General features: G+C 44.4%; 6 protein-coding genes across 10 annotated transcripts in view; 2 read left to right on the forward strand and 4 right to left on the reverse strand.

Annotated features, from left to right (window-relative positions):
- Window positions 1-10049: 10049 nt before the first annotated feature.
- LOC122561268 (pancreatic lipase-related protein 2-like) lies at window positions 10050-32153 on the reverse strand. 2 transcript variants are annotated; one of them, XM_087998798.1, is made up of 13 exons: window positions 32124-32153; window positions 30600-30648; window positions 29137-29291; window positions 25311-25436; window positions 23898-24032; window positions 23060-23168; window positions 22401-22520; window positions 20516-20635; window positions 18335-18453; window positions 15578-15707; window positions 14242-14353; window positions 11599-11766; window positions 10050-10500 (listed from the first exon to the last, which is right to left on the reverse strand). In XM_087998798.1, the coding sequence occupies exons 1-13, from the start codon at window positions 32136-32138 to the stop codon at window positions 10431-10433; spliced, it is 1428 nt and encodes a 475-aa protein (XP_087854924.1). In that variant the 5' UTR covers window positions 32139-32153; the 3' UTR covers window positions 10050-10430. The 2 variants fall into 2 exon arrangements, with proteins under 2 accessions (XP_087854924.1, XP_087854925.1); XM_087998799.1 differs by lacking the exon at window positions 32124-32153 and adding an exon at window positions 31580-31603.
- A 4278-nt stretch (window positions 32154-36431) lies between these two features.
- Window positions 36432-52095, forward strand: taf5 (TAF5 RNA polymerase II, TATA box binding protein (TBP)-associated factor). Its single transcript, XM_043712901.2, has 10 exons — window positions 36432-37419; window positions 39095-39410; window positions 39850-40013; window positions 43735-43870; window positions 45779-45899; window positions 46858-46987; window positions 47992-48156; window positions 49927-50104; window positions 50207-50384; window positions 51636-52095. The coding sequence occupies exons 1-10, from the start codon at window positions 36734-36736 to the stop codon at window positions 51851-51853; spliced, it is 2292 nt and encodes a 763-aa protein (XP_043568836.2). The 5' UTR covers window positions 36432-36733; the 3' UTR covers window positions 51854-52095.
- An 845-nt stretch (window positions 52096-52940) lies between these two features.
- On the reverse strand, window positions 52941-60204 carry atp5mk (ATP synthase membrane subunit k). Of its 2 annotated transcripts, none has more exons than XM_043712904.2 (4): window positions 60158-60204; window positions 58924-59028; window positions 53495-53597; window positions 52941-53087 (listed from the first exon to the last, which is right to left on the reverse strand). In XM_043712904.2, the coding sequence occupies exons 2-3, from the start codon at window positions 59008-59010 to the stop codon at window positions 53499-53501; spliced, it is 186 nt and encodes a 61-aa protein (XP_043568839.1). In that variant the 5' UTR covers window positions 59011-59028; window positions 60158-60204; the 3' UTR covers window positions 52941-53087; window positions 53495-53498. The 2 variants fall into 2 exon arrangements, with proteins under 2 accessions (XP_043568839.1, XP_043568837.1); XM_043712902.2 differs by having other exon boundaries at window positions 60062-60199.
- Window positions 60205-60520: 316 nt separating this feature from the next.
- Window positions 60521-117543, forward strand: pdcd11 (programmed cell death 11). Of its 3 annotated transcripts, none has more exons than XM_043712899.2 (37): window positions 60521-60639; window positions 61985-62092; window positions 65597-65734; window positions 70135-70299; window positions 72246-72407; window positions 76695-76818; window positions 77294-77475; window positions 78671-78778; window positions 79480-79686; window positions 80745-80869; window positions 81324-81384; window positions 82228-82374; window positions 82611-82862; window positions 83444-83563; window positions 84680-84874; window positions 85562-85636; window positions 87879-87974; window positions 88528-88747; window positions 89503-89652; window positions 91052-91167; window positions 92212-92723; window positions 94733-94795; window positions 97266-97368; window positions 97939-98028; window positions 99172-99274; window positions 99985-100162; window positions 101108-101164; window positions 102913-103035; window positions 104381-104503; window positions 105266-105431; window positions 106263-106370; window positions 107473-107625; window positions 108233-108480; window positions 110077-110245; window positions 111701-111854; window positions 112971-113136; window positions 116983-117543. In XM_043712899.2, exons 1-37 carry the CDS (start codon window positions 60589-60591, stop codon window positions 117152-117154), a joined length of 5490 nt encoding a protein of 1829 aa, XP_043568834.2. In that variant the 5' UTR covers window positions 60521-60588; the 3' UTR covers window positions 117155-117543. The 3 variants fall into 3 exon arrangements, with proteins under 3 accessions (XP_043568834.2, XP_043568835.2, XP_087854926.1); XM_043712900.2 differs by having other exon boundaries at window positions 107476-107625; XM_087998800.1 differs by lacking the exon at window positions 72246-72407.
- Window positions 117544-124740: 7197 nt separating this feature from the next.
- On the reverse strand, window positions 124741-129166 carry calhm1b (calcium homeostasis modulator 1b). Its single transcript, XM_043712224.2, has 2 exons — window positions 128615-129166; window positions 124741-125266 (listed from the first exon to the last, which is right to left on the reverse strand). The coding sequence occupies exons 1-2, from the start codon at window positions 129164-129166 to the stop codon at window positions 124793-124795; spliced, it is 1026 nt and encodes a 341-aa protein (XP_043568159.1). The 3' UTR covers window positions 124741-124792.
- An 11271-nt stretch (window positions 129167-140437) lies between these two features.
- The window catches only part of LOC122560978 (calcium homeostasis modulator protein 3-like), an 8141-nt gene continuing 5227 nt past the window's right edge, over window positions 140438-143351 (reverse strand). The window contains exon 2 of the mRNA XM_043712222.2: window positions 140438-142031. Coding sequence (XP_043568157.1) covers window positions 141573-142031 — 459 coding nt within the window. The 3' untranslated portion in view covers window positions 140438-141572. The remainder of the gene's footprint in view (window positions 142032-143351) is intronic.

Consider the following 143351-nt stretch of genomic DNA (forward strand, 5'->3'; position numbering starts at 1 on the left):
TCTCCCTCCAACTCTATTTTGATTTAGTCCGTACCCTCCCCTTTACTGTTTTGATCACACAGCACTGCCCTTTGATCTGAAGGGCAGTGTTTGTCACTGGCCACCCGGGTGTTTTCCTATCTTCCTGGTGGTGGAAATTGAATAAAGATTTGTGCACCTTGTGTCTCTCACTGTGTCTCACACCTACACACACACACCATGGGTGCTTGGGAAAAATAAGCACTACCGCACTTAGGTGGTAGTGTGGGGGTTAATACATAAAAAAAGAAAAAGAAAAGAAAAAAAATATACAGGAGCCTTGAAAAGAAAAAGAAAAGATAAACTGGAGTGAAGAAAAAAAAATTAAACAGGAATATTGGGGATCTGGGGTGGAGGGTGCTGCACGCAGCAGTCCCCTGCAACTGCAGATTGCGGTGGTTCACGGACTCCCAGCCCAAATGCTTGTTCTGTGGCGTTGTGGAGTCTGTGGACCACGTGTATATTGGGTGTGGGCGTTTGCACTCTCTTTTTTGACTTTCTGAAAAACCTCCTCCTCTGCTTTTGGTTGCACTTCAGTCCCACACTCCTGATCTTCGGGCACCCAGTACGGAGGAGGAAAGGGAGGTCTGAAGACCTCCTTGTGGGTCTGCTCCTGGGCCTGGCCAAACTGGCCATAAACAGGTCCAGGGAGTGGGCCGTGGAGGGCATCGTTAGGGCTGACTGCCTACCCCTCTTCCGCGGTTATGTTAGAGCCCGGGTGTCCTTGGAGAAGGAGCAAGCGGTGTCCACCAACACCCTGGAGTTGTTCAGGGAGAGGTGGGCTCTGCAGGGAGTGGAGTCCATTATTTCCCCCTCCAACTCTATTTTGATTTTGTCCCTGCCCTCCCCTTCACTGTTTGATCACACAGCATTGCCTTTTGTGAAGGGCACTGCTTGTCACTGGCCACTCGGGTGTTTCCTTCTTCCTGGTGGTGGAAATTTGAATAAAGATTCGTGCACCTTGTGTCTTTCACTGTGTCTCACACCTGCACACACACACCATGGGTGCTGTGGGAAAAGGATAAGCACTACTGCGGTTCGGCGGTAGTGTGGGGGTTTTAAAAAAAAGGATAAAAAAGTAAACATAAAAAAAACTAGGAGTTTCAGACATCCCTTCCACTCTGAGAGGAGGCTCTGTGGGAGCTGAATCGACGTCAAAGACCCTCCATGTGTAAATAAAGGGTGACATAAAAATAAACTGGAGTGTCGGACATCCTGTTTCCTCTGAGAGCTGGCTCTGAGGAAGTTGGGTCAGTGTCAAGGTCTCCTCATGTGTAAATAAAGAGTGACTTGGTGACGGGATACCAGCCTCTGTGGAGTTACTTCAGTGGCGATGAGAGAAAATGAAGGAATTCATTCGCAACAGTGGTCTTTGAGTTGGGGTGAGCATTCTGGCATCATGCCATTGTTTGGGACGCTTAACTCGTTCACTCCTGCCTTTGAAGACTGGGCCCAGTATGTGGAAAGAATGCTTTTGTTTCTGGGCAAATGACATTGGGGCAGATGAAAAACAACGAGTAACTCTCCTGACAGCTTGTGGACCCACAGCTTTTTCAGTTATTAGAAGTCTGACTATCCCTGAGTGGACCAGATTTTAAAAGTTTTCAAGAGTTGAAGGATTTAGTTAAGAAATATTATGACCCCAAGCTTCTTCTAATTCTGGGATACTATTGGTTTTATTCAACATTTCGAGAACCAGGTTATTGTGATTAGGTTAAGACCCAGGCAGATGCATGTGACTTTAGTTTAACCATAATGCGATGCTGAGAGACCATTCGGTACGTGGAGTTAATGATGTAACCACGCAAAAATGCCGACTAGCTGAAGCCTAACTGGACTTCAAACAGGCACTACAACTGGCTTTATCTGGAAAATGCAGCAAGTGGAGCATATGTCTTGCAGGATATTCCGATGGAAGTGAACACCCTGGCCAATCCGACTGAGCTTGGGGAACACCACATGAATGAAGGCAATTGCATAGCCTCGCTCAGGACATATCCTGAACAGAGGGACACAGCAAAACCCTAAATAAAGCCAAGCTTCAGCCAAACCATTAAAACTTTCTTCAGGATCTGGGCCAGCAAGCCATTGTAGTTGCTGCCGGTATGCGGACTTGAGACAGCAAAAGAGTGTCATTAAATCAAAACTGAGTAAGAGAACTCATAGACCTATATTCAGGAGAGTGCACACCCTGCAATGTCCATCTACATCTGTTTTGGAATAGTTAAATTGCTTCGCAACATCCAATCAAAACTAACCTCTGATTAAAGAGACACCTGGTTCTAACGGAGGTCGATACTGACACGACTGTTTCAGTGATCGCGAACCAGTTTTTAACAAACTTCGTTCTGGACTCCAACCCCTTAAGTTTGTGCAAGATCTAGGCTAAACTGAGAATCTATATTGGGGAACTTTTACAGATTATGGGTATAACTTTCACTCCAATCTCTTAGGAGAAGCAGCTGGTTCAGTTCCCACTGATTGTAGGAAAAGGCACAGGCCCAAGCTTGATGGAGTGAAATTGGTTGAGAAAGATGCACCTGGTTTGGCTCAACAGTTTGCAATTAGAAAATGGCTGCTTGAGTGAAGTCCTGATTAAATACCCAGACGCTTTTAAGAAAGGGCTAGGGAACTATCAAAGAATCCATGGCCACCCTGCATGTTGACCAGGAAGCAATTCCATGATTCTGCAAGGCCCGCGCAATGCCATTTGCCTTATGGGAAAAAGGTAGAGGCAGAAATCAGGTGGCTGGAAAGCGAAGGAATCATCGAACTAGTCCAGTTTATCGAATGGGCAGCACCTGTCACACCAATTGTGAAGCCTGATGGCTCAGTTTGCCTTTATGGGGATTTTAAACAAACAGTGAACCACTTTTACAGCTGGATAAATACTCAATCCCACACATAAAGGATTTATATGCAACACTGGCAGCAATTTGTCCTTCACAAAGCTGGACATGAGCCATGCATACTTATAATGGCAGTTAGATGAAGATTCCCAGAAGTATGCGACCAGTAATGCTACAATTAATACCCATAAAAGTTTGTACCAATATATAAGACTGTTATTTGAGGTACTATCAGCCCGTGCAATTTTTCAATGGACAATGGAAAACATTTTACAAAGTCTACCCGAGGTTGCCATTTATCTAAATGACGTGCTAATAACAGGGAAGACCAATAAGGAGCACTTAGAGAGTTTGAACATAGTCCTTTCCCCCAGGCGCGTGTATGCCTTAGATGGAAAAATGTTTGTTTCAGGCAGTAAAATGATCTAACTGGGCTACAGAGTTACAAGACTGGGTTACATGTGTTGAAAGAAAGAGTGAGGCCTTAGGTCTTTCTCTGGGCTGGTAAATTATTACAGAAAATTCATACATAACCTCGACTCCATCCTGGCATCTTTGTATCAGTCCTTAAAAAGGGTCAGCCTTGGAGCTGGTCATATAGCCAAGCCAAAGCTTTCAGTGAAATGACGAAACAGCTATCACCCTCTAAGGTGTTGACACACTATGATCCCAAATGAGATCTGGTATTGACATGCAATACCACCCCGTACGGCATTAGGGTAGTATTAGATCATAGTGGCCCAATGGAGAGAAATATCCAATAGTGTAGGCATCCAGGATTTTGACTAATGCGGAGCATAAATAAGCCCAGATGGAGAAGGAAGGTTTGGCAGTCATATTTGGAGTCAGGAATTCCACCAAAACCTTTATGGATGTAGATTTGTAATAATAACAAACCAAAAACCACAGCTAGGTCAACTGAAAGAGGACAAGGCAGTGCTGTTTCAGGAATGCCAGATTCAGCTCGAATACTAAGTGTGTATAATTACAAGATGGAAAACCGCCCGGGAGGCTGTGTAACAAATACATTAAGACACCTCCCGCTGGCAGATACACCACCGGTGGGACCGTCTCTATTCTGGTTTCAAATTTTCAAGACACACTTTCAGTGACAACTGACAATATCAGTCTTTGGATGCAGAAAATCCGGTCTGGGCAAAACTGAAAAAGCTGGTGGTGATGGGGGAAACTGAAGGACTGTCACAACCAGAACTGAAACCTTTCTGTACCTGGAGAGAGCAGATCACTGGAGAGAACAGCATATTATTCTGGGGAGCAAGAGTGATATTTCCAGGCAAAGGTTGCTGCCAGATACTGGCTAAACTCCACCAGGGTCACCCAGGGGTTTTTAAAACAAAGATATTGGCAAGAAGTTATGTCAGGTGGCCAGGATTGGATGCTGACGTCACTGCATTGCTTTGGCAGTGCCCAGAGTGCCAACAAGGACAAAACTTTCCATCAGCAGCTTGCCCACATTCATGGGATTGACCAGGTAAACCCTGGACTCAGTTACACGCCAACCATACAGGTCCTTTCATGGACTCAATGTTCTTAGTCATTGTGGACACCCATTCAAAGTGGCTGGTCGTGCCTAGAGTTGATTCATGAAATGGGGACAATGATAGAAAAATCGTGCACATCTTCTCAACACACAGACTCCGGAAATGTTCATCACAAATAATGAGCCATCGTTTACCAACAGGGATTTAGAGTATTTCTGAAAGTTAAATGGCACTTGACATATAAGGATAGCCCCATTTAGCTCTCCACCCTGGAGGCTCTCTGCCTCCATTCCTGATGAAGGGCTTTTGCCCAAAATGTCGATTTTCCTGCTCCTCAGATGTTGTCTGACCTGCTGTGCTTTTCCAGCACCACTCTAATCTAAACACCAAAAAAAAATAAGGACAGCTCGAAACCATCCATCATCCAATGGTCTGGCAACAAAAGCAGTCCAAACTTTGAAGGCAGGCTTAAAGAAACAGCCTATAGCTTCACCCGGAGCCAAACTGTCCTAATTCCTATTGGATTGTAGGACCATCACTCATTCGATCAGAGGGATAGCTCTTGCAGAGTTGCTAATGGGGAGCAGTCTCCACACCAAATTAAATCTGATCTTCCCAGGCCTGGGGTAGAGAGTGAATTAGCATCAGAAACATCAATGCCATACACAATACGAGAGAGACAGTTTACTTCGGGGGACAAAGTTTGGTGTAGGAAACATTGGAATGACCCTGCATTGGTAAGAGGCATGGTCAAGGCAAGGTTAGATCCAGTGATGTATAACGTTCGAGTAAGTGCGAAGATCCAAAAATGTGCAGATTAGGTGAATTGGCCATGCTAAATTGTCCGTAATGTTAGGTGAAGGGGTAAATGTAGGGGAATGGGTCTGGGTGGGTTGCTCTTCGGAAGGTCGGTGTGGACTTGTTGGGCCGAAGGGCCTGTTTCCACACTGTAAGTAATCTAATCTAATCTAATTCTGAATATGAATGCAGACCGTATAGAGTCTGCAACCTCACAAACGGTGCGGGGAGCAAAACCTGCCCGGCTCCTCGACAGGCTTCACAACTCATTCTGGAATCCGTGAGTTCTCCCTCTCCGTCAACGTTGAAGATACCTGGGGATCTGAGATGGACACAGCAGATTTCCCAACTGTACAGCTCTATGACTCTACGTTGCCACCTTGATGCCTTTGCTGCTTGAAGAAGAGAATTATTTTCTGCCAGGATGCTCTGAGCACAACAGATGAGCTACTGGGTGGTATATTCCACCCATATCTGAGGCAGAGTTCGAAGAACCTGACCTGGTGCTACATCACCCCAGGAGGAGCTACAAAAAAAACAGCCTTTGTCCTCGAACTCAGAGGGGGAGGGATGTAGAGATTGTAATGAGGTCAGCCAGGTGGACCTCATACAATATGAGTTCTCTGATTGGGGCTGTTAATCTGGTCCATTTAGGGAGCGCTGGCTGACAGATATAGACAGGAGTCACCTGGTGCGGGGTGGGTGGTGGGGGAGGTGGGGGAAAGGAGGGTAGGTCAGAGGACCTCCTCATGGGTGTGCTCCTGGGCCTGGTCAAACTGGCCATAAACGGGTCCAGGCAGTGGGCTGTGGAGGGGGTCATTAGGGCCTCTTGCCTGCTCCTGTTCCATGGTTATGTCAGACACCACGTTTCCCTGCAGAAGGAGCACGCAGGGTCTACCAACACCCTTGAGGTTTTCAGGGAAAGGTGGGCACCACAAGGAGTGGAGTGTATTATTTCCTCCTCCGACTCCATTTTAATTTCATCCCTGCCCTCCCCTTTATTGTTTGAGAAGGGCACTGCTTGTCACTGCCCACTCGGGTGTTTCCTTTCTTCCTGGTGGGGAAATACAATTAAAAATTTATACACTTGTTGTTTTTCACTGTGTCCGACACGTGCACACACACGACATGGGGAAAAATAAGCATTACCACTGTCAGGCTGTAGTGTGGGTGAAAATAAAAAGAAAAAACAATCAGGAGTGTTTGAGGCTCTGCTCACTCTGAGAGCTGGCTTTGAGAGAGCTGGATTAGTGCCAAAGGCTCTCCTCATGTAAATAAAGAGTGACTTGGTGATGGGATACCGGCCTCTATTGAGTTATTTCACTCTGTGTTCAGCCACACACACACCGTATAAAAAACACAGACAATTTAAAGGGCCAACACAGCTTTGAACTCTCAGCGGGAATTCGACATGTGCAATTGCTGTCTCAGAACCCACAATCCAAAAGGTTCAGCACTCCAACCCGCTCAGGGTACTCATCCATAGTTGGGAGGGCCCTGCTGTAACTATTCTATGATTCTGAATGTTTATTCAATTCTTTTTTGAAAGTCACCAATCAATCTGTCTCCATTGTCCTTCCAGGCAATGCATTCCTGTGCTGTCAGTAAACATTCTTTCTTTCTCTCCCTCTGGTCAATTGGCAGATTCTCTTCAATTTGCGTCCCTCTCATTACTGACCGTCTTTCTGCTGGAAACAGTTTTGCATTATTTACTCTGTTAAAACACTGTCCTTTAATTTTAATTCCTCAGTTCAATACCCTCCTTCTAAGGAGAACAATTCCAGCTTCTCCGAGCCCCTCATCCCTGAATCAACACACTTCCTCACAAATACAAAGTGAGGGACAATGGAAGCAGATTAACTACTGGAAGGCTCGGGGACTCACACTGAGCCACGTCAGAGCCTTAAGGAGGGAAGGAAACAGAAAATTCAAAGCCACGCAAGATTTAATTCCCCCAGCATCATCGCTCCCTCTCTCTCTCAGAGGCTGATTGGCTCCTTATTAATAATTAATTTTTGTCTAAATGGCAGAGAGAATAGATTAAACTTCTGCACCCTCACTCACCACTACACACCTTAAAATAACTGCTGAAGGATACTACATAGAGCGGGCCTGTTACTTAAAAAGCTTTTAAAAGGTCAGTTCATTCTGGGAGACAGCCAGTCTGAGGCAGAGGTATTTATAGAAAATCCTGTATCAGGTAACCCCATTCAGAAAGACCAGCCACACATTCATCAAACTCACAGTGCCTGTCGAAAATCAGGGTTTGAGGGTCGATGATCCTGGGGAATATGAGTGTCCAAACTTGCCCATTGGATATGTCTAACATGGGTTTCACCGAGATACTCCAGGGTAGGTGGGATGTGACTCATGTTTTTCACACTCCTCTATTTCTGTCTTTCTGTCATCTATTTCTCTCTCCTCTATGTGTCGCATTCACTTTATCTTTCACTCCCTTGGGTGTTGGACAATGCTGAGTGTGGGGAGGGGAGGGTGAGGAGAGAGAAAGGCAAGGGGAGTGCAGGGGAGGGCAAGGGCGAGGGGAGGGTGAGGGGGAGGGGAGGGTGAGGAGAGGGTGAAGGGAGGGGAGGGTGAGGGGAGGGGAGGGGAGGGTGAGGGGAGGGCGAGGGGAGGGCGAGGGGAGGGCGAGGGGAGAGCAGGGGAGGGCGAGGGGAGGGCGAGAAGAGGGCAAGGGGAGGGTGAGGAGAGGGTGGGGGAGGTTGAGGAGAGGGCGAGGGGTGGGCGAGGGGAGGGCGATGGGAGAGAGAGGGGAGTGTGAGGGGAGTGTGAGGGGAGGGTGAGGGGAGGGTGAGGGGAAGGTGAGGGGAGGGTGAGGGGAGGGCGAAGGGAGGGTGAGGGGAGGGTAAGGGGAGCATGAGGCGAGGGTGAGGAAAGGGCGACGGGAGGGCAAGGGGAGGGCGAGGAGAGGGTGAGGGGAGGGCGAGGGAAGGGCGAGGGGAGTGTGAGGGGAGTGTGAGGGGAGGGTGAGGGGAAGGTAAAGGGAAGGTGAGGGATGGGCGAGGGAATGGTAAGGGGAGAATAAGGGGAGGGTGAGGGGAGGGTAAGGGGAGGGGAAGGTGAGTGTAGAGAATGACCTCCAACACCATCAGCCCCTCCAATCCCACTCTGACATTATCATCCCCACTGTCCCTAAACCCACTTCCCACCTTCACTGCCACCATCTCCCACCTTTGCTGCCCCCAACCCCAACCCAGCCTTCCTGGGCAGCCTCCTAGTGGTCCCCAGTGGTAAACCTCCACAGCCCAGTCAGGTGGGCATTGATGGTGACATCAGTGGCAATGTCCATTCCTGCAGCAATTGAGCTCCCTACATTCCATAACCAGTACCATTCCCACCGATCGCGTATCTAATTAACCCAGATATCCCTGAACAAAACTGCCTGAGGGGCATCAACAGCATCATGCATCCTCCCCCAAGACCCCACCCTCTTGTGGCTTCTCCCTCTGATTCGCTCGCCAGCTCTTGTCCTGCTCATTTTTGATGACTGCCCTGGGGGAGGAAAACGCATTGATTTCCTCTGGAACATCATGCCCCTCTCCCACTGCCAGGCAAATGGGCTCAACTCCTGCCTTGCTTCCTGTGATGGGCCTGTAGAAGGTCCTAACCTTATGTCTTCTTGTCTATTTGCCTGTCTCTCTGGCTTTCTTTCTATCTCTTTCTCCCTCACTCTCTCTTCTCTCTGTCTACTTTGTCCTTGTTTATTCTCTTCCCAACAGTTGCCCCTTTCTGTCTCGCAAGCTCGTACATTTCTAGATGCTCTCAACTTCTCCCTCTGCCATTCCCTCATTCACTCATTTTTTCACACTCCATAGCGGCCACATGTTGACAGATCCACTGTATCAGTTACAGATTTCATTAACTTTCAAAATAGTCATTTTCAAAAATAAACAGAGCATTAAAAATATATTCATTCGCATTTCAACATGTTCTCACTCTTGACTATCGTAAATCTCACACTGAGAATCTCCTCAAAAACAGCTCATTATCCTGATATGTCAGTCTCAGCCTTTGTCCAGCATGATCACAGTTAACGCTTCCTGCCCTAAATGTTTACATGTTTAATGGAAGTGTAGCAAGAGCTTTACTTTCAATTTAAAAGAGTTGAGGGAGCTTTACTCTGTATCTAACCCCATGCCATATCTGCCCTGACAGTGTTTGGTGGACTGTGGTTTCATCATGCTGTATTGAACATGTGGTATTCTATCACGCTTCAAAGCTCACTTTGAAAAGTCTACTTTCATCAGCACCAGTTGTGAATTCCAAGTACAACTGCCAACTCCCATTACACAGAATTGAACTCCATTTCACCAGTAGTAAAACCCCCATGGACAAAACCCATTTCCTTCACTCGTGCAGTAACAATCCCAATGGACACAAATCCCAATCCCTTCATTCCCACTGTACGCAATCCCAATGGACACAAACCATTCCTATTCATTTCCACTGTACACAATCCCAATGGACACAAGTCCATTCCTGTTTATTCCCACTGTACACAATCCCAATGGACACAAGTCCATTCCTGTTTATTCCCACTGTACACAATCCCAATGGACACGAACCCATTCCTGTTCATTCCCACTGTACACAATCCAAATGGACACAAGTCCATTCCTGTTTATTCCCACTGTACACAATCCCAATGGACACAAGTCCATTCCTGTTCATTCCCACTGTACACAATCCCAATAGATACAAGCCCATTCCCATTTATTCCCACTGTGCACAATCCCATTGGAGACAGATCCTTTCCCATTCATTCCCACTGGACAATTGGCCAGTGCTCCTGTAGTTCTGTGTTATCTGTTCATTCGCTGCCTTTTGAATTTCTGTAGAAAGATGAAATTAGTCAACGAGCAAGTTGCCTTTTTTTAAAATTTAATTGATACAGAAGGCTGGATCCAAGTGAATCTAATCAATGATGATTGAAATCTGTTTCTGTTGGAGGAATCCACTCCAGCTGTGTGTGCAGGAATATGAAATCAAACTGGAACGATGCTTTGACAGGAATGATCTGACCTCATCGGATTTTCCGATGTACAGTTTGTCGAGGATTTTGAAATATTCCTTTACCATTCAATTCTCTGTGACCTTGATTTGTGTTATTTCCCCTTCTCTTCGATTCCAAATTTCCCAGGACAATTCACAGAAACATTCAGGACAGAATTGGGAATGGAAGAGTTGTCTCTGTTTCTCTCACAGACAGATTTGGTGTGTAGTTCAATCAGCACAGATTGTTTTTCTACGAGGTGCAGGGAGTGAGAGTTTGCAGAGTCTCCTCTTTAACCATCTCATTCCCACAAAAACGGAAACTATCAGGAAAAATAAGGAACAGGCATTACAAAGTTTGTATAAGACTGTGAAAATCAAATTTGGGAAAGTTATGTTAGCATTTCATTCATCCCATTTTATCCCTGCCTTCCACTTTACAATTAGGAACCCAAGAACATTGCGCCTCTTGATGTTATTCTATTGGTCAATTAAATATTGTTTAATCAGTATCTAAACTCTATCCAAATATGCTCCCTAATACCCTCTTATAAGCATGACCATCAAAATTCACCAACAGTGCAAAATTCCCTCAACATTGACCCTCTGATAGTGCAATGCTCCCTCAGTACTGACCCTTTGATAGTGCAGGACTCCCTCAATACTGTGCCTTCAACAGTGCAGCATTCTTTCAGTACTGACCCTTCAATTGTGCAGTATTCCCTCAGTACTGACCCTCTGACAGTGCGGCACGCCCTTAGTACTGACCTCTGAAAGTGCGGCACTCCCTCAGTACTGACCCTCTGACAGTGCGGCACTCCCTCAGTACTGACCCTCTGAAAGTGCGGCACTCCCTCAGTACTGACCCTCTGACAGTGCGGCACTTCCTCAGTACTGACCCTCTGACAATGCAGAACTCCCTCAGCACTGACCCTCTGACAATGCGGCACTGCCTCAGTACTGACCCTCTGACAGTGCGGCACTGCCTCAGTAATGACCCTCTGACAGTGCAGCACTCCCTCAGTACTGACCCTCTGACAGTGCAGCACTTCCTCAGTACTGACCCTCCGACAGTGCGGCACTTCCTCAGTACTGACCCTCTGACAGTGTGTACTTTGACTGTTCTGTCAGCAAAGATTATGGATTTCATTGGTTTGTGGTTTGGAATTTGGCATATTTTATAAAAGGAGTCACTAAGCTTAGCGAAGCCCCACTTACCCCCATAAAGAAGCCTGCTCTTTCCTTCTCTTCAGATGCTGCCTGACCTGCTGTGCTTTTCCAGCACCACTCTGATCTAAACTCTGGTTTCCAGCATCTGCAGTCCTCACTTTTGCCCCATAAAGAAGCCTCCTTGTCATTACTGGGTGAATTCTACCACTCGCTGTCTTCACCTGTGAATCCATTGTTGGGCACTGACTGACCTGGTGTGGTCCTTCGCTCGCACTAAGGTGATGCTCTCAGCTCCGAGCTTGGGTTGGAAGATGTTGATCACATTGTTGTTCCACAGAAACTTCACTTTGGTAACATCACCCACATCATGTTCTGCATCAATGAGCGCCCAATATGTTTTGCCTGGATGGAGTTTCGCTCTGGAATAAAGTAAAATGTCCCTGACTCAAACTCCTGCTGCATTTCCTGCTCAGTGTCCCTGTTACTGATCGGGGGTGGGGGATGGGATGGGTGGGGGTTGGGGGGGGAGGTGGAGGGGGGAGGTGGAGGGAGGTGGGGAGGGGGTTAGGTGGGGAGCATCCTGTCCTTCAACTGGGTCACTACAGGAAGCAGCTCCCAAAGCAGAGCATCGAAAGTAGAGTTTGACCCAATGCACTGAATATCCCCTCACCAAGAATTATAATGAGGTACTTTATTACTTAATAAAAAGACAAATATATTAACAAAGGATACTTTGATAAAGGAATGTGCATGCTAAGTACATAGGCTTGATACAAGCTCCCTCCCAACATAGGCTAGGTGTGTTTGAACGAAGAGTACATTGCATGTAAAATACAGCCGTTGCACAGCTCCCCTCCCCTCCCCCATACCCATCCCAAGCTGCCCACTGTAATCGGCGACCCAGCCCCCATTTTTCAATACATCATAATTTGCCAAATGTGTTTTTGTTACTAAGCCAACTACCTGGAATGTTCAAAGAATCCCTGCAGTGTGGAAACAGGCCCAACAAGTCCACACCGATCCTCCGAAGAGTATCCCACCCAAACCCACTTCTCTACATTTACTCCTGACTAATGCACCTAACCTAAGCATCCCTGAACATTATGGGCAATTTAGCAGGGTCAATTCCCCAAACTTGCACATTTTTGGACTGTGGGAGGAAACCAGAGCACCCGGAGGAAACTCACACAGACACCGGGAGAATGTGCAAACTCCACACAGAGAGTTGCCCGAGGCTGGGATTGAACCCAGGCCCCTGATGTCATGAGGCAGCAGTACTAACCACTGAGCCACCTTGTTATGCTGCCTTTGCCATGATAAGAGTGGTCCAGCCAGGCAGGAATGGGAAGATCGATTTTTTTAAAACCCTAACTTGATAAAAGGCAGGAAGGGGGAAGTCATACCCCTTCAAGAGGGAAGCTTGAACTTACTGAGGACAACTCCCCCAAGGGGGTATGATCAGTGAGTTTGCAGCTGACACAAAAATTGATGGTGTGGTAAATAGTAAGGAGGAATACCACGGGGTGGCTCAGTGGCTCAGTGGTTAGCATTTCTGCCTCACAGTGCCAGGGACATGGATGCGATTCCCATTTCTTCCTACAGTCCAAAGACTTGCAGGCCAGGTGAATTGGTCATGCTCAATTGCCCATAGTTAGGTGCATTAGTCAGGAGTAAATATAGGATGGGGAGTGGGTCTGGGTGGGTTGTTCTTTGGAGAGTCACTGTGGACTTGTTGTGCCGGATGGGCTGTTTCCATACTGTAGGGAATCTAATCTCAGACTACAGGGTAACATCGATGGGGCTTGTCAAACGGCTGAACAGTGATGAATGGAGTTTAATCCTGAAAAGTGTGAGGAGGTTCTCTTTGGGAGCACATACAAGGCGGGAGAGTACACGTTGAATGGTGGGACCCATAAAGTACGGAGGATCAGTGGAACCTTGGTGTGCATGTCCATGGACCCTTGAAGGCTGCAGGATCAGCAGATAAAGTGGTTAAGGCAGCCTGTGTGATATTTGTCTTCATTAGCTCGAACATTGAATACAAAAGCAAGGATTTTATGACAGAGCTTTATATAACATTAGTGAGACCACAGCTGGAGTACTGTGTACAATTCTGGTTACCATACTAAAGGATTGCACGAGAGAAAGTGCAGAGGAGATTCACCAGGAAGTTGCCTGGGCTGGAATAATTCAGCTATGCAGAGAGACTTGATAGGCTGGGGTTGTTTTCCTTAGAGCAGAGTAGGTGGAGGGGAATCTGATTGAGCTGAACAAGATTCTGAGGAGCACAGGTAGATAGGGATAAACTTTTCCCTTCAGTAGAGGGATCATTAACCGGGGACATGGTTTTAAGGAAAGCAGCAGGAGGTTTCAAGTGGATTTGTGCAAATATATCATGGAACTCACAGACTACAAACAGGCAGGAACCTGCAAATATTTAAGGAGGATTTAGATGAGCAGATGAAACATCATACATATATGGCTTTTGGGCCAAGTGCTGGAAAATGGGATGAGAATAGATGCATGTTTTTTGATTGGTGTGGACATGATGGGCCCAAGGGTCCTTTCTATGATGTAAAACGCTATGAGGCCAAGATGCCTCCCTTCAATCTTTCCAACCTGTTCCTCAAAACCAGTTTCCCCATAACCCCTGTCACCCCTTATCTGCCCAACCATTTAGCTTGTGACTGACCACTTTGGTAGTGCCCACCACCTAGTTCTGGTGCTACTGGTCTTGCTGGAGCTGCCAATCAGATTATCTGGGGTTGGGGGAGATCATTTCCCCCAAGACCACAGAACAGGGTCTATCAGCCACCGATTGAGTGTGAGACCCTCCCTCTTAAAATCCAGGTCAATGACAATCCAATAGACATGTTGGAAATAGTGGCACTTACTTGGTGATTTGATGCTGTCGAGTGTTCCCTTTGGATCCATACAAAGCAACATTCAAAATCCCAGAAACAGAGTGGGAACCAGACAGTGTCACAGACACATTGTAACGCCAAACTGAGAGAGTGATGAGAACACAGAAAGGGGTTAAAGAATTATACAACCCAGTGTGACTGTAATGTTGGATAGTTGTGGTAGGATTTAGATATTGAGGCCTGAGTCTGTATGTGATCTATCAGATCTACTGAGAGGTTTGAATGAGTGTCAAGTGAGTGAGGAAGAGATTGGTGGGAGCATGATGTTTAGGGAGCATGTGATTGGATGGAGTGAAGGTTGAACAAGCGAAGTGAGGTTTGATGAAACGAGGGTGGAGTTTGAGGGAGTGAGGTGAGGTTTCAGGCAGTGGGTGTGAGGTTAGAGAGATTGCAGGTTAAGGGAGTCTGACTGATGGTTGACAGAGTGAGTGTGGGGGCAGTGTAGGGGTGGCATGGTGACTCAGTGGTTAGTATTGCTGCCTCATAGCACCAGGGTCTCAGATTCGATTCTAGCCTTGGTGACTGTCTGTGTGGAGTTTGCACATTCTCCCTGTGTCTGCGTGGGTTTCCTCCAGGTGCTCCGGTTTCCACCCACACTCCAAAGATGTGCAGGTCAGGTGAATTGGCCATGCTAAATTGCCCATAGTGTTAGGTGCATTTGCAGAGGGAAATGGGTCTGGGAGGGTTGGTGTGGACTGATTGGGCCAAAGGGCCTGTTCCAACACTGTAGGAATTCTAATCTAATCTAATCTAGAATGTGAGAGGGTTGAAGAAGAAAGGATTGACAGAGTGAGTGTGAATGCTGATGAAGTGAGTATGATAACTGAGGCAGTGAGGGTCAGGTGAGTACGAGGGCTGATGGATTGAGGGTCGTGTGCGGGCTGAGCGAGTGAAGGTTAGGTAGTGTGAGGGCTGAGGGACTGAGAGTCAGAGTAGTGTGAGGGTTGGGTGAGTGTGAGGGCTGAAGGAGTGACAGTCGGGGTAGTGCGGGGCTGAGGGAGTGAGGGTCGGGGTAGTAGTGAGGGTTGAGGTAGTGTAAGGGCTGAGGGAGTGAGGATCATGGTCATATGAGGGTTGAGGGAGTGAGGGCCAGGTAGTGTGAGGGCTGGGGGAGTGAGGGTCGGGTGAGTGTGAGGGCTAAGGGAGTGAGGGAAGGGGTAGTATGAGTGTTAAGTGCCAAGGGTGTTCTTTTAGTTTTATAGGAGAGGGATAGGATCGGGATGTGGGGAGGTTATTTGTTGCTGGGAAACTCTGAGGCTAGTGAGGACAAACTGCAGAGGGTTAACAAACTGCTCCTGATGCTCACCTCCATAGGGGCTGGATTCTCCTGTTCGAAGGAAGAAGGTCTGGTGTAGAAGCCCAGGTGCTGGGCGATATGGCCCGATCGTGTAGCCCATAGTTGGACAGCCTTCAGCTGGGCATGCAAAGCATTCCTCCTGGAACACACACACAGAAAATCTTCAGGTTCACATCGCCACCTACATCAGAGATCAGCTTTACTCCCAACAGTGCAGGAACCAGTGCAGAGAACGATCCCAAATACTAGTGACAAAGGCCCAAATACTAGTGACAAAGGCCCTGATAATGGCCAATCAGTCTGCAGACCTTGCATCTGTATTCGGGGGATTCTGTCAGACTCCACACTGCCCAGCGTTCAACAGCAAACTGCCTGACAATCCATCAGAGAGTCTCAGGAAAGCCCTGGATCTAGACGCCCATGGGTGGGGGAAAGTGGAGTTCTCAAGTAACTAATTTGAGATAATCCATTTTGCAGGATTGGTTTTGTGAATCCCCCTGTATGATGTCAAAAGAGACTATTCTCCCAGTCCACCCATCCAGAGAGTACATTTCCAAAGCAGAATGGAGCACAGCTGAAGAGTCGCTGGAGGGCAAGTGAGAAACAGTTTTAGTGTTTTAGACCAGGGCTCGGGAAGTAGCAGATAGCTCACTGGCACCACCCAATGGCAGCAAAGAACCTTTCAGTTGGGCTCATTGCTGGGAATACAGCCTCAAAGCTGAACTGATCAAAGTGGAACAATTGGCATAGTTGGTCAATGCAGAAAGGAATCTTTGCACATCTTTTCCTCTTGCTTTACAGATTGAGAGGTTACATTTGAGCACTCAGTCATCTCCTTTTCTCACAAATTCTCGGTGAACTCTGTGCAAACTGTTAGCAAAGATCCAGCTCAACAGACTGACACACGTACTGCAAAAATGCCCAATGCCTCAAATTCGATCCCTCAGCAGATGATTCAAGCTCCCTTGGAAACAGTGTGCAGCAACCACTGTCCCCACCAAACACTCCTAGAGCAAGCAAAGCGTAGGGTTAGATACAGAGGAAAGCTCCCTCTACTCTCTTAAACTGAAATTAAAGTTCCTTGACACTGTCCACATTAAACACTCCCAGAACAGGTATAGCACAAGATTACATACAGGTTAAAGCTTCCTCGACTTTTTAAAACTGGAAGTAATGCTCTCTCTAACTTTTTCAAACTGAAAGCTCTTCCTCCTCTTTAAAACTGAAGTAAAGGTCTCTCGACTCTTTGAAACTAAAATTAAAGCTCCCTTAACTCTTTGAAACTGAAAGTAATGCTCTCTCGACATTGTAGCTATCAAACACTCCAGGACAGGTACAGCACAGATTTAGATACAGAACAAAGCTCTCTCTAATCTGTCCCCATCAAACACTCCCAGAATAGGGACAACACGTGTTTAGAAACAGAGTAAAGCTTTCTCTACTCTTGTATATGGAGAGTAAAGCTGCCTACACACTATCCCCATCAAACACTCCCAGGACAGGGAAAGCATGGGGTTAGATACAAAGTAAAGCTCACTGTACTTTTTTAAATGGAAAGAAACAAAATACACTGTCCCCATCAAATGCACCCTGGACAGATACAGCACATAGAAAAATAGAATGTAGGAATAGCAGCAGGTCAGTCAGCCCTTCAAACCTGCTTTTCCATTCAATATGATCATGCGGATCATTCGACTGTTCCCGCATTCACCCCATACCCTTTGATCCCCTTAGCCCTAGGAAATGTATCTAACTCCTTCTTGAAAACATTCAATATTTTGACCGCAGCTGCTTTCTGTGGCAGAGAATGCGGCAGGCTCACCACTCTCTTGGTTAATAAATGCCTCTTCATCTAAATTCTAAGTGGCCTACCCCCCTATCCTTAAACTGTGACCCCTAGTTTTGGCCTCCCTCATCATCGAGAACACCCTTCCTGTGTTAATACTGTCTACTTCTGTTAGAATTTCACAGGTTACTATGAGAGACTCATTCATGCTCCTAATATAGTCCTAAGTGATCTCTGCAGTGTCCCTTCATACCTCAGTTCTGTTATAGAGAAAGCGAGGACTGGAGATCAGAGTCGAAATGTGTGGCACTGGAAAAGCACAGCCAGTTAGGCAGCATCCGAGGAGCAGGAGAGTTGACATTTCGAGCATAAGCTCTTCATCAGACATGCCATTCCAGGAATTAGTCTGGTATATCTTTGTTGCACTCCTCCATAGCCAGAACACCCTTCCTCAGATAAGGAGATCAAAGTTGCACAGAATACTCCAAGTGTGGTCTCACTAAGACCCTGTATAATTGCAGCAAGACATCCCTGCTCCTGTACCGAATCCTCTCACTATGAAGGCCAATGTATCATTTACCTTCTTCACTACCTACTGCACCTGCATGCCTACTGTGCACAAAGATATCCAATATCCAAGTTCATTTGCAGAGCACCCAGTTTCCCCAGTGTATTGCCAGTCAGATAACAATCTGCCAGAGGTAGATACTGAGTAAAGCTTCCTGTTTCTGATCATTCAGAGGCCTTTTCTTTTATCAGGACTCATTTGTAATGAGTTGTTTAGTTTGGCGTTCTCTGTGTTGTCTATGAGTAGCTGCTCACAGCTGATCTTATTGATCTTCCCTCTGTACGTAAGCCCTGTTGTGCTTGTTTGAAGTTTGATGTTGAAGGGTTCTCTATAGTTCCCTGCTATTTAGTTTGATTGGTAAATGCTGCTAGGAGTATAGATGAGTGAGCCGTACTCCCTCTCTCATACTTACTGCCTGAAACTCTTTCTCACTGCCACAGGGAAAGGCCAAAAAACCATCAGGTGACACAACACTCTCCGAAAAATATCGAACTGCACGGAAGTGGTTGCAGGAAATGAAGTTCTTTGTACCTGAAAATTAATTAATAATCATAATTAATAATGCATAATGAATTCTGTGCAACTTTGATGCACCTGGAGGCTGGTTCTGGATCTTTTGAACAAGGAGACCCAGGAATACAGATGTGACACAGGACCAGCACTGTCTTTGTCTTTTCAATGTGTGGGTATGAATGTTTTCACAGTTCAAGAGTGACAGTAAACCTCAATAAGGAAATTGTCATCTTCTGGAACATTCTGTCACGAGGTGCTGGGTCTATGACCTCAGGGGAAATGGCTGCACATGTAGTGATATTTCCTGCTTAAGAGGCAGATCAAACTTATTTTAAACTGATGTGGAGGTGCTGGTGTTGGACTGGGGTGGACAAAGTTAGAAATCACACAACATCAGGTTATAGTCCAACAGGTTTATCTCATAGTACAAGCTTTCGTCGCGCTGCTACTTCACCAGGTAGCTAGCCTGCTGGACCATAACCTGGTGTTGTGCAATTTTTAACTTTGTTTTTAAATGTCATTCACAGGGTATGGATGTTGCTGTATTTATTGACTATCCTAACTGTCTCACTCAACCACTTCAGAGGGCAATTAAGAGTCAGCCATATTGTTGTCAGTCTGGAGTCGTTTGTAGGCCAGACTGGGGAAGGATGGCAGATTGCCTTCCCTGAAGAGCATCATGAATTCTTAAGATTATTGTTTTATTCCAAATTAATCTTAAATTTGTTCAGGTGCTCTTTTGAAATTTGAACTTTTGCCTGGATTATTAGTCTGGTTCCCTGGATTACCAAAATAACCTCCATGACACCGGTTGCTATACAAATGAAGAGGTTTAAAGAATGCTGTTATGGTTGTATCTTCCTGCACTTTTAGAAAGCAGGATGAGGTGCTGATGGGATGAACAATCTGACGGGTTGCACCATGAATTCTCCATCATTAACCAGAACCGTCTGTCTCCTGGCCAAGAGGTTTTTGTCTTACACACGAGGGAGGGAGATGGTTTACTCAAGTGAAAATATGGGGGGTAGGGTGTGTGAGGGGGGAATGGGGGTGGGATGGGTTGTGGTGTCAGGAATCGAATAAGATATTTACTCAGTACTCCAGTCTCCATGTATCAGGACTGTCCACAAGTGGAACATAAACACAAACCTCCTGATTTTGAACAAGGAGTGTCCAAACAAGCCCAGTATCAATCTAGATAGAAAAGGATGAGACCCAACATTCCCTCATCATGACACCAGCATCTTAAACAATCAATTTTGTACTCCAGCATGGATACAATGGGCTGAATGGCCTGTGCTATGATGTATTGATGTTTCTGTGACTGTCTCAGCTCCTGCAGGGAAATCTTACAGACAATACCCCAGTGATTAGGCCACTTTTGGAATACTGCATGCAACTCAGGTCTCCCTGCTATGGGAAAGATGCTGTTAAACTGGAAAGGGTTGAGAAAAAATTTACAAGGATATTGCCAGGATTGAAGGGTTTGAGTTATAGGGAGAGGCTGAATAGACTGGGGCTTCTTTCCCTGGAGTGTCAGAGGCTGAGGAGTGACCTTATAGAGGTTTATAAAACCATGAGGGGGCATGCCTAGGGTAAATAGCCAAGGTCTTTTTCTCAGGTTGGGGGAGTCCAAAACTAGAGGGCATAAGTCTAAGGTGAGAGGGGAAAGGTTTAAAAGGAACCTAAGGGACAATGTTTTCACACAGAGGGTGGTACATGTATGGAATGAGCTGCCAGCGGAAGTGGTAGAGACTGGTACAATTACAACATTTAAGAGGCAACTGGATGGGTCTATGAATAGGAAGTGATTAGAGAGATTTTGGCCAAGTGCTGGAAAATGGGACTAGATTAAGTAAAAATATTTGGTCAGCATGGACATGTTAGATCAAAGGGTCTGTTTCTGTGCTATATGATTCTATGACTTTATGACTCTATGACAAAGGTACGTGCTGTGATGTCAGCAGAGAACCCGGAGGGCTGCTTAAGATTGAACACCCTTTCCCTCGTACCCTGGCTCTGCTTGGTGTTCCCAGCAGCAGAGTCTGCCTGAGGAACAATGCCACCACCTGGAACTTACCCTGCCATAACCCATCAATGTCCAGGATTGTTGAAAGGATGTTCTTGCTGCAGCCTGGCATGTCCTCACCACCATTTGGGTAGAAGTCCATGTGTCCACAAGCCTGAAACATCCCGAATCCTGTAGCAGGAGACAGTTGTTCAGAGTGATCCACAGAGAGAGGATTCCACTCACTCATACAATCACTAATGAAGCTACAAAATAGTGTCAACAGCATGTTAAACAGCAGAAACAGCAAACTCCAGGCAAATTTCAGAACCATCTGATCAGATGAAAACTCCACAATCCTGCCAAATCCAGTCATACATGGTGGTGGATAATTTATATTGAAAGAGAAGGATCCATTAATATCCTCATCCTCAATGATGGGGAAGCCAGTGCATCCATGTGAACGACAAGCCTGAGCTGTTGCAACTTTAGCCAGAAGTACCAAGTGCATGATCTATCACAACTTCCTCCTGAGGTCCCCAGGCCCATGGTCTCCAACTAATCAGATTTACTGCACATGAACTGGTTGGAGGTGCTGGATATTGCAAAGGCTATAGGCCTTGTCACAAAGCTAGTCCCTTATTTTTTCTAAAAGCTGTTCCCTGGATACTCTGTCCTTGATTTTCTTTCAGAGGGGTAATAAACCAGGCCAGGCTTTGAATGGTCTGGTTTGGTACAGAGATGAATAGAATTTTGCAAAGCCTTTTGTTTATGTGTAAACAGATGAGACTTCAGGCCAAACTGGTCATGTTTTAGAAATGACCTCTATAAAGAAAGGGGAGTGGTCAGCTCTCTGGCTGAACAGTTTAGTTCAGTCTTGAACTGGTAAGAAATTCAACAGGGAGCTGTGTGGAAACTCTTTCTCTTTCTGCCTTTCAACTTCAACCTGTAAGCATGTGTTCTATTGGGTTTTAAAGGGAGTTGATTTATTAGGACTATTGTATATATTCAGAACAGCACTATTAAGGCTTGTTTCGATAGACTGAGTTCTGTACGGGTTCTTTTTTCTGTGCTTTGCATTTTATTGTGTAATTTTGTGAATAAATCTTTGTTTAAAATCTAGTAGTCAACCTATATAACTTATTCTGGGTAATGTTCACTGTACACTTATCGAAATAAATTGCAAAGTTATGGTCTGGGGCTGTCTGCTTAAGAATGTTTTGAATGGTCTGGCCTAGTCCATAACAGCCATAACAACATTCCAGCCATTGCACTCAGATTTGTGCTGCAGAATGTGCGTTAGTCTGATCTTAGAGCAGGATAAAAGGCTGGCACAATATCGAGGGCTGAAGGGCCTGTACTGTGCTGTAATGTTCTATGTTCTCACACTAGTAAAGAGGCCAAGATGAGTTGTTGCACTCCATCTTGTGCATGGTACACACTGCTGTCTTTATGTGTCAGTGCTGAAGGAAGTGAATGTTGAATATGGTGGATGGGGAGCCAATCAAGTAGACTCCCTTGTCCTGGATGGTGTCAAGTTTCTTGAGTATTGTTGAAGCTGCACCCATTCCAGCAAGTGGCGAGTATCCCATCAGATTCCTGAGGAAGGGCTTATGCCCGAAACGTCGATTCTCCTGCTCCTCATAAAATACCTGACCTGCTGTGCTTTTCCAGCAACACACTCTCGACTTTGAACTCCAGCATCTGCAGTCCTCACTTTCTCCTAGTATCCCATTACACTCTGCCTTGTAGATGGTGGGCAGGCCTTAATGGGAGAGGAGTTGTTATTCGCCAAAGAATTACAGTAGCATTTTCTACAGCTAACCTTTTGTTTTGTCTCAGGATCCTTAAACTAGTCCGAATACCTTGCCCTGCTCCTGGGCTAATCCTAACAGCCCGTCCTACCCAATCCCCTGTCCGGGTTTCTCTGATTGAATATTTGAGTGGTGACACTTACCAATACTGGGAAATTGGGATGAACCATCCGTGTGAATCACATCAACAAAGAACGCATCCGTGGGATCCAGTCGGACTTCCGGTGGCGTGTTCTGGAAATACGGCTCGACAGGATCAAGCCCTGTGGGATAAATCTGGGATTGTTTGAAGTGTTTTTCAACATATTTGTTAGATTATTCATAACCTTCACAAACAGCAGGGTTAATTCCAGGTTGCTAACTTGGCCTCTTCCCATTCACCCCATCAACCAGCATTCTAACTAATCAATTCCATCTCATTTCACTCAGAAGTTCCTCTCCGAGCCCCCCACCATCCTGACTTGGAAATATATTGCCATTCCTGCAGTGGCCCTGGGTCAAAATCCCAGAACTCTCTCCTTTATAGCATTGAGGATGTGCCCACAACAAAGATTTAAGAAGACAGCTCAGCACCACCTTCACAAGGGCATAAATGGTTGCTCAGCCATTGACATCCACATCCCTTAAACAAATGAGAAAAAAAAAACAAATGTATATTGAATAATAGCCCAACAAATAAACACATTTCTATTATGTAAAATGCAAATGTGCTTCTCTTCGACACACAGTCCATGGGATTCCCATTCTTTCTGACTTTCATTTAGACAGCGGTTCATATTAGTTTGAGAATGGAATGAATTACCAGTAATCCGAGGAATGCCTGGTGTCCGTTTCCCCGCCTCCCCGGCTGCGTGGGCCCCTAGACTGTGTCCAACCAGGTACACATCAGACATGGTGTAATTATAGTGACTCTGAGGCAGATAAGGCAGAAAGTTAAATCCACAGACATTTGAAGTAAATTTGAGTATCTTATCAAATCCCTGCTTGAACTCTCTTACTAAATCCCAGTAGAATTTTTCAATATTCGGAGAACAGGAATGAAATCCAGTCCAGGGATAACGTCGGACAGGGGTCACATTGTATCTGCCCCTTCACCTCCTCACCTAACCACTTCCTGTCTGGCCCCAGAATACCTGACTTCAGGTAATGACACAGTGGTAATGCCACTGGATTAGTAATCCAGGAGCTCATGCTGTGGGGAATGGGTTTATCTCCCAGCAGGGTAGCTGATGGAATTTAAATGCAGTGAATAAGTTGATATATAAGCCAAGTAAACCTCCTTCACTAAAATCCTTTAGAGAAGGAAATTAGCCATAATTACCTAGTGTTGTGACTCTGGACCCATAGCAATATGGTGGAATACTACCTGCTCTCTGAAATGGACTGGTAAGCCACTCAGTTCAGGGGCAATTAGGGATGGGCAACAAATGTTACACTTGCCACTAACACCCACATCCTGTGATTAAAGGAAATTACCACCAATATTTTATACACATCTCTATAGAGTCACTGCTTCTGTTATGTTGTAAGCCTTTTCTATAGAGTGGCTACCATCTGTTCTATATGGTGATTACTCTATGAGGTATTATTCCTCAATGGGCTGTCTGCACTGGTCTATAGGGTTGCGGTTGATCACTCACCTCCAGAGTGTCCAGGAAGTATGCAGTTTCCGCACCCACAACTCGGATGTTTTGAGCAGCCTGGCTGTAGGAACATTGTGAACCCCCTCGCCAGTCAACGCAGATACAGTTTACATCATCCATGTGCAGAATCATCTTAGAGAGCAGAAAACAGAATCTGACATGAATTTGCTGACCTCATCAATCTGCAGGAACCCACCCAGACTGCTTAAAAACACATATGTACAGTAAAGACAAAGGCCATTCACTACCATATTGGTGCTTACTCTCCACAAAAAACTACAACTGCTCCCCCCCCCTCCCCAGTTCCCTCCTCCCAGTGAGGGTCACCAACTCTCACTGAATGTAGTCCTGGAGGTTTCATCATTTGACCTTGGTCACCCATATTCCCACTCAATAAAGTTGCCTTTTACCGTACCTCCAATATTACAGTATCAATAAAGATAAACAGAGTCATAGAGTCATAGCGATGTACAGCATGGAAACAGACCCTTCGGTCCAACCCGTCCACACCGACCAGATATCCCAACCCAATCTAGTCCCACCTGCCAGCACCCGGCCCATATCCCTTCAAATCCTTCCTATTCATATATCCATCCAGGTGCCTTTTAAATGTTGTAATTATACCAGCTTCCACCACTTCCTCTGGTAGCTCATTCTATACATGTACCACCCTCTGTGTGAAAAAGTTGTTCCTTAGGTCTCTTTTATATCTTTCCCCTCTCACCCTAAACCTATGCCCTCTAGTTCTGGACTCCCCAACCCCAGGGAAAAGACTTTATCTATTTATCCTATCCATGCCTCTCTTACCTTTGTAAGCCTCCATAAAATTGTTGAAAAAGGATGAATAAATATCACACAATCGATTGTAGCACCCAGTGATGTTGGCTCCTGAGGTTTATTGTCTATTCCCAAAGCAATCCTCGAGGGTTGTCAGCCCTATTTCCCATTTGCCATCCCTCTTCTCACTTCAGAAAGTCACCAGGCTTCTATACAGAAACCAGTTACCCCTGACATACCTCCCCAGCTCTCACAGCATGGACACTTCTGCAGCCCTCACCTTACAGATATCACCAGCTCTCACATCTCGCACAGTTCTGTAGTTCACATCTTGCACACACTTCCCCAGCTCACAGCTTGCACACTTTCCCAGTTCACACCTTGCACACTTCTCCACCTCACAATTTGCACACTTCCTAATTTTACATATTACACAGACTGTGGCTGCCACCTTGCACAATGTCCCAACTCACACCTTGCATGCTTCCCCAACACACATCTTGCAGCCCAGCTCACACCTTGCGGGTTTCCCCAGCTCTTATGTACATATCACATGCGACGTACATATCATTATGTACATATCACTATGTACATTTCCCCAGCTCACATGTGATACATATCACCAGCTCTCACCTTGCATAGATCTACAGCCCAGCTGACATCTCCATTTTCCAAGTATCCATGCATGATGAACACTGATTTCTGATCAAGGTCAAAGTTTGAAGCATCTACTGTCTCAGGGTTTGTTCCACTAATTTCCTAAACAAATAACAAGAAACAGGTTGAGATTCAGATTAGAAGTGATCCCCCCTCAAATGTTCGTAATATAGTTGAAGCTGTCACAAGCACATGGTTTGTTTTTCTTGATCCTGATTGGGTGGTCAGTACCAGAGGGACCACGCTCTCTGTATGACCAAAAGAAAGGTTTTCTGTAAAGATCTGATTTTCACAAGATCATGGATTTTCCAGAATTTGATCTAACTTTAAGTCTGTCACCCTCCAAAAGTGTAGGAGCAGATAGATTCATCAGCCAAGCAGATTGAAGAGTCAAGCAGACAATAAAGAACAGGAATTATAACTCCCTTTCTAAGGGCATGCAGGAAATAAAGATCCAGACAGACGCAAGATTAAAAGATTAAATATCATTAATGTCATCATTTTAAAAGTCAAGGATTTTTTTTAGTTTTTGTGGGATATGGCCTTTGCAGCATTTATTGTCCACCCCTAATTTGCCCTTGAGAAGATGCTGGTGAGTTGCCTTCTTGACCTGCTGCTATTCAATGTCAGTGTTGGAGGGAGTGGATGTTGTGCCAATCAAATGAACTGCTTTGTCTTGGCTGGTGTCAATCTTCTTGAGTGTCGTTGGAGTTGCACCCATCAGGGCAAATAGGAAGCATTCCATCACACTCGTGATGAGTAGATGATGGATAGGCTTTTGGGGAGTCAGGAAATTAGTTTCTTGCTGCAGTATTTCTAGCCTCTAACCTGCTATTGGAGTCACTGTATTTTATGGTGAGTCCAGTTGCTTTTCTGGGCAATGGCAACTGCCAGGATGTTGATGGTGGGGGATTCAGCAATGGTAATGCCATTGAATGTCAAGGGTCAGTGATTAGACTGTCTTTTATTGGAGATGTTCATCGCTGAATTGTTCTCTAATGTTTTTATCTGTTTTTCCTGAATTTGTTCAGTGTTTTATCCCTATAGTGCTCTATATTTTTCATCATTGACTTAAGTTGAGGACTGTGTACAGCTACACAAATTCAATGAGTTAAAGCATTCACCAATTGATTTAGCTTCATTAAGTGCCTCTCTCTCCTTGGCTGAAGGGTTCCACTTGGCAAAAGTGAGGACTGCAGATGCTGGAAACCAGAGTTTAGGTCAGAGTGGTGCTTGAAAAGCACAGCAGGTTAGGCAGCATCCGAGGATCAGGAAAATCGACGCTTTGGGCAAAAGCCCTTCATCAGGAATAGAGGCAGGAAGCCTCCAGGGTGGAGAGATAAATGTGGGGGTGGGGCTGGGGAGAAGGTAGCAAAGAGAACAATAGGTGAATGGGGGTGAGGATGGAGGTGATAGGTCAGAGAGGAGGGTGGGGAAAGGTAGCAAAGAGTACAATAGGTGTATGGGGGTGGGATGGAGGTGATGTCAGGGGGAGAGTGGAGCAGATAGGTGGGAAGGGAGATTAGATCAGAATGGTGCTGGAAAAGCACAGCAGATCAGGCAGCATCCAAGGAGCAGGAAAATCAATGTTTTGGGCAAAAGCCCTTAATCAGGAATAGAGGCAGGAAGCCTCCAGGGTGGAGAGATAAAAGGGAGATTGGCAGGTAGGACAGGTCATGAGGACAGTGCTGAGCTGGAAGGTTGGAACTGAGGTAAGGTGGAGGGAGGGGAAATGAGGAAACTGGTGAAGTCCACATTGATGCCTGGGGTTGAAGTGTTCCGAGGTGGAAGATGAGGCGTTCTTCCTCCGGGCTTCGGGTGGCGAGGGTGGGAGCGGCGGTGAAGGAGGCCCAGGACCTGCATGTCCTCGGCAGAGTGGGAGGTGGAGTTGAAATGTTGGGCCACAGGGCGGTGGGGTTGATTGGTGCGGGTGTCCCGGAGGTATTCCCTGAAGCGCTCTGCGAGGAGGCATCCAGTCTCCCCAATGTAGAGGAGACCGTATCGGTAACAATGGATACAATAAATGACATTGGTGGATGTGCAAGGCTTCCACTATTCCAATATTATTTTGAAAAGGGAGAATGATGCAAGTCTTTTCTGTTACTGCATGTTTGCCCATTATGTCATATTGTGATCTGTCTTCATGAAGGATATTATTAAACTGGAGAGGGTTCAGAAAAGATTTACCACAATGTTGCCATGAATGGAGGGTTTGAGTAATAAAAATAGGCTGGGACTTTTGTCACTGGAGAGTAGGAGCTTACCTTATAGAGGTTTATAAAATGATGAGTGACATAGATAAGCTGATAACAGGTTCTTTTCCCCAAACGTGGGGAGTTTAAAACTAGGGGCATATTTTTAAGGTGTGAGGAGAAAGATTTAAAAAGGATATGAGGGGCAACTTGTTTTTTACATAGAGAGTGGTTAGCGTGTGGAATGAACTGCCAGAAGAAGTGGTGGATGCACATACAGTTACAATATTTAAAAGGCGTTTGGATAGATACATGAATTGGAAAGGTTTGGAGGGATATGGGCCAGGAGTAGGCAGGTGGGACTAGTTTAGTTTGCGGACATGGTCAGCACGGACTTGGGTCTGTTTCCATGCTGTATGGCTCTATGAGCTATATTCCTGATGAAGGGCTTTTGCCCGAAACATCGATTTCGCTGCTCCTTGGATGCTGCCTGAACTGCTGTGCTTTTCCAGCACCACTAATCCAGAATCTATGAGCTATGAGCCCTGGCATTTGTGTGGCATGAATGCCATTTGCCACTTTTCAACTCCAGCTTCAAGGTACTGTCAAGGTCTTGATGCATTTGAACGTTCACTGCTTCAGTAGCTGAGGAGTTGCGAATGGTGCTGAACATTGTGCAATCTCGGACGAACGTCTCCACTTCTGACTTTGTGATTGAAATCTTACCCTGAGGAAATGAGACCCACACGTATATTTGTTTTGGAGAGTCAGAGAGGTTATCTAGAAGTAAAGTTGACTTAGTCGTGAGTGTGGTGCTGTAAAAGCACAGCAGGTCAGGTAGCATTCAAGGAGCATGAGAATCGACGTTTTGTGCATAAGCCTTTCATCAGGAAAAGGTATCACTTAGCAACATCCAGGTTTTTTTATATTTAACTGTGCATGTGTAGGTGCTAGAATTTGATACACACTTCACAGTGGTGATGTGATAACTGACATTACAATCAGGAATTTCAGGCTAGGATCTCACAGTGTAAATCTGTATAAGTGCCTCAAACTAGTACCTCTGTGCTTATTTCAAATGCGCCAAAGAACTCAGGGCCAGGGGTGTACTTACATTGGATCAAATCACACATGTGCATTAATTACTCTGTACCGTCATTCCTCTTACAGTCACAGAGTTATACAGCACAGACACAAATCCTTCCACACAGGCCAAATATCCTAAACTGAGTCTCATTTGCCAGCATTGGCCCATTCCTATTCATGTGCCCCTCAAAGATCTTGTAAATGTTGTAATTGTACCAGCTTCCACCACTACCTCTGGCAGCTCATTCCATACACACAGCACCTTCTGTGTGAAAGAGTTGCCCCTTAAGTCCCTTTTAATTCATTCCCCTCTCACCTTAAACCTATGCCCTCTAGTTTTGGACTCCACTATCGTGGGAAAAAGACCTTGGCTATTTTTCTGTCTACGCCTCTCATGATTTTATAAGCCTCAATAGGTCACTCCATTGAAAATACCCCCAGCCTATTCAGTCTCTCCCAATACTTCAACCCTCCAAATTCCTGCTATTGGTGACTGCCTGTGAGGATGTTCTAAGTGTCCCTACCTGATAATTGTTTGGGTTCTGCCTAGTGTACAGCAGGAAACGTATGTTGATCTTTTCCGGGCTCCAGGGGAGTTTGTTAGCAGGCCTCTCCTTTGTCCCTGTCCATGGATATCCACCTGGGAAGCAGCCGAGTCTGTCAAAGCAAATGCCCTCCGCTTCAAAGAAGGCAGCATTAACAGGTAAAGGAAAACAGAGTTAGTGAGAATAATATGCAATCTGATCCAAACCCTCACAAGCAGTCAACGTGCATTATATGGTACCAGATTTAGGCACATGGCATATCTAAGGGATTTCCAAAGACAGATTATTATATCAGACTGTGTGATTCCATGACAACAACCCATATTGATTTAGTGCCTGTAACTTCATAAGATATCACAAGGCTTGTCACATTGAACAACAGACACTTAATGCTGACAGATAACCAAAAGGTTAATAAAACTCACAGATTCACTGTATCAGCCATTGTGTGTTTCCTTATTTCAGTCTATCACAGAGTGATGGGTGATAACTCTAATTGTGCATTTGATAGGGGCAGTGTAGAAGAAGCTTTATTCCGTATTTAACCCTGTGCTGTTCCTGTCCCAGGAGTGTTTGATGGAGATGGTGTTGTGGGAACTTTATTTCCTCTTTCCTTGCTGTTGTAAAAGAGCAGAGGAAGCTTCACTCTGCATTGAATATTGTGCTGTCCCTGTTGTGGGAGTGTTTGATGAGGACTGTGTCAAGGGAACTTTACTTTCAGTTTACTCCTAGTTTAAAAGAGTAGAGGGAGCTTTAATTTCAGTTAAAAGAGTAGAAGGAGCTTTGCTGTGTGGCTAACCCCATGCTGTACCTATCCTGATGCATTTTATTTTTTATGATCTCCGATCCCAAGTTGCCCTGAGACGTCTAAGTGTTTAGAATTTAGATTAGATTAGATTAGATTAGATTAGATTACAGTGTGGAAACAGGCCCTTCGGCCCAACAAGTCCACACCGACCCTAACACTATGGGGCAATTTAGCATGGCCAATTCACCTGACCTGCACATCTTTGGACTGTGGGAGGAAACCGGAGCACCCGGAGAAAACCCACGCAGACACGGGGAGAACGTGCAAACTCCACACAGTCAGTCGCCTGAGGTGGGAATTGAACCCGGGTCTGCTGGCGCTGTGAGGCTGCAGTGCTAACCACTGTGCCACCGTGCCGCCCCCTGCCACCGTGCCGCCCCCAATTGTCGATAGCTTAGACAGGATCTACTTTCCTACTTTAAAGTACATGAGGGTGTTGATTGATTTATACAGGGTTTGAGTCACTTTCAAAGTCACTTTCCTGATTAATTCATTTTCCCAAATACTGTCATGACAGTATTTAAGATTTCCCCCATACAGTGAGTACTTCAGGAGCAACGACTCTAGGCTGGTCCCACTCATGTGCTTCACCTTGAGCATTCCCACAGAACCGAGTGCTCTCTTGTTTCCTTACCATTGACCTGGATTAGAAGGAGGGTGACGGCAAGCAGGAGCCTCAGCATCTGAAAGAGAGATGAAGCCGCTGCTGTCATCGCCATTTCAACCAGTGAAGAGATTTTAACACCTGGAACCAACTCAGGAAACTACCATCATCTCATATTAGCTTTAGTCGTGTCAGTGTACAGACTGTGAACAAAGAGTCTAGTGAACAGGACCACATTCGCTCACTTTAATTGTTACATTTTTAAATCTGAAACAGTGATACTCACCGATCCTTATCACTCTGCCAAATTATTATGGAGCTCCTGATGAACCGTGACTCCCTCCCAAACTGCAGCTCCTCAAAGCTTCTCTTCTCCTCATGTGTTCCACCAACTCTCTCCTACACCCCCACAAATCCTGGCCATGATTACATTCTGGTTCCTTCCCCTACTAACCCTTAAGGATCTTAAAACTAGAATGGCTCCTCTCTCCTCACCTTTCTCAGCCTCCTCCCTCTCCCCATCACATGCCTTTCTCTTCACCTTCATCCACCTCACTTCCGCCTCCTCACACTCACTGCCCTCACCTTCCTCACTCCTCACACTCTCCCTCATTCTTAACTTCGTTCAATTCTTAACGCTTCCATCCTTATCTTCCTCTCTCCTCACCTCTCTTTCTCTTCAGCCTTGTCCTCCTCACCGATCACCTCCTCATCTCCCTCACTTTTCACTTCCCCTCCTCACCTCCCTCACCCCTCAGAATCTTCTCTTTGTTACCTCCCTTATTCCTCAATGGTCCTCCTCATTATAATCACAGAGAGAGAGAGATGTGCAGTACAGAAACAGACCATTCGGTCCAACGTGTCCATGCCAACCAGGTATCCCAACCCAATCTCGTCTCACCTGCCAGTACCCGGCCCATATCCCTCCAAACCCTTCCTATTCATTATGTCCCCACTCTTTATTCCCTTCTCTTCACCCCCTTCGCTGCTCCCTTGCTTCTCCTTGTTACCTCCTGCATTCCTCAGCTCCGTTCCTCTTCACTTCTCTCTCTCCTCACTCACTCTGAGGGTATTTTCCACACTGTCTCTGAGAAATATAAAATTAGAAAACACTTTTGATGATGTCAATGGAAAATGCCAATAGCTAAGTTTGCAGTTTCCTGCTCCCTATTTCTTAATTTGCTGTGTCTCACATTCACATCAAGTGAAGGAATCTCAGGCTATTTGGCCCATCGTATCTTTCTTGGTCTTAGACCCATCTGCCCTTTGCCCAGAAAATATATTTCCTTCTTTCAGGTACATTCAATTCCTGTTTGAAAGCTTTAATTGAATTTGCTTCCACCAACTTTTCAGGCAGTGCATTCGAGGTCACTATTGTTCTGTTTTTTCCCTTTTTCTCCTCACTGGTTCTTGTGTTATGGGACAGCTGCTGCCAGTTTTTCCTTTGGTCCCATTCTAATGAACAACCTCAAGTATTTCCCCTCCTCCCAGTCAGGAACATTAAAGTGACATTTATTCTGGGTAAGAAGTGAAGCATTAAATAGAGAGACTCACCTTCCCTAAGACCATGATACAAGCACAACCTCTGGAGCTTGCCGCTGTTCTCACTCTTATTTATATGCTCCAAGAGTTCTCAATGTTTCAAAACATTGAGTTTAAGTGTGGGAAGTGTACAGCTGGATTCTGGCAAACACCATAAACATACCCCAGAGCCTTTACTGCCACAGCCACAAGGTCAGGAGTCCAATTTCATTAAAACCCTAACTTGAATCCTTGTCACCTCACCCAGCAAGAAAGCGGTAAGAAAAGGTCTGGGGTGGGGGGTACCTTTTAACATAACAGCAATGTGGCACTCGTCTGACCCACTTGGCTGTCCAAGACTCGTTACCAGAAATGGGTTGGTGGCAGCGAGAGAAAGGCTGCTGGATTCAGAGCTTCAGGGTTGTAGTATAGGGGTCAAGAAAGAGAGAGACTGACGGAGCAAGGCCATGACAGAATCTAAACTAAATAAGAATTTTATATCATGATCGCTCAGTGGGCATGGGGTTCATGGGCAAGGGGGTAAGGAATGCCCGTCAATGGCATGGGAGTACAAGGCATTGGTCAAATGGCATGAGGTGTATTGGGCAGTGAGCAAGGCGGTTGAAGGATGGTGGTAGAAGGCAGGGGTTATTGGTCAGTGGGCATGGGATGTTGGAGGTTGAACAATAATGGACATTGTCAATGGACGTGGGGTTTTGAGCAATGAAGACAAGGGTGTTCTCAGTGAGGATGGGGGTTGTTGGGTAATGGGCATGGAGGGTGTTGTCAGTGGACAGAGGGGATGATGGGTCAATAAGATCATAAGACATCAGAGAAAAAGTAGGCCATTCAGCCCATTGAGCCTGCTCCACCATTCATTAGCTCATCATTGCGGATCTATTATTCTTGAACTTTTCCCTTGACCCTTGATCCCTTACTGATTAAAATTAGGTCTATCTCAGCCTCGAATATACTTAATGACTCAGTCTCTATAACCCTCTGTGGTAAAGAATTTTGCAGATTCACTACCCTCTACGAGAAGAAACTCCTCCTCATCTCTGTCTTTAATGTGTGACCCCTTATTCTAAGATTATGCCCTCTGGTCCTAGACTGTCCCACACAGGGAAACAATCTTTTTGCATCTACTCTGTCAAATCCCTTAAGAATCTTCAATGTTTCAAGAAAGTCGCCTCTCATCTTCTAAATTTCAATGAGTACATACCCAACCAACTCAACTCTTCCTCATAAGGCAGTCCCTCCACATCTGGTATCAACCTAATGAACTGCCTCCAAAGTCAGAATATCTTCCCGTGGATAAAGAACCCAAACTGTTCACAACATTTCTGCTGTTGTCTGACTAGTGCCTTGCATAGTTTTAGCGAAACCCCCTTATTTGAAATAGAGGCCAAAATTACATTTGCCTTCCCTGATACCTGCCGAACTTGGGTGTTAGCTTTTTGTGATTCATAGATGAGGACTCCAAAAGCTCACTGTTCTGCAGCTTTCTGCATTATTTCTACATTTAAATAATATTCAGCCCCTCTGTTCTTCCTGCCAAGGCACATAACTCACATTATATTCCATTAGCCGAGCTTTGGCCACTTATTTCTTTTGTAGATTCTTTGTGGCATCCTCAGCATTTGTCTTCCCATCTATTTTTGACTTGATGTGAGTCAAGATACAGCAACAGAGGTTTGGACAAACCAAAGTTTACTCAGCATGGAAAAGAGATGGTATGGGGGGGAGCGATATGCGTACATATGTGTGGAGGTGAGTAATTGAATCCAGTCTTGATAAAATATAGAAGACATTTCCACCAGCAGAGAGACTAATGTTCTCTGTATTGTTCCAATTTAAATGTATGCGGTCAAGTAGAATGTAAGGTCTAAGTGAGTGACATTATGAAGGTGGCAGTAGGCAGTCTTCAGTCAATTTGATTCACTCCACGTGATATCAAGGTATGGATGAAGATACTGGATACTGCAGAAGCTATGAACTCTGACAATACCCTGGCAATAGTATTGAAGACTTGTGCCCCAGGACTAGTGAGAGTGACTGCCCTTGACTTCAACGTGGCAACTGATGAAGTATGACATCAAGGAGCCATAGCAAAACTGGAGTTAAGGAGAAAACTCTCCGTTGATTGGAGTAATACCTGACACAAAGGAAGAAGTTTGGATTGTTGGAGGTCATTCATCTCAGTTCTATGACATCTTTGCAGGAATACCTCACGGTAGTGTCCAAGGCCTCGTAGGCCAACTTCCTCTGCTTCATCAATGGCCTTCCCTCCATCATTAGGTCAGAGGTGGTGATGTTCTCTGATCATTGCACAATGTTCAGCACTATTCACAACAGCTCAGATACTGAGGCAGTCCATGTCCATAAAGAGCAATGATTTGGAGATGCCGGTGTTGGACTGGGGTGTACAAAGTTAAAAATCACACAACACCAGGTTATAGTCAAACAGGTTTAATTGGAAGCACACTAGCTTTCGGAGCGACGCTCCTTCATCAGGTGATAGTGGAAGGCTCAATCCTAACACAGAATTTATAGCAAAAATTTACATGAAAGAAGTGAAACTATCACTGTATTCTAACAGATGAAAGGCTTAACAGACAATCAATTTTTCAATGTATAATTTCAGTTACATCACACTGTAAATTTTTGCTATAAATTCTGAGTTAGGATTGAGACCTCCACTGTCACCTGATGAAGGAGCGTCGCTCCGAAAGCTAGTGTGCTTCCAATTAAACCTGTTGGACTATAACCTGGTGTTGTGTGATTTTTAACATAAAGAGCAAGACCTTGACAATATCAAAGTCTGGTGTAATAAGTAGCAAACAACATTCTTGCCACACAAGTGCCAGACAATACCTATCTTCAAAAAGAGAGAATCTAACCATCACCCCTTGATGGCCAATGGCAGAACCATTGCTGAATTCCACAATGTCAACATCCTGGAGTTACCATTGAACAAAAATTGAACTAGACTAGCAATATAAATACTGTGGCTACAACAGCAGTTTCAAGGCTGGGAATTCTGTGGTGAGCAACTCACCTCCAGTCTCTGGAATACCTGTTCACCATCTATAGAGCACAAAATAGGAGTGTAATGAAATACTCTGCACTTGCCTGTTTGAGTACAGCTCCTACAAAACTCAAGAACCTCAACATCATCCAGCACACTTCGTTGGCACCCCATCCACCAGCTTCAACATTCACTCCCTTCACCACTGATGCACAATGGCAGAAGTGTATACAATGTACAAGATGCCCTGCACCAACTTACCATGGCTCCTTTGATAGCACTTTCAAATTTTGACGTCTCTACTGCCTAAAAAGACAAGGGTAGCAGATACATGGGAACACTACTACCTGCAAGTTCATCTCCGACCTACACATCATCCTGACTTGGAAATATATCACCATTCCTTCAGTGTCGCGGATCAAAATTCTGAAACTCTCTCACTAATGACATGGGGAGTTCCTATGAGAGATGGAATGTAACTGTTCAAGAAGACAGCTCACCACCACTTTCTCAAGAGTAACTAGGGATTGACAAAAATTGCTTATGTCCCACAATTGAATGAAGTGGAAATGTTCAGAACAGTCTGATCAAGTTGAGGCACTGGCCGGGGATCAAGATTGTGCTAAAGGTTGGCAGGGAAATTTGTTCCAATATTAAGCGAATGAGTTAATAATTAATACCAATTAATTATATTGAGTAACATTTTCCAGTTATCACTATATGAACACATTTTTCTTTCCTTGATGACATGCCTTAATTTTCCAGTTATCACTAAGCAGCATAAGTAACCTTGAGATAAATAAAAATGCTGATACTTTGTAAATTACACTGAATTTTCTGTTTCACAAAATTCTGACACTAAAGCTGATCAATTTTTCTCACAGTGGAATGCATGTTGACGATTCAAGCAGGGTATGATGTGGGTGACTTGCAGGGTATCAGAATTCCCTGTGTTTCATGAGATGCTTTTTGGCTTCTCTGTTGCTTTGGATTCTTTGCAAAGATACAAGTGATGGGTCACAAAGATTACATTAGGATTGTTCTGAAAGGAAGAAAAATGCACTCGAGGGCCAACACCCCTGGGCTTACTGTTCTGCTGACTGTATACAAAGAAAGGGCCTGTCCTACAACTTTTGCCACCAGAGCCACACTGAGGATTCGTATGGCTCCCAACTTTGACCAGTTTGGCCCATGTTGATGATCATGGGTTGCTTTGAGTTTTAAAGTTGTATTTGTACAGTGAGAATGTAACTAATTTTTTTGTAAAAGCTTTCATAATACTGTTAAACTTGTCCCTGTTTTGTTTTTCAGTTAAAAATCACACAACACCAGGTTATAGTCCAACAGGTTTAATTGGAAGCACACTAGCTTTCAGTTGATAGTGAAATCTGACATCAGTCGTGTTGAAATCTGAGTCACAGGATTTAAGGTTTTGTTTTGCCTTAATATTTAGCATTGTCTTCAAAATGGCACACCCGTTCATCCGTAAAGCGATTTCCAATTTGCCCAAACTGTCGTACACAATGATGAGCAGCGACTTGCCCAAACTGCCGTAAAACGAGGCGTCCACTTTATAAAGAGAGGTGGTGTCGTAAAACGCTCAGACGCTGTCAAAATGGCGGCGGTGTCAGAGCCGGCGGCGGCACAAAGTGAGGCCCCGGCGTCGGCCTCAACTCCGGGCCCAGGCCCTGCTCCCTCCCCTTCCCCAGGCCCAACCCCAGCCCCGACACCTTCTCCCGCTCCTTCACCGTCCCCCACCCCCTCTCCCACCCTGGTCCCCAAACTGGAGCCGAGTGAAAGTCCGGCCGAAAACCACAAGCCGGGTCCGGCCGCAGGCCCATCTCCAGCCCCGGCCCCGGCCCCAGCCCCAGTCCCGGGCCCCGCTCCCGCTGCAGGCCCGGCTCCAGTCCCGGGCCCAGCGCCTGAGCTGCCCGACAAACAGACGCTGCTGGCTGTGCTGCAGTTCCTGAAGAAGAACCACTTCAAAGAGGCCGAGGAGATCCTGAGGAAGGAGGCCAACCTGCAGGAGAGTCTGGACGAGTCGCTGCTGAGGACGGCCGGCCACAGGGGATCGGACTCGGTTCATCAGCCCGACGTCAGCTCGGTGCTTTCGGCCTACAGCAATGAGGGCGACCCGAGCCTGTACGAGGAATACTACACCGGCCTCAAGGGCTTCATCGAGACGGCGCTGGACGCCTTCAAAGCCGAGCTGTCCACTCTCCTGTACCCCGTCTTCGTGCATCTTTACCTGGAGCTGGTTTACAACGAGCATGAGAGGGAAGCTCGGCATTTCTTCCACAAGTGAGGGGCCCCAATACCATCAAATTATTCTCAATATTTGGAATATCATCAATATAATAATGGCTGTAGTATCCTTAATAGTTCATCCTTATGGTTACGATTTGTATTGAACTTGAGCTGAATATATTGCGCAGACATCGTAGAAGAGTGCACTGTAGATTCTGCAGAATCCTATCTGGATTGTCTTGGTTAAATACAGTAACAGATTTGGAGATGCCGGTGTTGGACTGGAGTGTACAAAGTTAAAAATCTCACAACACCAGGTTATAGTCCAACAGGTTTGTGTGCTTCCAATTAAACCTGTTGGACTATAACCTGGTGTTGTGTGATTTTTAACTTTGTACAGTAACAGAGGTTACGTATCTGGGGTTGTAGTCCAGGTGGCTCGGGTGGTTAGCACTGCTACCTCACAGCACCAGGGTCCCAGATTCGATTCCAGCCTCGGGCGACTGTGTGGAGTTTCCACATTCTCCCCAGTCCAAAGATGTGCAGGTCAGGTGAATTGGCCATGCTAAATTGCCCATAGTGTTAGGTGCATTAGTCAGAGGGAAATGGGACTGGGTGCGTTGCTCTTCGGAGGGTTGGTGTGGACTTGTTGGGCCGAAGGGCCTATTTCCACACTTCTAGGAATCTAATCTAATCTACTCCCTGGAAACCAGTTTTTAACGTGGTTTGGGATCAGCAGACTATTCTTGCTGACTGGGGAATCTCGGATACTAAGTGTTCTAGGGAGTCTAGTATGTAGCAGAGTCTTGCAAAAAAGCCTAACTTGTCAGGAGTGGAATTAAGTAAAAGCAATACTGCTGGACACGTCGAGTAAAAACAAATTTCTGGAGAGATTCAGTAAGTCTGGCAGCATTTGTCAAGGAGAGATGGAAGTAACGTTTGATTCTTTGAATCTAAAGGAGAGCTATATATGGCGTTTGGAGTTCTCTTTCACAAGTGCTGTTGATGTTAAATCTTGGTTGATAAGATTTGTTTGCTACAGAAGGATATTATGGCCTAAGGGGCAAAGGTGGGGCGTGTGGAGTTAAGTTGGAGATCAGCCATGATCACATTGAATGACAGTGGAATAGACTTGGAGATGAGCTGCCCTGTTCCAGTGCTTCAACAATGGAACTCTCCAGTTTTTCCTCACCTCCCCCTCCAATATGTCAGCTAGTTTCCACTTTGAATTCCAGCCTGCAAGGGCATTTTCCTTGTCTGCATCCCACTACATTTTCCCTCTCCCCTGCATCATGCTAAGAAGAAACCTCCTTCCCACCCTTTCTCTTGAAGATGGATTCTTATCATCTGCATCCCAGACGTTATTCTCGGCCACAGCTCCCTTGAAACAAAGTAAAGTAGCGGTTGTGGGTCAGGTCCCTTGTGCATATGTTGTGTTCAGTGAAGGAGGGCATGTTTCTCTTTGCACATGACAGCTCCTGGAAACGTCAGCCTTTTATGATCAACTCCTGTGCTTGTAAACTTAATTTGCTTTTAAACAGGGGAAATCCCTGATGATGGGTCAAAGTTGAAAATGGGGGTCAGGGAGCTGCTGTTAACAAAGAATTTGCTGGAATTCAGGTTCATGGGTCTGGGTTATGTTCCATGGGTTTATCTTGGGAGAGCTACTTTGAGAATATGGTTGACATTTCTTGCAATCTGTCTGAACCTGTTTTCTGGTTGTTTGCAGGTATCATGGGGATCAAGAAGGATATTACCATGACGACCTGCGAGTACTCGCTGGCCTGTCGAAGAAGGAACACATGCAGGGGAATGAGACAGTGCTCGATTTTCGGACCAGTAAGTTTGTGCTACGGATTTCACGGGACTCATACCAGTGCCTGAAACGTCACTTACAGGAGAGGCATAATAACCAGATCTGGAACATTGTGCAGGAGCAACTGTTCATCGACGTGTTTGATGGGATGCCGAGGAGTAAGCAACAGATTGAGGTGACTTCTGGGGGAATGGCCGGAGAAGCAAAGAGGGAGGCAAACAAAACCAAGGTAAGGAATAATCTCTTTCAACAGAATCGCTATAGATCATTGTCCTGGAATCCCTACTCCGTTCTCTACAGGATCTTTGTCCTGGGATCCCTGACCCCATTCTCTATAGGATCATCATCCTGGGATCCCTGCCCTGGTCTTTACAAGATCTTTATCTTGGTTGCCCAGACCCCATTCACTAAAGGGTCATTAACATGTGGATGCTAACCACATTCCTACAGGTTCAGTATCTGTGCAACCCTATATCCTAATCTTCAAGCATCTTTTTCCCAGGACACCAAACCCCATACTCCACAGATTAATATCCCCAAATAAAGTGTTCCAGATTTTGCTGTGGAATGTTTAGTTGCTGAAGTGTAATGCCCTGCGCTCCAAGTTTTAATTTCTGGATGGGTGCATGTGGTCACTGGGCTCAGTTAACTTGTCAAAATCTTGGCAGGTGTTCTTTGGGTTGTTGAAGGAGCCAGAGATTGAGCTTCCGCTTGACGATGAGGATGAAGAAGGAGAGAACGAGGAGGGGAAACCAAAGAAGAAAAAGCCAAAGAAGGACAGCCTGGGTGCAAAGAGCAAGAAGCAGGACCCCAATGCCCCCCCTCAGAACAGGTGAGTGGGTCAACAAATCACAGAGATATGTTCCTGCAGCTCCTGGCTCTCTGTGAATCTACATAGAGTCTCAATCCTGTTCAGCTTTTGGATCATTTCTATTCTTTTCATTGGATACAGAGCTGAGCTGCTTGATTGTTGCTAGTAGAGTCAATTTTGAGAGAGTGTGAATAGTGGGAACAGTGGGACATCATCTAGCCTCTTGAGCATCGTTTGGTTAGCTCATGGCTGTTGTGGATCTCCACATCATTCATTTGCTTTTGCTCTGTATTATTTAATCATCTGACCAAACAAAAATTGATCATTCAGTTTTGAAGGCCTCAGTCGACTGCTGCATTCACAGTCTTTAACAGAAGGGAGCACGTTCCAGATCTATACTGTATGGTTATTTTCCCCCCATTTTGCTTCTGAACAATCCGGCTCGAAATTTAAGATTTTGTTCCTTTGTTCTTGATTTGTTCCAGCAGAAACAGTAGTGTATGCATCCATGATAAACATCTCAGTGAAATCATTTCTGAATCTTGAATCAAAGCGATAGTAATCATGTTTAAACAGTATGCCCCTTTATCTCACAACTGTACCACACAGTTGGAAGCGATTTGGCCTATCATGTCTGCACTGACTCTCCAAGCGAACATTTCATCTAGTGCCATCCCTTGGTTGTCTTCCAATAAGACCGCTCATTCTTTGTTTTTGGAGAATATTATTTAATCTTTCTCACCATGGTATCAGACAGCTGAATCTCGTCGTAACTGCTGCAAGGCACTTTCACAGAGCCTGGAAAAAATGGGTTGGGGGTGAGTGAAGTGTGTGCAGTCTGCAAATGGGGAAGGAAAGAGTGGCTGCAATAAGAAACAAGATAGTTTCAAACTTGTCAACAAAGGAATACTCAGCTAACTAAGAGCAATGAAATCAGTAGTGTGGTGAATTGTATGGTAATGACTGTGATGTCTCTAGCTTTAGGCTGCATATGATCAGGAACTACTGAGTGGGAAAATTGTGTCTTTGCTATTCTAATGAACACAATCAGTTTTTAAATCTGCAAGTTAGGTCTGAGATGCATTTAAAAGATTAGTAACTTCTTCCAACTTTGTGTATATATGATAGAAATGCATTAGCCATGACCTTATCAGTATGTGGAAAGTGTATTTAGGATGATGGTTTTTATTTATCACGGTGTGTAGTCATTTTGGAAATCAAAACTTTGACTTGTGCCTATTGCCTTCTGCCAGTTTAAATACACTGGTGTGTGAGAAATTAATGCTTTCATTGGTTTGCTGTGGCTTTATGCTTCATGGAAACTTGCAATTAGAGGACATTGAAAAGTTCTTCTAATTCTGCTCCTGTAAGAGTCTAATTCGCCATGTCTCAACACAAATATTGGAGTTATTGTTACTTTTGACTGCATCACCTAATAGAGTTAGTGAGAATGTGCAAGAAGCCCTGAAAAACAAGGAAAATTGCCCCAAAGAGAATCTCAAAATGAGTCCTTGGTGGGGTGGGAGAATATTTGGTGTCTTGATGAATGTAGGCTGATACTACCTCGACATGGTCCCAAACAGAGGGAGGACAGGTACAGCACAGAGTTAGATACAGAGTAACGATTCTTCTGTGCTGTACACATCAGCTGTCCCAGGACAGATACAGTGTGGATTAAGACCACTCAACCCTCTAGTAGTGTAACCCTGGCCCATTTCAGCTCGAGTCATAGAGATGTTCAGCACGGAAACCGAACCCTTCACTCCAACTCGTCCATGCTGACCAGATATCCTAATTTAATCTAGTGCCATTTGCCAGCACTTAGCCCATATCCCTCTAAACCCCTCTTATTCATATACCTATCAAGATGTCTTTTAAATGTTGTAATTGTACCAGTCTGCACCTCTTCCTCTGGCAGCTCATTCCATACACGCATCACCCTTTGTATGAAAAAGTTGCCCCTTTGGTTCCTTTTAAATTTTTCCCTTCACCCTAAATCTATGCCCTCTAGTTCTGGACTCCCCCACCACAGGGAAAAGATCTTGTCTATTTACCCTATTCATATCCCTCATGATTTTATAAACCTCTATTAGGTCACCCCTCAGCCTCTGACGTTCCCAGGAAAACAGCCCTAGCCTATTCAGCCTCTCCCTATAGCTCAAATCCTCCAACCCTGGCAACATCCTTGTAAATCTTTTCTGAACCCTTTCAAGTTTCACAACATCCTTCCGATAGGAGGGAGACCAAAATTGCACATGATATTCCAAGAGTGGCTTAACCAATGTCCTGTACAGCTGCAACATGACCTCCTAACTCCTATGCGCAATGCTCTGACCAATGAAGAAAAGCATACCAAATGCCACCTTCACTGCCCTATCTACCTGCGACTCGATTTTCAAGGAACTATGAGCCTGCGCTCCAAGGTCTTTTTTTTTAAGCAACACTCCCCAGAACCTTACCATTAAGTGAATAAGTCCTGTCCTGATTGGCCTTTCCAAAAGGCAGTACCTCACATTTATCTAAATTAAACTCCATCTGCCACTCCTTGGCCCATTGGTTACGCTGAGTTAACCCTCTTTGCTGTCCACTACACCTCCAATTTTGATGTCATTTGCAAGGTTACTAACACCACCTATGTTCACATCCAAATCATTTATATAAATGATGAAAAGCAGTGGACCCAGCACCAATCCTTGTAGCATACCACTGGTCACAGGCCTCCAGTCTGAAAGGCAACCCTCCATCACCACCCTCTGTCTTCTACCTTCAAGCTAGTTCTGCATCCAAATGGCTAGTTCTTCCCGTATTTCATGAGATCTAACCTTGCTAGCCAGTTTACCATGAGGAACCTTGTTGAATGCTTTACTGAAGTCCATATAGATCACATCCACCACTTTGCCCTCATCTATCCTTTTTGTTACTACTTCAAAAAGCACAATCGAGTTAGTGCGACATGATTACCCATGCACAAAGCCATGTTGACTATCCCTAATTAGTCTTTGCCTTTCCAAATACATGTAAATCCTGTCCCTCAGGATTCCCTTCAACTTGCCCATCACCAATGTCAGGCTCACTGGTCTATAGTTCCCTGGCTTTTCCTTACCACCTTTCTTAAATAGTGGAACCATGTTAGCCAACCTCCAATTTTCCAGCACCTCATTTGTGACTTTCACCTGCATCTCTTCTGTGTGAGATTGCCAAGTTGGAAGCTGTTTTGAACTGTTATCCAAGCACCCCTACAGCCTACGAAGCTGGATGAATCAGAGATGATTCGTGACTTAAAACCAAATTAGAATTACACTTAAGGGGGAGAAAATATGCAGAGCCACAAAGGTGTAGAGCATCTGGGGATGTTAGGTCAAGTCCCACCTTGCTAGATGATGAAATTGGCTACAGTGTAACTTGTCAAAAAGTCATCTGGTTCAGTAATGTCTTTTCAGGAGGGACATCCACCTTGTCTGTTGTATATGTGATTCGACAGCAATGTGGTGAAATATTATCTACTTTCTGGGCAAATGGGAATGGGCAATAAATGGTAGCCTAGCCAGAGATGTCCACATCCCATTAAAGAATATTTAAATAAAAACAGAGGAATAGGGTTGAGCTGTAGCTCTGCAGAAAGCTAGCGTCGATCAAATGGCCAAATGGCCTCCTGTATCGAACTGACTTTATATTTAGACACAATTGGATTCTGAATGTGATAAGGATTATATCTTTAATAGTCTTTATTTACCACCTTCAGAATTCCACTTCCTGAACTAAAAGATTCTGACAAACTGGACAAGATAATGATAATGAAGGAAGCCACAAAACGGGTGAAGCTGGGGCCGGACTGTCTGCCCTCCATATGCTTTTACACTTTCCTGAATGCTTACCAGGTGAGTGGTTTGCTACACAGGGATATGTTGCAATCTCTCCTCTTCCTGCGAAGGACCACTCCCTGGTCAAGGACCTCCTTCCTGATGTCATTGGGAAGGTGCTAGACCTGCTGTGTGATTTCCTGTTCCTCACCATATCCAGGAACTTCTCAAATGCAGGAAATAGCCAATACTGATCAGACTGTTGGTTAGACACTAGGTTAGGAGCAGATAGACCACTGGGATGATGATTCCCTGAATACCTGAAGAGTAGTAGTTGGCTGGAGATGGCCGAATAATTTCAGTCTTGTTATTGTTTAGTATGTTTGCTACTAGTTACATGTGGCTCATTCAAAATCCAAATGTGATAAATTGTTCTGCTTTTTGTGTAATACGTGAGGAATCAACATCACTATCAGATGTGAGATCTCAAAACCTGTTCACATTGAGCATTTGAACCTTGGTTTATGTTGATGAAGTAGACAAGAATCTGAGTGCAAGTATTTTTTTTCAATTGTTATGGCTTCCTTCCTTCCTTGGTACTAAACAGAAAATGTTTACTCATGGAATTGTTGTTGGCTATCCCTCAATTCCAGGATGATATATATTTGGTTGTGAATTTCTGCTGTCTGTCTGCATATTGTTATGCCTCACTCGGGTAGTGCGCTGGAAATTAAGCCCTGTTATTCCCAGAGTTGTCACAAAGGTTACACATTTTATCGAAGTACCCAAAATTCCCTGATTTACCTGCCTTTTTAAATGCAGGTTAACAGAAAACAAAACCAGGTATCTGTGCTTAACTAGAGTTACTATTTATTATCAACAAAATAGATTCTAGCGACAGGTAGATAATATAACTGTTGTAATTCCCTTGTAAAGCACCCTATACACACAGCCAAAGAGAAACATTGGTGTTATGTGGAAGGGGAAAAACTGGGAAGGCAGTAAGAAGTCCACAGGGTTTGCTGAGGTGATCTTTTTGCTTGTCTGGACTTGCTTCTCTTCTCCAGGTACTTTTCATTCCCATAGTTCACTTCCTTGCAGGAGGCACAGAGTGACTAGTTCACAAATTATAAAGTCTGACTTGCTGACTAAAAGCAATGACTTAAAGCTCTCATAAACAGAAATTGCTGGATAAACTCAGCCGGTCTGGCAGCATCTGTGGAGATAAAGCCAAGTTAACATTTTGGGTCCAGTGACCTTTGGATTCTGAAGCATCTTCCAAACCCACGACCTTCACCATGTAGGAGACCAAGAGAAGCAGATGCCTGGGAACATCACCACATGCAAGTTCTTCTCCAAACCACACATCACCTAGTCTTGGAGCTGTATCATCATTCCCTCACTTCCATGGGGTCAAATTATTGGGATGTCTTTCCAAATGGCACTGTGAGTGTTCCTACACGCAAAGACTGCAGCATTTCAGGATGGCAGCTCACCAGTACTTGTTCCAGGTCCATTACTGATGATCAACAAATGCTGGCCTAGCCAATGATGCCGGCATTCCAAGAACATACAAAAATCAGTTGAAATGTGAGCGAATGTATTCTGGAACATATCTCTTCAACATCGTGTAGGGACCGGGAGAGGTTGGGGCGGCCTTGTTAAAGGGGGAATAGCACAGGTAAATAAGGTGATAAACATGCTAAATGGGATTGATGTCTTTAAGTGGAGTTGTTGAAAGTAGAACCAAGAAAATAATGATACTGTATAGGAGGTTGATTATTTAGGGCAGGAGGGAATTGTTCTTGCAGAAAGCTAGCACAGACATGATTGACTGAATGGCTATTTCCTATGCTGTAACTATTCTCTCATTGTATTGGTACTGGATACACTGCCATTGTTTTAACAACAGCAAGTTCTTCAGAAATGTCTGTCCTGTTATATCTGCTTTCTAATTTATAATCTCCCTTTCCTGTACCGGCACAGGGACTCACTGCAGTTGACTTCACAGATGATTCTAGTCTGATAGCAGGAGGTTTTGCTGATTCCACTGTCAGAGTATGGAGTGTCACGCCCAAGAAGTTGCGCAGTGTCAAAGGGGCTACAGGTAAAATCAGCCAGCAGCCTTCTCATTAGGGCTCTACCCCCAGTAACCTCAGGCAAATAAAGTCTTCAGTGTTGGGTGTAGACAGCAAAGGGAATTTAGGGAATCAGACATTTTGTTAAACCAGTCTCCTATAGAACTTTACAGCCCTCTTGCCTTGTCAGCCTCAGTGCTTTCACTTTCAGGCTGTTTGGAATAGAATCTTGCAGAATGAAAGGAAGCTGTTCGGCCCATCGGCACTGTGGCCACTCTTGAGCTTTTCAGTTTAGTTTCACACTCTGTCTGTTTCCCAGTAACCTTGCAAGTTAGTTTCCTTTGGGTATATGTCCAGTTACCCAATGGGTGACCTCATTTGGAATAGATTCCCTTGACCTTTACGGCAGTGCAACAATTGTCATCTGAACTGCACGTGAAATAAGTTGTCATTACAATAACCAACTAACCTAGAATTCAGCATTGCTCCGTGAGCAGCAAAAGAAGCTAGTGGAGTGCAGCAAATGAAAGGGCTTATGGCCCAATTAATGGGCTGAAGTGTTTTAATGTTGGTAGTGGCTATAGTGCTGCTGATGAAATGCCAGTAGCCTCAGTGTCAGCACTGAAATCAAAAGCTCGATGCTTGTGATTGCAACTGTAGATCCTTCTCCTGCCATCCTGTAATTCCCCTTCCATTCCTACAAATGTGCATCTTGAACAAATTTGAGGAAGCTGCAGTGTATTTGTGCTTCACAGCCTCATAGGTCTCAGCACACATGACCAGTTTAATATTGTAGCCGAGGGTGGTCATTGGGGATCTTGACTGCTCATGACATGGTGTGATTGATTTTGGTTCTTATGTATAAATCTGCAGGAAGAATATGGTCTTGTCCAAAGAATGGCTGAAATACAGAAGATGTGTTGGCCTTTGGGTACAGTAAATCCAGAGGCAGCAGGCTCGATAACTGCTTTGTCTTTCCCCCACTAGATCTCAGTTTGATTGACAAAGAGTCCGATGATGTGCTGGAGCGAATAATGGACGAGAAGACTGCCTGTGAGTTTAAAATGCTACTGGGACATGGGGGCCCAGTTTATGGGACAAGTTTCAGTCCTGACAGGTAAGGAAAGGCTTCTTTTAGAACTGTAAATTAACAGACCCAGGGCTGGCACTAGTCAGAAAAAAAACCTCTGTTTCTTTAAAGCCTTTTGTGATGTGGGGATGTTCATGTGCTCCACAGTCAATGTAGTGCTTATTAATTGTAATGACTTGTAATATTGGAAGCATGGCAGCCAATTTTACATACACAACTCCTGTAAATGACAATGAAATTAATGCCTAGGTAACCTTTTATATAGTAAAGGTTTGGAACTCACTGCCATAAAGAGCAGTAGAGACAGAAACCCTTGGCTCATTTAAGAAGCATCTGGATATTTACCTCTAATGTGTAACCTGCAGGGATATGAGCCAAATGCTGGAAAGTGGAATCCCACTGGGTGGTTTAGTTTTCAACTGGGCCATGTGGCTTGTTTGGTGCTGTCATTTTTCTATGATTTCATGATTGTTAATTTGATGTGCCACAGAGGAGAACGTTTTCAATACAGTGCCTTGGGATCTGTCGGATGGACTGTGAAGGGCAGTATGCATATGTCCATTCAGGCAGCTGTACCGTCAGGAACTGGTACTGTTTGATGCAGCTGAGTATCTGTAATCTTGGGCTGGCTGGGCACATTAATGCCTATCCCTCTTCTCTAACCAGTCTATTTTGCTGGAGACAAAAATAGAAATTGCTGGAAAAACTCAGCAGGTCTGGTAGAGAAAAATCGGAGTTAACATTTCAGGTCAAGTGACCCTTCCTGCGTTCTGAGCAAGTTCTATTTTTGTTTCTGATTTACAACGTCCGCAGCTCTTTCTATTTCTAATTTGCTGGAGGGTGTTGTACCCTACACTGTGACAGTGAGTGCTCTTTTAGCAATTCTATTTACAAGATGGTGAAGGTGTGGCCATTACAGAGTTCATTGTCTAGTGTGAGAGTAATTTAGAGGATCTTTCCTCTTGACTGATAATTGCTTTAGAGGGGGAAAGCTCACAATCTATTATTTTTCTGCACTCTCTCTTGTCCAGGAACTATCTGCTGTCCAGTTCTGAGGATGGCACAGTCAGACTCTGGAGTCTGCAAACCTTCACCTGTCTCGTGGGCTACAAAGGACATAACTATCCAGTGTGGGATACGCAGTTTTCCCCGTATGGCTACTACTTCATTTCAGGGGGCCACGATCGGGTGGCACGGTGAGTATGAACGTGGAGTCACGATTGAGTGCCAGTGTGGACTGTCATGACTCAATTGCACCAATAATCAAGCTTCACTATATCACGATCTGATACAGATGTGTAACCACCAAAGTAAACTAAGAGAGTAATGAATTTGTCTGCCAGACTGCATCACATTTCATTAGTAACAGGACAATAACCCTATTTATTATAAACATATTATTTAATAAATGACATACAAAAATGGATTACTAATTGCTATTTTACAACTTGAGCTGAACTATCAAAATGTCAAACACAGGCAGTTATTCACAAATAAGACACTGAAACGGACAGTTTGGCAAAAATACTAATGATGGAAAAATAGGGGAAAAAATACAAATTTTGCATTTTGAGCCCACACCACAAGGGTGGGGCAAGTTTTCTTTTTGTGAGATGGTGACATGACGTTGTCTGCAGCGCGATTGTCTTCAATTCAATTGCTGATTGGCTGGATTAGATCTTTTGCGTTGGAACTCTTTCTTTTCAGAGACTTCACATCTCCCTTTCACTTAGAGAGGGAGAGAACTATGTTCTCTGTTTGCAGGCTTCTGGATGTCTCTGAACATCCTGACAGGTCTCTAACAAACGATTGCTGAAGAAATATTAAGGCAGCTTTTAGGAAGCTTCTCCTTAATTTGAGGATTCCTGGTGCCACTGTGCTTTGTAAAGTATCCTCCTCACTACTAGAAGTAATAATCTTGAGCAACTGAATCATACATCAATCAATTCCACTTGGTCTTTAAGTTACAGAAACTTTCCTGGTACTTTTAACCATCTAACGTCCATATTTATTTGGTTTATAAGAGAAAAGAAAAAGATGGTTCCTGGAATAGCCACAATTGAGGAACACAGTTAGTGTAATGTCACAGTCACGACTGAGTGACATGGTGTGTGTGTGAGCATAGGGTCACAATGCGGTGAGTGCAGGATTCCAATCAAGTGGCATGATGCGTGTACAAGGTCATGATTAAGTGGCATGACAAGTTTGCAAATGCGTGCAGGATTGCGATATTAAGTCAACACTGTTACTTTTGAAGGAGTATCCCATTGTTACTGATGTGGACATGTGAAGGGAATGTGTTTTCAAACAAGCTTTTTAACTGTATATGTAATTTATAGTGTTCTTTGAATGAAGTCCAATAAACTAATAGTCTACTACGATGTGGGACAAGATCAAAGTCTGGGATGAGACAGTTATTCAATCCATCTGCCCAAATTCAGTGCCTGACTACTTCACCTCAGACCTACCCAAACTGTTGAACATCAGCAGATGTCAATCCCGCTTGTTTTAAAGATGGGAGCCAATTAACCCTGCATCAACTCCCTTCTCGGGAGGCTTGATCTATATCCAGCACCCAGTAACCCTGCTGCAGGATTCTGACTGTTTTGCACGTATTCGCCAATCATTAATTCCTTACTTTGGTTCAATTGTTTATTTATTTTCACTTCACATCTTCCAGAATTTACAGACCATGTGCTCCTTCAATCTTTCCCCAGTGGAAAAGCAATTCCGTTGCTTGAGTCTTTCTTCATTAGCTGAGTGTCTGTCTAGTCATGAGTATTTGAGCCCTTCCAAGGCATCTGCATTCACTTCTGACAGTCAGGACTGACCTTTGCATAAATGTATTTTAATACAGCAGCATTGTATTCCTGGCTCTAGGGGGACACAATGTGAATGACATCGGCCGTGGGTGTTAGTATGATGGAGCTGTATTAGTTAATAGTTTGGGACATTCTGTTCCTCAGGCTTTGGGTGACTGACCATTATCAACCGCTGCGAATATTCTCTGGTCACCTCTCTGATGTCACCTGCACGAGATTTCATCCCAACTCAAATTATGTAGTGACAGGATCTGCAGACAGGACCATTCGACTGTGGGACGTTCTAAATGGCAACTGTGTTCGAATCCTCACTGGACACAAGGTATGAAATGCTGACATGGAAGCTGTTGGTGAGTGTGCAAACACTCGTGTGCCTGCTGAAACAGACACCCTTGTTAATGTTCCTTTTCTGTATTTCTCCCAGGGACCGATCCACTCATTGGTGTTCTCTCCAAATGGTAGATACTTGGCCTCTGGAGCTACAGATGGCCGGATTCTACTGTGGGATATCGGGCACGGGTTACTTGTAGGCGAGTTAAAAGGTCACACCGACACAATCTACGCACTGAAGTTCAGCCGCGATGGGGAGATTCTAGCCTCAGGTGAGAATTTGTCTTTGGAGAATGGGTCAAAGGCAGAGTTTAAAAATCCATCATTCTCATTGCTGGCATAGCCAGCATTGTTTGACTGCTGTCTCCAAACCACCTTAGAAGACAGTGACAATCCTCATTCAACCATTATTGGTGGTTTCATGACCTGTTCATAGGTACTTAGAATCACCTGTAGGCTCAGACCCGGTAAGGATGACAGCTATCCTTCCCAAAAGGACATGAATGATCCAGTTGGTTATTATAATAATTCAACACCTTCATAACAGAATAGCTTTTCAGGGATTTTCAAAATCAAACTTTTAATCCCAAACTTGTCCAGCAAGACTTGAGTTCCAATTCCCTGGCTTATTAATATAGTCAAAGAACCAGTATATCAGTCCTCTACCTTGTTGTTAGCTATCCAATTCATTATCCTGCCAGGGTTGTTGATTTTGTTTCTTTATATCAGTTGGACATCTTGACCCTGTCTCCCCGATGTCAACATGGGTCCTGGGTCAGTTTTATTTCCTGTCTAACAAATTCTGAATATGCTCAACTCTCCCCTATTATGGGGCATGGGAGTCACTAACCATGTCAGTTGGGAAATCCCTTGGAAGTTGTTACTCCTTCACTGGTGACAGGTTCCACTGTACTCCCGGTGAACTAACACAGGTGGTGCAAGGAGTGTAGTAAGATCCCAGCTGTAAACTATCTCTGTTAAACATTTCCCACTGCATTACTGTGGGGTGATGGGGATGCAGTTGAAGCTTAATATCTTCGTCATCAGGTCAGTTTGCAATTAGATGTAATTTGCCTATTGGACAATATTTGCTACATAATCCTGAGTGTGAGGAATTACCCTGACAATCAAAACATATTAATACACAGGACCCTGTCCTTTGAAGAGAGAACATGTGCACGTTATGTTTGCTTTAACTCAACATGCACATACTTACAGGTTCATTTCTCAGGGTAGTGCCTTGACCATCTTTCAGGTTAAAAATTAAGTTCAGCAATTAACTGGCAGCCATCATCACACTGCTGTGATCTCTATGGCAATACTCCATCATAGTCCATTTGTCAATCAACAGCAGTGTTCTTTTATTCAGTAACATTTTCCTTTTATGTGCATATTTTGTGAGAATTGTCCAGACTGCATGAAGTAGTTTTGGTAGAGTATATGTTTTTAATAATACTCCAATTCTGCATTGCCAAATGACTTCACCACTGTGCTGATGTGAATCTTCTGAATTGTTGTTTCAGGTTCTATGGATAATACAGTGAAAATGTGGGACACTGTCAAAGCATTTGAGGACCTGGAGACAGATGATTTCAGCACTGCCACTGGGCATATTAACTTACCTGACAACTCGCAGGAGCTGTTACTTGGCTCCTACATGACCAAATCCACCCCAGTCATTGGCCTGCACTTTACTCGCCGTAACCTACTACTGGCTGCAGGGGCATATAACCCACAGTGATTGGCAAAACCCCAAGTCTAGTCCAACCTTTCCCATCCTCATTCCTAAATTGGATGGAGGATGTAGATATTTTCACAGTATCTGTGAAATTCTCGTTTTGTGTTCCCTTCCCACCCAAAATCTTAGTAACACCCCATAGTCATTTACGACATATTGCCGTGCAGGGACGTTTTGCATTACATTGAACGGTGTTTTTTTTTTAAAAAGTCTGAATGAAGTTTACAATAAAATACTGAAATCTATTATTGCTTATCTGCAGCAGGGGGAAGAGAAAGGCTCTCCTTCCTATATTGTAGGGTCTCCAGGTCAGGCTATGTTTAAATATCAGCAGCTAGCATAGTGTGCTACCATCTACTGTAAGATTCTGATGTTCTGCAGAAAGCTAACCAGTCAAATGCTAGAAGAGCATTGTGCTGGTATACAACAACAGGTAAACCAGTATTTCTGAATCAGCCCAGACTGCTGTAGGTTTACATAGGTACAGTTGCACTGGTCCATGTCTTCGTCTCAGTCTCCAAGCTCATCCTAAATCCTGCATCAATCAACCTTGAGCTCATTAAACACGTGGCCATATACTGCTTTACCATGATTTAATAAAATCCCAGCCTAGCTTTCTATTAAAAAAAAACACTGATGCAAAGTTGAATTTCAGTCACTGGCTATTTGCATCAGTTTGAAGTATTGACCTTGAACATTATTACCTTTGCATCCCTTAAACAGCAAAGCTATGTTTCATCATGGCTAATAGCTGAATAATACCAGTGTATAGTCTGGCTTGCAGTTGTGCTCTGTATTAGCCAATACTCACTTTTCTATAGAGCTTCGAGGAAGAATAAGTGGCCTGCACTGGGAGTTGCTTTTTGTTACAGTGGCAACTAGTGAAACCAAATTTTTATTTTTTTTGTTAAATGTTAACCTGAAAATGAAAGGTGTGGAGTGCAATGTACCTATAATTATATTTAAAAAACACAAACTTAGAGTTGCTAACAAGAACAAACAAAATGTGGTTGAGCATGGAATGAGTCTAGTCAGCCATCCCATTGCTCCAAGATACAAGTACTACACAAAACCATTTCACTCAAAAGTAAACACTGCAACTGTGGAGTCCCACAAGTTTTATTTGTGAAGGCTGATAACTTATAACATCACTGACATGATTTATGGGCGTTTCAAGCATTCTCCCAGATCCCACACAATGGTCCTTAAACTCCACTAGCACTGTCTTACGGAGAATCTGAAATGAATCAAAATATAATTTCATATTAATATTTTTATAAATAATTCTAATTCCAATTAAGTCAATAACACTGACTAAACATATCCCAATGTTCATACTATTACTCTGAAATAATAGTTACAGTTTTCTGTAGGGGAATTAGAGTCAGTAAAAAGTGCTTGTTTTTCCAGACTGAAAATAAAACTTCCCCATACGGTCTGTAACAAACATAGTTAGATGCAGAATAAAGCATACTATTCTTTTAAACTAAAAGTGAAGCTCCTTCAATCGTGCCCCCCATCAAACCCCCTCAGGACAGGTCCAGCATAGGGTTAGATACAAAGTAAAGCTTCCTCCATACTCCCCATCAAATGCACAGAGGGCAGGGACAGCACTGAGTAAAACAAAACAAAAAAATTCCTCACCACATCATTTTTGTTCCATGATCGCTGGTGGTGTCTTCTTTTTTGATCTTAATTTGAAGAATAAACAAATCGCTGCGATCCCAGTGTATGTTGCTAAGACATACTGTGAACAGAGACCATGTGTTAACAATGAACCTGCTTTAAAAAAGGAAAGTTCATACTAGTCAGACAGGGATCATACTCAAAGGGAGAACACAGTGAAATGGACTTGTATTCACCACAGTTTACAACAATGATGTACTCTCGTTATGAAAAATAAAATTCTTAGAGGAAGATAGAATAGATACTGGGAGGCGGTTTAAAAAAAGCAAGAGGCGGCCTCAGTTCTTTAAACCTGATATTGCATTCAATAAGATTGTGGCTGATCTGCTACCTCACCTCAGTATGGAAATGTTAATTGATCTTGATCCTGAACACGCTCAGTATTGAAGCAATCCAAAGCACGGAATTAAAAAAAACGTATAATTCTCTGAAGAAATTGCCTTTCATCTCTGTCCAGATGGCAGATCCCTTTATCTGATGGGCATGACCTCAGGAATTAGAGACCACAGCCAAAGGAAATAGCTTCTCAGTATTTACATTGCAACAATGAAATGTTGAATGAGATCACCACTCAGTCTTTTAAAGTCCAGAAGGTGGATATCAATTTGATTCCATCACTCCTCAGAACAACCTTATGAAATCAGTAAACTTTCATCACAGTCAGTCAGTCTCAAGTTTACCACACCCTTACATCAAAATTGTGCACAGTATTCACGAGATGGTCTCAGTTTAACTGTAAAAAGACATCTGTGCACTTAATAATCCAACACCCCTTTTACTGGTAACCTCCCTAATTGCTTGCTGTAAATCCATCTTAGGTCTCTTTTTAAAAGTGAATCACAAACTTAATTACTCACTTTTTAAACAAATATTCTGCTTGTCTTTCCTTCCTGAAGTGAAAATTTCCATATCCCCCACATGATCATCTATCTGCCCATCTTCTTTCCCAATCACTAAACAGCCTCTTGTGCAATGTATCTATTGCATTTTACTTAATCTCACCTGTGCACAAATTGCTACAAGAAGTTTTACATTACAATAATCAACCTGACTTGATCGCATTCTCAAAAAAGGTTTTCACAGACAATAGAGTGGAACTAGTGTTGGGAGGACAGTTTACAGCGATTCACAATTACAGTAAGGCCAATAAGAGTACTGCCTACAGTATGAATGACAGGATAATTATTAATGGACTGAGGGACACCACCATCATTGGTCAGACTGCATCCTTCTTGAGCTGCATTTATCAATTAGTGAGAGACTGTAATCCAGGTATATCCAATGGTTTCATTATCCAGACTCTGAGGTCACCTACCACATTCAGATCACTGCTCCCAGTAGTAATTTCCAAAAATCTCAGGTTGCTGATTCATTTCGGGATGATTTGATTGTCCGTTCCATTACGGAGATAACAGTGCTCAGATCAGCCTTATCCAAACCTCAATGTCCAGACAATTCACACCAAACAAGAAGAAATGTAAATTCCCGTAGGAGAGAGTCAGCAAAGGAGCACTTTCTACTGGATATTTAATCCAACAGTGACAACATTTCAAAAGTCATTATTTGGCTGTGAAATATTTCCAGGTATCACAAAGAATAGGATAAAGCTGAACACAGAAGCAAGCATTTCCACCCACACTTAATAGACAGGAGAAGGCCATTTAATTAAATCATGGCTGACCCTATTCTATTTCTTCAACCTGTTTTGCTTTCAGATCACATCCTTGGCTTACAGAAGTCAGCATTATCATAGATTTCTTTAGGAGAGCTCCTCAGTTTTCCTTAATGGGGAGGTGATGCTTATTGATATTAATCATGAGATTATTAATCCAGAAACAAGATTAGAGTGGTTCTGGAAAAGCACAGCACACCAGGCAGCATCCAAGGAGCAGGAAAATCGATGTTTCGGGCAAAAGCCCTTCATCAGCCCTTAATCCAGAAACTTCACTAATGATCAAATCCAGCCATGGCAGATGGTGGAATCTGAATTCAATAAAACAATCTGGAATTAAGCAGCTAACGATGACAATGAAATCATAGTTGATTGTTGGAAAAAGCCATCTGGCTCACTAATGTCCTTTAGGGAAGGAAATCTGCAATCCTCACCGGGTCTGGCCATAGCAGACCAACTCCCCTCCAAAGCAGCCTAGCAAGTCACTCAGTTGTATCAATCACTATGAAGCCTTGACCAAGAAATCAAACCAGACACCTGGCACTGACCTACACACTGGAAAAGACAACAGTAAAAATAGTCTTGTTGATGCTGTAAAGTCCTCCTTACTAACATCGGTGGGCTACTGCCAAAATTGAGTTGTCTCAGACTAGTCAAGCAATAGCCTGCTAGTCATACTCACAGAATCATACCTTAAAGACGATGTCCCAGACACCACCACAACCACCCTGGATATATCCTGTTCACCAGCATTACAGTAGTATAAAGTCAGGAAGGAGTCCTCAACATTGTCTCCAGACCTCATGAAGTCTTGGGCCTTAAGGTCAAACATGGGCAAGCAAACCTGCTGATTATCACATACTGTCCTCGATTTGCTTACGAATCAGTACTCCTCCATGTTGAATAACAACTGGAGGTAGATTAGATTAGATTAGAGTGAGGAAACAGGCCCTTCGGCCCAACAAGTCCACACCGACCCGCCGAAGCGAAACCCACCCATACCCCTACATTTACCCCTTACCTAACACTACAGGCAATTTAGTATGGCCAATTCACCTGACCCTGCACATCTTTGGATGGTGGGAGGAAACCGGAGCACCCGGAGGAAACCCACGCAGACACGGGGAGAACGTGCAAACTCCACACAGTCAGTCGCCTGAGGCGGGAATTGAACCCGGGTCTCTGGCGCTGTGAGGCAGCAGTGCTAACCACTGTGCCACTGTGCCGCCCACCCCAGGTAGTACGGAGGGTGGCAAGGGCACAAAATGTACTCTAGGTGGGGGATTTCAAAGTCCACTGCCAAGAATGTCTCGGCAGCTGCACTGCAGATTGAGCTGGTCAGGTGCTAAAGAACATGACTGCGATAGGGGTGAGAGAATGAACCAGAGGGAAAAACACACTTCACCTTACCCTTGCTAATTTGTCAGCTGCAGAAGCATTTCACAGACCATGGAGATAAAGTCCTGCCTTCATGTTCAGAACACTTCCCAAATTGTGGTGGTGTACTATCACTGTGCTACATTGGACAGACTTGAAACAGATCTAGCAACTGGACGAGGCATCCATGAAGTGCTGTCGACCATGAACAGCAGAATTGTACTGCAGCAGAACCTGCAATCTCATGGCCTGGCATAACCCCCACAATTACTAATCAAGCAAAGGATCAACCCTGGTTCAATAGAGTGCAGGAGGGCATGCCTTGAGCAGTACCAGACAGACATTCAAAGGTTTTCACCTAGTAAGGCTACAAAATAGGACAACTTGCATGTCAAACAATGTAAGCAGCAAGCAACAAAGCTAACAAACAGATCAGATCTAAGTTAAGTCTAATTGTAAATGGTGATGGACAAGAGAACAACAACTCACAGGACAAGGAGGCACCACTAATATCCCTCCTCAAATGATGGGGAAGCCCAATACATCAGTGAAAAAAGGCTAAAGCATTCACTGCAATCTTCAATCAGAAGTGCTCAGTAGATAATCCATCTCAGTCACCTCCAGTACACCCCAGCATTACACATATCAGTCTTCGGCCAATTTGATTAACTCCATTTCATAAATCAAATAAAAAACAGGTAGAGACACTGGATAATGCAAAGGCTATGGGTCCCGATAACATTCCGGCAATAGTACTGAAAACGTAACACAAAATTGCCCAAGCATGTCCTGTACACAAAAAAGCGGTACAAATCAAATCCAAACATTACTGCCACAGTCTACTCTCGATCATCATTAAAAGTGACAGACAGTATAATCAACAGTGCTTTTCAGCATTACCTGCTCAGCAATAACCTGCTCAGGGTCACTCAGCTCCTAACATCATTACAGCCTTGGTTCAAAACTACTGAAGTCCAGAGGTAAGGAGAGAGCAGCAGCCCTTGACATCAAGGTTGCATTCAACCAAGTGTAGTACTACAGAGCCCTGGCAAAACTGGAACCAATGTGTATCAGGGAACAACCCTGCTGGTTGGAGTCATAACTGGCACAGAGGAAGATGTTTGCATTCGTTGGAGGTCAGTCATCTCAACTCCAGGACATCTCCATGGGGGTTTTTACTGGGTAGTGTCCTAGGCCCAACCATCTTCATCTGCTTCATCAATGACACCCTCCATCATATGGTCAGAAGTGGGCAAGTCCACCGATAATTGCCAATGTTTAGCACCATTTGCAACTCCTCAGATCCAGAAGCAGTCAGTGTTCAAATGAAACAAGATCTGGACAACATCCAAGCTCGAGCTGACAAAAGACAAGTAAATGTGCACCACACAGATGCCAGGCAGTAATCATCTCTAATAGGAGATGATCAAACTACCCCCAACTTGACATTGTGATATTATGATAACTGTATCCCCCACTAACATCATTCTTGGGATTACCATGGAGCAGAAGCTCAATCGGATATGCCATATAGTGTCTACAAAACCAGTTTAGAGCTCAGAATATTGCAACAAATAATTCACCCTTGACTCCCCAAAGCCTGTCCACATCTACAATGTAGAGAGTCAGGAGTGTGATCAGGACCACATCCTCTCTTCCACCAGCAACAGCAGCGTGTGCTATCTACAAGATGTATTGCAGTAATCCATAGATCCTTAGACAGAACCTTCCAAACCAATAACCACTTCATCTTGAAGGGCAAGCAAATAGATGGAAATACCACACTTGCAAGTTCCCCTCAGGTGGCACCATCCTGACTTGGAAATATTTTGCCATTCCTTCACTGTCATTGGCCCAAAATCCTGGAATTCCCTCCCTAATGTCATTGAGAGTTTACCTGCAGCCCAAGGACTATAGCAGTTCAAGCAGGCTGCTCACCACCACCTTCTCCAGGACAACTAGGAACAGGCAACAAAGGGGCAGCACAGGGGCTCACACCACCAGGATCCCAGATTCCAGCCTCAGGTGACTACTTGGAGTTTGCACATTCTCCCCGTGTATGCGTAGGTTTTCTCCAGGTGCTCCAGTTTCCACCCACAGTTCAAAGATGCGCAGTTCAGGTCAGGTGAACTGGCCATGCTAAATTGCCCATGGTGTTAGGTGCATTAGTCAGAGGGAAATTGGACTGGGTGGGTTATTCTTCAGAGGGTCAGAGTGGGCTTGTTTCCACACTATAGGGAATCTAATCTAATCTAATCTAATCTAATAAATGCAAACCAGCCAGTGACTAACAAGTTCCACAAGTGAATAAAACTGTCCCCTCTTTAATTGTACTTACATTCCTCCTCCCAGTGATGGTGTAAGAATTGAAATACTTCTGGAAACCAGTGAACTGGTGCTGGCTACCAGCATCATGACCTGCCATCCTCTCTCCTCACTCAAACTGTGGAGGGAAACAGAATCATTTAAAATGATCAGGTATCTCAGTGCCAAATACACAGTGCATATCATTTTCAAATAAGACAGAAAAACTTTTTCATCTCCTTTCAGGCTTTACAAGTTTGGCTCAGAATCAGTTGTAGTTTCACATCTTAAACTGGAAATGTGTTGCTGGAAAAGCGCAGCAGGTCAGGCAGCATCCAGGGAACAGGAGAATCGACGTTTCGGGCATAAGCCCTTCTTCAGGAACACATTCCAGCAACACATTTCCAGCTCTGATCTCCAGCATCTGCAGACCTCACTTTCTCCTCAAAGATTTCACATCTTAAAGTCAACCTCTGGACTGTTTAAAGTGGTGATTCAGAGTGAAGGGTGAACAGAAGATTCTCAAGAAACTTTGATATTAGATTTCTCCTGAGAATTGCACCAACTCCCCTGAAATCTCTACACACTTTCCAACATCTTGAGTGAAGGGAAGGCCTTTTAGAACAGAGATAAGGAGAAATATCTTCAGCCAGTGAGTGGTGGATCTATGGAATTCATTGCCACAAGAGGATATGGAATCTAGGCCATTGAGTATATTTAAAACTGGAATAGGTAGGTTTTTGAGTATGAAAGGTTTCAGGGAGAAAGCTGGAGAATGGGGTTGAGAAGCTTATAGGATATCAGCCATGATTGAATGGCAGAGCAGACTCAATAGCCTGAATGGCCTAAGTTCTGCTCCTATGTCTTATCTTTTACTTCCATACACTGGCTACTTTACATTTATAATGCAGACCACCTTTAATAGCGCCACTTCATGTAGGAGGGTGGAACTACAGCGTGACAGTTTACATTGACAATCCCGTTGTCTCACTGGAGACAGCGACCGGGCGTGTTACAGGAATCTTTGTCACTGCAGACCCAGACCCAGACCCAGACCCAGACCCAGACCCAGCCAGTGGGCCGTGCCAGTCTCTGGGGCACAACTGGAATTGATCTCAGGACTCCCAGATCAGATCGGGGGGCACCAAGCCCAGGGCATGATTCTGTCTTACCCTCACTCCTGGAAAGACTCCCCAAATGCGGTGTCAGGCTACACTCTCACCGGAGCCAGGAAACAGCTTCACATACACCTCACGACCAACTCTCACCTTCACTCAGTCACTTCCCGTGCCCTTCACAGGCCCCAGCCACTAAACCGCCCTCCGCCGGAAATAACCGCCCAAACCCCACTCTTATTGGTGTAAACAACCACCACTCAACCGGATAAACACCAGCGGACGTTACGTCATAGAGACTACACTGCCATTGGATAATATAGACGTCAACCGCAAATGTGCACCCGCCTTCCCACAGTGACGGTTGGGCAACACAAGTGTCAATCCCTAACGTCACCGGAGAGACTCGGTTGTTATTGGCTGTCTGTTTTCATACCGCCCCGTGACGTCATATGCAAGAGCCGCATCCAAGATGGTTGTCTATTGGGGGGGAAGAATTGATTGACCAACGGGTGTCGCCGGAAGTAGTTGTTTGGAGGCAGTGAACGTTTCCGGAGGCTAGTGTCATGGCGATGGCCATGTGAATGATCGTGGGTTCGGTTTCAGCAGATTCAGAGTCACTGACGATCTCCTCGGTAACGTTCACATTATCAAACATTGTTAGTGATGTCGTTCATATGATCACCCCCTCCTCCAGTTGTTCTGTTTCCTATAGTCTTCGTCTGATGGAGTCAGTGATGTGGAGGGGCCAGTGTTGGACAAAGTTAAGAATCACACACCATCAGGTTATCGTCCAACAGGTTTATTTGGAAGCACTAGCTTTCAAAGCGCTGCTCCTTCGTCACCTGATAAAGGAGCAGCGCTCTGAAAGCTAGTACTTCCAAATAAACTTGTTGGACTATCATCTGGAGTCAGTGGGTGATCAGCTTAGAAATGTCTTGAGCATTCCCCATCACTATGGCCTTTAGCTATTTACTACACTTCTTCCCTCATCCCTTCTCTCCCCTACTTTCTCACTTTCTAATCCACCAGCATCTGTATCATAAGCACCAAAAGCTGCCATTTCCGCAACCTCCAGCAGGATGCCTCCACCAAGCCTGTTTAGTCCTCTCTGTCAGTATTTTGTATAACTTGTTACCTCCAGGATACCTTGATCCATTCCTCCTCCACTTCCAACACCCCCATGGCATCTTCCCATGCAATTACAGAAGGTTGTAACACCTACCTGTTTACCTCCACCCTCCTTCATATCCAAGGCTCCAGACACACTTTCCAGGTGTAGCAGTGACTTACCAGCACTTCACTCAATCTGTGTTCTCCCCTACTTTGGGAGACTGGATGACAGCTTTACAGAATGCCTACTTACTGTTCGCAAAACTGACCCTGAACTTCCAATTGCCTACCACTACATATACTGTGGCCAAAACTTCTGCCTCAGCCTGCTGCACTGCTCCTGCAAGACTTAGCACAAGTTGGAAGAACAATATCTCATTTTCCATGTGGGTCCCCTACAGTGTTTGAAACTCAATGTCATCCTTTACCCATCCCTACATCCCAGACCCTATCATGATAGGGACTGCTTTTAGCACAGCCAATACACTTTCGTCCACTTATTGTCCCCAATATCAACTTTTCTTTATCTTGAGCATGCTATTACTATTCCTTTAGTCCTCCTATTTGTTCTTCTCCCCCTCTCTCTGGGCTCCAAAACAATTTGTCCTCTCACTCCTTGTCCTTTTCCTAGTTATTATCTGTTCTGAATGATAATTGGACTCAAAATTTTAACTCTGCTTTCTATCCACAGATGTTGTTAGATCTGCAGCAATCTCTGTTTTGATATTAACCTGCTCCTCACCTCACCTGTGGGCCTTGTCTCATAGCAAACCCTCCACCCCATTTAAAAAGCCTTCAACCTTCCTCGGAAATATCCTTTCCCACTGAACTGTTACTACTATAAGATATTCTTACTTCTTTCTGCAGGTTGCAAGAATGGCTGCAATGGATGAGGATTTCCCTCGTGGAGGGGTGCAGAGAAATCCCACTAGGGAAAAGGTGAAGAGGAGCGTGGAAGATGAAAACCTGTTTCAGGTAAGTGTCACACAGTTGTGGTTAGAAGTTAACAGCAAAATTCCAGATTACAGGAAGTATTTTGCTGTTTGCGGCAAAATGAAGATCAAATAACTCGGGTTGTTTCTGATGTCTGTCATATGTTGCCTTCGGGTGTTGGCTATTTGAAAATGGGGTAAAAACAATGACTGCAGATGCTGGAAACCAGATTCTGGATTAGTGGTGCTGGAAGAGCACAGCAGTTCAGGCAGCATCCAAGGAGCAGTGAAATCGACGTTTCGGGCAAAAGCCCTTCATCAGGAATAAATGAAGGGCTTTTGCCCAAAACGTCGATTTCGCTGCTCCTTGGATGCTGCCTGAACTGCTGTGCTCTTCCAGCACCACTAATCCAGAATCTGGCTATTTGAAAATGCCTGGGTATGTGCCCTTGTGGCCAAGCCATTGAATCAGTAAATACTTTGAATTCTAGATAACTTTATTCAGACCAATCTTTCAGTTACAAATGTTCAAAACATCAACAATTAAGAAACTGCTTCCCTTATAGAGAGCATGAAGTGTGCAGGCCGTATAAATGGAGCTTTACCCATGCTCTTGCTGCAGTAGGTGTGTTTGATGGGTACTGTGTATACCACCATATGAAATAGGAGCAAAAATAGACCATTTGGTTCCTTGAATCTGCTCCATCATTCAATCAAATAACTGGTCTGTTTGCATTTTAAATTCCAAATCTCATCATCTCCAAGGAGTTCCCTGCCTAACATGAATCTATCCATCTCCGTCTTAAAAATATTCATTGACCCACCCTGGCCACCTTCTGAAAGGAAAGAATTTTCCTCATTTCTCCTGAAATGGCAACCTCCTAGATCTGGATTAAGCTACAAAAAGAAGCATATTTTCAGTGTTCATCCTTTCAAGACAATTCAGGATGTTATACACTTCAATCAAGTCACCCCTTCCTCCTCTGAATGCCAGTGGAAGCAAGCCCAGACTATCCATATATTCTCATTCCAGTTATAAATCTAGTAAACCTCCTCTGAACCAATTCCAATGCATTTACAAAACTTCGTTAAATAAGGTGAACAATACTGCACAGAGTATTTGAGATGAGGTCTGACTAATGCCCTGTAAAACTGAAATATAACATCTATATTCTTGTGTGCAATTCACCTTATAATAAATAATACCACTCCATTTGCCGCCTTGATTGTGTTGTATCTGCATACAAATGTTTTTGTGACTTGTGCAGCAAAATAATAAATCCCTCTGCAATTCAAAATTGTGTCCTTGCTTTCCATTTAAATAATAAACTGCTTTTTCGTTCTTCCTGTTGAAGTGAACAAAGTCACTTTTTTTCCACATTATACCCCATGGGCAGATTTTGCCCTATCTATATCCGTCTGCAACTTCCTTATCTTCCTACCTATCTTATTGCCTTTTGCAAATTTTGTCACCATACCTTCATTCTGCTCATGTTAATTATTGATTTAAACTGTAAAAGGTTGAGGTTGCAGCTCAGATCCCTGCAGTACTCCAGTCACATCCTACCAATCAGACAAAAACAATTTATGAATACTGTTTTCTGCTAGCCAGAATCTTCTGTTAAAATTATTATGTTATTCTCTACGCCATGAACATTTTTCCACAATGACAAGGTAGCTAGGATAGTGAAGAAGGCATTCTGTGTGCTTTCCTTTATTGGTCAGAGCATTGAGTATAGGAGTTGGAGCATTTTGTATAATTCTGGTCTTCCCTTCAGAAGGGTGTTGTGAAATTTGAAAGGGTTGTGTAGTGGACAGTGAAGAGGGTTACCTCAGATTACAACGGGACCTTGATCAGATGGGCCAATGGGCTGAGAACCGGCAGATGGAGTTTAATTCAGATAAATGTGAGGTGCTGCATTTTAGGGAAAGCAAGTCTTAGCAGGAGTCACAGGTAGATTGGATAGTGAAGAAGGTGTTTGGTATGCTTTCCTTTTATTGGTCAGAGTATTAAGTACAGGAGTTGGGAGGTCATGTTGCGGCTGTAGTTAGGTCACTTTTGGAATATTGCAGTTCTGGTCTCCTTCCTATCGGAAAGATGTTGTGAAACTTGAAAGGGTTCAGAAAAGATTTATAAGGATGTTTGCCAGGGTTGGAGGATTTGAGCTATAGAGAGAGGTTAAATAGAGTTGGGGCTGTTTTCCCTGGAGTGTTGGGAGGTTGAGGGGTGACCTTACAATGATTTATAAAATCATGAGAGGCATGGATAGGGTAAATGGACAAGGTCTTTCCCTGGGATGGGGGAGTCCAGAACTGGAGGGCATAGGAAAAATTTAAAAGGGACTGAAGGCGCAACTTGTTTCACACAAGAGGGTGGTGTTGTTTGGAATGAGCTGCCAGAGGAAGTGGAGGCTGGTTCAATTACAACACTTAAGAGGCATCTGGATGTGTATATGAATAGGAAGAGTTTAGATGGATATGGGCCAAGTGCTGGCAAATGGGACTAGATTAGTTTAGGATATCTGGTCGGCATGGATGAGTTGGACTGAAGGGTCTGCTTCCGTACTGTACATCTGTATGATTCTATGACCTTACACCTTATGAAATGCGTTCTGGAATTCCAAATCTAGCATGTCTACAGAATTTCCTTTATCTATGGCGTGTGGTACTTGTTCAAATAACTCCAATAAATTGGTTAAACATGATTTCCTTTTGACAGCACCATGTTGGCTCTTCCCAATTAACAAGAGATTTTCTGAGTGTGAAACTATAATTGCTTTAATGATTGATTCCAACACTTTCTCCATGACAGACATCAAGATCACTAGCCTATACTTTCCTGTTTTCTTACTCCCTCTCCTGTTAAACAGATGAGTTACATTTGCCAGTTTGCATTTTTGAATCGAGGGAAGTTTGGAAAATTAACACCAAGGCATCCAGTAGCTGATTAGCTACCTCTTTTAAGGTTCAAAGGTGAAATCCATCAGGACCTGAAAACTTGTCAGCTGCAGCTTCATTGGTTTTAATACTACTTCCCTCGTAATTGTAATTTTTCTAAGTTCTTCCACCATCTTCCCTTTCTGACTTACTACTATGATGGAACATTTTTTGTATAGTATTTGGTGAAGACAGAAGGGTGGGTTACGCTTCAGCGGGTCAGTGTGGACTTGTTGGGCCGAAGGGCCTGTTTCCACACTAAGTAATCTAATCTAATCTAAGATATTCAATCATTTCATCTGTCATTTCCTCATTGTTGACTGTTAACTTCCCATTCTCACTTTCTAGTGGACCAACACTCAATCTTTTCTTTTTTAAAAAATGTGTAAAAACTCTTGCTATCCACTTTAATGATTCTAGCTAACTTCTTATTATCTGTATCTAATCTCATGCTATACCTGTATGGGAATATTTGATGGGATCAGTATGGAGGGAACTTTACTCTCTATCTAACCCCATGCTGTACTATCCTATGAGTGTTTGATGGGGGCAGTTTGAATGGAGCTTTAGTTTATATCTCACATACATGCTGTACCTGTTCTGCTTCCAGATGCATCATGATAATGTAAAAAAGAAACAGAAAAACAAGAAAGAATCGATCCCTGTAGAAGCAAAGAAACAGAAGACAAAGAATGGTGGTACATTACAAACAAATCAAAGGATCAAGGCACAGTGTCTCTCCCTCAAGGTACGTAAATGCAGCTGGGCCTAGGAGTATGTGATGATCATTAACACAGTGCTGGGTCCACTTTTGTTTATCATTTGTGTCAATGATTTAGATGAGAATGCATGGTTAGTAGGTTTGCAGATGACCCCAAGATTGGTGGTACACTGCACAGTGAAGAAGGTTATTTAAGATTACGAAGAGATCTTGATAACTGGGTCAGTGCGCTGAAGAGTGGCAGAGGGAGTTTAATTTGGTTAAATGCAAGATATTGCATTTCAGTGAAACAAACAAGGGCAGGACTTGTATAATTAAAAGTAGGGCTTTGGGTAGTGTGGTAGCACAGAGAGACCTAAGAATTCAAGTCCATAATTCTTTGAAGTTTGTGCCACACACAGAGCGGATAACAAGGCATTTAGCACACTTACCTTCATTGCTCAGACTTTTGAGTATTGGTGTTGAGGTAGTAAAGGACATTAGTAGGCCTCTTCTGGAGTACTGTATAGAATTTTGGGCGTGGGGGACATTTACTATAAACCGACCGACTCCCACAGCTACCTAGATTACACCTCCTCCCACCTTGTCCCTGTAAAAATGCCATCCGTTATTCCCAATTCCTTCGCCTCCACCGCATCTGCTCCCAGGAGGACCAATTCCAATAACGAGCAACCCAGATGGCATCCTTCTTCAAAGACCGCAATTTCCCCTCAGACGTGGTTGACGATGCTCTCCACCGCATCTCCTCCACTTCCCGCTCCTCTGAACTTGAACCCCGCCCCTCCATTCGCCACCAGGACAGAACCCACTGGTCCTCACCTACCACCCCACCAACCTCCAGATACATCGTATCATCCTTCGTCATTTCCGCCACCAAGGATATATTTCCCTCCCCTCCCCTATCAGCATTCCAGAAAGACCACTCCCTCCGCGACTCCCTCATTAGGTCCACACCACCCACCAACCCAACCTCCACTCCCGGCACCTTCCCCTGCAACCGCAAGAAATGCAAAACTCGCGCCCACACCTTCCCTCTCACTTCCCTCCAAGGCCCCAAGGGATCGTTCCATATCCGTCACAAATTCACCTGCACCTCCACACACATCATTTACTGTATCCGCTGCACCCGATGTGGCCTCCTCTACATTGGGGAGACAGGCCGCCTACTTGTGGAACGTTTCAGGGAACACCTCTGGGACACCCGCACCAACCAACCCAACCGCCCCATGGCTGAACACTTTAACTCCCCCTCCCACTCCGCCAAGGACATGCAGGTCCTTGGCCTCCTGGAGGAAGAGCACCTCATCTTCCACCTAGGAACCCTCCAACCACAAGGGATGAACTCAGATTTCTCCGGCTTTCTCATTTCCCCTCCCCCCACCTTATCTCAGTCCCAACTCTCGGACTCAGCACCGCCTTCTTGACCTGCAATCTTCTTCCCGTCCTCTCCACCCCACCCCCTTTCTGGCCAATCACCCTCACCTTAACTTCCTTCCACCCTATCGCATTCCCAACGCCCCTGCCCCAAGTCCCTCCTCCCTACCTTTTATCTTAGCCTGCTTGGCACACCTTCCTCATTCCTGAAGGAGGGCTTATGCCCGAAACGTTGACTCTCCTGCTCTTTGGATGCTGCCTGACCTGCTGCGCTTTTCCAGCAACACATTTTTCAGCAATGATCTCCAGCATCTGCAGTCCTCACTTTCAACTTAGTAACTAAACATTGCACTACCGAGAATGATCATAAAAGCAAACATGAATACGGAGTGCGAGCCGGTCTCTCAGTATGCCACTGAACAAAATCACAGTTTCTGTTAAGAGGTCTGTAGATTATTCCCAAATGTGCCATCTTTCCCTTATTTCTTATCTCTGCCAATGTGGATCCATCTGATCCTAGATAATTTCTTGCTATGTACTCACTACATCTCGTACTAGTGACACTACCTCAACATCCTTTCCTTCCTGCATGTCATTATGAAAAGTCACTGAATATTTCATTTCCAGCTTTGATCTCTTGTAGCTCAAACCCATTAACTTCCATTTTTGCCATTAATTCACATATTTTGTTTTGAAATCTGTGCAAATTTAAGTGCCGTTCATTTTGCCTTTTGACCAGTTTTTTTTCTTCCTTTAATAGAGTGTATAAACATTAACTTCTAACATTTTCCCTATGATACATGTTAACAGACCTATGGTTTCCCACTTTCATTTAACCCCTTTTTTTTAGAAAAGGGGTTACTACACTATTTTCCAGTCTAATAGAATCTTAACCAAATTTAGGGGATTTTGCACCATTTGTGTCGTGAGCCACTCAGAAGACCCAAGGATGAAGTAGGTCAGGACTTGGGAATTGTCAGCCTGCAGTTTGTAACCATTTCCTCCATGCTAAATATCTAACTTCTTGCGTTCCTCCCTCCTTTCCATTTCCTGAATATTTCTTTTCCTGGCATGTAACTTGTATTCAGTATAGCAAAGACAGATACAAAATGCCTGCTCAGTTCATTTCCCCACATCTCCTATATTTTTAGGTTATTACTTCTCCAGATTTGTTTTCTGTAGGATCAGCGCTCAGATTGTTAACATTTTTCAATGTCTTTGGGCGCACCTACTAACTGTCTTCATATTTCTGGATGGCTTTCTCTCATACTCTAATTTTTCCTCCTCATTTATTTTTTCTTTCAGTTTTTTTTTGCTGTGGTTTTATATTCTGTCCAATTTTCTATCCTGACACTCATCCTTGTGTAATTATGATTTGTCTTTACAGTTGACGATACCTTTTAACTTGTTTATTTACCCTCAGATGATGAATCCCTCCGCTGTATCTCTATTGATCTGTCCTTGAAGCTGATTTGCCAGTTGACTTCAGCCATCTCTGTTTTCAGGCCCTCATAATTGTATGAAGACCATATCTTTTTATTTTTTGATTATGGACTGAATTGAGAAAAGCCAAACGTTGTTGAAGGATAGCTACGCTTTGTAAAAGTGAGTTCCCTGCCACATGTTGTAAGGGCTGTTTGCACTACTGTTTGTGATAGCAGTGCAGTGTAGACGAGGCGGAGCCTGGCCATATATACGAAGGGAGATTCAGCTGACTGGATGTAGTTATTTGGTGTGTGGAGTGTCGATGACCGAGCTCGTCTGTCAGTTAACAATTGTGTTTCACTCCTAGATAGCTGAACACCTTATGGGTGTGAATAGTAGGCAGAATCCATTGAACCTTCAAAAAGGAAAAACTGTCATTTTCTCTGCAGTAAATAAAATACATCAAGCCTGTAGAAAGCCAGTTTATTTTCCTTTTTCGGATGCTGTGAGCTGCGGCTCCAAAGCAATAAATCAGATACTTCATAAGTTGTGAATAATTTGTTCCGCGCCTCCTGCAGGTAAATGAAAATACCATGAGAAGGAAGATCAAAGAGTAATAAACTAAAACTAAGAATTGCGGATGCCAGAGATATGAAACAAACAAAAACAGAAATAGCTGGACACTCAAGTCTGGTGGCGTTTGTGGAGAAAAAACTGACTTAAAATCAAGGAGTAGGTGAAAGTGAGGACTGCAGATGCTGGAGATCAGAGTTGAAGTGTGAGGTGCTGGGAAAGCACAGCTGTTCAGGCAGCATCCGAGGAGCAGGAATTCCTGATAAAGAGCTTGTGCTTGAAACGTCGATTCTCCTGCTCCTCGGATGCTGCCTGACCAGCTGTACTTTTCCAGCACCTCACACTTCAACTAAAAATCAAGACGTAGCTGGTCGTGACAAACCAAAAGGATTATCTCAGTGAACCCTGTGAATAGGGGCTATTGAACAACTATCCTGGGTCCTTCCCCCTGTCCATAATACCTATTTGTTTTGTTAGTGTGCATCTCTTTGAGAGTAGAGAAGTTTCATGACTGGGTTACAGTCTCAATCAGTAGACTTGTATGTAAACCATTAATATTATAACCTCAAGTGTGTGATAAAGTTTCCTGACACTGCCCTAACCTTGAATTTTCTCATTTTCCTCTGCCTGCTGTGCTTTAGAACAGAGTGTTTAGGTGTTATACATGTACGTCAGTGAGATTGACTGTCATTCCCCTCTTTTTAATGCAGATTTTGTTGTGACCCTCACCTACTTTGCTCGGTGGCCATCTGGTCTCTAATGTCCTTTATGGAGAGAAATGGCTATCCTTACTTGGTCTGGCCTACATGTGACTCGAGACCCACAGTAAAGTGGTTGACTTATAACTGCCCTGTGGAAAGTCAGGAATAGGCAATAAATGTTGGTCTAGCTAGGAACGTGAATAAATATAATGTAAAAGAAATGCCAACATCAGGTTCACAGCGATCATTGAGGATCTCAAGTTGATTTATTTCAGATTCTACATGTGAACTCCATGACAATGCTGTGTCTGATTTGAATGTTGTTGGTTGATTTATTCCTCCCTTTGCCACCAGGAACTGAATGTTGGGGTGCTCTTGCTTGGCTGTGTGAAGGAAGTGACTGATTTTGAACTCGTCATTGGGTTGCCCCATGGGCTCACTGGTTATGTCAGTCTCACCAACATCTGTGATGCATATACCAAATCCCTAAGGGAACAGATTGATGAGGAACTGTCAGAGGTGAGTCTGTTATCCTTCTCTTATTGTATCTGTGGGTTTCCTCTTGTGCACCACATCCTGTTGTGATGCAGGGCTTTGGGGATCAGGATCTGGGCTACTTCAAGCCCGTCTTATGTCAGAATTATCTTTGTTTCTTGGGTGATGTGGGGGAAGCCTTCCAGGTTTAAATAAAAACAAAACTATCGCAGAGGCTGGCCTAACAACATTATGGTTAATAGTGGTGGCAAACATCTGACTCAAAAGATGATGATCTGCAACATTGTTGTAAACTCTAAAACTGTAAAGGCTACAGGTGCTTGTTCATCATTCTGCTGCCCTCACTTTTCAGTCCCACCTTGTGTTGTGGGTGTCTGTTGCTGGTGTACAGATTGAGAGTCAAGCCCAGTTGCTTGCCAGATGTCAAAACCTGAACAAAAGCAGCAGCCAGTAACTTATGAAAGCATCTTCCTGCAGATAGATGCACCCTCAATAATTAATTTGAAAAACTGGGTTGGAAGTTGGGATTTTCAGGAAAATCGACTTCTTCCTGAGGTTCCCAGGCTCATGGTCTCCAACCAATCAGATTTACTCCACGTGAAATGGTTGGAGGCGCTAGATACTGCGAATTATAGGCCTTAACAACATTCCAGCCATAGCACTCAGATCTGTGCTGCAGAATTTGCCACTCATTTAAGCAACTCTTCCATAGGCACATGGAAAATAGTACAATGAAGGGTGTGTACGTTAGTCTGATCTTGGAGTAGGATAAAAGGCTGGCACAACATCAAGAGCTGAAGGGCCTGTACTGTGCTATACTGTTCTATGCTCTAACACTAGTAAAGAGGCGTTGATGAATTGTTGCACTCTATCTTGGGGATGGTACACACTGCTGCCATTATGTGTCAGTGCTCAAGGAAGTGAATGTTGAATATGGTGGATGAGGAGCCAATCACCTGGATGTGTCAAGCTTCTTGAGTGTTGCTGAAGCTGCACCCATTCCAGCAAGTGGGGAAATGTCCCATCAGATTCCTGATAAAGGGCTTATGCCCAAAGTGTCAATTCTCCTGCTCCTTGGATGCTGCCTGACCTGTGCTTTTCCAGCACCACACTCTCAACTCTGATCTCCATCATCTGCAGTCCTCACTTTCTCTTAGAAGGATGAGGGGGACCTGATACAATTTTAAAAAATAAAACAAAGATCTGAAGGTGCTAGAAATCTGAAACAAAAACAGAAATTGTTGGAGAAATTCAGCAGGTTCGGCAGGATCTGCGGGAGAAAGCAGAGTCATTGTTTCGGGTCCAGTGACCCTTCAGCAGAACTGTTCTTATGAAGGGTCACTATACCTAAAGCATTGACTCTGCTTTCTCTCCACACCTTCTACCAGACCTGCTGAGTTTCTCCAGTAATGTTTGTTTTTGTTAAAGATTTGTAAAGTCCTGAAAGGTTGCAGGAGGATGGACGTAGAGAAGGTGTGAGGGAGAGGTTATATGGATAAGAAATATTTGGAAGGATTTGGATGAAGCAGAGGCAAATGGTACTAGTTTAGTTTGGAATTATGGTCAGCATGGACTGGTTGGACGAAGGGTCTGTTTCCAAGGTGTATAACTCTATGGCTCTAAGATTTATACAGATCCGATGGCAGATGGACTTGTTTCTATACTATGATTTCTACAGAGGGACGTACAGTAGTGACAGGGGATTCTAGAGGCTTTTGAGGTAATTTCTTGTTAAGCTTCAAGAAAGCTTTCTTTCATTGTGGAAAAATTAGTGAGGGATTTTGAAATTGCAAATGATCATTGTAAGCAAAAAGTAACTAGTGATGTTTACTGGGCCAGGCGTAATCAATAGACTGTTTCTACCATACATCTATAAGTGCTGCTGAGTTTTGGCTTGTGTATTTGCACTCCTTTCTGATGTTGTGCTTCTCATCCCTGGTCTGGTATGTTTCATTCCCAACAAACCCCAGGATCTGGTAGTCCTGTCAGATCTGTACAGCCCTGGTATGGTTATACGATGTGCTGTGTACGAGCTCGGAAAGACAAATTCCAACTACCACAGCTTGAAACTCTCCATTAACCCGAAGGATGTAAACAAGGCATTGTCTCCTGAAGCACTGCAAGCTGGCATGGTGAGTATATCGATATAGTCTGGAATTCCCAGATCCAGCTTTACTAATCTGATCCAAGGGAAACAGTTTAATGAAGAACATCCTCAAGTTTGACATTTCCAGAACCAATAATATGTCTGTCACAAAAATAGAGGGCGCTTCGTGAGTTCATTGAGTCACACCCACAAATGGCCCCAGTTTCTTGTTCAAGAGTATGCTCATTATCCCGAGTTTATCTCAGGTCTAACAATCTGATTTGAACTGAATGCCCCACTATTCATACAAGCCATGGATTGACATTATTTTAGTTCACTTCAAACCACTCTGTTACCCTCAAGAACACTTCCTAGCTCTGAGTTTTGATTTTGAATCTTCTCTTTTTTTTTTACTGATCACTGAAAGTGGCTGAGCCACTTTCTGACACAAACCTTTCCTGTCAACCATCAATAAAACCAGCTCCCAATACAGCAAAATAAGGAAAGTATTCCAAAATTAGTAGGAGTGAATGTTTCATTGAATGGTGCAGCACTGAAAGAGGCGTTTTATCCCATGATGCCAATCTCAACTAGTCACACTCCTCCACCTTTTCCTGGAGCTCTAAAATCTCTCTCTGTAGATAATGATCCAATTCCCTTATGAAAGCTGCCATTGACCATGCATCCTCCAAACTTTCAGGCTGTGCATTCCAGATCATAACCACTCACTGCACTTAAGAGTTTATTTCCTTGTGCTGCATTTTGTTCTATTTTCAGTTACGTCAAATCTGTGACCTATGGTTCTCGATTCATCCACCAATGGGAACAGTCTCTCCCTAGCTTTCCTGTGAAGAGCCCTCATTCATTTTGAAAACTTCTATCAGGTCTCCTGACCTTTATGCTTCCCCAGTCCACTCATGTTACCAAAGTCCCTTGTTCCTGAAACCATTCCTATGTATCTTTTCTGAACCCTTTTTAAAACCTTCTTATCCTTCCTAAAGTGTCTTGCTCAGACTGGACACGTACTCCAGCTGAGGGCAAGCCAGTGCTTAATAAATGTTCTTCATAATTTTCTTACTCTGATCTATAAAGCCCAGAATTCTGTATGCCATCTTCAATAATCTATCCATGTATATCCCAAGGTTCCTCTGCTCCTGCACCCCTTTAGTTCTGCATGTTCTGTTTTTGTTGTTTCTCTAAGTTCTTCCACCCAAAATGAATCACTTCACATCTCTGTGTTAAACTGTTCCTCGAGCTGGCTCTGTTGTCCTGAAGTCTCTCTCTATCTTCAGAGATGGATTCTTAGAACAGCTGGTGCTGGAGCCTACCAGGGAGAAGGCAATTCTGGATCTGGTATTGTGCAACAAACCAGAATTGGTCAGGGACCTCGAAGTGAAGGAGCCATTGGGAAGTAGTGACCATAGTACAATAAGCTTCAATCTGCAATTTGAGAGGGAGAGGCTACAGTCGGAAATGACAATATTTCTGTTGAATAAAGGGAACTAAGGAGCTATGAGGGAGGAGTTGGCCAAATTCAATGGTGTAATACCTTAGCAGGGATGATAGTGGAGGTACAATGGCGGATATTTCTGTGTATGATGCAGAAGATGCAGAATCAGTTCACTCCAAAAAGGAAGAAAGATCCTAGGAGGAGGCATGGGTGGCCGTGGCTGACGAGGGAAGTTAAGAAACGTATAAAGTTAAAAGAGAAAAAGTATAACATAGCAAAGATAAGTGGGAAAACGGAGGACTGGGAAGCTTTTAAAGAACAACAGAGGATTACTAAGAAGGAAATACGGAGAGAAAAAATGAGGTACGAAGGTAAACTGGCCTATAATATAAAGGAGGATAGTAAAAGCTTTTTTAGGTATGTAAAAAGCAAAAAAAATGGTGAAGACTAAAATTGGGCCCTTGAAGACAGAAACTGGGGAATATATTACGGAGAACAAAGAAATAGCAGAAGAATTGAATTGGTACTTCAGATCTGTGTTCACTGGGGAAGACATAAGCAATCTCCCTGAGGTAACAGTGGCTGAAGGACCTGAACTTAAGGGAATTTATATTTGTCAGGAATTGGTGTTGGAGACACTGTTAGGTCTGAAGGTTGATAAGTCCCCGGGGCCTGATGGTCTACATCCCAGGGTACTGAAGGAGGTGGCTCGAGAAATCATGGATGCGTTGGTGATTATTTTTCAGAGTTCGATAGATTCGGGATCAGTTCCTGTGCATTGGAGGGTGGCTTATGTTGTACCACTTTTTAAGAAAGGTGGGAGAGAGAAAGCAGGAAATTACAGGCCAGTTAGTCTGACCTCAGTGGTGGGAAAGATGCTGGAGTCTATTATAAAGGATGAAATTACGACACATCTGGATAGTAGTAACAGGATAGGTCAGAGTCAGCATGGATTTATGAAAGGAAAATCATGCTTGACTAATCTTCTGGAATTTTTTGAGGATGTAATTCTGAAGATGGACGAGGGAGATCCAGTAGATGTGGTGTACCTGGATTTTCAGAAAACTTTTGATAAAGTCCCACATAGGAGGTTAGTGTGCGAAATTAGGGCGCATGGTATTGGGGGCAAAGTACTAACTTGGATTGAAAGTTGGTTGGCTGATAGGAAACAAAGAGTAGTGATAAACAGCTCCATTTCGGAATGGCAGGCAGTGACCAGTGGGGTACCGCAGGGATCAGTACAAGGACCGCAGCTTTTTACAATATATGTTAATGATATAGAAGCTGATATTAGCAATAACATTAGCAAATTTGCCGATGATACTAAGCTGGGTGGCAGGATGAAATGTGATGAGGATGTTAGGAGATTACAGGGTGACCTGGACAAGTTAGGTGAGTGGTCAGATGCATGGCAGATGCAGTTTAATGCGGATAAATGTATGATTATTCACTTTGGTGGCAAAAACAGGAAGGCAAATTACTACCTAAATGGAATCAATTTAGGTAAAGGGGCAGTACAGAGAGATCTGGGTGTTCTTGTACACCAGTAAGCATGCAGGTACAGCAGGTAGTGAAGAAGGCTAATAGCATGCTGCCGTTCATAACAAGAGGGATTGAGTATAGAAGCAAATAGGTTCTTCTGCAGCCGTACAGGGCCCTGGCGAGACCACACCTGGAGTACTGTGTGCAGTTCTGGTCTCCAAATTTGAGAAAAGACATTCTGGCTATTGAGGGAGTGCAGCATGGGTTCACGAGGTCAATTCCTGGAATGGCGGGATTACCTTACACTGAAAGACTGGAGCGACTGGGCTTGTATACCCTTGAGGTAAAAACAATGACTGCAGATGCTGGAAACCAGATTCTGGATTAGTGGTGCTGGAAGAGCACAGCAGTTCAGGGCCTTGTATACCCTTGAGTTTAGAAGACTGAGAGGGGATCTGATTGAGACATATAAGATTATTAAAGGATTGGACACTCTGGAGGCAGGAAACATGTTTCCGCTGATGGGTGAGTGCCGAACCAGAGGACACAGCTTAAAAATACGGGGTAGACCATTTATGACAGAGATGAGGAGAAACTTCTTCACCCAGAGAGTGGTGGCTGTGTGGAATGCTCTGCCCCAGAGGACAGTGGAGGCCCAGTCTCTGGATTCATTTAAGTAAGAGTTGGATAGAGCTCTCAGGGATTGTGGAATCAAGGGTTATGGAGATAAGGCAGGAACAGGATACTGATTAAGGATGATCAGCGATGATCATATTGAATGGTGGTGCAGGCTCGAAGGGCAGAATGGCCTACTCCTGCACCTATTGTCTATTTTCTATTGTTCTTCACAACTGAAAGAAACTCAATTTATTCACGTAAATTGTCATTTGTTCATGAGCCCAGGGTCCTGTGGCAGCGCAGGTTGAGACTGGGGTATTAGAGGAGGATGATGTTTACTGTGACCAGGAGGTAATCCTGTGTTAAATTGGTGGAGTAATATTTGGAGTATTTTCTGTCTGCTGCTATAGTGATGTTTATCTCCCGTTAAAGTTAGGCTGGAAACAAAGTTGTGCTAATTTGCAAATTATTTTAGCATTCATTTAAACACCTGCTTTTGCTAAATATTGTTTTTAAAAATGCACTCAATTCCTCATCTTTGGTTCTGTATATGCTATCAATTCTGAGAATCATTTCAAAATGTCAGCGTGGAGACCTGTTTTATTTAAACCTTCTTTCCCACAAATATGAGTGTGAGGGTGTAGGAGTTACTGGGAATTGTTCCACTGATATTCAGTAGCAGGAATGAAGGGCAGAAAGATAGATATTCAATCTGTCTTTGTTTCAGTTGTACCAACTACTAATATTGTGTTCTGAGTGCCATGCTTCTCTATCTTATTGCAGCTACTCTCAGGCTGTGTATCCAGTGTTGAGGAACATGGCTATCTGGTCGACATTGGAGTCAAAGCCACCAAAGCTTTCCTCTCACACATGAAAACCCAGGAGTTCATAAAGAGTAGAAATCGAGGTGAGTCTCCACCGATAATCCGTGAGGTGAACCCTCTCTGATATGTTGCGCTCCTCATTCAGCACACCAGTCAAACATATAATAGAGCCAACTTGATCCATGGCACCAGTTTCCTGTGGTCTAGCGTCCAGCTGTTGGGAGCTGCTGACTGTACCTAGTCAAGAGCTCTCTAATGTTTCTGTAACTTGTTTGTGATTCATGTGCACTTGTGTTGATGACTAGAGACTTTAACTTGTTTGAAAAACCTAGGAAATCTGAGGATTTGGTTTGTAATTGAAAAATTCTGTCTGTTTATTACCCTTTCATGTCTCTGCATGCATCTTAATAGCTCGATAACCAGACCTAGCTAGCTGTTTATATTGCAGTGGTGAGGTTCTGACTGGGGTGTTGACCTGTACTCTTTGCTGTGTGCTTTGCTGTGATATTTCTGAATTTATCTTGTAACCAAAGCCCTGATGTATTTGCTCCCACTTAGGCATGCCTCTCCGTGTTGGTCAATATCTAACCACACTGGTGGAGTCAGTGAAGAATGATGGCCGCGTTGCCCAGCTCTCGGTCCGTCGTACTGACGTTGCTGCAGCAACAGCAACCGAAGATCAGAAATGGAGTCTCTCCAATCTGCTCCCTGGGCTGATAATCAGGGCTGAAATTCAAAAGGTGCAGATTTTAGGACGTGTGTTGTCCCCCATTCCTGTCCCCAGAGAAAGAAATAAGATGTGGGGTGAGCTGTTTGAGGTCTTTGAATACCTAATCGAACTTCTGTCATTTATAGAGGAGAGACATCTGGGGGAGGCCAAGCTCAGGACAATAAAAACAAAATGGTAATAGCTTCAACTGGGGTTTCAGATGGAGTTTACTTACTCAGAGTGGTGAGAATATTGAGGTCACCAATGGAGCGAGTGGTTGAGGTGAATGCTTCCAAGGACACAGAAATCGAGCAATATGTTGATAGGATTGGAGCAAGCTCATGTGGGATGTCCACATTGCTGTAAACCGAATGTTTCTGTGCTGGAACTGTAACGTCCTCTGGATATGTACACAAACTTCAATTCAAACTGTACATCAGCCCCTCAAGTTGATCCAGTTGGACGTAGATAAAAGAAGTGACCTCTTATCTAGGAGCAGAGATTCAGGGAAGGGCTGTAGTTATGATGTCAATCAGCCTTTGCTCTCTTGGGTGATATCTGTCCTCTGAGTTCCATGCACTTTTGGTTTTAGTTTCACATTTGAGCCATTAAGAGTTTTTGTTTCGGTGTGTACAGTATCCCAAAGAACTTCAAATTCCAGAGCCTGGTCAAGTAAACATTAATGATAAATGGGGATACTTACTAATCTTGTCATGTTAGATCAGAGATGGCGCACTCACTCTCTCTGTCTGCCTGTGGGCGCGTTCTCTCCTCTCCCCTCTCTCTTTCTCCTCTCCCCTCTCTCTTTCTCCTCTCCCCTCTCTCTTTCTCCTCTCCCCTCTCTCTTTCTCCTCTCCCCTCTCTCTTTCTCCCCCCTCTCTCTCCCCTCTCTCTCTTTCCCCTCTCTCTCTCTCCCCTCTCTCTCTCTCCCCTCTCTCTCTCTCCCCTCTCTCTCTCTCCCCTCTCTCTCTCTCCCCTCTCTCTCTCTCCCCTCTCTCTCTCTCTCTCTCTCTCCCCTCTCTCCCCTCGGTCTCTCTCTCTCTCTGTGTCTGTCTGCCCGCATTTTCCGGGTGTCTCTTCCTCGGTCTCCCTCCCTCTTTCTCTTTGTCTGTATCACTCCCTTTTTATCGGCTCATTTGATCTGTCTGTCTCATGCCTATCCACCTCTGGTAACAGTGATTTGCTCTGAGCTCCTGTGTTCTAGACCTTATGCTGATTGATTGCAGGTGGATACCTGCGGTTTGATTCTGCAGTTTAACTCTGGTTTGAGTGGGACAGTCGATTTCATGCATCTGGATCCACGGCGAGTCAGGACCTACCGCCCCGGGCAGCAGGTTAGTTTGATGAAACTATTTGTACACCACCTCAACGAAGCAGAACAGTGAGAGAATGAGTATAAGGAGGTGATGATGAACCATATCAAACCCTCAAACATTTCATTCCATTTACACCTGGCCAGCAGAGAGAAGTTAATTGTCGTGAAGCAGCTGCTCTGTTGATTCTGTCCCTTTTGATTTGGCACCACCTCTAGTTTTGCTCACCGCCAGCAACTTCATAATCTCTGTGAGAAGTGGAACAAAAGAATTAGATTGATTCAGGGAAATTCATTCTCTGACCCAAAGGGCGATGCAGGTTACTTCAGGAAACACTGGTGCTCATGCAGCAGTCTCTTAGAGAGTGCCACAGCGTTCTGTCAAGGGTCCACATTGCTGTAAACTGAATTCAGGACAGAGAATCGAAGGTGCAGAATGCTGCAGCCAAACATTCTTGCATGATGTGAATGTTGTGATGGGAATGGTGTTGCTGACCAGGGACCAGGACCCCAGCAATGGATTTCACTTAAAAGCTTGCCTTCACTTTCACACACTCATCAGCTCCATGGTCCCCAAGTGTGGGTTCTGCAGCCAAAGTTGCCTTTTCAAGTGTGGGAGTTTACACCGGGTTACCTATGACACGTAGTTGCTGATCAACTTGGCTGTCTCCATTAGACAGAACTCACTGAGAGTAAATCACCAGGATTGTGTCTCTGTTCCAGGTGAAAGCTTGTGTTCTGTATGTGCAGCCGGAAACAAAGGCTGTACACCTGACATTGCGGCCTGCCTTCCTACATCCGGGGGCAATGTTGCAGGAGTCAAGCCCCCATGGGATTGGGAAGATTTTCGAGCAATGCACTGTGCGGAGTTACTACAAAGGAGCTGGTGTCATCTTTCAGCTGGATGATGGGACCGTTGCCTATTCACCTGTGAGTAACTCCCTTCAGTTGTGTCCGTGGATTGAGCGTCAACACTAATGATATTTCAATCTGTTAACAGTTTTGCATTTGTATATCTCCTTTCATGTCGTCTGGGCTTTGCAGCAAGTTCAGCACTTTTGAAGTACAACTATAATGTAACACTACAAAGCAGTTAGGGATGGGCGATAAATGCTAGTCCAGCCAGCAATGCCCACGACCTGTGAATACATTTTTTAAAAGGTAGCCAATTTGAGCATGGCAAAATTGTACAAATAAGATAGAATAGTTTTTTTTAGGAAGTCATTGGAATTTTTAAAAATAACATTGGTTCAGAGATGGATATAGGATAGCGAATTGAGCTAAGCCCCTGATTTTTAAAATGTTGCAACGTGAGAGCTGACCGGCTCTTGGTTGGAAGTCACCTTCGGAAGAGGGTCCTGCTGACAGTGCGTCGTCTTCTCACCAATCACCTGCCAAAGGCGGGATGCTACCTTGCTGTCCTCCCACAATGGGGTGTTGCGATGCTGCTACATTGAAGTACCAGTCTGTGGCCTCTCTCTCAAATCTCTGAACTGGTGCACAATGAGAGATCTGATTAGTGAGAAAATGCTGACGTGTGCTACCTTCTTCCACATCTCCCCTAGCTTATTTCGACGCTGTAGCCCAGAGAATGATTGCTGCCTTTGTGGTTGAGACCCTGTGCTCTGCTGGAAGACCGATTTCCCATGCGCCTTAGTGAGAATGCATTGAACAGAAACATCAATTCTGTTTTTTCTCTCCACAGATCCTGCCTGATCTGCGAAGTGTTTCCAGCATTTCTGATTTCATTGCAAATTACACTTTGTTGTTAAAGTCTTGTACTCTTCACCTAAGTGTTGCAGATTAAGCACTGACAGCAGATGAAGTAAAGCTGGTTTTATTATGACCTGGTTTAGTTTATATGATGGCCTGTCTGGTGTAAAAGTGCTGTTTCATTAACCTGCCTCTTCAATTGCAGGCATGTATTGTTGTCATGTGACTTTGCCTCCTTCCACAAGATCACTGATTGTTAATTTCTAACATTGCAGAAATCTCATCTGTCGAGCACTGCGATGCCCTTTGACCCAAAAGACTTCAGTGAAGGTTCCAGGCACAGGTGCAGGGTCATTGACCACAGCCCAATGGAACAGATGGCTCTGGTGTCTCTGAGAAAGTGAGTGTGAAGGGTCATCAATACTGAGACGTTGTGTTCAATAGAGGGTAACAGGTGGCATAGACCATGAGTCAGCAATACCCAAAGGCATTTACTGAGCAACAATGATTAGGAAAGGGAGCACATCTACACCACTGGGTTAGATACAGAGTAAAACCCCTCTACATTGTCTCAATCAAACATTGCCAGGACAGGTAAGCCATTGGGTTACATACAGGCAATCTGTTTTGTTCCATTTTCAATAGTTTGTTCTAGTGATGTGACATTTCCATTGTGTTCTTAATTAAAAACAAGTTAGCTTTCCACTTTGTGGTTAGCCCAAACAAGAGGGACAGAAATGGCACAAACCAAATTCAATCGAGAACAGTTTCTGATAGCAAAGACTGAAGAATAATGTCTTGACTCCTGTAATAAACACACAGCCCTTCCTTGATTTTGAGTTTCTCATTTTTAGGAGCATTCTTGATGCCCAATTTTTGAAGTACCAGGACATTCAGCTGGGACAGCTGGTTGAGGTAAGTCTTCACAGCCAGAGCTTTATAAACAGTACAGTCTTTGGAAAATATAGATTCCCAAAGCAGCCTCCAGCAGGACTGGATGAACGAGTGGCATGTGCCAAAGTGTCCTGCTCTCTTGCCTCAGGGCTATCTCCAGCTGCTGCTTAACTAACCACTCTTCCATTTATTCCTTCTGTCTTTCCTAATTGGGTATTGGTTAGAGTTCCTCCTAATCCGCCATGACTTTGCTCACGACTTCGGTTTTGCCAGGAGAATCTTGTTGCTGCAAATTGAGAATAACAAAAATAGCGTTCTTTCTCCTCTGCTCTCCTCTTTTCAGTCCCTCAGCTAACCCAGCTTGGCTGCTCTCACACTCACTCTCGCTCTCTCATCAACCTTGTTGAAGTGTCTCCATCCTCATTTCAGATCTGAACAAATTGCGAAAACTTGGTCAGTGTAACTGAGAATTGCTGAGAAGGTTCCTGTGAACTGTTCCTTCCTACCACTCCAGCGCATCTGCCTCATCTCAGTATATCTGAACTTACCTGCCTATGCTGAGGGAACAACTCTCTGCCTATACAACAATCAATGACCTATGTTATTCACCTATCCCTTGGTCCCCGACCTACTTTGCCTTAATATTCAGTAGTGTCTGATCTGGGTATTCCAATACCTCTTTACCCAGTGACCATTAAGTATGTAGTGACCTTTCAATAAAACCCATCTTGCGGAGATTTGACAGCATTTGCTGTCTTGTGTGTAAACAGGAACTAGCTATTTTTGGAGAGTTGAATGGAATCTAGCTAGGATCTTTCCAACAGATTTGCCAATGACTACATTCTTCATTTTGCTACTTTTCAGGGTAAAGTGACCTCTCTGGAGAGTTATGGGATGCACGTGAAGCTAACTGACCACATTCAGGGGCTGGTGCCTCATACACATCTGTCAGACATTCCCCTGAAACACCCAGAAAAGCTGTACAGTGTGGGAAATCTGGTGAAGTGCAGGGTGAGTGTGCAATATGTTCTCTGTGCAGGACAAGCTGAATGTGCAGTGTGTTTATGATCCAAGAAGGAGCCTAGTCCCCCAGATCAGTCCAGCCTGAATGTGACTCCGCTCTTTTCCCTGAGGGTGTAGTCCTTGAGGAATCAGCAGTATCATCACTCCTCAAAGATAAATATCTATATTTCTGAATGACTCAGCTGAAGTGTTCCTCTTGGATTAAACATTTGTTTCTTTCTCAGGTACTGATGGTAAACAGTGGCACCAAGAAACTGACCCTGACTCTGAAGAAGACGCTGGTTGGTTCAAAACTTTCTGTTATTACCCAGTACAAGGAGGCTGTTCCAAAGCAACTGGCCCACGGTTACATTGTCTCTGTGAAGCCCTATGGCTGCATCGTCAGCTTCTATGGTGATGTGCGAGGGCTCGTCCCTCAGCAGGAGCTGAGTACCCAGCCCATCCCCTTTCCGGAGAAGGTCTTCTATGTTGGTCAGGTGAGAGCGCGGTCAGCAGGAGAGACTGGGTAGAGTCAGACTGAGGGCGGTCAGCAGGGGCGACTGGGTAGAGTCAGACTGAGGGCAGTTAGCGGGGGAGGCCAGGCAGAGTCGGAGTGAGGGCGGTCACCGGTGGGGAGACCGATAGGTCTGAGTGAGGGCGGTCTGCGGGGGAGACTGGGTGGAGTCAAAGTGGGAGGTCACGATATTGGTGCAAAGGTGCTTCAATAAGGAGGCTGGTTTTGGATGGATTCAGAGTGACAGCAGTCATTGCGGAGTTTGGGATAGTTCAGAGTAGGGGTGGGTGAGGGAGGTGTTTTGAGTGTTTAGATAGGTCTATTCAGAGGGGACCATGTTAGGGTTTGCAGATGGGGAGCTTTCTGACTGGAGGTGGTCAGTAGGAGGCTGCATAGATTCGGATGATAATGGCCAATGAGAAGGGATAATGTCATGTTGGGACTACTCTCCATGCCTTGGGGAGGCAGAATGGAAGGGGTGGAGCAGCAGTTCCTGTGATGTTTTGGATGCTGTACCAAGATCTTTTGGCCTCATGCTTACCATTGGACTTGCCCCCTTCCCAGGTTGTCAAGGTCATTGTCCTAAAGTGTGACCCAACTCAGGAGAAGCTGCTGTTATCCATGAAAACCACACAGAAGGTGGGAACTGACGCTGATGAGTCTTCAATGTACCCAACTGGAAAGGTATTTATCTATTTACAGCAACTTTGATTAATAATGAGGAAGAAAATGTAGACTGTAGGAAAAATGTCAATGGGCTTGTCAAATGAACAGTGAAATTTGTTTCACCAAACAATTATTGGGCTTTGATAGATGTAACTGAAATACTATCTCGGCCTGGGAGCTTAGAATACCAGCTACAAAACAGTAGTTACAGGCTAATGAGGTAGCAGTGTACATTTACCAGAATGAACCCAAAAATAAAAGCATTCATTTGAAACCAGGTTTGTATTTTTGTAAAAACTGAAAGAACTGCAGATGCTGTAAATCAGAGACAAAAACAGAAGTTGCTGGAACAGCTCAGCGGGTTCTGACAGCATCTGTGAAGGCAAATCAGAGTTAACGTTTCAGGTCTGATTACCCTTCCTCAGAACTAATTAGTTTTTCCAGTTATTGAGAAGCCAGTTAAATCCTGTGTATCAGTTTTAAATAAAAAGATTTATCAGTCAGATTTCTTAACCAATGTGTTTAAGGATTTATCGTCAAAACAAAACTCTTCCTCCCCCTTTCATGCTCTCTGTCTCCAAATGTCAAGATTTGGAGATGCCGGTGTTGGACTGGGATGTACAAAGTCACGCAACACCAGGTTGTGTTGTGTTATAGTCCAACAGGTTTAATTGGAAGCATTGGCTTTCAGAGCACCGCTCCTTCGTCAGGTGGTTGTCAAAGCTGAGAATTTTTTGTTGAGCAAGGAGGTTAAAAATTACAGAATTAAATGATTTGGAGATGCCGGTGTTGGACTGGGGTGTACAAAGTAAAAAATCACACAACACCAGGTTATAGTCCAACAGGTCCAACACAATCACCTGATGAAGGAGCGTCGCTCCAAAAGCTAGTGTGCTTCCAATTAAACCTGTTGGACTATAACCTGTTGTTGTGTGATTTTTAACTAAGAATTAAATGAAGTTAAGCTCAGCCATCATTTGATTGTATTATTGAGCAGCATTATGCTTGGGGGGGGATGCGGGGAGGGTTGTGTGTGATGAATGGCCTCCTTCTGTCTCTGGTATCCTATTTCTGAATGCATTTCCTTGCTCCTTTTGCTGCTGATGTGCTTTCACTGTGGTAAATGTGTTTCAGATTGTCGATGTGGAAGTCTTGGCGAAGGTGGAGAATGGGCTGAAGGTCTCCATTCTCCCACAGCGTGCACCTGCCTTTCTCCCAACGGTACAACTCTCGGACTATGTCTCAAATTGTCAGCTTCTTGCTGAGAGGCTGCAGAAGGGTGACATCCTCTCCAATGTTATGTGTTTAAGCCAAGCCCAAGGCCAGATTGTATCCTTTTTCTGACTAAACTTTAGCCGAACAAAGGTCTTCGTTATTATCAAGTATGTTTTCAACAGAAAGAGTTTCATAATAATCATGGAGACAAATATACTGTTACACGAGTAATTAAAAATGCGATGGGGGAGTGGATTAGTCATATTAATATCACTAGGTTCTTACTGTGAGTGTCACTGCTCCCTAACAGATCCCTCAGCAGCAGAGCGGTGACCAGTTCCTGAATCTTCCATTTTAAGTATAGGCTGGGTTGGTTCCTCGGCTTTACTTTTAATCTTGTTTCCAATACTTTGTGAGTTTTTAAAATTTAACAGTTGAGCTAGTTGTCATCTGATTGCTGATAGTCAACTTTGTCTCTTTTTAGCTATTGTCAATAAATAAGTTGGGATAGTTAGCAGGGAGACAGGAATAGGCAAGGGACTGGGGCAAGGTGAGTCAGTTTGGAGAGAGCCAGGAGAAACCAGATATGCTGAACAGTCTCCTATGTTATGTGGCCGGTATCAGCTTTTATGAATTCTCGAGCTAGTTCAGAAGGATTTGCTACATGATGGTATTGCTACATGATTGAGGATTGCATCAGATCCACTATCAGGAGTGCTTTTTTGTAAATTGGGTTACTCCGTAACCAAGCTAGTTTCCTCTATTGTCACAGTGTTGCCTGCCCTTAACTATGTTGCTCAGATTCTTTGCAGAAAAGCTGCAGTGATAGCTTTTGCTAAACAAGCGCCACTGCCAAAGGACGTATTGGAACTCCAGGTGAGCTGTAACTTGCTTCTCGAAGCTTGAGTCCCTCTGATGTGCTTTCTTTAGATGTACAGTCAGTTCTGCTGTAATGTGGTAGTTCGGTTCTCGTGCAATCCTGTGTCATAAGAAAATTGCATAATAGCATCACCACTTAAACTAATGAGACTAGAACTGCGTCATAGCCAATACACACTTTAAAAGTTCACACTATAGAAACAGTGTCCCCAATTCATGAATCACGTTGTCGTGAATTTGGATTAATGAAACGCGTGTTATAGCAGAACGACCAAAGAGTTCGACTTTGATAGTGAATCATCATTGGGATGAACAAGCTCATTGGTATTGCGCTGATTCATAATGTGCTTGCCGACATAATCCTTTGTTGCAAATAAAAGAACTAGGAGCTGTGTTGCCCCTTGTGTCTGCTTTGTCATTCATTGCGATTGTGACTGATCTTTTAAGAAGACTTTTTAAATTTTCTGCCTCGTCCATATATCCCTTAATTCTCTTAGTGTTCAAAACTCTATCTTCCTCAGTTTTAAATAATCTCAATGACCAACTCACTAGGATCGAGAAATCCAAAGATTCACTGTACTATATTCTGAATGCCGAAGTTCTCCTGTCAGCGCTAAATGGCTGACTTCTTATCCTGTGATGTCCAGTTCTAGTCTCTCCACCCAAATGAAGCAACTTCTCAGCATCTGCCCTGTCAAACAGTATAGGAATTTTGGAATGGTAAAATACTAGAAATCTGAAATAGAAACAGCAAATACTGGAAATGCTCAAAGTTAGCTACCATCAGTGGAGAGAATTGTGTGTGATTCAATCCTTTGACCTTTCATCAGAACTGGAATAAGGTAAAGCAGTAGGTTTTGAGCAAGGTAAAGGGGAGAAGGTAGGAAGAAGAATAACAAAAAAGGAAGATCTGTGATAAATTAAAGGGGAGTTTAAAAGCCAAAAGGTTTCATGATATGAAGCCAGAGATGGTGGCAATGGACATGTTTTTAAAAAAAAACTCAGAGGATGTGTCTAGACGTGGTGTGATTGACAGGATACTGAATAACATCCATTGGAAAACAAAAGAATTAATCGAGAAACCAGATTTAGAAGCAAAACAAAATTAAATAAATGCACTCTTTTAAAATTGGTCAACTTCATGTCAAGTCCAGTTGCTTGAAATTATATTATCAAAACGTGTAGCACTCAGGCTTGGTTTGAGCTGCAGCATACTAAGGTCAGAGGGCTGTGTGGTGAAGATATAAAACAACAAATGACAAGAAGGCCATTGCTCGCGAACTGAATAGATGTATTTTACAAGGTGGTGTCTGGTCTGCATTTGGTCTCTTCAGTACAGAGGCGATTGCATTGTTAACAGCAAATACCAAATTAAGAGGCCTGAATTCATGCTTGGAGCCTTGAACAGTGAAAACAAAGGAGGTGAAAGGGCAGGTATTGCATAACCTGTGCTGACATCAACAGATCCTATTGGAAAGGAAGAATGTGTTCGGAGATGCTCCAGACTGGACTAGAATTTCAGAAAAGAAGTGGTCTCTTTGGTGGAGGCTGGTACAATTGCAACATTTAAGAGGCATTTGGATGGGTATATGAATAGGAATGGTTTGGAGAGATATGGGCCGGGTGCTCAGGTAGGACTAGATTGGGTTGGGATATCTGGTCGGCATGGACAGGTTGGACCGAAGGGTCTATTTCCATGCTGTACATCTCTATGACTATTCAAAATCCTGAAAGGAGAGGTTATGAGAGGATGGATGTGGTGGCAGCATCATACTGGAGCTGGTGAAAATGACAGGCAATGATGATGTTGAATGCAGAGGCTGGTGGGATAGAACGTCGAAGCAAGCAGAACCTGTTTGTGGTTCTGGGAGGGAGGAAAAGGGATGAGGGTAGAAGGGTGGGAAATGGAATAGACAGGGTCAAGAACCTCATTGCTCTCAGGAGGACATAAAGACTTTGGAAACTTATGTGGAATGTTGCACCTTTTAAACCAATGCAACTGAGATAAAGAATCTGGATTAGAATAGTAAAGAATTTTATCCAACTAAATGAAATCCTTCTAAGTGGTAACTATTTTAGTCTCATTCTACTTGACCTGTCCTCCTAGCTTTGGTCCTCTATCCCCAGAATCTAGTGCGACTTCGTTACATTGCCTCTGAGAGAAGTATCGTCTTCCTTGGGGAAGGAGCTCTGGCCTCTAGAAACCACAGTGCTTTACCTGTCTCTCTATTTTCTTTAGGTGGGAATGCAGATGCCGGGTTTTGTGAAGAACATTATGACATATGGAGTGTTTGTCGAATTCCCACATGGACTGTATGGCCTGGCTCCCAAAGCTGTGAGTCCAATATCCAGTCTACACCTATTGATTTGTTCTGACCAACACAGCAACAGATTTGCTGAATCTTATTAAATGATTTACATGGTCCTGTAATGATGGTGTGGTGCTCATATTATTGTAGTATTTGTAGCTAATGATTGGGAGATGCGCATTTGAATTCTCATTACTGAAACGTTAAAGGCTGGAAGTAAAAAGCTGGTCTTGGGGAAGATGGCCAGGGAACAATTGTCGCAGAAACCCCACCTAGTTAACTAATGTCCTTCAAGGAAGGAAATCTTCCTGACCCCGTCTGGCCTGAAAGCGACTCCAGTCCTATAGCATTGTGGTTGATTCTTAACATAACTCTGAAATGGCTTAGCAAACCACTTAATGCAGCAAACTAAGGGCAGCTAGGGGTGGGCAATAAATTACAGACTTGCCAGTGGTGTTCGTATGTAAGCTATCTAAACAGACTGGATTCTAGTCCAGGGGTTTATATGTTGAATAATCGATACCCAAGAATGGTTTACGTGTGTATTAATTTTGCTGGTTAATGTTTCTTCTCCTCCAGGCTATGTCTGATAAGTTTGTCACAAACATCGAAGATCATTTTGTGGTGGGCCAGACAGTGGTTGCCAAGGTTACAAACCTGGATGAGGAAAAGAAGCGAGTATTACTGACTCTGAAAGTGTCTGAATGTGGGTCTGGGGAAGAGGATGATGAAAGTCTTGCACTCCTGAGCCAGTACTGTGGGGAACTGGAATTTGTCAGGACCTTGATGAGCAGCAGAGGTAATGTCTGAATCTTGTGTCTGAAATCCACAATTTAGAGGGCCTTCAGAAAGGGAATATTTTAAAATTGATCATAAGTACAAGGGAAACCATTCAGCCCCTTGAGTCTGTTTCACAAGTCAATTAGGTCATGTCTGATCTCTAAGTAACTCTGTTGACCACAGTCAGTTCCATAACCCTGATTATTCTTTCCCAGTTGTAGTTATGATATTTTCAATTGAGATCCTGCCTCAGCAGCTTTCTCGGGCAGCAGTTTCCACACTTCCACTCCCATTTTGGAGATACCAGTTTTGTGTCCACCTCTTTCTGCCATTCAGTCATGAGTGTAGAATATCAGAGGTGCAATTTTCGCCATCATGCCCAGACATAGCTTGATCTTAAGAACATAAGAAATAGGATTGAAAATGGGTCATTCCGCCTTTCTGCCATTCAACAAGATGAAGGCTAATCTGCCCCAGGCACCTCAATTCTTCTTTCAGCTGGCTCCTCTCAGCCCTCTGCTCCCTAGTATTTCAGAAACCTGTTTATCTTCTCTTTAAATACGCTCAGTGACCTAGTCTCCATAACTCTCTGGGGTAGAGAATTCTAGGCATTCACGACCCTGTGGGAGATGACATTGCTTTGCATCTCCGTTTTACAAGAGTTTATATGTAGAACAGCAGGTATTTGGGAATGAGTTATAGGCTGAAATCCAATCAAGCGGTACTTGCAGGGCAGGTTGATGTTGAATTCTTCATGAATGTTTACTGTTTCAGATTCTCCAGTTGCTGTCAGTTTAAGTCGCCTGGCTACAGGGCAGAGACTCCAGCTGGTAGTTAGCAGAGTGGAGGATGATGGCACAATGTATTTCACGGGTACACAGGTTACCAAGCACACTGTTACAGCCAGTCGCTATCACCAGGAAGGTAAGTGCATGTCTGGCATTGACATTTGGTGAGTGGCTCACCTGATGATAATTTAAATCAAAATTCTGTCTGACTTGACCTTACATAATTTCAAGGACGCCCGTGTGCTCTCAGGAGTGAATTCCAAAGATTGACGATCCTCAGAGAAGAAATCCCTCTTCATCCCTGCCTTAAATGCGCATCTATCTGTTTTGAACTGTGTCACTAGATATAGATTACACCCCCTATAATGAGAAGAAACATTCTCCCAGCATCTATCCTGTTTATAGCTTATATATCCAACAAGATCTTTGCTCATTCTTCTAAACACCAATGAATGCAGGCTAAGCTGTTCCTCAAAAGACAACCTCTTTATTCCAGGAATCAGCCAAGTGAACCTACTGTGAAATCCCTCCAATGCAAATATATAATTCCATAGGTAAGATAACCAAAACTCAGCACAGTTTCCAGGTAGCATCTCCCAACCGCCCTGTCCAAATGCACTAAGACTTTCTTACTTTTATATTCCATCCCTCCTGAAATGAAGGCTAGCATTCTGTTTGCCTCCTTCTTTGTACCTTCTTGCTGATATTTTGTGGTTCATATACAGGGATACCCAATCCCCACTGGACTGCAGCATTCAGTTTGCTAACCCAATTATCCTGACTTTTTTTTTCCCCCGGTTGACAGCTAATCCATGCTAATGTATCACCCCCAATACCATAAGATCTTAGCCTGTGTCTAACTTATTATGTGACACATTATCGAATGCCTTTTAGCAATTTAAATGCTCACCATCTATGGTTCCCCTTTATCCACTCTGCTTACTATATCTTTAAAGACCTCTCAAATAAATACATTTGTCAAGCATGATTTGGTGCCTTGTTTGCCATTTACTTTTAATCCAGATTCCCCCTCATTGTTATTCAGTAATTCCTTTTCCCCACAGCGCCCTGTGTTAGTGTTTCTCTGCAGATGTTAAACCAGCTCTCTCACTGCATAACAAATCACCTCCTCATCCCTGCATCCAGTGTAACTGACTATAAACAAAAGCCTGACTGGATCTACTATTGATGAAATATTGATTCTGACCACATCCTGCAGATGTGAATTCATTTGTAAAACCAGTGAAACTTGGTGGCTTTAAAGCATTGAGGTTTTACTATGAGACTGGCTTTTTAACAGCTCAGTATCATTTAAGGAGCTTGCTGAAGCAATGTGAGCATAGAGCGTGTGAATAGCTGATGCAGGAAAACCAGTCATAGATACACCAAAACATGATACTGTTGTGATCACAGTTGAGATCTCATGGATCAGTGTGGTAGAATGAACTCACTACTTCAGGAGCCAGGGACGATGGAATGTTTTACATGAAACAGCAAATATCTGATGCCGGATTTGTCACTGTTCTTTTTTGTAGGGGTGTCTCTGAGCCCAGGACAACAGTGCACAGCAGTCGTGATGTTTGTAGATCTCCTCTCATCCATTGTTCATGTGTCTGTCCGTCAGGAGCTGCTAAATGCTAATGTGAAAAAGGTACAGTGGTGCTGGGTTGAGCTGTGACAAAGAAAAACACAATCAGCATCTACTCCAGTGACACTGAGCAAGAATCCTAATTTTAGAACGAAAATGGGATTCCAGTGCTATTTCAGAGAAAAGTGAAGCTGAGTGTGTCAGTGAGTTTCTTCATGTCAGGCTTGAGATTCAGGTGGATAGAAGAAAGGAGTTTTCCACCACTTCTCAAAGATTCCTGTTGACCCTTAACGATCAAGAACTAATCTGCTTAGAATTTGCTACAGACCGTAATGTCTGACTGAAATTGATAAGCAGTGAGCTCAGCAAGTGTAGAGAAGGCTTTACTCTGTAACTAACCCCATATTCTCCCTATCCTGAGAGGGTTGTAGAGACACAGTTGAGGAAGCTTTACCCTGTGTCTGACTCCCTGCTGACCCTGTCCTGAAAATGTTTGATGTTGACAGTGTTGAGGTAGCTTTACTTGCAATTTAAAAGAGTAGACAAGAGTTTTACTCAGTAGCTAACCCTGTGTTGTCCCTGTCCTGGGAGTGTTTGATGTGGAGAGTGTAGAGGGAGCTTTAATTTCAGTTTAAAAGAGTAGAGGAGATTTTACCTTCAGTTTAAAAGAGTAGTGAGAGCATTACTTTGTATCAATCCACGTGCTGTCCCTGTCCTGGGAGTGTTTGATGAGGACAATGTAGAGGAAGCTTTACTCTATATCTGTCCCCATGCTGTACCTGCGCTGGAGCATTTGATTGGGATGTGTCAGAGGAGTTTACTTTTAGTTTACTTTTTGGTTTTAAAAAGAGTAGTAGAAGCTTTACTCTGTGTCTAAGCCCATGCTCCCCTTGCCCTGGGAGTGGTTGATGGGACAGTGTCGAGGAAGCTTTACTGTTTCTAAATCCCTTGCTGTACCTGGTCTTGAGGTGTTTGTCAGGAAATCTGGTGCAAGGGATAGAGACAGTCTTGAGTTTGCATTATGTAGATGTGAAAAGCTAACAAGATGGTATAATTGAGTCAGTAAATGATGAGCTGATGAACCGAATGGACAATTTTGTGTTGCAGTTGAAAGGAATTTCCCAGCATCCTGCTGTGGTGCAATTTGTGACACAGGATGTTGCCGTTGTTTCACTGGCTGGCACTTCGAAGCTGCTTCTCGTTCCAGTCACATTCCATCTAAACGACACCTTTCACTTCGACTCTGAGAAACTCTTTGTGGGACAGACCATCTCTGTGTCGCTGCACACAGCTGGAGTAGAACATCATGGGATCCCGCTCGCTGCCCGAGGACGCAAGAAACACAGGAGGGTCAAGCGAGAGCGCCAAATGTCAGAAGAAGAGGATTTGACACCTGTGGTTCAGCATGCACTGTATGTCGGGAATGTAGTAAGTGGAACTGTGAAATCCGTGCAGCCAAACTGCCTGCTGATCAAGTTAGAAGGCGGCGTGACTGGATTTGTTCACGTTTCAGAAATCGATGACTACGTTCCTGACGGCTCCTTTCCAACGACGAAACAAAAAGTTGGCAATGTCGAAACAGCAAAGGTCATTGGAGGTAGAGAAGTCAAGTCTCACAGGTAGGTGCTCTGCTGGTTTCTGAATGTTTTTGGTTTGACCTTAATCCTGTGGGCTAGCCCTGAGGTTTGGTGGGAATACTAAATGGAAAGCCGGCAGTCACTGTTCTAGTGCAGCTTTACAATGTCACCAAGTCCTTTTGAGTTAACAAGTGTTGCTGAGGGTTTTTGTTCTAATCTGGACACAGGCAAAGTGGCATGCATTGGCGTTGCTTCACTATTCTGGCACTAAGCCTCATTGGATAGTGAGTACCTGGTGTCACATGGCTTAGACTGAGACCATCTGACAGGTTATCCTACTAAGAAGCATTAAGGAAAGTCTCTCATTTCTATATTGCCATTCGCAGTTATGTCACCTTGCAGCAGTTAAATGCTTTGAAATATAGTCATAGCTGTATTGTAGGAATCAAGACAGCCAAGTTACACAAAATAAGATCTCAAACAGAGCAGTGAAATACCAGTAATACGTTAACGGCCCCAGAGACATGGCTTCAATCCCCACCATGCCAATGGGGAGGGATTTAAATCTAGTTAATAAATTTACACTGCATTGCTAGTTTCACTCTTAATAAGGACACCAAATTATTGTGAAAACTCAAACTGCTCACTGATGTCCTTTCGAGAAGGATATTTGCCGTTCTTGCCTGATCTGGCTATGCCTGACTCCAGATTCTTAGCAATGTGATTAATGCATAACTACCCTCTGATATGACAAAAGAAGATACTGGTTCAAAAATAAAAGGATAGTAAAAGCTGATCTTACCAACCATACCTACGTTGTTTAAGCAAATAGAATGACCAAATCAGTTTCAGTGATGCTACAGGGATAATTTAAGACGCAACGTTAACTGTTAATCTCTTTAAAGTTATTGCCATGGATTACGTTGTAGCAACCAGTTTGGACAGGAGGACCCAAGTTTAACATCTCATCTTCAGCAATAGCCCCTCAACAGCGTGGCCTCCCTTCGCCGCTGACCCTCCGACTGTGCGGAGCTGACCCAGAAGTGACTCTGTTGAGAGTCATTTAATGTGAATTATTTTGCTGGTTTCCCATCTCACAATGGCAAATTTAATTAATTCACTCTTGCAAATTGCTTTGATATAGTTTAAACTCGACTTCTGGAATCCACTCCTAAAAGCTTATTAATTTCAGGGGTACAAGGTTTGTGCACAGCGTTACCACGTAAGGTTAAGTCCTGCAGTTAGAATCAAAATCCGTAGAATCCCTACAGTCTTGGAAAAACGCCATTTGGTCCATCGAGTCCACCCTGACCTTCCAAAGAACATCCCACCCAGACATCCCATCCCTGTAACCCTGTACTACCCATGGCAAATCTGTCTAACCTGCGCATCTTTGGACTGTGACAGGAAACCCACGCAGACATTGGGAGAATATGCAAACTCCACACAGTCTCCCCAGGATGGAATCGAACCAGGTCCCTGGCGCTGTGCAGCACAGCGCTAACCACTGAGCCACCTTGCCATTTCATCGTGCAGATTGCAAAGAGTTGGAGTGTGACATTCAATGTGTGAGGAAACCATGTCCGGTAGTGATTGTACTGAAACTAGAATTAGCCTTTCATTGTAATTGATTATGATAGCGCAAGCATTATTATTGCACTAGTGTCTAGTTGCAGGCGGCACGGTGGCTCAGTGTTAGCACTGCTGCCTCACAGCACCAGGGACCCAGGTTCGATTTTAGCCTTGGGCGACTGTATGTGTGAAATTTACACATTCTCCCTGTGTCAGTGTGGGTTTCCTCCGGATGCTCTGGTTTCCTCCCACAGTCCAAAGATGTGTAGGTTAGGCGAATTGGCCATACTAAATTGCCCATAATTTTAGGTGCAATAGTCAGAGAGAAATGGGTCTGGGTGGGGTACTCTTTGGAGAGTCGGTGTGGACTTGTTGGACTGAAGGGCCAGTTTCCACACTGTAGGGAATCTAATCTAATCTTTAAAAAAAGTCTATTTTCTGGCAGTAATTGATATTATTTTTGTCTTCCCACATTTTAGATTTTTGCCAATCACGCACCCGAACTTTTCGATGACTATACCAGTGTTAACACTGCGACCAAGGTAAGTCAAGATACTGTGATGGTTGTTGGAGAATCAACTACAGGTCACAGGAAGTTTAGCTTGCTGTCCACTGTTCTGGTTTGGTTTGACCAAACTTGGAGTGTGTGCAGAATGCCAGTCTCCATCTGAAGTAATAGAGTTATGGTGAAGGTACAGAAGGGATTCACAAGAGCTGAGAAGTTATAACTATTTGGGGAAGTTAACCTGGCAATTCTATTACAGAAGGGAATAAACATGAAGAAGAGGTTGCAGAGATCTTTAAAATAATGAAAGATTTAATTTGGGTAAACCGATGTTGCAATATGTAGGTAAGATCAAAACTACAGGCTATCAGTATCAGATAGTATATAACAAGTCCTGTTAGAACTCTATCTGCCGAGTGGTGAAAATGTGGTACTCTGTACTGCAGGGAGCAGTTGAGGCAGACGACACTGAGGTGAAGCTATACCAAGGAAGGTAGAAAGGGTTTTATGGAGCAGAAGCACCAGTAAGGATCAGATGGGCAATTTGACCTGTCCTGTAATTACAATGTAGATGAATGGCCTTGACACTGATTGGCTCTGTGAGATTTTGAGCAAATAACTGAAGCTTTGCAAACACGGAGAGTCATTCGTAGGAGGAAATGAGAGATGGGGATTGGATTGGACTTGGCTGCGATACCTCGGATTGAACAGTTTGTCAGCACTCGCTGTGAAGTCTTGCTCTTTTAAAAAAAGTTTATAGTGAGACAGGATCCAGGCTTCGAGTCCATTTTTTTTTCGGTTGGAGCGCATGAATGAATAGGGAGCTGGGAGTAAACTGATCAGAATGAGGTACTGATATCAAATCATAAAACTCCAGGAGCAGATCCATGCGTTCATGTTCTGTGTTCACTCAGTGACAGAATGAATACAGTACAGAAGGAGATCATTTAGCCCTTTACACCTGTCTCTCTGTAGGATTTACTTACCTAGTGCTATTCCCTTGACTTTTCCACACAGCCTTGCACATTCTTCCCCTTCGGATAATGGAATCCTTATTGAATGCCTGTATGGAATAGGTCTCCATCACACTATCAGGCAGCGTATTCCATATCCCACATTTCACGACATGAAAAATCATCTTCATGTTATTGCTTTTTCTGTCAATTTGGTTCTCCATCACTCAATGGAAACATTTCTTCCCCTGTACTCTGTGCAGACGTCTCGTGATTTCTTCAAGATATTGAAAATCATCTCAACATTCTGTTCTTCACTGAAAACAACCCTGGTTTATCCATATATCAGAAGTTTCCCATTCACAGAGCCATTCTTTGAAATCTTTTCTGCACTCTCTTTTACCTTCACATCCTCCTGTGGTGCATGCCCAGCATACTGGTTGTAGTATTGAAACTAATGTTTTATACAGTTTAACATCACTTCCTTGCTTTTGTATTTCATACCCATATTGATGAAACGTCAGAATGGCATATGCTTCATTAACTGTTCTCTCAACCTGTCTACCACCTTCAAAAATGTGTTCAGATCCTGTGTTCTCTTTAGAATTAGTTTCTTTAAACTGTCTCGCTACATTCTTCCTGTCAAAATGAGTCAATATTGCATTTCATCTGCCAGTTGTCCATCCACTCCACCAACGTGCTAATGTTCTTTTGAAGTTCTGTGGTATCCTCCTCAGTACACAATATTTCCAAATTTTGTTTTATCCAGACTTTAAAATTGTGACCTGTATACCAAAGTCTGGGTTACTATATGTTAAGAAGAAAGAAGTTCCTAATACTGAACCTTGGGAGCTCGCTTATAAAATTTCCACCATCTGAAAGATATTAGTTAAACACTCCTGTTTCCTGTCACACAGCCAATTTGTATTCATGTTGCTACTGTTCCTCTTATTCCATGAGGTCTAATTTTGCTGGCAAGTCTGTTGTGTGGCAGTTTATCAAATATCTTTTGGGAATCCATTTGCACCTCATCAACCCTCTCAACTTTTTTAAAAAAAAATTGCCAGTAAGCTAATTAAACGCAATTTGCCTTTTAGCCACTTTGTTCTGGCTTTCCTTCATTGACCCATATTTACCCAAGTAATTGTTGACTTTGTCCCAATATGTCACTTTTAGAAACTTCCCCCATTGTCGAACTTAGTGACTCATCTGTATTTGGTTGACTAACCTTTATGCTTTTTTTTTGACAAGGGTGCCACATATTTACAATTCCTCTATCCTCTGGCACCACACCTGCATCCAAGGAGCTTTGGAAAATTATTGCTAGGGCCTCCACAATTTCTACAGTCTCTTCCACCAATTTTCATGGATGCTTCTTATCCCGGTTTGGTACCTTATCACTTTTACTGTAGAAATTTGACTATGACCACCACCTTATCAATTTTTAAACCCTTCAAGTGTCTGAACTCACCTAGGGAGATTTTCCTGAATGTTTACTTAACCATGAACCAGTGAATATTTTTCTTCCTGCTGACTCTCCTTTTCCTTCCACAGCAAGCTGTCAGGAGACAGTGAGCTCATGTTCCAGAGCGAGGACTTAGCAGACCAGCTGAAATCCTACAAACCCGGCCAAGTGTTAACGTGCTATGTGTCGAAGGTACAGCAGCTCATTCCGTACTGGGTGTAGGGAATCAACATGGGAGTAGGGTGTGGTCACTGAGGAGACCCTGGGGCAAGGAAGGTGAATGATTCTGATTTGAATTCTGATTTGAATGGGATTGATGTGTGCAGTTCATATATCGGTTCCTATTGTCACTTGACATTTACCAACTGGGTGTTTTCAGTTTCCAGGTGTGAATGATGGAATATATTGAGCTGGGTGGCCTCAGGGAGATGGGTGATAGCGTGTGGTATGTTCTATCTCTGTCATTGAGTGTGGGTCATAGCTGTGGCATCAATTTGGAACGTGGGACTTGGAGCAGGCTGACTGACCCTGTGCTGTTTTTCAGTGGGTGAAGGGTGCTTTTGGGGAGAGGGGGTTCTTTGAGCAATTTAACTTCAGTAATGCAAGAACTTGCCCAGTTTGAATGTCACTACTGTGACATCCTGTTGCTCTGAATTCCAGTTCTAGTCATGACCAACTCTCGCATGTGTTTTGCCGTACCACCTGCTCTTGCATCCTGTTTCTGTCTCACCATCTCTTAACCCCTCCTCCTCCTATTTTCAGTACAACCATACCAGAAAATGTCTGGTTGTTGAAGTCACTCCTGTCATTTCTGGAAGTGTAGAGCTGCTGCTGATGTCTCAAAAAGTCAAGGTAAGTCTCCTACTGTGTTACAAGTCATGATCTCAAAGAAATCAGCCTGGCTGCCTGGATCAGAGGGTCATTGGTTCATGTCTCATTTGACATCCCATAATTCATACCGACATTCCCAGTGTCAAACCAAGAGTGTGTTTTCATGGAATCACAGAATGGTTACAGCATAGAAAGTGGGCAGTTGACTCATTGTTTCTGATCTGAGGATTGTAACTTGGTGCCGATCTCCTGCCTTTCTCCCATATCCTTATTCAATGTTTCTACTCAAGTAGTCATCCATTGCCCTCTTGAGTGCCTCATGCTTCCTCCACACTTCCAGGCAATACCTTCCAGACTCAAACCACTCATGAGAGATTTAACTAAGGCCCTGTTTGCCTTTTCTAGGTGGACATGAAAGATCCAATGGCATTATTTGAACCTTGTCCTGGTGTCGTTGTCATAAAAGAATAGGAGGGTTATGGAACTCTGTTTTTCTCTCTGTGCAGATGCTGCCAGACCTGCTGAGCTTTTCTAACACTTTGTTATCATCCTCCTGGTGCCCATTACTAAAACTTATCCTTTAGTATATCTAAAACAGATGGTCTGGTAATTATCACATTGCTGTTTGTGCAATGCTTTGATATTGGATTGATGTAACCTCTGACATGCTGAGGGTTGTATGACCTGGCAATATTGAAATTATTGACTAATCTCAGTGATCAGTCACTCTCTTTTAATTTCTAAAAGAACCAGACCTGATTTGAGGAAATTCCCCAGCAGGGGAGAGCTTCAGGAATGATCGATTCGAAGTTTGGCTGTTACTCCCAAACACGCTACACTCCATGTACAACACAAATCAAATTACTCCGCTGCCCTGACATTTTAAACACACAACTGGAGTATCATGTGTAGTGGAAACAGAAAACAAAGAGAACCTCTTCAGAATATTACCACTTCTGTTGAATCTCTGGTAAAAGCGAGTCTTTCAGCATGAGGATTGAGTGTACCTGGCACTCCAATAATCCCAACACAAACCAGTCATCCTTTGATAATACTTCAGCTTGTTGAACACGCTGACAACTTCATCCCCGTTGAAATGCTGCAACTATGAAACTTACAAACGTCTTTTTTTTTCAACCCTCCCAATCACTCCACTTAATTCAGCACTTGAAGTTTCCCAAGAAACATTTTCAATCTGGCCAGGCCTTAACTGCGAAGGTGATCGGCCCAGACACAACGAACAGCCATCTCAGCCTCTCACTCACAGGTAAGACTGAGCACCAAGGCTACTGTAGCAGAGGGCGGTGTCTGTCTTCTGGTGGCTGCTTATATTTGATACATTACACTGAACTCTCACTGAACTGGAATAATGAACAACGACTGGGAGGGATATTTGATCGGATGTAAGTGCCACAAACAGGTGTGGGTTCAGAAGGGGAGAAGGGATATTGTGGAGAGGTTTGGGTGTTGACAGTTCCTGAGAGTGAAATTTGCTGACTGAAGATTCTGAATAGGGCCATGGAGTGCACATAGGCTTGAAGTCAGAGAGTAAACGTTGGAATCTTGGTTGACTTGGCAAGACTTCGACCTAAGGGGTTCTGATGTCCAGTTCAGACCCAGAGGACCCGGGAAGTAGAGACTGGGGCTGGCTGCAGGAGAGGGTGTAGTGACAGAGATGGGTCACAGGAGGAGGAGTAGTTGGGATTGGAGACATGTTCATGAGGGCAAAATTTGATTAGGATAGACTCTGGCCAGATAATACTGCCGAGAGCTTACAGGTATATTTCAGGTTTAGTTTGAATGCTGACAGATTCACTGGATCTATGCTATTTGTGGCTGTGTGGGTTTTCTTTCTGAGACAGTTGAAAAGATTTATTATATTATCTTGCCATATGATCTGTTCCAATTCTGATATTTGTATTTTATCAAACTATCTTAATCAGAAGTTCTCACCATCTCCTTGAACACTCTCTCTAGGTTTATGTTCTCTGGATGAAGGTTCGATAACACTGGGCATAATCAAGAAGGTCACTCCACACTTGGGGGTCACCATCAAGCTCCCTTTTGGAAAGAATGGTCAAGTGGGGCTATGTGATATAGCAGATTCATACAAAGAGTCACAATTTGAGGCGCTCACCCCGGGCCGCATAGTCAGGTCAGTACCAGAAGATGCAGCTTGTAACATGCAGAATCCTCCCTGCTGCTTTTACCTAGTTACTACACTTGCAGTCTGCACCTCACTGCAGGGAGGAGAGTGTGAGTTGCTCATCGGTTGTGTCTGAGTGGGTCACATTCTTAACTCTGTTAGAATGTTGTGATTTCAAGTCCCACCCCAAAAACATGAGCACAGAAACTTAACCAAGGTACATCCATGCAAGACTGAGGGAGTGCCGCACTGCTGAAGATACCACCTTACAGATGAGACATTTTAACTACCTATTCGCATCCCACAGCCACTATTCAAACGGGAGCAGGAGAGCTCCCCAGGTGACTGAGTAATTTTTATCACTGAAAGCAGAACCTCTTAATTATTGTCTCATTTCTATCATGGGAGCTTGCAGTGCTCACATTATCTTTACAAGCAATTCACAACGGATATAATGTGGGATAGTAAGAGAATGTGAAAGGTGCTGTAAAATTGGGCTTTTGCCCGAAACGTCGATTTCGCTGCTCGTTGGATGGTGCCTGAACTGCTGTGCTCTTCCAGCACCACTGATCCAGAATCTGGTTTCCAGCATCTGCAGTCATTGTTTTTACCTTGTAAAATTGTGTTTTACAATGGAAACAATGGAATTAATTCTGTTGAGTTGTCAGCAGATGTCTCTGCTCTATTTAGTTTCCTGACTGAATGATACACCTGGGTGACTGGGAGAGTCAGTAGTCTCCCTACCCAGCCCGGTTTGATCCGGTTTGATCCAAATAACTACACAGATCAATCAGCTTCTGAGGAGATGCACGTTTGTATGTAATCCAGTTTCCAAACCATTGTCTTAATCCTCTCATTCCCTGATTTATTAACTTTTCTGTCAGTTGCCCCAGGTAAAATTATTTGTGTAACCTTTTGTAGTGGCCTCTTTCACTAACTCTGGTGTTTTGACAGGTGCTGTGTCATTTCAAATGATAAGCATGAATTGGCAGTTTCTCTCAGGAACTCAAGGTGAGCATTTCTCAATTAACTCTCTCTGTTTTTCTTTTTCTCTTTTTAGCTCTCTCAACCTTCCTCCCTGTCTCTCTCCCTGTTTCTCTCCCTCCTTCTCTCCTCGTCTCTCTCCCTCCTCTCCTTGTCTCTCTCCTTCCTTTTCTCCCCCTCCTTCCCTCCCTGTGTCTCTCCCTCCTTCCCTCCCTGTGTCTCTCCCTCCTTCCCTCCCTGTCTCTCCCTCCCTCTCTCTTTTTGTTGAAGGTAGTACACATTTGACCCCAGAGTTACAAGCGATATCTGCATGGAATGACTGGTCAAATAAATTAGAGTCTGTCAACTTCAGGCACAAGTTTGTACCAGTGTGTGTAAGGTCCTACAGAAATAACCAAGGCAGAGAAAGACAATCTGTGGCATTCTTTATGCAACTGTTGTTTTGAGTTTAGAATTGCTATCTTTATTTTCAAATCCCTCAACTGATTATCTCCTCCCTTTCACAATCACCTTCCACATCTCTGCAGTCCTTTAATTCTAGCGTCTTAAACATGCTCCAATTTCTATCGTTACATCATTCCAATTTCTCGAACTCCCTCCCTAAACCTCTCCATCTTTCTCCTTTGAGTGATTCCTTGCCCGTCACCTGATTACAGCCCTGTTGTTCTAATTATTGAAATTGCTCATGTTAAAAAAAAAGAAGCTGATTCACCAAACCATCACTGGGTCCTGAAGAAACTATCAGCTCAAATCCCTCCAACAGTTGAAACATAAATAGAAATTGCTGAAGAAACTCAGCAATTGCAAGTGCATTTGTGGAGAGAAAGCAGTTAATATTTCGAGTCCAGTGATCCTCCTTCAGAATGGAAATGAAACAGAAATTGTGCTGCAGTGGTGGGCAACTGGAAATTCAAGGTCATTTTTACAGACAGAGGGGAGGTTTTTGGCAAAGTGATCAGTCAGGCTGCATCTTCCCAGTGTCTACTGGGCTACAAGGTTACAGATTGTGTTGGAAAGTGATTCTGCTGCTACTGATAGCCAATATGTGCCTCTTGGATTCCCAGTCTTGAGTTGGTAACTTTGTTCCAAGTCTATCCCTTTACCACAATGATTGAACTTTAGCTGGCCAATCCCCTCTTTCTAGTCAAGTGCTGATTGGATAGAATGTATACCTCTGTGTCTTGCTTGTGTCTCCACAGCAGACCATTTAGCCCAACTGTTTGACACTGTGTTTTCATGTGAGCTTTGTTTTGCATTACCAACATAACCTTGTTCCAATCTCCCTTGTTCTTAACTATCTTCCCCATAAGTACAGCTTTGCTGCTCACCTCCCACTTCCAGAGCAGTGAATTCCTCATTATCAGCACTCTGGATAAAGAACCCCCTCCATGTTGGATTTGACAATGAGTATCTTCTTCAGATTTATGGCACTTAGTTTTGGGGTCTCTTCCCAAGTGGAACAGCTTCTCTGCATCTATCCTGCTGATCTCTTTGACCAATCAAGTTACCTCTCAGCACTCTTTTCCAGAGCAAAGGTTGTTTTAATCTTTCATTTCTGGTAGAATTTTTGAGAGGTTTTTTTTGCGCCTTCTCTAAACTCTCTGTGCCCTTTTTATAATGTAGAGTCAGGCTGTGCAGTGTGTTCTAACCAAAGTTTGACTCAAATTTAACACAAGTTTTTGTCTGCCTTAAATTAAAAGCCTGTTTGAAATATATCATCCTGCTACTGTTTACTGGGTTTTCCAGATTTATGTACGTGTTCAATTCCTCTCTAGAGTGTACCCTGAACATGAGTCTTCAATAAGTGACCCAGAGATTACATCGGCCAAGGACCTTCAGAAGGGGCAGCTCCTGAGAGGTTATGTAAAGGCTGTCAGAGTGTCTGGAGTCTTTGTCAGGTGAGCTTTGTGTGGTTGCGGTGAGAAGGTAATCATAAATTAGTGTGACAGACTATAGCAAGCCATTGTTTGCAAGTGTAAGCTTGAGCTGAGTATACACACCCTTGTCTGGGTTCTTAACTCTGGGCTTCTCCAATATTGAATGGCTGTTTCTTAGAGCAAAACAGTTTTAAATCAATGTCAGTGAGACGGAGGCAGACACTTACACAGGCTGCTCCTTCGCAAGTCTCCGTGGGCAGTAGGGTACTGACCCTCTAATATTTTGAAGGTGGATAGAGGTGATGTCAGTCTCATTGTTTCACCGCTTGCCCCAGTGATGACCATCAGAGGGTGACCAGGTAGCAAGGTGTGATGGACTGAGGCATTGTCCAAAAGAAGGGAGAAATGTACTCTCAGGTGGAGGAGACTATCTCCTCCTTCATTCACAGGAATCGAACTATTAGTGAGCACCTTGTCTGTATTGGCCCCTAATTCTATTTCTCTTTAAATAGAAATATCTTCTCAGCACTAAGTGAGATATTAACTCATTTTAGAGATTGCTATAAGATCACTTGCTCAATTTTGCTGTTGTAGAGGAAGCCAATTCCCTAATAGAAGCGAAATCAGACTGAGTAGTTGTACCAATAAATTTATACATCACCTACAATGCCTTTCTATCGTATCGAGATCAGAACTGCTCACAGTACATCGTCTGCTTTTCATTCTGACGAAAGGTCATTGATGTGAAACATGGCCGTGTGTTTTTCTCTCTCTGCTAGGTCTGCTGAATTTTGCTAGTCAGCATCTTTTTGTTTTTATTTCAGATTTTCAGCATCCGCAGTGTATTACTTTTGTGTTTCCCAACTCAGTTTCACTCATAGTTTGTGGAAGTTATCCTAGTGCTTTGTTTCCTTTTTCCCTATGGCTTTCTTACCCTCTGATGGTTACAATGGTTTATGAACCTGTACGGCAGATCTTTCTGTTCCTTAGCTCTATTTAGACAAGTATTTTCCAGGATGTGGTTTATTGCTGCTGCTTCTTCTTGCCAAAATGCTCACCTGCTTTGAAGTAAACCCCCTCTGAAATAGTCTTGCAAGCAACTCAGGTCTAGGGTAGTTAGGGACTGACAACAAATGCTGACCTGGTCAGTGACACCCATGTCCCATGAACAGATTTAATTTTAATAAATGTTAGATTTTCGCAAGGAAGTGGAGTGGCAGTTAGTTCTGGCAACTTGTACCTTGAGGTTTCTCCTACTTTGCGGTGTGAAGAAGGAGGTTCTTTGAATTTTTTTTTTCCAAACCATACGGCGATGCAGCGATGGCTGGCTGTGCAAATATTTCACCAAGTAATCTTTGTGTTTCAGTCTCTCCTCTTCAGTGTCAGGCCGGGTCCTATTCGATTACATCACAGATCACTTTGTCAAGGACCATGTAATCTTCATGAGAAACATCCCAAAAGGAAAGCTGGTGACAGTCAAAGTACTGAGGTAGGAATTTACTGGGAAGGAGGAACCGAGCAAGAGAATTGCTGAAGATCCCAAGCTGGTGTTCACTGGGTTGAGTTAGCTTATCTCAACGTGGGCAACGCCAACTATCAGGCTTCTCGGGCAGAGAGATTGGCTACGCTCTGAGCTTACTCCAAAGTACCACCACGCACTCCAAGGCAACACCAAGTGGTCAAAGGCCAAGAACCATTTCCTGGCAAGAGTCTGCACCTTTGGAGAAGGGAAGGAATCCAAAATGAGCTGTCGATGACAGACATAGCACAGACCTATCAGGCCTGTTCTGGCTCTTGGAATGAGTTACCCAATTATTCCCACTTCTCCGGCTGTTTCCCACAGCCCAGCCATCTCCAATTCCCTTTTCACTGTTATTATTGAATCTGATTCCACCATTCTTTCATGCAGTCCATTGCAGATCTTCAGTTTGCATCGCATGGAAACAAAAAACCATTTTCTAATTATCTTACATCTGTGCTGTTTATTACTGCCTTCCTGTCAGTGTAAACAGGGTAGATAGAGAGAAGCTGTCAAACTCCTTCAGAATTTTGAACACCTCTCTGTCACCTTTCCACTCTGAGGAGAATAAGCTCACCTTCTTTGTTTTTCTGTTTAACTGATGTGTCTTGTCCCTTTATCATCCAAGTAAATCTCCCATGTTCCCTCTGATGGTTATTAAGAAAAGGATTTGCTATGTCATTTGAGGATTTCCTGAGGCCATCTCTATATATTCTAAACATTCCTTTGCAGTGTAAAGGATGAAGTGGAGCTCTCGCTCCTCCCTCAGGACACAGGAGCTCCAGATGTGCTGTCAAAGTCTGGCTTACCATTGAAACAATCCAAAATGCTGAGTAATGCAAAAGGGACAGTCTCAAAAACCTTCAAACGCAAGAGAAGAGGTTCAGGGAGTGAGCAGGTAGGAAGCTCCGTGCCAAAATGTTTGGGGTTTTTTTCCTAATTGAAATGTTGACTCTCAATCACCATCTTCCCACTAACTCAGAAGGTGACTCCCTCTCACAGCCAGGAGAGAGTGAGACCATCCTCACTCCATGCTGATTGAGCTGGTGACTGGCAAGAGGGGAGGACCAGTTTAATCTCATCACTAACATGCTGAAGGAAGCAGTAGCAGTTCCCATGGGGCCCTCTATCTAACACTGTCCTGTGGCTTGTGCTGAACATGTACAAGTGTGTATTACAGGAGGTCAGAGTTGGTCTCTTTGCTGCTTGCAAGCCAGATAGAGAGTTCCCGTGTGTCAGGCTTCGACAAGTGAAATCTGAATGTGCCATTTCAGTGATTTTCTCAATAGTTTTTCACAAAAAGGATAATTCATCAAGAGATGTACTTGACATAATTGGGTCCATCCTTTCTGCTTCGTGTTTCTATTCTATGGAACTTGCTTTAGGCACAAAACTGTTCAATAATCCAACTAATATTGCAGTGAGACACTGTGTCTTCAGCAAGCAGGTTACCATAAGAGAGAGTGAATAGGACTAGGAGTCCCTGATAATAGTCCATTGAAGGGTAGATGATTAGTTTTCAGAGCAAAGCTTCCACATACTGGAACAAAGAGAACTGGGGGAGGTGTGGAAGGACTAGGGGAGTGATGCTAGAGGATACAGGGGATGGGTGGGTGGCATGTTGACCCACATTAACAGGAAGGAGTTTTGCCATTCTCTCCCTGTTGCTGCTGTCCAGAACTTTGTAGTTAATCTCACATTATTTTTATCTGTATTTGTGTTTGATCAGATTTCCTCCAAAAAATTGAAAACAAGCAGGAAACAGAAGAATTCGGAGGAGGCAGAGAGTGGAGTGGAGGTATACTTTCATGAGGAGGACAGTGATACTGAAATTCAAGTGAGTATCACCAGGTTATCATCTGTGTCCCAGATTGATCATTTACTTTTATGGGAGCTTGGGTTTGGATCCAGAACATTCCAAGCCCATTAATTCCTGCTCATGTGACAGCCCTTTCAGCAGCGCGCTGGGATTGGTCCCTTGGGGGATGGAGTTTATGTTTCTCTGTGCTTCTTTGGACCAGTGTCAGCCACCCTTCAGTAACAACAACAGAGAGCTTGCATTGATGTCCCTGTTACATATTGCTAAAGTGTAACAGGCAGGAGCAGATTTGCACCCACCAAGGGCTCACAAATAGCAATGTGATAAGGACCAGATATTCATCTTATGTTGTTGATTGATTGGTAAATGTTGGCCTGGGCACCAGGGCTCCAATTAGTGTCTCAGCTGAAAAATGGAACCTGTGAAAGTGCAGCACCCAGTGTGTCCTGCCCTTCCAACAGGGCAGGTATGGGCTTGGACCGTCGGATGGTGTAGGGTTCATGTATGATTCCAATTAAAGCCAAATGTCTTATGTATAAGATACTGAACCTTATTCGTAAGAAAGATTTGGAGCCAGAGGAGGCCATTCTACACCTTAAGCCTGTTCTGCTGTTTAGTAAGATCATGGCTGGTTTGATTGTGGCCTTAACTCTATTTCCCTTCCTGTCCTTTTGTAACCTTAACTCCCTTCTAGATGAAAAATCTGTCTAATTCAGTCTTAAATATATTCAATGACTCAATTCCCACTGCTTAGTGGAGGGAGAACATTTCAAAGAATAACTGGTGCTCTAGGAGAGAAAAAAAAATCTCCTCATCTCCATCTTGGGATCCCTCTTATTCTGAAACTGAGATTCCCCTTATTCTGAAACTGAGTGCCCTCATTCTAGATTCCCCCAGAAAAGAAAGTACCCTTTCAGCATCCGTACTGTCAGACCCTTCTGAATCATATGCTTCAACAAAGTCAACTCTCATTCTTGTTAACTGCAGTAAGTGTGGGCTTCAGACTGCTCGATCTTTCCTGATAAGACAACTGTATTCCTGAAACTGTCATGAAGACACTTGTAGATCTTGGCTACCTGGAACCTAGTAACTAAGAGTCACTATTCTCTCTCTCTCTCAGCAGCAGCCAAATCCCAAAAAAACCCAGGTTCCCAGGCTAGAAGTGCCACTCAGCTTTGCTTGGGATGTGAGTTTAAACACTATCTCTCCTGTGACTCGGAAACGTGAAGGCATCAGCTCAGACAGTGAGGAAGACGAGCCTGAGGACTCCAAGGTAGGAGAGATCTCCCTTCTGTTCTGTAATAATTGGTTTCTTAGTCCTAGCATTAACTGCATGAAAAAAAAAATCAATTTGGGGAAATAACTAGTTGTCACTCAGCTCAGTGACTGTGGGAGCAGTGACCTGTTTTGGAAGATGCTACCCTTCAAGGAACAGGAAGAAACCCCTTCTGTGAATAATTTTCTTTTTTTTAAAAATGACTCTTTTGAAAAGATAGGAATGTTGAGGTGTAGTGGGAAGAGACGGACCGTGTCGGAGCAAGTGGGATCAATGGGCAGTGAGAGATTCTTAAAAGAAAACCTGCAACAACTATTGAAAAGGTTCTCAGTGCCTAGAAAAGGAAGGTGGGGTTGATGTTGAAAGTTGCATATCTCAGTCCAACCTGACCTGATGATCTCTTTGTCAGTTTGCTGATGAAATGAATGCTGGAGCTTTCAGTACCAAGTGAGATAGGCAAGGTTTGCATTCCTTTAGCCCCAGCCCACCACCACAGCCAGGTCCCCTGCCCTTTGTAACCCATACAGAGAGTTGTAGGAAGAAGGCAAATGAGAAATGTGATTTTTTTTTTAGTTTGAGTATGTGTGATTGTTTGTTCCTTCAGGCCAAGGTGACGAAGAGAGAGAAGGAAGTGGGGAAGTGGCAGATGGAAAAAGAGCTGACGAAGGTTGAGCAGCAGCTGATGGACCCCAATCGACACCCGCAGTCAGCTGAGGACTTTGACCGTCTGGTCCTGAGCTCCCCCAACAGCTCCATTCTCTGGACACAGTACATGGCATTCCACCTGCACGCAACTGAGATTGAGAAGGCACGGACTGTGGCAGAGAGAGCCCTGAAAACCATCTCCTTCAGGTAGGAGCTTAACTGGACCAGAGAGTGAGCCGGAGTGATTCTGCATCCAGGCAGAAGAGCCAATCCCACCTACCCTGGCTCATTAATTCTGCTGGTGTATTCAAGAGCCTCGCAATTCTGCTTTCATTCGAAAAGGTGGTCCATGCTCTCTCCTTAGTCTTTTTCCTCTACTCTTGTATCAGTCGTTCCTTATTCTAGACCCCAAACATCTCCATTAATTTTCTATGTGCTACCTTACTCAAGGTCTGTGTACACCACACCACATCTGCATTTCCCAGCCCCTCAATCTGTCCCCTCACTGAGTTCGCCAGTTTGTGTGTAGAGTCGTGTGTCCCATGTGTTGCTCTGTGAGATGCAATTGACAGAAGCCCTGGATCATCCATAAAGGGGACAGACATTGACACTTCATTAAGATTCCTGTTTCTTCACCCTTGGGGTAAAGTTCAAGCATACAGGTTCCTGAGGCTTGTTGTGCACTCCTGTGATATGGGTAGCGCGGGAGTTTATTATCCAGAGTAGATTGCTACAAAGTGACCAGCTTGTTGCTCTGGTTCCAGTGTCAGATAAGAGTGAACTATATTGGCCCAGACCAGGTAACAGGCAGATATACTTCCCTGAAAACAATCTGAGTCAATCCAGTTTTTCCAACAATTGAACATCTGCATGGTCACTTTTCTTCTTAGTTGTACTAATTTCCATTTTAAAAAAGATTAATTTAAATAATCAAACTGTAGTGATGGGATTTAAGTTTGTATTGTCTGCATTATCACTGCTGCTCTCTGGAACACTGGTTCACTAAAATAGCCAAAACACATCTGAATCAGTAAGTTCCTCTGTTTTGATTTAGAATGTATTCACATTTGTTCACTCTCCACAAGTTTTATACAAATGTTTGCTCAGCTAAACATGGAAACCAAGAATGTTATACCCCTGGGGTTATTATTTAAACTTTGTGGCAATCTGCACCTTCAGGAGAGCTGTCCTATTGATTATCCAACCTTTCCTCACCGATAATAGTGATCATGAGAGTGATATCTCGGTTGTGGTATCATGCATCATTTACTGACTAGAGAGTGCCAGGTGTTGAAATACTGCAGAGTCCTAGCAGGAGGTCATAGTCATAACGACGTATAGCACGGAAACAGACCCTTCGGTCCAACCCTTCCATGCCGACCAGATATCCCAGCACAATCTCATCCCACCTCCAGCACCCACCGCATATGCATGAGAACAGTGAATCCTGTGTTTTGCAAGGAAGGTGGACTCGCCATATCGGGGAGTTGGGTGTGTTCCTGTGTCTCTGACTCTGCACCTTGAGCTTCTAACCTTGTCTGTCATTGAGCTGTCATGTGGAAGAGAGGGCACTTAGCTTATCTCTGAGGACAAATACAACAGTCTTGATCCATAGCAGAATTCACACAACAGCAATTTGCCAAATAACCAGTGAGTCTGCTCTTTGAGTTGCAAAGAAACATCTTGATAGCAAGAAAGTACAGAATCCCTGACCTCCAAGTATTGTCTTCAGTATCAATTTTTATAACTGCCAAATTGATTCTCTTTCTGTCTCGTTCTCTTCTTTACCGTATACTTTTGAAGAGAGGAGCAGGAGAAATTGAATGTCTGGGTTGCACTGCTAAATCTGGAGAATCTCTATGGCACAGAAGAGTCACTGATGAAAGTGTTTGAACGTGCTGTTCAGTACAATGAGCCGCTGAAGGTCTTCCAGCAGTTGGCCAGTATCTATACCAAATCTGAGAAATACAAGGTAAGCACAACTGTTGTCAACATTGTTTACAATGCAAAAGCAATAGACGTGTCATTCATCAGTTATGCAGAGGTGATCGACGGGTCAGGATAGGCTATCTGTAACACCACCAACTTGGATTGAGTTGAACTCTGAGGCTGCTAACTCTACAAGCTGCTATTACGTAAATCATGCGCTTCTTGGTAAAGCTGACACTATAGTGTCCCAGACTCGGTGCAGCAGTGTGTTAGATACAAAACAAAGTTCTCTGTACACTACAATAAAATAAAGGAATGTGGATGCTGCCAAGCTGAAACAAAAAACAGAAGTGGCTGGTGAAACTCAGCAGATTTGGCTGCATCTGTGGGCAGAAAGCAGAGTTAATGTTTCAAGTCTAGTGACTTCAGAACACATCAGTTCTGACCCTGATGAACAGTCACCGAACTCAGAACGTTAACTCTACTTTCTCTGCACAGGTACTGCTGGACCTATGCAGCTTTTCCAGCAATTTATGTTTGTGTTCCCCTACACAGCCCTCGTCAAGTATTGCCAGGGCCAGTGCAGCACAGTGTTAGATATGGAAAAAGCTACCTGTGTTCCAGTACATTATCTCGGTTTTGTGCTGAGCTCCATTCTGAGGTGTATTCCCGAATCCCAAGTGACATTTCCTATTTTTTGACACCAGCAGGATCAGTTCAGGATCATCACCTTTCTAATTGTCACTTGGTGCTGTTGATGCCTGGGTCCTCTACGTATCCCAGTCAGATTTCCAAAGCATTATTGTGGTTGGCTGGCAGCCAGAGGGCCTTCAGTGATCTGAACGGGATTTCCAGGGGAACCTTGATTATCCGAATAAAGTGGCTGCTCATACTCTTCTCAACGGGGAGCGGACATAGCAAGTGCTTGCTGTGTCAATCCCAATGGAGTGAAGCAGCAGCGGGGAGAGGCTTCAGCAATGCTGCAGGTCCCTTCCACACATGTGTGTGTCTGCTCAGAAGCAAACCCTGAGACAGAGAGAGGGAGCAAGGCAGGCAGAGCGAGGAAAAACGAAATTTCAGAAAACTCCGAGTCCCAGAGGAGAGGCATTGAATCAATTATTTGAATAATTAGTGATCCGAACAAAATACTGCCCACCCATCTCATTCGGATAATCGAGGTTCCTCTGTATACCATTGGTCAATCAGCCTCTGTGATGTGGTGAAGAAGTCCTGGACAATGACTGAAGTTGCTGCAGTGTTATCACAGTCAGATTGTACAGAGATGGAAGGGCTAGTTCTGAATGTTAAAAAGAGAAAATGTCGAAAATATTCAGCAGCTTCTCTGAAGAGAGAAACACGGCTAATGTTTCCTGTGGATGACTTTTCGTGAGGCCTGATTTTGGAGACTCTTGGCTCTGTTAGACTGTGGTACTGTAACTATTTGAGATTTGGGGCAGTGTGTATGATGCTTGTTCTGTGCTTTGTGCGTGTTTTTCAGCAAGCAGACAACCTGTACAACACCATGCTGAAACGGTTCCGCCAAGAGAGCACTGTCTGGCTTAATTACGCCACCTTCCTCCTCAAGCAGGGAAAGACTGACTGTACCAGTGCTTTACTGCAGAGGGCGCTGAAGTGTCTGCCCCAGAAAGAACGTGAGTCAGCAATGGGATGTGTGTGCATATAGAGCGGGGGAGGGCAGCTGACCATGTAGCTAATGTCTTCTTCCCATCAGCTGAATGCAGTTCTCACTTTCACATTTGTCCTGTGTCTGGAACTATCTTGCTGGTTTCATAAATTGCTGCTTCTGTGTCCCTGTGTTTTATGTCTGTTGGTACTGGGAGATTAAAGAGAGCCTGTATGTCTGATCCTGAACTGATAATCAAGTGTCCCCTCCTTTTTATCCAACCCAGTACCTGAAGCAAAAAGCTCACTATTGGCTTCCCAGGGCAACTAGGCTGCAGAATCTTTAAAGATTGGGACAGAGGTAAATAGATTCTTGGTTATTGAGGGGATGAAGGATTATCGGGGATATACAGGAGTGTGTAAAGTTGAAGTTAAAATCAGATCAAACGTGATCTTATTGAATGGGGCTGTTTCAAAGGCCTGCGCGGCCTAATCTTCTTCCTTCTCTGTTTATAACTATAGAATCATAGAATCCCTACAGTGCAGAAGCAGGCCTATAGAATCAACACCAATTCTCCAAAGAGTGTCCCACCCTCCTACCCTATCCTTGTAACTCTGCATTTCCCATGGCTAATTCTCCTACTTACACATCCTCTGACACCATGGGCAATTTAGCATGGCCAATCCATCTAACCTGCACATCAGAGGACTATGGAAGGAAACTGGAGCACCCGGAGGAAATCCACGGAGAAACGGGAAGAATATGCAAACTCCACACAGATAGTTGTTCGAGGGTGGAATTCAACACTGGTCTCTGGTGATGAGGCAGCAGTGCTAACCACTGAGTTACCATGCCGACCCTGAAGGTGCCATGTGAGGCTGTTGTCCTATGATTGACAATGTGCAGATTGGAGCCTGGGCCAGAATTACTCTGGCAGCAGTAAATTATCGTGGACTCCAATAATACTGAGATAGCCCAGAATCCCAGCATCCTGAGGGTGGGGTGGCTTGGAGAACTACTTTCCCAGGGGCAGGATATCTGAGGACCACCCTCCTGTCCCCAAGGAGGAAAGAATCTGCTCCAAGTTGGCGAAAGGGAGCAATGATTTGCTTCACATTTATTTAGAGGCTCTGTTTTGTTTCAGATGTTGACATAATTGCCAAGTTTGCACAGCTGGAGTTTCGTCTCGGGGACACCGAACGGGCGAAGGCAATGTTTGAGAGCACGCTGAACAATTACCCCAAACGCACAGATCTGTGGTCAGTCTATATCGACCTGATGGTGAAGCATGGTAACCAGGACGAAATCAGGTTAGTCACACTGAGCCCGGAGTCTAAAATCATATCACTGTATCTCGCTAACCCCCAGTGCTGCAGACCCAGTAGAATGGATTGAAGTGTAGTTCCCTGTTGTAGTTTAGGGAACACAATGTGCTCTACAAGTTCCCAGACACAATGAAATAATGACCTGACATAGAGTCATAGAGATGTACAGCACGGAAACAGACCCTTCGGTCCAACCCATCCATGCCTACCAGATATCCCAACCCAATCTAGTCCCACCTGCCAGCACCTGGCCCATATCCCTCCAAACCCTTCCTATTCATATACTCAACCAGATGCCTTTTAAATGTTGCAATTGCATCAGCCTCCACCACTTCCTCTGGCAGCTCATTCCATACACGCACCACCCTCTGTGTGAAAAAGTTGCCCCTTAGGTCTCTTTTATATCTTCACCCTAAACCTATGCCCTCTAGTTCTGGACTCCCCCACCCCAGGGAAAAGACTTTGTCCATTTATTCTATCCATGCCCCTCATAATTTTGTAAACCTCTATAAGGTCACCCCTCAGTCTCCGACGCTCCAGGGAAAACAGCCCCAGCCTATTCAGCCTCTCCCTGTAGCTCAAATCCTCCGACCCTGGCAACATCCTTGTAAATCTTTTCTGAACCCTTTCAAGTTTCACAACATCTTTCTGATAGGAAGGAGACCAGAATTGCATGCAATATTCCAACCAATGTCCTGTATAGCCGCAACATGACCTCCCAACTCCTGTACTCAATACTCTGACCAATAAAGGAAAGCATACCAAACACCTTCACTATCCCATCTACCTGTGACTCCACTTTTAAGGAGCTATGAACCTGCACTCCAAGGTCTCTTTGTTCAGCAACACTCCATAGGACCTTACCATTAAGTGCATAAGTCCTGCTAAGATTTGCTTTCCCAAAATGCAGCACCTCACATTTATCTAAATTACACTCCATCTGCCACTTTTCAGCCCATTGGCCCATCTGATCAAAATCCTTTGTAATCTGAGGTAACCTTCTTCTCTGTCCACTACACCTCCAATTTTGGTGTCATCTGCAACTTACTAACTATACCTCTTACGCTCGCATCCAAATCATTTATATAAATGATGAAAAGTAGTGGACCCAGCACCGATCCTTGTGGCACTCCACTGGTCACAGGCCTCCAGTCTGATAAACAACCCTCCACCACCACCCTCTGTCTTCTACCTTTGAGCCAGTTCTGCATCTAAATGGCTAGTTCTCAGTGTATTCCGTGAGATCTAACCTGGCTCACCAGTCTCCCATGGGGAACCTTATCGAACGTCTTACTGAAGTCCATATAGATCACATCTACCACTCTGCCCTCATCAATCCTCTTTGTTACTTCTTCAAAAAACTCAATCAAATTTGTGAGACATAATTTCCCACGAACAAAGTCATGTTTGCCTATCCCTATTCAGTCCTTGCCTTTCCCAATACATGTGCATCCTGAACCTCAGACTTCCCTCCAACAACTTGCCCACCACCGAGGTCAGGCTCACTGGTCTATAGTTCCCTGAGATGATACAACTATCTCAGCAAGAGGCCCAGCAATTACTTCCCTAGCTTCCCACAGGGTTCTAGGGGATTTGTCCACCTTCATGTGTTTTAAGACATTCAGCACTTCCTCCTCTGTAATATGGATATCTGTTAATCAAGGGACAGCAACAGGCCACAGGACATCAAGGGGAATTCTCTTGTTCTGTTGTGAATAGTGACTGTGGGAGCTTTGACATCACTGAGGGTGCAAGCAGGTTACAGATTAACATTTCACCAAAATGGTGGAAGGTCAGCCACTGTGGGGCCACCTTAGTACCGTGGCCTGCAGTTTGTACTCTGGGATTGGGAGTTGGGGCTTAAGCCTATAAACCTGGATATATTGAGCTGATTCACACACAGTACATGGTTTCAAAGTGTAACTGTTGGCCCAGCATATCCCACAACAGGTCAGTAAGGTGTTTCATTGTTTCTGATGGCGTTTATTATTGCTGTTTTTGTATACAACACTCTGCCATTTAATCTGCCTGGTGCACAGTCTGACACACCACCCCATGAACTGTGCTACACTGCACCCAACTATCCTTCACCAGCCAATGAGAAGGTCAGCCCAGTCAGATGAGGGGAATGTTGTGATCCTCACAAGAAGTACGTCCACAGATGTTGTTCCAGAATCCCAAGTTAGAATTGCAGTCTGTATGTGCTCTCTACCTCCGAAATCTGAGGCAGAGGTGGCTCCCTCAATGTCACAGAGTTAAGGAGAGAGGAGTGAGAAATATTGGCTGAGACACTGAGAGGATTCTCCACTTTAGTGCAGTGAGATCATTCCTGCTCACCTTTCTGTTAGTCTCCCACCTGTGGGAACTGTGCTAATTGTGTTCCTGCCTCCAGTTGTAGGTGACCTGCAACACAGCATGTCAAAGAAGGTAACAGATGTCCTACTGCACTGCAGTACAGACTGTTCAGCTCAGAAATATCTTTTCGTTGTCTCTGTGCATCCCAGCTGAACTAGGAATGTCTGCAGTCCAAATAAAGTCAGCTGATCCTTTAGCATCTTGGGTTAATTTCTTTCCCAGCCCAGCCTGCAACTATTTTGCCCACCAGTGTCCTGACTTTGAACGCATGGTCAGGAAGAATGCAGACTGCTTTTCATCCTAACAACTGAGCAGGTATTCAGTCTGGTTGCTGCTGGTGCAATCTGAAAGCTATACCCAGACCCAGCAGAGGCCAGCTGACTGTCTGTAGTGCAGCCCATACAGAGCCCTGTAAATTGCTGACATCCACTTTGTGAAGAAGGGTGTGTAGTACTATCGTCACTGGACGAGGAATCCAGACACCCAGTTTACTACTCTGGGGGTGTAGGTTCAGATTCCATCACAATTGATGGTGGCATTTGAGTTCATTTGATAAGTCTGGAATTAAAAACTAATTTAATGGCAATCAATTCTTTTTCTGTCCAAAGTCCATCTGCTTCACTGTTGGGCCTACACGTGACTCCAGACCCACAGCAATGTGATTGACTCTTAACTGCCCTCTGAAAGGCTGAGCAAGCCACTCAGTTCAAGGGACAGTTAGGGATCAGCAGTAAGTGCTGGCCCAGCTTTCATCCCAACAATTTTTTTTTAGAAAACACCTTATTGTGGAATAAATATTGTCTGGCACGACTTGAGTACAGAGCAACCTGGATTATCCGAACAAGACTAATGTGAAGTATTTTGTTCAGATAACTGATTGCTCGGATAACGTTTTTACGGTACTTTGAGATCTTGTTTGGATAATCCGAAATTCGGATAATTGATGTTCAGATAATCAAGGTTGTTCTGTATTTTCCCATGACCTGGATTCATGACTGAGGGTATAGTTTCTCTCTCTGCCTGTCATGTGCATTTTCTGTCTTTCTCTATCTTTTTGCCTGTTGCCTTTCCCTCTTCTTTGCCTGTCACTCCTCTCCCTGCTCCTCACTCCCTCCCCATTCCTCGTACTCTTTCAAATCCCTTTGTTATCTTGTGCACACTGATTCGGTTACTGAACTGATAGACATTGTGTCAACTTGGAGTGAGAATGAAGGAACAGATTGGTTAAGCTTTGGAGTTCTCTTCAAAGGACATTAAAGATCAAAATGGCATTTTTGATGATTATTTGATTAAGATATCCATTTATTAATGCTGCAGATATTTGGTTTTCCCATTGTGGGATTTGAACTCTTAACCTCTCGGTTGGGAATCCGATACAATAATCACTACTTACCAGAATCCAAACTCAGTAAATTATTCAGAATGTGAATTGTAGATTGAGTAGTTCACAACAACGTATTGCTCTCTGCCCTGTAGGCATCTCTTCGAAAGAGTCATACACCTGAAGCTTGCACCAAAGAAGATGAAGTTCTTCTTCAAAAGGTATCTTGAGTATGAGAAGAAACATGGAAGCGAGGAGAGAGTACAGGGTGTGAAGGAGAAGGCGCTAAAATACGTTGAGTCAACGAGCTTGCCTGTGGACAGCTAATCGCACTGATAGCTGCACTTTACAAATTGGACTTCTCAGTGGCTACATTGGTGTCTGAGGTTCCTGTGTTCGAGGAAGGGCAGTGGGACAGATCTCTGGACAATCCGATGTCCAAAAGCTTCTCCAGTTCATCAGCAGTGAATACATGTAGAGTTGAGAATCTGGGGTTGATTGCAATCTCAGTGCCAGGGCCTTTCCCTGCTTTCCCAAAGATAGCTGGTGTAGTAAGGCATTGATCCAGGGTGCTGTGGTTACCTCATGGCCAAGTGCCCAGAACAGTTCTTGCACCACATTCGTTCAGACTGATGGTTAACTAAGAACATTCCTGCTGTTAACTCTGTATTGCCAATGAACATTATTCCCTCAAATAAAGCCCACCATATTGTAAAGCTGTTTTACTAGTTTGGAAATCAGGACTTCTGTTGTTAACGCAGTAACCAGTGCACACATCTGCACATCTTCCATTGCTGTCTTTCCACCTCCCACAGCCCATGATTAATGATAAGTCCTGGCTCTAGGTCTGCAATGTTTCAGCCCAGAATCCAGGCTGCAGCAAGTGACTGCAAACCTTTTCAGGTGAGCTGAGCAGATTCTCAAAGGGTCTGAGTTTGTTTGGTCTCTTTTCCACTCGATATCATGGTGATGTGGCGACTGCAACTTCTGAATTGTTGGACAACGAGTTGACAAGGTCCAGGGGCCTGGCAGGGGGTGTGATGTGTCTCTGTTCTGGATGGAACTCAGACTGAGATGTTACAGAGTGAAATAACGGTGTATGTTTTATGTTAAGGGATAGTATTTTGCTGTATGAGCCTCTTTACAGGACTGACCCCGTTCTGGCAGTGTGTGCTATAATGCCACGGTGCTTCCTGATTTTGAATGTTGCTATCAGTCAGTCTCAGATGTAAGTCTCCTTTGGATCACTAACACTCTTGCAAACAGTTCCTTTCTCTCTATTAAAATACTATGATTTTGAACGTTTCTAACTAATTTCTTCATTGTGTCCTTGAATGAGTTTTAACCCCCATCAAATTCACTCTGGTTTCTGTCGTTCCAGCCATCAGGTTGGCTCAGAGATAGGCCCCCAATCTGCCTGCCAGCCTCCATCTGTCAGTGACCTACAAGCACCTTGGGCCTTTTATGATATTAAAGGTGCTATATAACTGCTAGTTGTTGTAACACAGCAAAGACACAACAGGTGGTCACTAAAAGTCAAGGAATGAATGTGAATTGCATATCGTGAAGCAAGTTTATTAAGTGAAGGACCTTGAGAATTTGATGGGCTGGGTGGTGCTTGGTGGGAAGTTTGTGTTGAAATGAGAAGCTGCTTTCAGTAAAAGTGACCGTGAAACCGTTTGCCTTAAAACTCAAAGGAAAATGTGCCATCTTCATCTGCTCTAGTCTGAGAGAATACAAACTCTCAGCACCATCCTCACCCACTCTTAGTCCTGTTTTACTGATGTACGATAATGCTCTCTTCATCAGAAAGGATGAGGCTATCCCAACACAGCCATAAATGTAAACCAGAACAGCAGTGGTGTCAGGTTTTCTGGAAAGCAGACGTGAAAGGTAGAGAGCACGGCTGACATCTTCCATCCAGGAGCTAAAGTAGACCATGCAGCCCAAGGAGTTTGCTCTGCCTTTCAATTAGGTCATAGCTCATCTGATCATTTTCAACTCCACTTTCCTGCCTTTTCCCTATAAATCTTGATTCCTTTACCTATTAAAAATGTCTATTTTGCCCTAAATATAGTTAATGACCCAGCCCTGCAGTAAAGAACTCCACAGATTCACTATTCCCTGAGAGAAGAAATTCTTCCTCACTTTCTTAAATGTGCAGCCTCTTCTTCTGAGACTATGCCCTCTGATTCTAAACTGTCTCACAAGGGAAAACGACCTCTCCGTATTTACCCTGTCAAGTCCCCTAAGAATGTTGTATGTTTCAATAAGGTCTCCTCTCATTCTTCTAAACTCCAATGAGTATAGGCTCAACTCCTCCTCAGAAGACAATCCCTCCATACCCAGTGTGAGTCTAGTGAATCTTCCCCAGACTGCCTGTATCTTTCCTTAGATAAAGAGACCAAAGCTCTTTGTTATGTTTCGGCTATGGTCTGACGAGTGCCTTCTCCAGACTTGAAAATAGCTGCACCTTTATGTTTTGACAACAAATCAGTTCAGGCTTAGGTGGCCTCCCCCTCTCTCAATCTAAATCTTTCTGTCCCCACTGTCTAATCTTGATGGTACACAGTTTCTCAGCACAAAATTCTCCAATCCACTTACTCAAACAATTATTGCCACATCTCCAGCACAAGCCGAGGATAATCAGCTGCTGTGTACTTTGGTCAGTGTGTGGCAAGTATTCCTTAGGACCCCAGGTTTGGCCACGTGGTGCTGTTGTCCTTGAACAGAGCTGCAATTGCAGTTTAATGCAGTTTAATGGGTTTAATGCAGTTCCAAGAAATTGTGCCAATCAGGCATCTTATATTGGTTTTAACTATTGGATAGGATGTGTACCTCCAACACCTAAACATGTCCGTTTTTACATGTTTCAGGCACAGGAAGTTAGCCTCCTAAATTGGATCCATTTTATGTCTATTTAATCTCAAAAGAGTCCAATTCTAAGACCATTTTTATATATGACTGTGCTGATAAATTTATCAAAACAAATATGCAATGATAGAGAAACTTGCAAAGGATCTCATTGTCCCAGAATTCATCAGGATCTGGATCAAAGTTCATCTCTTGTGCTGTACAGTCTGAAGGGTAGGTGAGAACAGGCTTTGGGTGAACTCTGGTACCTTCTGTGGTCAAAGAGATATGTATCAGCTCTGACCTGGAGGATAGACACTTAGGAAAACTACTGCTCATTTACAATTCTCAGCAGTGCTGAATTTAGTCCCCTTGGAGGCAGCAGTAAACAAATGTGTAATTTAACAGAGTGCAGCTCCAAGAGGCAGTGTGAACTTAAAGCCTGTGCCAAACACCTCTTGTAGTGTCCCTCCCCCTGGACTGGGAGGCCCAGGTTTAAGTACCACCTGCTCTAGAAGTATGTAATAACTTCACTGAACAAGTTGTTTAAAATGTAACCTATTTTTAAATCAAAAATCCTGGGGCTTGTGAACCTTTGGAAAGGCATTTCAAAAGGGTTGAAGTTCAAGTTAAATGCAGCTTCAGCAGTTTGGTGTTATCAAACTCAATTTACTGAGTGTTACAAATCAGTGATTAATACCTCAATTAATATTATCATTATATTGTTTTAATGCATATCACCAGAGCTGATGTGCAATTGCTTGAATTTTTAAAAATATTTTCAATAAAGGCAAGATGATGTGTCAGAACTCGAGGGCAGGATAAGTTATTACTAAAGAGGAACCCACTCTTAGGAACAGTCATCAAGATAATGGTCACCGTCTCCTAGCTCCTGATTGAATAATTTCCAGTGTTTGCTTTCCTCAGTCTTTATTGAGGAGATTAAAAATCACACAACACCAGGTTATAGTCCAGCAGGTTTACTTGGAAGCACTAGTTTCTGAGTGCTGCACCTTCATCAGGTGGTTGTGGAGAAGAAGATCGTAAAATGCAGAATTTATAGCAAAGGTTTACAGTGTGATGTAACTGAAATGTATTGAGAAAGACCTTTATTGAAGAGATGAGTGGGTTGGAAAGGATGTGGGTTCTACCCAGCTCATGAGAACAGAAAATTCAGGTGTGAGACAGCAACTGAAAGGACAGCAACCTGTAAAAATTCACTGAGGATTAACCATTAGTGCTGGGCTTATGCAAAATGGGTGAGTTGAATTGGCAGGGAAAAAGGAATTGCTGCACTGTGGCTAACTGGGCATCATTCCTGGCAAAAGTCTGCTTCTATAATCAAAAACATTCAGCCAATTCCCAGGCATTAATTTGGACTTTTGTTCTTATTTGGATAGGGGTATCTCGAGCCGCAGGGGCTTCTATTGCCTGTTCCTAATAATCCTTGAGAAGGTGGGGGTGAGCTGCCTTCTTGATACTGGCAGTCTGTCTGTTGCGGTGAGACCCACTATGCTGACAGGGAGGAAATTACAGAATTTGTTATTTTTATATCAGAATTGGTTCGGGGGAGGGGGGGGGGGGGTCTCACTGTCTCTATATTAGATTTGAGACATGGGGTTAAGACACAACAGGACTCAAGCTTTACTGCCTGAGGCTTGGATGTTCCTCAGAATGAGATTGTCTTGCAGATTTGATGGGCCAAATAGCCTCTATCTGCACTGTAGGGATTCTATATATCGTGGATTTATATTATACTCTGGTGAACTTCAAATCATATCAGGTTTCAGGTGCCGAGTTTCGCTCGGCAGTTTAGTCCAGGAGTATTGACTCCCAATAGGTGACTGGACCAGGCAGAAACCAGGAACAAACAGGTCTTAGAGTCATTAGGGATATTTAAGCGACACTGGGATATTTAAGCGACGCTTGGATAGGCACATGGAAGATAGTACATTGAAGGGTACGTAGGTTAGTCTGATCTTAGAGTAGGATAACAGGCCAGGACAACATTGAGGGCTGAAGAGTCTGAACTGTCCTATTTCTAATCCTCCCTGGTGACACCTCACCAAAATGCTCTTTAATATTCCATGATTCTAAAGTCCTGACTGTTTAAGTATCAACAACTGATGTGAAAACAGTTCTTCCTGTCAATGGATTGTTACGTCCCAGTATATTCTGAACTTCAAACTAATTTTTTGCAGTGTTTTGCGCTCCATTTAAAAATACAATGAGAGTCACCTGAGGATTATTTTGTAGATGTGAACCACTCCCAATCTGTCTCGAGAGAACTGATTCCTAATTCAGGGGGAATGAGCAATTGAATGGGTTTCTTCAACTGAAAAGAGACTGTCTTAGACTTTCAAGGTGTAAAATCCTGAATATGCAATCTTCCTAACCATGCACTGTATTTGGAAAAGGATGTTAATCTTAGGAACAGCCGTATGATGAAACACTATTTCCTCTGGTCTCCGCTACATTGGTGAAACAAAGTGTAGACTGGGTGACCACTTCGCAAAACACCAACATTCTGTCTGTGAAGGAGACTCTGAATTTCCAGCTGCCTGGACCTTCAATGCACAACCTTGTTCCCTGGCCAACATCTCAGGCTTGCTGCAGTGCTCCAGCAAAGTTGGACGTACAGCACCTCATTTTCCATTTGGAAACTCTACAGCCTTCTGGACTCAATATTGAATTCAACAATTTATGGCTGGAGCGACATTCTCCCATATGCTTATCCCAACCTGCGAAAACTAGGTTTTGTCATGTCGTCTGCTATTACACACTACCCATTGTTAGCCTCTAGTAATCCCCATTAGCAGCCGTTTCTTTGTCGAACTGTTCTTCTCTCTCTTTGGACCCTATCTCCAGCTATCATTTATTCCAGAATTGTAGAACCTCTACAGAGTGAAAACAGGCCGTTTGGCCCAACAAGTCCACACCAACCCTCCAAAGAGTAACCCACCCAGACCCATTCCCCTATATTTACCCATGACTAATGCACCTAACCTACGCATCCTTGAATACATTATGGGCAATTTAGCAGGGCCAATTCACCTAACCTGCACATCTTTGAATTGTGCGAGTAAACTGGAGCACCCGGAGGAAACCCATGCAGACACAGGGAGAATGTGCAAACTCCCCACAGACAGCCCAAGGCTGGAATTGAACCCAGGTCCCTGGCACTGCAAGGCAGTAGTGCTAACCACTGAGCCACCATGCCATGCTTAATTCCTTAACCCTTCTCCCAACCTTATCTTGTGCATTTAAAAAAAACTTAGCTACCTTCAATTCTGAAGAAGAGTCACTTTGGACCTGAAATGTTAACTCTAATTTCACTCCATGGATGCTGCCACACCTGCTGAGATATTCCAGCAATTTCTGGTTTTGTTAACGGTTTCCTTTGCCTGCTTTTCAAACCACAAGGAACTCTGGCTGCAGCACAGCTTCATCAGGAAACTACCAAACGAGTTGCAAGTCACCTAAGTGGAGATGGTGTAAACAGCAACCTCATGAAAATGGAAGAATACCACCCCCACCCCCCATTCCCCCCCCCCCCCCCCCCCCCACAATTGATTTCAACTTCAAATTCACAAGAGAAGCTAACTCCTGAAAATTCAATGACAAGACACCTCACAGCTCAGTGAAAATCTCTCTTTTACAAGATCTTCACATCAACTGAACTGTCAACTCATCCAAGAAATGACAACCCTGCCATAAAATTATGACTATCTCCAGTATTATTTTATTTGTCCCTATAACTACTTATTGTATGCATGGTCAGATGTATGAGATGAGTGAGATGTGTTTCAAATATCCAGATAAATGTTGCCAGGGTTGGAAGATTTCAGCTGTAGGGAGAGGCTGAACAGGCTGGGGCTGTTTTCCCTGGAGCGTTAGAGGCTGAGGGGTGACTTTATAGAGGTTTACAAAATTATGAGGGGTATGGATAGGATAAATAGACAAGGTCTTTTCCCTAGGGTGGGGGAGTCCAGAACTAGAGGGCATAGGTTTATGGTGAGCGGAGAAAGATATAAAAGAGACCTAAGGGGCAGCTTTTTCACACAGAGGGTGGTACATGTATGGAATGAGCTGCCAGAGGAAGCGGTGAAGGCTAGTACAATTGCAACATTTAAAAGGCATTTGGATGGGTATATGAATAAGGGGTTTGGAGGGATATGGGCCAGGGGGGGACTAGATTGGGTTGGGATATCTGGTCGGCATGGACGGGTTGGACTGAAGGGTCTGTTTCTGTGCTGTACATCTCTATGACTCTATAAGACCTTTATTTTAAAACTCACAAAAAGCTTGCTGCTGGTTTATTTAACTGGGAGAATCACTCTGAGGGGAAGAAAACACATAACTTTTACATACCAACATACCGATCAGGCCTAGTAGAAAGAAACATACTTTATCGCAAACAGAAATTATTTCCAGTGCTGAGCTCAGTCCAGTCTATTCTATGAGCACACAAGACCTTCTACACAGGGGTGACTGAAATGAGTCAGAAACTGATTCTCTGGCATGTTGAAGGTGGACCATTATATCCATATGAGAATGTTACCACATTCCCTCTTGGCTTGAGTGTTCTGCTCTGGATTGGCAGCAGTTGACCCTCACTTTGAGATTACCATTTACTCAGGGTCATAATATTCAGCCATGGGTCTTCACGTGATTGAATAGGTCACATTTTGACTTGGAAGTCTTTGAGCTGAGGGGGAGTGAAACATTTGCTCCTTGCTTCTGACGCTGCTCTGTCTAATCATTAAAACTGACAGTGTATTGCAGCACAATTTACACATTGTTTCTGTTTGGAATGAACTGTAGCAAGCTCCGCCCAGTCATTGTTGTCCATTCTGCTGTGTTTCAAAGGGAGCATCAGAATGTCTTGGTAGCATTTTCTTTGTCCTCCCCCGCAATCCTGGGCAGTCACGGAACCAGGACCTGAACCAGCTAACAGTAGCCCAGCAACTCGGTCACGATCACGGTGGTGAGTATGCTCATAGCTCCTGTACTGGTGCCCCATTGGGGTAGCGGCTACAGCAAAGATGTCAGTCTTCACAACAAACCCAAGCAACAGACACTGACACAATGCTCACACGTCAAAGCAACGATTCAGACCTTGCTATAGAAGACAATGTTCTCCCTGCGTGGCTGAGGACACTTATTGGGGACCGGGTTCACATCACCATTCTGATGGACATCCTCCTTCACACCCGTGTTCACATTTAATGGTGGTTTGCACTTGTGCCAGTTCCTCAGTAGTTTATTCATATTCGCACTGTCAGTGATACCAAAGAGCTTCTCCTGCTCTTCACCAGTTTCGATATCATGGAGCCTTGGCATCTGATAGTGACTGTAACCTCTGACCATCTCATCCTGAAACCCCTCAAAAAACTGCTGGATACAGACCTTGGCGAAACCCTTGGCATGTTCTGTGCACATTTCCTCGAACAGCTTGCGCTCAATATCAATGTAATGGGACCAATATTTTGTCTTCAGGAAGGCAACTTGGGTGAAGCAAGGTCGCATTGCTCTCACCAGGAAAGCCAAGAAAGTCATCATCAAAATAAAGCACCAACCTAGAGCCTGTCAGGGAGCAACACAAAGATTCTCATTCACAGCCTCAACAACAGGACTACAACAGCATTGTGTTAGATACAGGGTAAAGCTCTCGCTACACGTTTAAACTGAAAGTAAACCTCTCACTACTCTTTTCAAACCGGAAGTAATGCCCCCTTTTACACTGCCCCATCAAATACTCCCAGGACAGGGACAGCACCAGGTTAAATACTTCTACACTGTCCCCATCAGATACTCCCTAAGCAGGTACTGCACGGGGTTAATTATAGAGTAAAGCTTTCTTTACACTTGCTCGATCAAACACTCTCAGGCGAGTTACAGCACGGGATTAGACACCAGAAGACGAGGGTGTAAGTCCTACATGTTTCAGAGGTGTGTAATATCACCTCTGAACAAGTTGATTAGAAAATACCGAGGTACAGAGTAAAGCTTCCTCGACTCTTTTAAACTGAAAGTAAAGCTTTCTCTGCACTATCCACATTAAACATTCCCAGGACAGCAACAGCAGGGGTTAGAAACGAAGTAAAGATTCTTGTACTCTTTTAAACTGAAAATAAAGCTCCCTCTACTGAACGTAAATCATTGTCTATTATTTTAAACAGGGAGAAAGTGAGGACTGCAGATGCTGGAGACCAGAATTGAAAAGTGTGGTGCTGGAAAAGCGCAGCAGGCCAGGCAGCATCCAAGGAGCAGGAGAATCAACGTTTCAGGCATAAGCCCTTCTTCAGGAATGAGGCTGGTTTGCCAAGCGGACTGAGATAAAAGTTGGGGGGGGGGGGGGGGAGAATTTGGGGGACGGGCACTGGGAATACGATAGGTGGAAGGAGGTGAGGGTGAGGGTGATAGGCCGGAGAGAGGGTGGGGGCGGAGAGGTTGGGAAGAAGATTGCAGGTCAAGAGGGTGGTGCTGAATCCGGGGGTTGGGACTGAGATAAGGTGGGGGGAGGGGAAATGAGGAAGCTGGAGAAATCTACATTCATCCCATGTTGTTGGAGGGTTCCTAGGCGGAAGATGAGGCGCTCTTCCTCCAGGTGTCGTGTGGTCAGGGTCTGGCGATGGAGGAGGCCAAGGACCTGCATGTCCTTGGCGGAGTGGGAGGGGGAGTTAAAGTGTTCAGCCACAGGGCGGTTGGGTTGGTTGGTGCGCGTGTCCCAGAGGTGTTCCCTGAAATGTTCCGCAAGTAGGTGGCCTGTCTCCCCAATGTAGAGGAGGCCACATCGGGTGCAGCAGATACAGTAAATGATGTATGTGGAGGTGCAGGTGAATTTGCGACGGATATGGAAGGATCCATTGGGGCCTTGGAGGGAGGTGAGGGGGGAGGTGTGGGCGCAAGTTTTGCACTTCTTGCGGTTGCAGGGGAAGGTGCCGGGAGTGGAGGTTGGGTTGGTGGGGGTGTGTGGACCTGACGAGGGAGTCGCGGAGGGAGTGGTCTCTCTGGAACGCTGATAGGGGAGGGGAGGGAAATATATCCCTGATGGTGGGGTCTGTTTGGAGGTGGCGGAAATGACGGAGGATGATACGATGTATCTGGAGATTGGTGGGGTGGAAGGTGAGGACCAGTGGGGTTCTGTCCTGGTGGCGATTGGAGGGGCGGGGTTCAAGGGCAGAGGAGCGGGAAGTGGAGGAGATGCGGTGGAGGGCATAGTCGACCACGTCAGAGGGGAAATTGCAGTCTTTGAAGACTTACTGCACCTTCGCCCTTGAGCCCCGCCCCTCCAATCGCCACCAGGACAGAACCCCACTGGTCCTCACCTATCATCCCACCAACCTCCGGATACATCATATCATCCTTCGTCATTTCCGCCACCTCCAAACAGACCCCACCACCAGGGATATATTTCCCTCCCCTCCCCTATCAGCGTTCCGGAGAGACTACTCCCTCCGCGACTCCCTCGTCAGGTCCACACACCCCCACCAACCCAACCTCCACTCCCGGCGCCTTCCCCTGCAACCGCAAGGAGTGCAAAACTTGCGCCCACACCTCCCCCCTCACCCCCCTCCAAGGCCCCAATGGATCCTTCCACATCCGTCGCAAATTCACCTGCACCTCCACACACAACATTTACTGTATCTGCTGCACCCAATGTGGTCTCCTCTACATTGGGGAGACAGGCCGCCTACTTGCAGAACATTTCAGGGAACACCTGAGGGACACCCGGACCAACCAACCCAACCACCCCGTGGCTGAACACTATAACTCCCCCTCCCACTCCGCCAGGGACATGCAGGTCCTTGGCCTCCTCCATCGCCAGACCCTGGCCACATGATGCCTGGAGGAAGAGCATCTCACCTTCCACCTAGGAACCCTCCAACCACACGGGATGAATGTAGATTTCTCCAGCTTCCTCATTTCCCCTCTCCCCACCTTATCTCAGTCCCAACCCTCGGATTCAGCACCGCACTTTTGACCTGCAATCTTCTTCCCGACCTCTCCGCCCCCACCCCCTCTCCGGCTTATCACCCTCACCTCCTTCCACTTATCGTATTTCCAGCACCCCTCCCCCAAATTCCCCCCGCCCCTACCTTTTATCTCAGTCCGCTTGGCAAACCAGCCTCATTCAAGCTTATGCCTGAAACGTCGGTTCTCCTGCTCCTCGGATGCTGCCTGGCCTGCTGCGCTTTTCCAGCACCACACTTTTCAACTATTATTTTAAACAGCAAAGTTCCCTCTACCCTGGCCCCATCAAACATTCCCAGGACACGTGCAGAATGGAGTTAGATACAGAGACAGGCTACCTCTATATTGTCCCCATCAAATACTCCCAGGTCAGGGACAACACGGGATTAAATATAAAGTTCCCTTTACACTGTTCCCATCAAACGTTCCCAGGACAGGTACAGTATAGGATTAAATACAGAGTAAAGTTTCCTCGACACTGTCCCCATCAAACACTCCCAGGACACGGAAAACACAGGGTGAGTACAGAGTAAAACTTCCTCTGTACAGGATTACATACACAGTAAAGCTCGCTCTACACTGTCCCCAATAAACACTCCCAGGGCATGGACAACACGTGGTTAGGTACATAGTACAGCTCTCTCTGTAAACGGTTAGGTACAGAATAAATCTCTCTACAGGGCTATTACAGAGTAAAGCTCCCTCTCAACAGAGTTAGGTACAGAATAAATCTCTCTCTAAAAGGTTAGTACAGAGTTAAGCTCCCTCTCTACAGAGTTAGGTACAGAATAAATCTCTCTCTAAAAGGTTAGTACAGAATAAAGCTCCCTCTCTACAGAGTTAGGTACAGAGTAAATTTCTCTCTACAAGGGTTAACCTCTCTCCACAATGTCCACAGTGGACCCTGAGTGATTTGCACCTTTATTCTGAATCTAATCGCTCCCGGGAGAGCCTCACCTGGGACAGGCAGCGCAGGTAGCGGGTTGCTCCCTCCCGGGACAGGGCAGTTTGCTGGGGGAACATGTCAGGACAGGGCACGGTGGCGAGAAGGCGGCGGAGCTGGGGCTGAGCCGGGAGAGCTCCGGACAGATTGAGCCCCAGCCTCCGAGGCTCCAGGCTCTCACTGAAGGCGCAGATGAAGCACTTTCCGTCCAGGAGGGTGACACTGAGCCAGATGAGGGGAGCAATGAGCGCTCTCTGGGCCATTGAGCAGAACATGTAGCGGAGAACCCCCGGCTCCTTGGCCCGCAGTCCCTCCGGCCTCCTGCACTCCTCCGCCAGCACCGACACGTTGTTGTTTAACACGAAGCCCAGGAGGAAGAGCACCAGAGGCGGCACCGACATCAGACCCAGGCCGTACAGCAGGTTATAGCCGGGCAGGCACGGACAGTTAAAGTCAAAGGCGGAATAAATCTGAGCACTGGCCAGGGCGAGAATCCCACACAAGCCATTCAGGAAGGACTCCTGGTTAGACTGCAGGAACTGGAAAATCATACGGAATTTATCCATTCTCCCGCTAAGCAAGATTGAGAACACCCTCTCCTTCTTCCTTTATCCCCCACTCCCCCCTCAAACACCCCACCCAACCCCTTGTCTATTCCCCCTCTATACCCCCTATCCACTGTCTATTCCCCCTATATCCCCTATCCACTGTCTATTGCCCCCATCCAATATCTATTCCCCCTCTATACCCCCTATCCACTGTCTATTCCCCCTCTATACCCCCATCCACTGTCTATTCCCCCTCTATACCCCATCCACTGTCTATTCCCCTCTCTATATCCCCACCCCACCCCTTTTCTATTCCCCCCTCTATACCCCCTATCCACTGTCTATTCCCCCTCTATACCCCCATCCACTGTCTATTCCCCCTCTATACCCACATCCACTGTCTATTCCCCCCTCTATATCCCTATCCACTGTCTATTCCCCCCATCCACTGTCTATTCCCCCTCTATACCCCTATCCACTGTCTATTCCCCCCTCTATACCCCCTATCCACTATCTATTCCCCCCAATACCCCTACCCCCTGCTTATTCTCCCCTCTATACTCCCCACTCCCCCTCTATATACCCTATCCACTGTCTATTCCCCCCTCTCAATTCCACTCCCTGTATCTCCTCATCTTTCTCTATCCCCCGGTCTCTCTATCCCCTTCATCCTCACTCTATTTCCTCCTCTCTATCCCCATCCCCCCCTCTCAATACCCCTCTATCTCTCAAATGCCCCTCTACTTCCTCCTTTCTCTATATCCCTTCCCCCTTTCTCTAACCCATCTATTTCCCCTCTCTCTGTATCTTCTTACCCCTCTCTATGCCTTTCTATTTCTCTATCCCCTTTCTCTGTTTCTTCCTGTCTCTCTATTTCCTGGTCTCTCTCTATCCCCCTCTCTTTTCTCACACAATTTAACTCTGTCCCTTGACATTTTCTCGATTACTTTTTCCTGTCATTGTCTCTACCTCTCTATGCTTCTGAGTCGAACCCTATTTTTCTATCTGTCAATCTGGCTCTATCCCTCCGTCTGTTTTGCTCTAACTCTGTTTTGATCTTTTTGTTTGTTTGCAATCTGCTTTGCAAACCAGTCTCCTCCCCTAAGCACAGCTAGACAGAGTAACTGGGACACAATGCCCACCTTCTCACTTTAGAAAAACCTTATGGAAAAATCACAGATTTAACACCACTTGACTTTAAGGCCACATTTGACCAAACCCTAACGAAACTTTGGTCACTGGGAATCGGGGGATAGCTCTCCACTGGTTAGAGTCATACCTGGCACACACAAGGAGGTCAGTCATCTCAGCTCCAGGTCATCTCTGCAGCAGTTCCTCAGGGTAGTGTCCTAGGCCCAACCATCTTCACCTGCTTCACCTTCCCTCCATAGTAAGGTCAGAATTAGGGATATTCGCTGATGATTGCACAGTATTCAGTACCATTCAGTGTTCTCAGATAATAAAGCAGTCCATGTCTAAGTTCAGGAAGACCTGGATAAAACCTGCTGTATCAATCCTGTGGATACAAGATCAGAGACTGGGAATTCTGTGGCAAGTGACTTATCTCCTGACTCATGAAACCTTGTCAACCATCTACAAGGCTCAAGTGTGTTGGAGTACTCTCCACACTCAAGAAGCTTGACACCATTCGGGACAAAGCAGCCCGCGTGTTTGACACCATATCCACAAACATTCACTTGCTCCACCTCAGACACACAGTAGCAGCAGTGTGTACCATCTACAAGATACACTGCAGAAATTCACCAAAGCTCCCCTGATAGCACCTTCCAAGCTCACAGCCTCTATTATCGAGAAGTACAAGATTAACAGATACTTGGGTACACACCACCTGCAATGTTCCCCTCCAATCTGCTTACCATCCTGTGTTGGAAATATATTGTCATTCCTTCAGCGTTGCTGGGTCAAACTCCTGGAAATCCCTCTCCAACAGCATTGTGTGTGTACCAACATCTCAGACATGGCAGTGGTTCAAGAAGGCAGGTCACCAACACCCTTCCAAGGGTATCTAGAGTTGGGCAATAAATATTGCTGTAGCCAGCAATGCCTACATGCCATGAACAATTAAAACAAATACACTGTCATGAATAGACAAGAGTAGAGACACATAGATTACAATTCCGTCAGACTGGCTAGATTTTGTCTAAAGTAGCTCTGGTCACATTCTTTTAGTTTAATGTAATGAGAAAATTCATTCCACGAGCTACAATTCTTCAGTGTTTATCAGTTTTCTTCATGGCAGGATATTAAAGTTTCTCTGGCATTAGTGAGCACAGTCAATGGTAGGGACCTGCGAAGTGTTGTAGAACAATGAGATCTAGGTGTACGGGTGTTCAGAGCACCTTGAAAATGGTGTCACAGATAGACAGGGCAGTGAAGAAGGCTTTTGGCATGCTAGTTTTCATCAGTCAGATCACTGAGTATCAGAGTTTTGCAGCTGTACAGGACCTTAATGAGGCCACATTTGGAATAATGCATGCAGTTGTAGTCACCCTACTATAGAAAGGATATTTTTAAACTAGAAAGAGTGCAGAAAGGATTTACCTGGACTGGAAGGCTTGAGTTATAATGAGAAATTCGTTAGGCTGGGACTTTTTTCACTGAAGCTTGGGAGACCAAGGGGTGACTTTATAGAGGCCTATAAAATTATGAGAGGCATAAATAAGGTAGATAGCTGAGGGGCAATTGTTTCATTGAGGGAGGTGAGTATCTGGAATGGACTGCCAAAGGAGGTGGTGAAAGTGAATACAATTTCGTCATTTAAGAAACATTCAGACAGGTACATGGGGGGTTAGGTATGGGAGGATATAGATTAGATGCAGGCAAATGGAAGTAGTTTAAATTGTGAAATCAGGGCGGCATGACAATGTTGGGCTGAAGGGCCTGTTTCCGTGCTATAGACCTCTATGATTCTATGACTGTGTGAAATGAGAAGCTACACTGAATTGAATTGAGTTGAATTTATTGTCACGTGTACTGAGGCACAGTGAAAAGCTTTGTCTTGTGAGTAATACAGGTTGATCACAGAGTTAAATAGCATAGATAGTAAATAATAGGTAAACAGTGGAAAAACACAGGTACAGGTGAATGTTAAGAGTTTGCCAGTCCATTCATTATTCTAGCCACAGTGGGGTAGAAACTGTTGTGAAACCGGCTGGCGGGTGTGTTCAGGCCTTTGTACCGATTCCCGGTTGGTAGAGATTGTAGAAAAGCATTGCCAGGGTGGGATGGATCTTTGAGAATGCTGGCGGCCTTTCCTTGACAGCGGGCCTGCTAGATGGATTCTATAGCTGGGAGGGTGGCCTTTGTGATTCTCCGGGCTGAGTTCACCCCTCTCTGTAACCGTCTCCGATCTTGAATGGTACTGTTGCCATACCAGGTAGTGATACATCCAGACAGAATGCTCTCGATGGCGCACCTATAAGTGTTGGCAAGGGTATTCGACGTCATGCCAAATTTTCTCAGCTGCCTGAGGAAGAAAAGACATTGTTGGGCCTTTGTAATCAGTGCATCTACTTGAAGAGTCCAAGAAAGCTTGTGGATGACCACTCCCAGGAGTAAATAAGTAGGATTCTTACATAGCTGTTCTTGGTGTCAAGATGTTCTAGGAAGGAGTGAAGGGTGAGTGATATGGCATCTGATGTGGATCTGTTGGTCCGATAGGCACGTTGGAGTGGGTCAAGAGTAGTGGGGAGGCTGGAGTTGATTATTGCCATGACCAGTCTTTCAAAGCACTTCATGACCACTGAAGTTAGGGTCACTGGGCAGTCATCATTGAGAGAGGCTGAATGAGCCTTCTTAGGCACAGGGATGATGTTAGCCCTCTTGAAACAGGCAGGGACAGTGGCCTGCTGCAGGGAGAGGTTGAAGATGTCCGAGAAGATCCCTGCCTGTTGATCTGTGCATGCTCTGAGTGCACGGCCTGGTACTTTGTTTGGTCCCATCGCTTTCCTTGGATTGACACGAAGGAAACCTGATTTGACCTCTGATGCAGTGACTGTTGGGATAGGTTCATTAGGGATTGTCGGAATAGATGTTACCTCGCCACTGAAATTCTGCTCAAAGTGAGCATAGAAGACATTGAGGTGATCTGGGAGGGATATGTCATCGTCTGCTATCTTGCACTGTCTCTTTTTAGAACCTGTGCTGTCATTCAGTCCTTGCCATAGTCATCGGGTGTCTGTCTGGGTCTCTAGTTTGGATCGGTCTTTGTCCTTTACTGTCTTAATAGCTCTGCGAAGATCATACTTGGATTCCTTATATTTGAGTGGGTCTCCTGATCTGAAGGCCTCACGCCTGGTTTTTAGCAGGTTCTGTATGTCCAGATTCATCCAGGGTTTCCTGTTGGGGAACACATAGATTGATTTCCTTGGTATACACTACAAACACAGCCCAGCCCCTGCTAACTGATAAAATGTTGGGACTTCTATACAATCATATCAGAAGGTTTAACTTCAGCCGAGATGCAATCAGGACTAAAGGGCATTGGGGGAGAGCGATTACTGAGTAACAGTGTGAGGGAGATAGGTTAACATCAGTTGAGATGCAGTCAATAACACAGGTAGCTGGGTGGAGGGTCATGGAGTGAAAGTTTAAATTAGGGTAATAAAACAGAAGTAATATAATTGAACTTTATTAAAACCTTTGACGTGGTACAAGTCAGTGGAGTCATGATTAAGGTTGGAATGTGTGCAATAGGTTTTTTTGTGAGAGTGTCTAAGAGCTAGGAGCATGATCTCAGAATAAAGGATTACCTGATTAAGATAGAGATGAGCAGCAATTTCTTCTCTCAGTCCGAAATGAATCTGTGGAATTCTTTACCAAGCGGAGCTGTTGAGGCTGGCTCGCTAAGTATATACAAGGCTGAGAGAGACAGACTTTTATTCTGTAAGGGCATCAAGAGTTACGGGGAAAAGGCAGAAAAGTGGAGTTGAGGATCTTCAGATCAGACATGATCTTATTGAATGGTGGAGCAGACCTGATGGACCCAATAGCCTACTTCTGTTCCTATGTTTTATAGTCTTATTGGAAATGAGAGTAAACTAGCTAATAGATCCAAGCAGAGAATGGGGGTTAAAGGTTCTTACTCCGATTAACAAATGATGGGAAGTGATGTTCCACAAGGATTGGCATTGGGACCACTATAGCTTACAATTTATATCAGTAACATGCATGGGAATCTGAAATACCACTTCAAAATTTGTGGATGAGACCAAATTAGTGCATGTGTTTTTGGAGAGGGTGGTGACAAAATTGAGAAGGCCAAGAATAAGTTTGCAGAATGGGCGTGTTATTGACAAATTGACATCAATGTAAGTAAGTGTGAGGTCATATATTTTGACGGGAAGAATAGAAGGTGACATATACTTTGAAAATAAGCATCTAAATTGGGTGGAGGAACAGGGTGGTCTGGAGATACAGATACACAACTCACTGCAAGTAGTGGCTGAGGCTAACAAACCTATGCAAAACAAAACTCAGCTCTACTTTCAAAGAGAATGCAATTTTGGATGATTTTGGAGGCGGTATTTCACTGAACCAGACAAGCCATATAAATAATGTAACAGCAAAGCAGGTCAGAGGCTTGGAACCCTGCAGGGAGTAACTCACCTCCTGACTCATCAAAGCTTATCCAGGACAAGGCAAAATCAGGAGACAGACAAAGGAATTTGGTTGTCGTTGGAGATCAGTCATCTCAGCTACAGAACATCTTTGCAGGATTGTGTTGGAGATCCTGGGGGAGGAACAGAACAGTGATGGTGGGGGTGTGGCGAGGGGTGACAGGGGATGGGGGATTATTGCAAGTTCTGATGTGTGAAAGGGAATTGAAGAGTTTGGTGTGAAAGAGGGAAAAGAGTTGGTGGAACTTGTCAAATGGACGACTGATTCTGATCTGCATCAACAATCAGAACAAACTTGATCCCTTATTAGAACATAGAACAGTATAGCACAGAACAGGCCCTTCAGCCCACAATGTTGTGCCAACCACTGATCCTCATGTATGCACCCTCAAATTTCTGTGACCATATGCATGTCCAGTAGTCTCTTAAATGTCCCCAATGACCCTGCTTCCACAACTGCTGCTGGCAACGCATTCCAAGCTCTCACAACTCTCTGTGTAAAGAACCCGCCTCTGACATCCCCTCTATACTTTCCTCCAACCAGCTTAAAACTATGACCCCTTGTGTTAGTCATTTCTGCCCTGGGAAATAGTCTCTGGCTATCGACTCTATCTATGCCTCTCATTATCTTGTATACCTCAATTAGGTCCCCTCCTCCTTTTCTCCAATGAAAAAAGTCCGAGCTCAGCTCTCTTCATAAGATAAGCCCTCCAGTCCAGGCAGCACCCTGGTAAACCTCCTCTGAACCCTCTCCAAAGCATCCACATCTTTCCTAAAATAGGGCGACCAGAACTGGACACAGTATTCCAAGTGCGGTCTAACCAAAGTTTTATAGAGCTGCAACAAGATCTCACGACTCTTAAACTCAATCCCCCTGTTAATGAAAGCCAAAATACCATATGCTTGCTTAACAACCCTGTCCACTTGGGTGGTCATTTTAAGGGATCTATGTATCTGCACACCAAGATCCCTCTGTTCTTCCACACTGCCAAGAATCCTATCCTTAATCCTGTACTCAGCTTTCAAATTCGACCTTCCAAAATGCATCACCTCGCATTTATCCAGGTTGAACTTCATCTGCCACTTCTCAGCCCATCTCTGCATCCTGTCAATGTCCCGCTGCAGCCTACAACAGCCCTCTATATTGTCAACGACACCTCCAACCTTTGTGTCATTTGCAAACTTGCTGACCCATCTTTCAATCCCCTCATCCATGTCATTAATAAAAATTACAAACAGTAGAGGTCCAAAGACAGAGCCCTGTGGAACACCACTCACCACAGACTTCCAGGCAGAATATTTTCCTTCTACTATCACTCGCTGTCTTCTGTTGGCCAGCCAATTCTGTATCCAGACAGCTAAGTTCCCCTGTATCCCATTCCTCCTGACCTTCTGAATGAGCCTACCATGGGGAACCTTATCAAATGCCTTGCTGAAGTCCATATAGACCACATCCACAGCTCGACCCTCATCAACGTTTCTAGTCACATCTTCAAAGAACTCGATAAGGTTTGTGAGGCATGACCTGCCCCTTACAAAGCCACGTTGACTGCATTTAATAAAGCCATGCTCTTACAGATGGTCATAAATCCTATCCCTCAGAATCCTTTCTAACACCTTGCAGATGACAGACGTAAGACTTACTGGTCTGTAATTGCCGGGGATTTCCCTATTTCCTTTCTTGAAGAGAGGAATTACATTTGCCTCTCTCCAGTCCTCAGGTACGACTCCAGTGGAGAGCGAGGATGCAAAGATCTTCGCAAGTGGCGAAGCAATTGCATTTCTCGTTTCCCAAAGCAGCCGAGGACGAATCTGGTCCGGGCCTGGCGACTTGTCAATCTTAATGTTTGACAAAATTTTCAGCACATCAGCTTCCTCTATCTCTATCCATTCCAGCATGCATACCTGCTCTTCAAAGGTTTCATTCACTACAAAGTTCGTTTCTTTCGTAAACGCAGAAGCAAAAAACTCATTTAGGGCTTCCCCAACCTCCTCAGACTCCACACACAAATTCCCTGTGCTATCCCTGATCAGCCCTGCTCTTTCTTTGACCATTCTCTTATTCCTCACATAAGTGTAAAATGCCTTTGTGTTCTCCCTAATCCGTTCTGCCAAGCCTTTCTCATGCCCCCTCCTGGCTCTCCTCAGACAATTTTTGAGCTCCCTCCTCACCTGCCTGTAATCCTCTAGAGCTGAGCTTGACCCTAGCTTCCTCCACCTTATGTAAGCTACCTTTTTCCTTTTGACGAGAAGCTCCACCGCTCTCGTCATCCAAGGTTCCTTTATCTTACCACTTCTTGCCTGTCTCAGAGGGACATATTTATTCATCACTCACAACAACTGTTCCTTAAACAGTCTCCACATGTCTATAGTGCCTTTACCATGGAACAATTGCTCCCAATCAATGCTTCCTAACTCATGTCTAATCGCACCATAGTTTCCTCTTCCCCAATTAAATATCCTCCCATTTTGCCTAATCCTCTCCTTCTCCATAGCTATGTAGAATGTGAGGCAGTTGTGGTCACTATCACCAAAATGCACTCCCACCACAAGATCTGATACCTGCCCCGGCTCATTTTCAAGCACCAAATCTAGAATGGCCTCTCCCCTCGTCGGCCTGTCAATGTACTGAGTCAGGAAACCCTCCTGAACACACCTTACAAAAACAGCTCTATTCAAATCTTCTGCTCAAAGGAGGTTCCAAACAATATTCCAACCAAAACCCCTATTCTCTGAGGAGGAGACCTTTAAGTTGAGAAATTGGAGAGGGGGGGTGTGAGGAACGTGATGTGATTTCATTTGTTGACTGAATCCTGTTTAAATTGGAACATATTTGAATATACTTGAATAAATGTGAAGTCTTTGAATGACAAAGTCAATTTCCTGATTTGAAATTTCCCTATAATTTAAAATGACCTTCCCCAATGACAAATGACAGATTCTTTCCTGTTTTCATTTCTAAAGATATACTTTCACGATGGACGGACACAACTTATCAAATCTGATTCAATAAAATTGCAAGAATTTCAAACTAGATGTCTGTCCTTCCCTTTAAATGCCCCCACCATCCCATAAATAACACCCCACATCCAGTAATGGACTGTTCTTCCAGTAAATATGCCCTCCACCCATGAAATACTCCTTTCTCCCATTAAATACACCTTCCTCTCATTAAACACACTTGCTGGCCAGCAAATAGTGTCTGTTTGATTCAGTTAAAACTCAAAAGCATGAGGAAGTTATGGATGATGGAAGAAATTGGGTTTAATTCAGTTCATGTTTCTGCTGCATTGCTGCTCAGAATCATCCAATTCCTTTCGTAAATCACGCTGAGGTATCCACCTCATCTTCCTGACGTCAATGCTAACGTTTACTTTCTTTATTTTATGGCATGTGGGTATTGCTGGCAAGGCCAGTATTGATTACCCATAGCTAATTGCCCTTGAACTGAGTGACATACTTTGTCACTCCGTTAAGAGTCAACCACATCGCTTCAGGTCTGGAGTTACATGTAGGCCAAACAGGGTTAGAGCAGCAGATATCCTTCCCAAAGAGGCTTTGGTGCACCAATGGGTTTTAAATAAACTTCATGATCAGATTATATCTACCTTAATTTAAATTCCATCAGATGCTGGGGTAGGATTTGAACCCACAGCTCCTACAGCAATAGCCTAGTGTTTAGGATTATTAAACGAGTGATATTACTGTTGTGTTACATTCTTGGCCTTACTAAATTTGGGAGCAAATAGTTTACATCCCTCATTAGGTGCATCCCTCAGTAATCCTTGCCATGTGTACAGCAATCCATGCTCTGTATACAGTAATCCATGCCCTATGTACAGAAATTTGTGCTGTGTATACAGGAATTGGTGCTGTCTGTACAGGAATCCGTGCTGTGTGTTCACCAATTCATGCCTGGTATACAGCAATCCATGCCCTGTGTACAGGAATCTGTGCTGTCTGTACAGGAATCCTTGCTGTAGGTCCAGCAGCCCGTGCCCTGCCTACAGTAATCCATGCCATGTGTACAGCAATCCATGCCCTGTACACAGTAATCCATGCCCTGGTTACAGTAATCCATGCCCTGTGTACAGGAATCCGTGCTGTTTGTACAGGAATCCATGTTGTGTGTACAGCAATCCTTGCCCTGAATACAGTATTCTGTGCTATGTGTACAGGAATTCCTGCCCTGTGTACAGGAATCCATGCTGTCTGTACAGGAATCTGTGCCCTGTGTACAAACTCTGGTACATGTCTCTTCTGCACAGGACATTGTATCTGAAAACTGCTGGAGCCAGATAATGGTGAGTGTATGATATGCTCCAATACTCAAGGCGTCGTAACCTCCAGCTGTTTGCATACAGGTGACACTGATGTTTAATGTCAATATGCAAACATATGTAAATTGACCTGGGACACCTGCAGGTATTAGAATCACCACATCATCACCCTCATTATTCAGGAGTTCCGAGCCTGTTGCATCAGTCAATCAGTTTATAGGTGTAGCTCAATCCCACTCAACCTGTTAGCTCCATATCCCTCGATCCTTTCCCCATCAGAAACCAATTGAACAGCTTCATGACAAACCTTCCTGAAGAACAGTTATGTCGCACTCAAAAACACAACTCTGTTTCTCTCTGCCCAGAATCTACTAGACCTGCTGAGTTTCTCCAACAATTTCCATTTTTGACCGGAGAACAGTATTTTGTAACAGATACAACTGATTTAAAGATAGACTTGTGAGTTAACGATACTTCCTATACACACAGAACTGCACAAGGAACAAATATCCAGCAGTATCACCCTGTGTCAGGACTGGTGACCTCTGACATTATGGTATTCCCTCAGTACTGACCCTCTGACAGTGCAGCATTCCCTCAGTATTGACCCTCCGATAGTGCAGATCTCCCTCAGTACTGACCCTCCGATAGTGCAGAACTCCCTCAGTACTAATCCTCTGAAAGAGCAGCATTCCCACAGTACCGACCCTGCGACAGTGCATCACTCCCTCAGTACTGACCCTCTGACAATGCAGCACTTCCTCAGTACTGACCCTCTGACAATGCGGCACTTGCTCAGTACTGACCCTCTGTCAGTGCAGCACTCTCTTAGTACTGACCCTCTGACAGTGCAGCACTCTCTCAATACTGACCTTCCGATAGTGCGGAACTCCCTCAGTATTGACTCTCCGACAGAGTAGCACTCCCTCAGTACTAACTCTCCGAAAGTGCAGCACTCCCTCAGTACTAACCCTCCAAAAGAGTGGCATTTCCACAGTACCAACCCTGCGACAGTGCAGCACTCCCTCAGTACTGACCCGCTGACAGTGCAGCACTCCATTAGTAGTGACTGTCTGACAGCACAGCACAATCTCAGTATTGATCTTCTGACAATGCAGCACTCCCTTCGTACCGATTCTGTGACAATGCAGCACTCCCTCAGTACTGACCCTCTGACAGTGCTGCACTCCCTCAGTAATGACCCTTTGACAGTGTGGCAATCCCTCAGAACTGACACCTGACAGCGCAGCACTCCCTCATTACTGACCCTTTGACAATGCAGTGTTCCCACAGTACTGACCCTCCAGCAGGCCAGTGTTCCCTCAATAGTGATTTTGATTAAATCACGAACAATAGCGTTTTTTCTTTCACCTAGTAGACTTTATTGTCAGGTTTAACACATTGTTTCATACAGAAAGCAGAGATTATGAAGAATTATAGAATTCGGAAATGAAATGTGACATTGTCATTATAAAATTCTCCAAAATTCAGCACTCTCCCTGCCAGAACTGGGGATATCATCCTGACCAATGGGTGTTACTGGGAGCTGTGACATGTTCATCATGCTGTGTCACCTTTGCACATGGTTCAAATGGAAACAAATGTCAAACTGTCTCCAAGATCTCCCTGCCAAACACTCTGTCTCTCTCTATCTCTCCTTCTTTTTCACCTCCTTCCAATCGTCTCTCTCCCTGACTCACTCTGTGCTCTCACCTGTTTACTGTCTCTGTCTGTTTCCCAGCAGGAGAGTGGAGTTAATGGAGTGTTCAAGCCTGTGTATGTCAGCTCATCATTGGCTGTGAATATATACCTTGTTATCTCACTTTCTTTAGCCAATGGAAGACAGAAACACAGTGAAGGACAGAAATTATGAAAGAGTGCGAGAAATTCAAAATTATATATTGACTTCTTTTCCCCCCTTCCTCAGCTTCCTCACTCTTCTTTTTTTATTTCTGTTTTGCTCCTTTTCTATTTTGCTTTTTTCCCTATGTTCATTCCTAGTTCCCATTTATCAGCTTGTGCCTATCTCCCCAGTACAGACAGGAGAGTGACCGGTGCAGGAGAGTCGAGAGTGTGGTGCTGGAAAAGCACAGCAGGTCAGGCAGCATCTGAGGAGCAGGAGAATCAACATTTTGGGCACAAGCCCTACATCAGGAAAAGTAGGAGAGTGACCGGTTTAGGAGAGTGACCAGTGCAGGAGAATGACCAGTTAAGAGAGTGACCAATTCAGAAAAGTGATCAGTGCAGGAGAGTGACCAGTTCAGGAGAGTGATCAATGCAGGAGAGTGACCAATGCAGGAGAGTGACTGGTGCAGAAGAGTGACTGGTGCAGAAGACTAATCTACAAGAGAGTGACCATACAGTGGTGTGAAGGGAGCGGCGGAGGTGATAGTTACTACCGTAGGGGAAGGAGTGAGTTTGTTTTTAGTGTTTGGTTGCATTGTAAAGGCTCCTTTTTTGAGGGGGCTGGTCAGAGAGGTGGGCATGACTGAGGTAAACGTGCTCCTATAGCACAGTGTGTTTGACAATGCTGTGTGGGGCTGTGGGTTGGTGCTGAGGCTGTGGTGAACTCCTGCTTGTACCTGTGTCAGTATTCACTCGGTACTGATTGACAGGCCTGATATTCAGTGGGGGTTTAGTGTTGAACCACTCTGTCAGGAGTTTATCAAGTTGCTCCTTGTTTGTGATGCCATGAAGTGGGTCTCCCTCAGCCCATCTCACATGGTTAGCATGGCAATCTGTCTGGAATCCATCCTGCATGCTGTCGAAAAACTGGATGACATAGTGATGAGCAAACCCTCGAGCGTGTTCACAACAAGCCTCTTCAAACACCTTCTGCTCGATGTCGATGTAATTGCTCCAGTACCTGCTCTGCAGGTGGGTGGCGTATTTGGAACAGGGCTTGAGGCAGCGAGAGAGGAACGCAGTCAGGATCAGAACCAGGAGGATGGTCCAGCCGAGAGCCTAAAGACAATAAATAACAAACAGCCATTGGCACAACAAGTTAAGAATCAACCTCATTGGGTCAGTTCAGATGCTGAGGGTCTCCTAACTCCACCCAGTCCCAGTACACAGTCACACACACCCTCACACACACACACACAGTCACACACACTGTCACAAAATCTCTCACACACTCTCTCTCTTTCACACCCACACACAATCTCACACACACACACACACCCCTTCACAGTTACACACACTCTCACACACACACCACACACTCACACATTCACACACACTCTCTCAAACACAGTCACACACACACGCACGCTCACAGACACAAACACAGATACTCACACACACACAAACACAGATACTCACACACACAGAGACAAACACATACTCACACACACACACCCCATACAAATTCACACACAAACACAGATACTCACGCACACACAAACATGCACACAAACTCACACACACTTACACACACATAGACTCACACACACTCACAGACACACACGCACTGTCACACACACATACACACACACACACAAACACACACACAGACACACACACACACAAATATATACACAACAAACACATATACAAACAGACACTCTCTCACACTCTCACACTTACACACACACACAAACTCACATAGTCACACACTACTTTCCCACCTCCCACTCCCAACAGGCTCAGCAGTATTTGTAAGCGAGACGGTCCCACATTTCCATTCCCCTATGTGTTAGGAAATGCTCCCTGATGTCACCCTGAATGGCCAGGCTGGATGTTCTCCCTCAGCTCTCCCCCATTGTCTGAAATCACCTCAGCCCCAACCTGACTGCATAGAAGATTAGAAAGGTCAAAGGTTCAGTGACTTGATTCTGAACTTCAAAGTAATGTGCATTGCAGGAGAGATGACAGTGAGGGAGGGGAGAGTGAGAAAGGGGAAAGGAGGGAGGAGAGAGTGAGAAAAAGGAAAGGAGGGAGAGAGCATGAGAGAGGGAGAATGAGGGAGGTAAGAGTGAGAGAGGAGAGTGAGAGAGGGGAGTGAGAGAGGGGAGAATGAGGGAGGTAAGAGTGAGAGAGGAGAGTGAGAGAGAGGAGTGAGAGAGGGGAGAATGAGGGAGGGAAGAGTGAGAGAGGAGAGTGAGAGAGGGGAGTGAGGGGGAGAATGAGGGAGGGAAGAGTGAGAGGGGAGAATGAGGGAGGGAAGAGTGAGGGAGGAGAGTGAGAGAGGGGAGTGAGAGAGGGGAGAATGAGGGTGGGGAGATTCAGGGAGGGGTGAATGAGAGAGGGGAATAGGAGGGAGGAAAGAGTGAGGGAGAGGGA

Source organism: Chiloscyllium plagiosum, unplaced genomic scaffold (genome assembly GCF_037043375.1).
Source record: "Chiloscyllium plagiosum isolate Xiang-an unplaced genomic scaffold, Cpla_swu_hap1 HiC_scaffold_22, whole genome shotgun sequence".
NCBI classification, from domain to species: Eukaryota; Metazoa; Chordata; class Chondrichthyes; order Orectolobiformes; family Hemiscylliidae; genus Chiloscyllium; species Chiloscyllium plagiosum.

Coding starts and splice junctions, on each gene's coding strand:
- LOC122561268 (XM_087998798.1), bottom strand. Junction 23,169..23,897: donor ACTTCCTGGACACTCTGGAG/GTGAGTGATCAA, acceptor TATCTGCCTCAG/AGTCACTATAATTACACCAT. Junction 22,521..23,059: donor AGGCATTCCTCGGATTACTG/GTAATTCATTCC, acceptor TTTATCCCACAG/GGCTTGATCCTGTCGAGCCG.
- taf5 (XM_043712901.2), top strand. CDS start 36,734: ATGGCGGCGGTGTCAGAGCCGGCGGCGGCACAAAGTGAGGCCCCGGCG. Junction 37,420..39,094: donor GCTCGGCATTTCTTCCACAA/GTGAGGGGCCCC, acceptor GGTTGTTTGCAG/GTATCATGGGGATCAAGAAG. Junction 50,105..50,206: donor GAATCCTCACTGGACACAAG/GTATGAAATGCT, acceptor TATTTCTCCCAG/GGACCGATCCACTCATTGGT.
- atp5mk (XM_043712904.2), bottom strand. CDS start 59,010: ATGGCAGGTCATGATGCTGGTAGCCAGCACCAGTTCACTGGTTTCCAG. Junction 53,598..58,923: donor CCATCACTGGGAGGAGGAAT/GTAAGTACAATT, acceptor CTCTGTTCACAG/TATGTCTTAGCAACATACAC.
- pdcd11 (XM_043712899.2), top strand. CDS start 60,589: ATGATCGTGGGTTCGGTTTCAGCAGATTCAGAGTCACTGACGATCTCC. Junction 72,408..76,694: donor AAGCACTGCAAGCTGGCATG/GTGAGTATATCG, acceptor ATCTTATTGCAG/CTACTCTCAGGCTGTGTATC. Junction 97,369..97,938: donor TAACGTGCTATGTGTCGAAG/GTACAGCAGCTC, acceptor TCCTATTTTCAG/TACAACCATACCAGAAAATG.
- calhm1b (XM_043712224.2), bottom strand. CDS start 129,166: ATGGATAAATTCCGTATGATTTTCCAGTTCCTGCAGTCTAACCAGGAG. Junction 125,267..128,614: donor ACCTGCGCTGCCTGTCCCAG/GTGAGGCTCTCC, acceptor GCTCCCTGACAG/GCTCTAGGTTGGTGCTTTAT.